Here is a 134,050-nt window from a genome sequence, read left to right as displayed (position 1 = left end):
GTTTGTAACCATGATGGATTTAGTTTGGTTAGAATCAAAAGAGATTCTTCTCATGGGGGACTTTAACATTGACATGACGAAATCTAATAAATCTTGGAAAGATATTACTACTGTATTTAATATGTCCCAACTGATCAATACGCCAACGCGAGTCACGCCCTCATCCAGTACCATCATTGATCACTTATACTCTACCGACTCAAAACATGTAATAGAAACCTGTGTACCTGTCATAGGCATAAGCGACCATTTCCCTATTTGCTGTACATGGTCAAAAAAAGGTGTGAAAATTCCTAAGCTTGGTCATACTGTCCTCACGTACAGGTCATTTGCTAAGTTTAATGAAGTACTTTTTCTTGAAGACATGCGTTCTGCACCGTTTAGTGAGATATATAACAAGACCAATCCTGATGACGCTTTAAAAACATGGTATTCTACATTTCGCGAAGTTTTAGATAAACATGCACCTAAAAGGTCAAGAAGAATTAAGTATTCATATCGGCCAGGGTGGATCACTCCTGAAATTATAGAAGCCCAACATTACCGAGATTATCTATGCCGGATCGACCGCCAATCTGAAGAGTACAAAACACAGAAAGCAAAATGTCAGTATATGACTCGACAGTCAAAAAAGCAGTTCTTCGAAAACATTCTTAAGAAAGGCAAGAGTTCCAAGGAAACATGGAAAGCCATTAATCTTTTAACTAATAAATGTGTAAAGACCACATCATGGAACGAAAACGATATTTCGCCAGATGAAATTAATAATCACTTCTGTTCAGTTGCAAGTAAAGTAATAAAAACTGACAAATCCGATGAAAACAATTTACACATTTTGCGCAAGTACTGTGACACCAAAATTAAACACGAGGCACAAGTTATACCTTTTTTGTCAGTCTCCAAAGTATATAATTCTCTAACTCACTTGAAAGAAAGTAGCACAAAGGGAACTGATGAAATAGACAGCAAAATTCTTAGATTATCAGCCCCACATATAGCGGAATCTCTAACGTATATTTACAATCTCTGTATTGAAAAAAGTGTTTATCCCAAAGCTTTCAAGGAAGCTAAAGTGATCCCCCTCTTTAAGGCAGGTGATAAAACAGATCCTTCAAATTTTAGACCGATTTCCGTTTTACCAGTATTGTCAAAACTACTGGAAAAACATGTCAATGACCATATTATGATATACTTTACATCAAACAATTTGTTTCATGAAACTCAGTCTGGTTTTAGACCTAAACACTCGTGCCATACGGCACTGACAGAACTGGTGGACTCTTGGTTATCAAAAATCAACTCTAATAAGTTATGTGGAGCACTGTTTATGGACTTTGCAAAGGCATTTGATGTTATTGATCACGCCCTCCTTTTGCGGAAACTTTCCATTTATAGACTACCACAGCCCACACAGACTTTTATAGCCTCTTTTTTGTCGGGAAGAACACAAAAAGTTACCTTTAACAGTTCGAGCTCTGAAGCAATGCCAATTTTATATGGGGTCCCACAAGGCTCGGTCCTCGGACCTTTATTATTTTCTGTCTACATCAATGACTTACCATTACACATATCCTCTGGACAGTGTGATATGCTAGCTGATGATACTACTATTCATACCTCAGGTGATGATATTACTTCGGTAGTCGACACGCTTCAGAAATGTGTCGATGATGCTGTAGAATGGACGCATTTAAACCACATGTCTCTCAATCCAGAAAAAACAAAGTATATGCTAATTACTACGCGTCAAAAACGACAAGTCATGTCGGAACCAAAGAAGTGCATTTCTGTTGATAGTCAGCTGATAAACGAGGTTAGTGAACACAAAATTTTGGGTGTAACTATTGACAACAATCTAACATGGGGCCCTCATGTAAGTAACTTATGTAAATCTACAGCAAAAAAAGTTCATCAGTCTGCAAAGATTAAACATTTTCTAAATTTTGATGCGCGCAGAACATTTTTTCAAGCGCATGTGCAGTCTGGAATAGACTATGCATCAACCCTTTGGGATTCTGCAAGTGATGCAGCTTTAAGACCCCTAAAATCTTTGCACAGACGCGGAGTAAAAGTTGTTCTGCTGAAAAACAGCACCCTCTCTAATCATGACTACAAAAAAGCTGAAATTCTTCCACTTTCATCCAGACTAGCGTTTAACAAGGCAAGGTTTATGCATAAAATAGTTCTTGGACGTGTACCAGACTATTTAACTAAAAGAATATTATTAACTGAGACTTCATCAAGCCGCACGAAGAAACTAAATGTTCCCCTCCCTAGAATTGACTTGTATAAAACTAGTCTGGCATATTCAGGTCCATTTCTGTGGAATGGTTTACCAGTCTCTCTCAGACAGCCACTTTCTGTTGCCAGTTTTAGAAGACATACTTTTTTGTATATGCTTTCATCGTCGTGTGGCACTTAATGCCTCGATCAGGTACTGCTGTTTGATAAGTACATGAAGATCTACTAGTATAATCATTTCATTTCAATTAAGTTTTTTTTTAATTTTTTATGATTATGTGTACAATGTGTACATGTGTGTGTGCGTCTGTGTGTGTGTGTGTGTGTGTGTGTGTGTGTGTGTGCGTGCGTGCGTGTGTGTGTGTGTGTGTGTGTATGTGTGTGTGTGCGTGTGTCTGTGTGCGTGTGTGTCTGTATGTGCATGTATGTCTGTGTGTGTCTGTGTGCATGTGACCGTGTGTGTCAAAGTGTGTGTTTTAATGTATACCATTACACGCCGTGGATCGTGTAACTCTGCATTTGCGCCACCGCAACTTTTTATCGCTTCACGCCGACGAAGAGGAAAGCTGCGAGGTAGATCTCTCGAATGATAAATTAAATTGTTAGAATGCTAGGCACTCAGCATGTTCTCAAGTGTTGCATTTCACATACTTATATCCTTAGCTATATTTCTGTATATATTTTTTGATGCTTTGATGGCCCTGGTGATCGTGACGATCTGTTTTTCTTCTCGTTTCCCCATGTTTTGGGCATATTTTCAGTTTCTGCGTCAAATGCAACAAAACGGAGATTACTGGTTATTCTTGGACATGTTCACTGATAACTTTAATGTTTTATGAATCTCCACGTGTAGTTTCTCTGTATATAGTTCCATATATACTTTGCAAGAAGCAGATAAAAACAGAGTGTCAACAACTCTCTGTAATTCGCCACCGCATCAATTCAATGTTAGATGTAACTCGCCACCGCATTTTTTGTTATTCGCCACCGCACTACGCAAATTGTTATTTTCAAACGCATCAACATCGTGGAGGCATTTAAACCTTTATTTTTGTCACAAAACTGACAGCAATTGATAGGAGCATTTTAACTTTAGTGCTGCAAGTTTTAAACTCAGGGGCGTGGCGTGATCTTGCCTATGCAAAGGATTTAAAGGCACCATGAGTTGACAAATCAAACTGTAGTATTTCTTCTTCTTCTTCTTCTTCTTCTTCTTCTTCTTCTTGGGCAGGAGTGAGCAAGTGTGTGTGTGTGTGTGTGTGTGTGTGTGTGTGTGTGTGTTGGTGTGAGCCTTGAGTGTTGATTTGTGTTTATACTCTTTGCCACAGACATCACACGCGTACTTAGTGATTTGCACACATGTGTGGCGGTTTGGGTTTGCATTGCGTTTGCACGCACATTTTTTGTGGCACTTGGAGCAGTCGAAAGGTTTTTGTCCGATGTGCTCAGTTTGTTCACATGTGACTGGAGGTCTGCAGACCTCGTGAATGTTTTTTTGCACATCCCACAGGTAACCCTTGGACCCCCACCCTCTGTGTGATGGAAGAGCCTGTGGTTTCTTAATGTTCGTTGGTGTTTATATGTTTTCCCACATTCTGGGCATAAACACTGCTTTTGCTCTGACTTCTTTTTCTGCGGTGTCGAAGTCACTGGTGGTCGAGTAGTAACTTCTACCACATGACTCAATCAATCAATCAATGACGCTTATATCGCGCATATTCCGTGGGTACAGTTCTAGGCGCTCTGCAGTGATGCCGTGTGAGATGAAATTTTATACGGCCAGTAGATTGCAGCCATTTCGGCGCATATTTACCTTTCACGGCCTATTATTCCAAGTCACACGGGTATAGGTAGACAATTATTAACTGTGCCTAAGTAATTTTGCCAGGAAAGACCCTTTTGTCAATCGTGGGATCTTTAACGTGCACACCCAATGTAGTGTACACGGGGGGAGGGTTCGGACACCGAAGAGAGTCTGCACACAAAGTTGACTCTGAAAAATAAATTTCCGCCGAACCTGGGATTGAACTCACGCTGACAGCGGCCAACTGAATACAAATCCAGCGCGCTACCAACAGCTATATCCCCGCCCCATCAAGGAAGCTGTCAATGGTTTGCCCGGACTGTTCCAAATCCATCTGCAACCAAACCACTCGTATCCCGTCAGAAAAGTTATTGTATAAGCATATGTGATTGAAGAGCGCAGCGATTCTTGCCATTCTAGCAATAAACACTCAGTGGCTGAAATCACTAAGTTTGACAATATGGAACCTACCTCTTCCTGTTTGATTTGCGGTCACTTGAGTCTGAAACTGGGCCTGGAACGCTCCTGTTAAAAACATTGTGGGGCCAAATACCACATAATTCTAAAATTCTTAAGCTTCGTTGGTGTTTATGTGTGTGAAATAATTCTAAAATTCAGTCATTCCTATTACCAGCGACAACACAAAAACTCATCAGTTTGACGCTGGAAGAGAAAAGAACGCCTCTGACAGACGTGACGTTTTTCGGGAAAGAAGAATGACGAAGAATGTGGGAGTGAAACGCCGCCAGGTGCGTCTCAGAAACGTGTTCTACAAAAGCTGAACTATACACTGAACTGAACAACTCCAAATCAATATTTTCAATTGGAAGTGACAGAATCACTGAACTCTTCAACATATTATGCAATTCATTAGACAGTTGCGGTGGCGAATAACATCCAAGACGTGAAATTGCGGTGGCGAATTACACCAAGCATCGGTGGCGTATAACATGAAGTCTAATTGTTTGTGTTTCCTTTTGCCGCGTGCGTCACCCAAAGACAAAATTGTGCAACAGCATTCATCAAGATTACAAAGGACATGTTTAGCTCACAGGGTATCATCACGGGAATGCATCAACTAGTGCTGTTTCGTTGAAGTTACGAAGGAAGGGACAAATCGTGCAATTTCAGCTACAATTCCAGCAGAAATCGGACTTCTGAACTGCCGAAACCTGACATTTCGACTAAAAAAGCACGTACCTTAGACCTTGAGTATATACTTCTTTAAAATGTACTAATGAAGAATCTAGATGATGCCTGAAAGTCCTACAAATTTTCATTTTCTGTGAGAGACCTACCTTGCAGCTTGCCTCTTCGTCGGCGTGAAGCGATAAAAAGTTGCGGTGGCGCAAATGCAGAGTTACACGATCCACGGCGTGCATTACCAATGACCATGTATGCTATGAACATTTTTTTTTCTTTTTTTTTTTTTTCTTCCTCTTTGTCTGATTTAATAACCATGTTTTTATGTTTTTGCTTTGCTTCTTCTTCTGCTTTAATATTATGCACTGGTTAGTTAATTCCCTCTTGGGCGAGGGCTGGATGAAAAAAGATCTTTGCTGTATCTACTCCATTACCCTCGAAAAATAAAGTTGGTTCGTTCGTTCGTTCGTTCGTTCTCTGTCTCCGTCTGTCTGTCTGTCTGTCTGTCTGTCTCTCTCTCTCTTTCTCTCTGTCTATCTCTCTCTCTCTCCCTCTGTCTCTCTCTCTCTGTCTGTCTGTGTCTGTCTGTCTATCTCTCTCCCTCTCTTTCTCTCTGTCTATCTCTCTCTCTCTCCCTCTGTCTCTCTCTCTCTGTCTGTCTGTGTGTCTGTCTGTCTCTCTCTCTCTTTCTCTCTGTCTATCTCTCTCTCTCTCCCTCTGTCTCTCTCTCTCTCTGTCTGTCTGTCTGTGTCTGTCTGTCTGTCTGTCTGTCTCTCTCTCTCTCTGGAAGAAAAATGCACGTGGAAGAAAAATGCTTAACTTTCTTCCACTGCAAAAGCATCAAAAGTTAAACAAAGCCGTTTTCATGCATAAATTGTATTACCGTAAAGTGCCGATTTACATTACATCATTATTTAATAAAGCTACTGACCAATATGGGTCGGTCAACTTGATCCCACCGATTCCACGAATTGACCTTTACAAGACCAGTCTTGCTTTTTCAGGTACATCAGTTTGGAATTCACTTCCATCATCCTTCAAGCACTTAGTCATTAAAAAGTTTTTAAAAATGTGTTAAAAAACAGAAGTTTAACGTGTTTTGATTTACCACACTTAGTATTACGCCAAGGATATGCTGTGCATTGTATGTTCTGAACATATTTGTTCGATTGCTACCAGCTTGTACTTATAATTACCTGCATAGTATGCATTTGGTTTTATGAATAACCACATATGTATGCTCTTCATGCCTCATCTTCATCATCATCATAATCATCATCTTTATTATCACGTGCTGAAGTTTTTCGACCTCCTTTTGTTGGTAAACTGTTTAATTTCTAATTTTTTAATTTTATCATTGTGTGTCAAGGACAGATTGTAAGAAAAGGCGTAGCCTTAAATCTTAATCCTTGTTAAATAAAGTTCAATTCAATTCAATTCACTCTCTCTCTCTGCCTCTGTGTGTGTGTGTGTCTCTCTCTCTCTGCATATGTGTGTGTGTCTCTCTCTCTCTCTCTCTCTGCCTCTGTGTTCCCCTCTCTCTCTTTCTCTGCCTCTTTGTGCCCGTCTCTCTCTCTCTCTCTTTGCGCCTTTCTCTCTTTGCGCCTCTCTCTCTCATTCACGACCTTGTGCAAATGAGAAACAAACTGGTCTGCATTGTCCGTGTACAATTCAAGAAGCTGTCCTGTTGGCTTTTTGTCGACACACTTATGGCGTGAGAAACCCCGCCTCTGGTACAAGCCTAGGCATTTCATGCACTTCTTCAATTTGTTAATGACCATAGTCTTGGCTTTTCTCTGAACAATTAAACCACCTTCGCTGTCGCCTTCGAGTATTCTTGTATTGTGAACGTCTCTGCCTTGGTTTCGGATGATCAAGAGGGCCTGCGAGCGTTGAGGCTCTGGAACAGCCTGGGCCGCAGCAACATCTGCCTTCTCACTGTGGCTTTTTATGAGGTGCCGGTTGAGGTGTTGAGCCAAATACTTTTTGCAGAAGATACAAAAGTATCGCTTTCCCTCTCTCTGGATTTTGACTCCTGAAACCCATGATACTTGAATAATGAAGTTGGAAACTACATCACAAAAGAAAGGAAAAAGAGGGGTTAGTTTCAAGGTCCTTATAATAACAACAAAATATATATATACAAGTGCCGACCTTCAACAGGGTCAGGACAGCATCCCCCCAACTATTAGAGAACAATTCCAAAATTCTTTCATAGTAACAGAAACTATGTTCCGTGTTTATAAAAAAAATAATGACACACCCTTTATTCCCAGTTATAGCAACAACAAAGAAAACTGCCTGAAATGGAAGAGGGGGAAGACCACATTGAATAGAATCTTATTTTACAAGGTCTGTGGCATAAACAGTACAGAAATTCTTTCTTTTTCATACTACAGCAGTCCCTCTCATGAACGGACACCCTTGGGCCATAGCAAAACTGTCCGTACATTGCAGGTGTCCGGTCACGGGAGGGGTGACCACACCACCCTTTCCCCCATACACTCACACAGAGACACATGAGTCTATGCTAATCACTTCTTGTGGCTACTAAACAATAACAACAAACTCCTAATACTTCTTTAAACGTTCTGTAAAAATGATTTGTATGAAAAGTGTTGAAAAGAAGAGATCAAATAAATCCTCAAGGCAGTGAACACACTCACCATGCACTGACATACGAAAGCAGCCACACAAACACAGCACAGAGGAGCGTGTGCAGATGCTTTGCAAGAATAAGCTTGAATACCAGTTTGAATAAATAGCAGCAGATTCCCGCAGTGGGGCACTGCGGTTATGAAATTAAAGGCCCCTCCTGTTTTTGGAACCGCAGGAGCTTTCTAGTTTGCTTTTAGGTAGATTTTTGGTTCCTCTTTCCTGTCATGCTCTCTTTTTCTTCATGAATTCTTTTCTTTTTTCTGCCTTCTTGCTCATTCACCTGTATTTTTTCCAAAAATCTCTTCTCTTGCCGCTTGTCTCGCGATTCATGTATAGTTTAATCTGTTAAGTGTTCTGATGTAAGTCCAGCAGTAGATAGGTTAAGCCTATTTTAACATACTGGAAACTGGTAATCTTCCAGTAGGTATTAATTTAGTTTTACTAAAGCCTGCTGGGACACAAGTAATGGGTTAGTGCATTTGTAAACAGGAATCGCTTGACAAGTGGCCCCCTTCATCCCCCCCTTCCTCGTCCTGATATGGCTCTGCGTAGTCGGCTGGACGTTAAGCAACAAATAAACAAACAAACAAACAAATAGCAGCAGATAGAGCTGCATGTCATAATCATGTAATTTATTTTCTTCTTGTCTGGCTTTATTGACTGCATGCCGATCATGTGGCAATGTGGCATGGCAGTGACTTTTCACTCTTCAGTCGGAAATACACTGTACATAACACAGCTCCCACTCTCCCTCACTAATGCCTACCCCAAGCCGTGACAACTGATGCTTGGAAATTGTGTGGAAGAGTACACCTCTCTATTTTTCTCCAATGCTCTTCCTGCTGACATGTAGTGACACCAGACACCCCACAGAGTTTAGCCAGCTACCCCTCCACCCCCCCCCCCCCCCTCTCTCACTCCCTCCAGCCATGTACTGTTTGGGGCTGTGGCCAGAGAGGCCAGCTGCACTGTTCACTCAGAGCAAAACCAGTTGACTGTGTCGTAACTTTTGACAAAGCAAGACAACTGAAGGGTTCACAGATTAGGCAACCGATTCACTGGTCAAGGCTGAGGGGAAACAAGAGTATCTTGTCAATGAAAGAGGTTACACACAGACACACGAGAACTGAGAACTGTGGCCGGGTTTTCACTCTCTTTCGCTCAGGACCTTCATCGACTGTGGTTTCTGTTGATTACGTCCAACAGACAAGAATAAAGAGCACAGTGCAGTTTCATGTTGGCATCTTCGCATACATGCAGGCTACTCCACTCCTGACCAAAACTACCCCCCCTTCTGATGGGTACACGTGCACTCAAGTTATCAGTGACTGTCATCACGCCATTGCGGCTGTGATCTTTGTACCAAGAGCCGGACTGCTCTGTTATCGATTTTGTTGTGGTGAAAATTTGACGATGGTCTGTCCGTACATTGGAGGTATGACTTGCTGTTGGGACCGAAAATGAGTGTCCGCGTCCACGTTTTGCAGGTGTCCGTTTAAGGGGGGGCAAATATAGAAGGAAAACACTCCGTGCCGAGCAAATGTGTCCGTACATGTCAGGTGTCCGCTCACGCCGGGGGCCGTACATTGCAGGGACTGCTGTACTCTAATCACATATACACACGGACATACAAATAGAACAGAGAAAGAAAGATAATAACAGCTATTGTGTTTTCAGCGTAGCAATAGTGTCCAATATTTAGACGAGACAAGTATAGTGCCGACGAGTTGAAGGCACTAGATTGTCAATTTTAAAGTCTTAGGTATGACCCGGCCGGGGTTCGAACCCAAGACCTCCCGATCACGGGGCGGACGCCTTACCACTAGGCCAAATGTGCCGGTCAAAAATAATAATAATACGAGAATTTATAACGCGCACATATCTCACCACAAGGCGACTCAAGGCGCACTCATACACAATCTTTCGCATTAACAACTCAAAGGGAAAACAAGAAGAGCAAACGCTCGATCGAGTCACTTTCGAAGTTCTGAATATTATATGAGGCATCAGATGGACAGGAAGAAATTGCTATTCACAACACAATGAGTCACGTTCACATAAAATTTGAGCCCGGTCACTTTTATAGTTTCCGAGAAAAGCCCAACGTTAAGTTGTGTGTTGCCGAACAGAAAAGGCTAGTTATCTCCCTTGTTTTTCTGATAACGTTCGTAAAAGGCTACAGATGTAAATACTTTGATGTAAAGAATAATCCTACAAAGTTTCAATCACATCCGATGAACTTTGTCAAAGATATAAAATGTCTAATTTTTCCTTTGACGCTGACCTGTGACCTTGAAAAAGGTCAAAGGTCAACGAAACCATCGTTAAAGTGTAGAGGTCATTGGAGGTCACGACTAAACAAAATATGAGCCCGATCGCTTTGATAGTTTCCGAGAAAAGTCCAACGTTAAGGTGGTGTCTACGGACGGCCGGACAGACTAACACTGACCGATTACATAGAGTCACATTTTCTCAAGTGACTCAAAAAGTACAGTCATGGCTATTTACAACTGATCTGATTAGGCTTGCGGGTGAAATGGGTGAGGGGAGGGGGGGGTGTAGAGGGGCACAGTAGTCTGAGGATTATTTAGGGAAAAGAAAAGTCTTGACGCCAGATTTAAATGCTTCTAAAGACTGTTGTTGCCGGAAGGGGAGAGGTAGTGAGTTCCAGTTGGTGGGGGCTTGAAAGGAAAAGGAGCGTTGGCCTGCAGTTATGAGCCTTTTCCTCAGGCCTATCCAGAAACGAGTTCGCAGACAAAACCTGCAGGTCCACAAATTTGTTAAGCACAATTCTCTCCTTTATCTCGTGGGGAACCGTGATGGAGAGGGCGTCCAAGGCCTGCCCCTTCTGGCTGGCAGACTGACTCGCTAAAGCTGACTCGAGAGCCCTAATCCTGGCTTCTGAATCCTGCCTAGCCTGATTGGCCCATTCCTTTAAGGATCTTACCCTGTTAAAGAGACCCTCATCAGTACCTTGTTGTTGTCGAGATTCAGGTTCCTGTCTGGTGGCGTCATGTGCCCTGTCAAACCAGGCACCCTGGCTGTCTTTGTTGCTGCTGGGCACCTGGGCAGTCGCAGCTCTTGTCGCTGTCCGGCGCTGCCTTTTTGCCCTGGCCCCACTCACAGGCAGCTCCTCCTGCAGCCTTGCGGGTCTGTTACCTTGGTTGGTCCTACGAGGTCGTCCTCTGCCTGTACGAACTAATCAGTTAAACAATTCATAATAATAATAATAATAATAATACGAGAATTTATAACGCGCACATATCTCACCACAAGGCGACTCAAGGCGCACTCATACACAATCTTTCACAAACTCAAGCATACTCAAATACACTTACGCATAAATTACATCAAGATGACAAGGCAACAACACAAAAAAAGACACGGCACTCAAAAGTAAGCATGAAAAAAAAAGTACAGTCATGGCTATTTACAACTGATCTGATTAGGCTTGCGGGTGAAATGGGAGAGGGGGTGGGGGGTGTAGCGGGGCACAGTAGTCTGAGGATTATTTAGGGAAAAGAGAAGTCTTGAGGCCAGATTTAAATGCTTCTAAAGACTGTTGTTGCCGGAGGGGGAGAGGTAGTGAGTTCCAGTTGGTGGGGGCTTGAAAGGAAAAGGAGCGTTGGCCTGCAGTTTTGAGCTTTGTGTGAGGTATGTTGAGTTTGAGGTTGTCGTTTGAGGAGTGGAGTGGTCGAGAAGGTTGATAGAGTGAGAGGGAATCAGAGAGATAGGAAGGAGCAAGCTTGTTGAGGCATTTGTATGTGAGAATGTTGAGCTTGTTGAGCGACACACACCCTCTGCCTTGGGTTCTGTGTGGTGTTCTTTCGCTCCGCTGGTGGATTGGGCCTGCTAGGGGGAACCGCCACGGCTGCTTTGAAAAAGCTGCAGCCATAGCTGATTGTCAATCATCCCCCCCAGGGGCGTGTGGGGTCAGCCTCTGGGCGGGACCTAAACTATTGATCATAAAGGGCCCAGGCGTTGCCTGGGTTGTCCCATGCGGCGCCTCTTATCAGCTCAGCGTAGGCGAGCATATCTTGGAGCTTCTGAGGGTGCCGCACCAGGTAAACGCTCATCAGAACGTGGAAGGCGGAAGACCACTGATCTATGGTGAGGTATTCCTTGCTTCGCCTTTCTAGCCTTGGGACCATCCGCCCTTGCTCGTCATGAACAATTTTGTTTGTTTGTTTGCTTAACGCCAAGCCGACCCCGAAGGGCCATATCAGGGCGGTGCTGCTTTGACATATAACGTGCGCCACACACAAGACAGAAGTCGCAGCACAGGCTTCTTGTCTCACCCAGTCACATTATTCTGACACCGGACCAACAAGTCGTCATGAACAAAGGCTAAGGCCTTTTCCTCAAGCCTGTCCAGAAACGATTTCGCAGAGAAAACCTGCAGGTCCACAAATTTGTTAAGCACAATTCTCTCCTTTATCTCGTGGGGAACCGTGATGGAGAGAGGGCGTCCAAGGCCTGCCCCTTCTGGCTGGCAGACTGACTCGCTAAAGCTGACTCGAGAGCCCTAATGCAGGCTTCCGAATCCTGCCTAGCCTGATTGGCCGCCTCCTTTAAGGATCTTACCCTGTTAAAGAGACCCTCATCAGTACCTAGCTGTTGTCGAAGTTCAGGTTCCTGTCTGGTGGCGTCATGTGCCCCGTCAAACCAGGCTCCCTGGCTGTCTCTGTTGCTGCTGGGCACCTGGGCTGTCGCAGCTGTTGTTTCTGACCGGCGCTGCCTTTTTGCCCTGGCCCCACTCACAGGCAGCTCCTCCTGCAGCCTTGCGGGTCTGTTACCTTGGTTGGGCCTACGAGGTCGTCCTCTCCCAGACATCTTGCCTGTACCAACTAATCAATTAAACAATTCATAATAATAATAATAATAATACGAGAATTTATAACGCGCACATATCTCACCACAAGGCGACTCAAGGCGCACTCATACACAATCTTTTGCATTAACAACTCAAGCATACTCAAATACACTTACACATCAATTACATCAAGATGACAAGGCGACAACACAGAGACACGGCCCTCAAAAGTAAGCATGAAAAAAAGCACAGTCATGGCTATTTTCAACTGATCTGATTAGGCTGGCGGGTGAAATGGGTGGGGGTGGGGGGGGGGGGGGGGGAGGGTGTAGTGGGGCACAGTAGTCTTGAGGATTATTTAGGGAAAAGAAAAGTCTTGAGACCAGATTTAAATGCTTCTAAAGACTGTTGTTGCCGGAGGGGGAGAGGTAGTGAGTTCCAGTTGGTGGGGGCTTGAAAGGAAAAGGAGCGTTGGCCTGCAGTTTTGAGCTTTGTGTGAGGTATGTTGAGTTTGAGGTTGTCGTTTGAGGAGCGGAGTGGTCGAGAAGGTTGATAGAGTGAGAGGGAATCAGAGAGATAGGAAGGAGCAAGCTTGTTGAGGCATTTGTATGTGAGAATGTTGAGCTTGTTGAGCGACACACACCCCTCTGCCTTGGGTTCTGTGTGGTGTTCTTTCGCTCCGCTGGTGGATTGGGCCTGCTAGGGGGAACCGCCACGGCTGCTTTGAAAAAGCTGCAGCCATAGCTGATTGTCAATCATTCCCCCAGGGGCGTGTGGGGTCAGCCTCCAGGCAGTTTTGAGCTTTGTGTGACTGGTATGTTGAGTTTGAGGTTCTTTCTTTCTTTATTTGGTGTTTTACGTCGTTTTCAACCGTTCAAGGTTATATCGTGACGGGGAAAGGGGGAGAGATGGGATAGAGCCACTTGTTATTTGTTTCTTGTTCACAAAAGCACTAATAAAAAAATTGCTCCAGGGGCTTGCAACGTAGTACAATATATTACCTTACTGGGAGAATGCAAGTTTCCAGTACAAAGGACTTAACATTTCTTACATACTGCTTGACTAAAATCTTTACAAACATTGACTATATTCTATACAAGAAACACTTAACAAGGGTAAAAGGAGAAACAGAATCCGTTAGTCGCCTCTTACGACATGCTGGGGAGCATCGGGTAAATTCTTCCCCCTAACCCGCGGGGGGGTACTCATTTATGGCTAAAGCCGAAATGTATTTTATGTTTGTGTAATGTCAATATCTGTTCTAAGTTAAATGTTGAGATGCACATGTCCAGTCACCCGTAGATCCTAAGCGCGCTCAGCCGTCTGTGTCCATGTTCTGACTAGTCTTTGATCCTTTGAACCTAAGCCGCTCTCCTAGGAAGAGACGGGTAGCCGCTGGTCTGCATGTGGTCAGTTGCATAACTTTTATGGCCTAACCGGGAGCTATAGCTTCCCGGAGGATGTTCTTGCCATGTCTTTTGACGCGCTACGATCAAAGCCTCATTAAGAGTTAATTCCTTTGTCGGATCGGGTGGATCGAATGCCTGCTCCCCGTCCCGGGCGGTCGGGCGGCCGTAAAAGTACAGGCCTGTAGTTGAAAATGTTACTTGTGTGTTAATATGGCTAGCAAACTGACATCACTGATCATGTAGATGAGACTTTTCATTTGCAAATGATGTACTTTTAGTTTTATGAATACATGCAGCTATAAAATCTAACCATCATTTCAACACTCACCATGTGAATGTTGCTGGGTCATGCACCATGCTAGAGGTGGTTCTTCGGCAATGTCGATCTCTATCTTGACCTCTGGCTCTTGTGAATGTTGCTGTGTCGTGCACTGTGGCACTGATTGTCTCCCAAGTAGTGGTTCTTGTGTATCTCTTTCTGTCTCGACCTCTATCTTCACTGTTCGCTCTTCTTCCTCCATCCTGTCACAGCCGCTCACTGTCTGTCTGGCTTGGCTTCTTTCCACTGACTGCGGTTGTTGCTGTGTCATGCACCATGCCAATGGCGGTTCTTCAGCAACGTCAATCTCTATCTTGAACTCTGTCTCGTGTGAGTGTTTCTCTGTCTCCATCCTGACACAGACGCTCACTGTCTCTCTTGATTGGCTTCTGTCCACTGACAGCTGCAACAATCACAGTCATGGTTCATTTAAACAATGTGCTGGCACCAACTGAGACAGAATTTCTCTCCTTGAAACATTTATTTCAAACAGATGATCTTGCAAAGTTGCATAGGAACCTGACACAGGAGAAACCTGACACAGGAGAAACCTGACACAGGAGAACCCCTTGTTCTTCCTCTTTACAGACCAGCTTTTCTTACATGTTCTGTTCACAACGTTACCTTCATTTTATTATTAAGATACACCCTCCTTTTTAAAACCAGATTGTCTCAGATTTGTTACTGTCTTAAAAAAGGGGTTCCAATATGGAGTTACCAGCCAGGATTGCTACAGCAACGCTGAGGCTTCTCTCTACACCTTTTCTCCAAGTCCCCCTACCCACATTATGAAGAAAATGTAAAGAGGGGGGATGAGATGGGTACTTAAGGCTGTAGGTTACTTCTGCAACTATGTTGGGGATAGCCTCCCTTATCGGATATAGAACGCTTTGGTGCCTCCAACATACATGGTTCTGCATGTTGGGGCCAATGATATTGGGTTGCTCAACACCTTTCAGTAACTTTAACGATATCTGCAGGATCAGTAACTTCAACGATATCTGCAGGATCCTCTCAGGATTGAGCCCTTACAAAAGGCCATGTTGTTGTGGTCTGGTTCAGTGGAGGAGGGTCCTGTGGCTGCACCATTACCGACCTGTATCCATTGCTAGTCTTTCTCACCCTGTGAGAGCCAGGGGTTGGCGTGCTAAACAGAGTGATTTGGTTGGTGTACACCACCAGATTACTTCTGCAAGTATAGTACGTAATGGGCAAAACAGAGCTGAGACGTCAGCCAGGGGCCTGCTGATTTGCTGGTACAGATGAGGGCATTTGGATACAGAGAAGCGGAGGGGGTGCATTTCAAAATTAGGTGTTTAAAAAAGTGGTCAATTACTGCCTGTGGTTATGTCCATCTCCCCACTCTGCGCCCGATTATGCCAAAAAGTAATAACCTGATAGAACAGCAATAGGTTTGTTCTGAACTTCTGTATTTGTGGCAGAGGAGTAGTGACTCAGAACAGCTCAATGTTTGGTTGTACATGGATAGACATTTTTACCCTGGTCAGGGTTTTGTGCTTAAAGAGGAATGTACAGCAGCAAGTGTTGCTAGTGGAATTTTGAACCCCCAGTCAGGGGAGTTTGTTGATGTGTGGATACACATTTATTTTTTATTTTATTTATTTACGAGGATTTATATCGCGCACGTATCTCACCACACAAGGCGACTCAAGGCGCATGTTACCTATTAATGCCGTGTGAGATGGAATTTTTTACACAATATATCACCCATTCACATCGGCCAGTAGATCGACTGCCTTTAGGCGCTGCATCCACCTGTGTATATATATACCAGCTCAATAAATGTTTGAACTGTTACTACCAGTGTTAAGTCTTAGATTGTGCGGTATGGGGATGGAAGTGTGTGTATATGTGTAAATATGTGATAAGTGGTGTCTCGACATAAATAGCAGCAGATAGAACTGCATGTCATAATCATGTAATTTATTTTCTTCTTGTCTGGCTTTATTGACTGCATGCCGATCATGTGACTTTTCACTGTACATAACACAGCTCCCACTCTCCCTCACTAATGCCTACCCCAAGCCTTACAACTGATGCTTGGAAATTGTGTGGAAGAGTACACCTCTGTATTTCTCTACAATGCTCTTCCTGCTGACATGCAGTGACACCGGACACCCCACAGAGTTTAGCCAGCTACCCCTCCACCACCCCCACCTCCCTCTCTCTCTCACTCACTCCAGCCATGTACTGTTTGGGGCTGTGGCCAGAGAGGCCAGCTGCACTGTTCACTCAGAGCAAAACCAGTTGACTGTGTCGTAACCTATGACAAAGCAAGACACTCACTGGTCAAGGCTGAGGGGAAACAAGAGTATCTTGTCAATGAAAGAGGTTACACACGATGGTGAGAACTGTGGCCGGTTTTTCACTCTCTTTCGCTCAGGACCTTCATCGACTGTGGTTTCTGTTGTTTACATCCAACGGACAAGAATAAAGAGCACAGTGCAGTTTCATGTTGGCATCTTCGCATGTTCCATGTACTCCACTCCTGACCAAAACTAGCCCCCCTCCTGATGGGTACACGTGCACTCAAGTTCTCAGTGACTGTCATCATGCCATTGCGGCTTTGATCTTTGTGCCAAGAGCCGGACTGCTCTGTTATCGATTTTGTTGTGGTGAAAATTTGACGATGGTCTGTCCGTACATTGGAGGTATGACCTGCTGTTGGGACCAAAAATGAGTGTCCGCGTCCACGTTTTGCAGGTGTACGTTTAAGGGGGGGGGGGGGGGGGGCAAATATAGAAGGAAAACACTCCGTGCCGAGAAAATGTGTCCGTACATGTCAGGTGTCTGCTCACGCCGGGGGTCGTACATTGCAGGGACTGCTGTAGCGGCAAGACGCAGCCAGGCTTTGATAGGCTGGTCATTATGACGTATTATCCGGTTGACCCAAACCCTAACCCATAAAAGTGCATCCTTTATTTCAACGCAAAGCATTTAGTGTGGATTTTCTTTATGAATCAGCCGACCTACACGCACATCCAAGGCAGTGTTTACATCCGATAAACCTGAAGCGGAAACACCGATCGTCATAATAACTAGCCAATCACAGCCTGGCTGCATCCTGCCGCTAGCCCCAAGTTTATTTTATTTATTTATTATGAGAGCTTATATAGCGCGAACCACAATTAACTGTGCTCTCCGCGCTTTACATATTAATTTCTTCGGTTCGAATTCGATAAAAGTGACTTGTACTTGTAGTTGTAAAATTTTATTATTATGTCACAAATAAGTTCAAAATGCTACTGGATTTTATTCTGTGACTGTCCAAGGTTAAATTTCAACATTACAACTTGAATGTATGTTTGCAAGAGCAAGTTCTACGTGAGTAGAGGCTAAGATTGCAGCCGTAGAAAAACGGCCCAAAAGATGTAAACAAAAGGCACTGCGCCCAAACAAAATGGCGTTGCGCGACCCCTCGCTGTCGAAAACAAGTCTGTCACCACCCCTGCTTACCTAACAATTAAACATATTCCTAACTTAGTGCTTGCGGGAGCTCAACAGTACCTCATAAACCAGAGCAGACATTGGCTCAGAGCTTGTTTCCAATGCTACTTCTCTGGCAAGCACCATTCGCATTCGGCGTGACAATGATCAACAGATTTAGTGAGTCGGAGTTACTTCCCTTGCATTATCTTTCTACACCAAACTACGCAAAGACAAAAACCATTGATTGCCCAGGAAAGACAAATCTGGCTTCACCCGTTAAAATAACTTGTATGTAAGCGTGTTTGTGTAAGCGTATTTGTGTGTGTGTGTGTGTGTGTGTGTGTGTGTGTGTGTGTGTGTGTGTGTGTGTGTGTGTGTGTGTGTGTGTGTGTGTGTGTGTGTGTGTGCACATGTGACACTGACTGTGCACTGTTAGCGCTCTTACAGCCAAGTGCCCTAACAGACGCAGTTTTGCCTTTACAGCAAGTGCCCTTACAGCCAAGTGCCCCAACAGACTTTTGCCCTTACAGCAAGTGCCATAACAAACTTTCTGCGCCTTAGCAGACCGTCACGAACTTCTAGTCTACACAAACTACGCAAAGACAAAAACAATTGATTGCCCAGGAAAGACAAATTTGGCATCACCCGTTAAAATAACTTCAGTGTATGTAAGCGTGTTTGTGTGTGTGTGTGTGTGTGCACATGTAACAATGTGCACTTTTAGCGCTCTTACAGCCAAGTGCCCTAACAGACTTTTGCCTTTACAGCAAGTGCCCTTACAGCCAAGTCAGTGCCCCAACAGACTTTTGCCCTTACAGCAAGTGCCCGAACAAACTTTCTGCGCCTTAGCAGACGACACGAACTTCTGGTCTACACAGCTTATTTCAGTACATCTGACGGCGGCCATGTTCGAGTAAAACGTGGGGAAAGGTAAAAATAGACTAAAATAATACGGCTTCAGTTGTTACAGCACAAATCGTGTAAGTGCTCTTCGAAATGCCATCCAAATTAGACATATGAAAGCATGAAGTTAGAAGTTAGCAAGCAGCGCTATCAAAATCAAGTGACGAAAAGTATCCTTTTGTATGCGTTTTAGCAGAGATCTGTTTGCTACAGTATCTCCGACTGCCAGTATGCGACTCACCTTTACTCTCGCGCGTCGTGTCCACAATCATGGATGCTAGTGTGCCGCTAAGAATATTTGGATCGACGGCGTGAGCCTCTCGTCGCAAAATATATGGTGCGCCAAATTGATATTACTATCGTTAACAGTTATAAAGGGTTTTGAAACTATCGTTAACTGTTATATAGAGTTTCGAAACTATCGTTATCTGTTATAAAGAGTTTCGAAACTATCGTTAACTGTTATTTAGAGTTATATCAATAGCGCGTTTGTGCGCGCTATTGCCGCAAAACTATGAATAACAGATAACGAGGGTTTCGCAAAACGGCGGCATCATAACTCCCTTATCTTTTATTTCTGTGACTTAAAAATTGGTATAAAGTCAGATAATGTTGTGAAGATACTATATATACAAAAAATAGTACATGTACATGCTTTGAGTTTGGCCAGTAGCGCAAGGTAGTGGAAGGCCGCGTGCCGGGTCGCCGGTATTATTTAGTCAGACCAGGGACCTCTATCTAATATAGGTCTATGGTCAGACCGTGCAGCCCAGAGAGATTGTGTGAGTTTAATATAATCAGTTAAGACTGAGTAAAAAATTATTACAATCGATAGTTACCAGTGAAAAGTAATATCGGTTGTGTTTTTGTTGTTGTAAAATGTAAGATCTGAAACGTTAAAAATTACGTAAAATTGGTGCGTTTTGGTCGAGTGGGATGGGTCGTTGAACTGTGTTGTTACAGCCCGCCGAAGTCACGTTATCAAAAGCGTTTTTGCTTTTTGTAATTCGGTTGGTTTGGTGCGTTATACAATTCATCTGCTTTTTCAAGACTAAGCATTGATCACTTTAAAACACAAGGATCATCATAGGCCATCATGACTTGTATCATTTTACATCGCATCCTAAGAAAGAGCAGAATTCTCACTATGGGTGCGGTACATTTTTAGAATCGCGTAGCGCAAAGTTGGAATTCCGGCGGCCATTGTTGGAATTCCAACAAAGCGCAGGTCATTTCCGGAAAAGCGCCGATGACGAGATGGGTCGCAACAGGAATACCCCTCCCCTCCCCCCCTCCCCCCTCACCCCCCCCCCCCCTCCACGTATTGCTGCAGCTAACTCCAAGTACACCAGAATCTTCAAAAAGATGAAGGCGGGTGGAAACTAGAAGAAGAAGGGAAGTCATTCCGACTTCATTGAAGTTACGTACATCCGCTCGGAGAAAACATGGCGTCTGCCGAACTCCCGATTTTGTGATAAAACAGACAACCACTGACGGTTCACATTGTGCGTTGGCGAATTGTCCAGCTAAACAAACAATTAATCGTGGCCTGTCTTTCTTCAAGTAGCCAAGAAAGGTGTGAACGATGAGCGGAGAAGGCACAAGATCAAGCGACCAGACACACGACCAGACAGGGGGTCGGGTTCAACCCGGACACCTCTCACAGTTCTTCCCGACACTTTCTGCAATCTTGCTTAGAAACAAGTGAGCATTTGACAGTTTATTTTTAACACGCATTCAGCGACAACAAGCTGTGCAAAGTGTGAACTCTATTTCTTCTGTTCCCTTACGTGAGAGATCTGCTGGCCGATGTGAATGCGTGATGTATTGTGTAAAAAAATTCCATCTCACACCCCATAAATAAATCCCTGCGCCTTGAATATGTGCGCGATATAAATTGCATAAAAAAAAAATACAAATAAAAATCCCTGCGCTTAGAACTGTACCCAAGGAATACGCGCGATATAAGCCTCATATTGATTGAATGATTGATTGTTATTGTTAATGTTATGGCAAGCGATTCACAGAGGCGCGGCGATTCACAGAGCGCGGCGTGTTGTGCAGCGCGGCGATTCCCAGAGCGCGGCTATTGCTCTCACCAGCGCAGATTGTTGACGCGCTTTATTTTTGTACATGTATGATTATCAGCAACATTTTTAACAATTGATTGCACCTACCTCTATTATATTATCTCAAGTGAATCTATACACCAGTTAACAGTTGCAGCGCTTACATGGAACAAAGAAGGAACCCGAAAGAGGAGAAAAAACAAACACTCGAAAAAAAAACGATCTGCTCTGTGTTCAAATCAACCAGAAAAACAAGAAAAATTGCGTATTTGTGTGCCCGATGTAATCCTTAGAACCTTTACACTCTTTCTTTGGACACTCAAAAGCAACTTCAGGGCTGCAAGACTACAAAATTGCACTTTCTGCAGACTGAATATACGCATTCTAATCAACCGGGGAAACAAAACACGAAAAAAACGATCTGCGCATGCGCGAATTCCAAAATGGCTGCTGAAGTGTTAACTGGTGTTACACCGATTAACAGCGATTCTGCGGCACTGTACTCGGATACTTGTTTAAAAACGTCATCCCAGTTTAATAACTCAGCTGCTTTCCATATATAGTAGAAGCCATTGCAATGACATGTAGTGATATGACTGCCAAGTATTCAAGGCCGTAACTTAGGCACGCTTTACATCGGCGTAGCGATATATGGTGAACTCAGTTGAAAGAGTGAGAGAGAGAGAATGGAGCTCTGTTTTTTGTTTTATTGAGTTTTATTTCTCAAATAGATCAGATAGATGTAGCTGTTGTAAACTTTGCGATTGTGAAGAAAATGTAACAGCAGAATACATCGTGCGTCGTGAATTGCAGCGCTCCTCCTAGCGCCGCGCGTTGTAAATCGCAACGCTGCACAACGCGCCGCGCGCTGTGAATCCACTTCGTAATGTTATTGTAAAATTACTTCAATTGTAAGAACGACCTAGGTTACAGAAATCTTGATCTTGATCTTGATATATTACGCCAACAGGTCCCAAACTTGGGAATATTCGTTGGCGTATAAATTGGGGAGAGCACTTGGTGTTTTAATCAGCGGTTGGCAGTTTTCCTCTGAATTCGTTGACCGTTGACGACTGGATCATGTTGTCATCAAGGTCCCTGGTTACAGTTACGCTTCCACTATAGTTACAGAGCCAGCCTTATGTACACTGATGTAGTGGTAGCGAGTTCACACACTAATTTCAGCATGAATGAGTGAAAGATAGATCAGAGAAGAAAAGTGAAATATTTCAGTACTGTAGTGCTAGTGCTAGCGGGACATGCTGAGCTGGCCTCTTTTATACCTTCCAAAATCTACGCTCGGTGTCGTGAGTGAGTGCTGCTGGCTGGCAGCAGGTAAGTGGGTGGGGGTAACGAGGGGCAGGTGGGGGTAACCAAGTGCCTGCATCTGTGGGCGAGGACTGCCGTCCTGCTTCATTACACCTTACAGTCGATAAAAGTTGCACTTCGTTTAGTCATGTTTGATTAAAAGAGTTAAAACAAATTGTCTTGTATTTTCGTGTGTCACTGTCAGGGAATAAAGTGAGATGAAGGTTATGGAGGCATCTTAAACAGTCATTTGAGTCAATGGAAAGTTGTTCACATATGATGTGACCGAATGAGAAAGCTGGTCCAGGAAAAACTTCAGATACATACAGCGAAGTAACAAACTTAGTTTTCGTCTGAGACCAGCTTTTGCATTCAGCCTAGTTGATCTCATGTAAACTGCACACTGAATATCCCCCCTCCTTTCCTAAGATCTGAACATTGACTTTGCATTCGTGGGGTCAAGTTTGTTCAAAAACAGTAATGGTATTTAACATTGCTGCATGAAATGCTAAATCCTTCCCTTCTCATTCAAGGACGTAAACACTCGGTGCACTCACAAAGGAATCATCATTTGGGGTGAAGTCTTTGACATTTTACCACCAATGTCCTTCATTTGCGAGAAACTGACATGCTTTTCTCCCTCAAATAAGTGTACAATACAATTTAATGTTGACCAGGAAACATTTAAGTCTCGGGTATGCATTTATATTATTGCTTTCCCAAGCTATTGCATTTAAGTGCTTTTAGTTGCAGAGAAACCCCGTATACTAATGTTCTATTATTATTATTATAGTTATTATTATTATTTTCATTATTATTATGACATTATATATTACTACTATTATGAGTAGTAGAAGTAGTTTGTTTTTTATCAGTGTTCGTACAATAGAGGCATATTATGAAGCAGCTAATAATGATCTCCAGATCTGACACGGCTTGCAGGTTAATTACCCCCCGCGGGTTAGGGTGAAGAATTTACCCGATGCTCCCCAGCATGTCGTAAGAGGTGACTAACGGATTCCGTTTCTCCTTTTACCCTTGTTAAGTGTTTCTTGTATAGAATATAGTCCATTTTTGTAAAGATTTTAGTCAAGCAGTATGTAAGAAATGTTAAGTCCTTTGTACTGGAAACTTACATTCTCCCAGTAAGGTAATATATTGTACTACGTTGCAAGCCCCTGGAGCAAATTTTTGATTAGTGCTTTTGTGAACAAGAAACAATTGACAAGTGGCTCTCTCCCCCCTTTCCCCGTCGCGATATAACCTTTGTGGTTAAAAACGACGTTAAACACCAAATAAAGAAAGAAAGAAAAGCAGGTTAATTACATTTCTAATTATTTGTGTGTTTGATGCACTGCAGTCTACATAGCACATGTATGCAGAATTTCAACAGAGGCATGAAATACACATAAAATGGGTATATATTTTGTGTTTGGGTTCATTTTGTTTACCTTTTATTTGCAGCGTAAACAACGGCTGCAGGAAACTCATACCAGGAAGTTTGCCACCTCTGGGTATGCCACTGCCAGTGAGATATGTTTCTACGCCACAACTACAGCCTCAGAAACCACATGTAAGAGAATGATTACATTTTTAATTTTATGATGCTTGACATCATTTGTTTTCTGTTTGCATTTTGATCCACTGTATTTTGTACTCTGTGGGAGCGGAATCTTCCCATCATTATATAGAGCTTAAACAATGACCACGAGTTGATTACTGGAAAATAAACCACGAGTGGGTATTTGCAGCCGCTTGGTGAATTACCAAGCGGCTGCAAATACCCACTCGTGGTTTATTTTCTAGTAATCAACGAGTTGTCGTCATTGTTTAAGCTATTTATACAACGAACAACACGGGTCGAACATGCAGTCATGCAGACGACATTTTCATTTCAGCCTAATCACTCAGAGTGTCAAATGCGCGTCATTCAAATAGTCCCTATTCTTTTACTTTATTCTTAGTCTCCGACTCCCGTCGCGATATAACCTTGAATGGTTGAAAACGACGTTAAACACCAAATAAAGAAAGAAAGAAAGTCTCCGACTCGTCGGCATTATACTTGTCTCGTCTAAATATCGGACCCTTTTGCTACGATTAAAACACATTAGCGTTTATATAGCTATTCTGACATTACATTCTGTGTTAAAATCATGTTTTTGTCAGCAACAAGGACCAGAATGGTCCATGTCGTTGACTGATTGCAGACGACGGTTCCCTTTCCGCATGAAGCCACGGAAATAACCGAACATTGAAAAACCCACGGACATGTATTTCGGAGAAAACTCGGGATAACCGGATGTTTAGCATTACGTCAATATGCTAGGAATCATATGACGTCATGACGTATCATGCTTGCCTACGTAGATTGTATGTTCGAAAGTCTGACTTCTGTTGTGAATTCGCGTGGTGAAGACTGCGGTAAATCTGTAGATGATAAGAGAACAAGGATTGTCTCAGAAGAAACGACTAAATGTTTCAGACCGGTAACTTCATTTCAACATTGCACTAAAGAATGGACGTTCTATGTGACAGGAGAGTTTGCTGATTTTGTGTTAAACATTGGAGAGATCGTCTGCTAGAATCAGAGATAGGTCGCTTCAGATTGCAGCTTCTGGAAATTTGCAAGGTTGGTTGCCTGTTAAAGAACTGGATTTTACATGTAATGTATGTCATGTACAGTAAGCAACAACAAAAACACACACAAAGCAAATGGCATCGTCTGTCGACTAGTCACAGAAACAAACCTGGCGAGGTATGCAGTGTACTGTATACACGTCAGCCATTGTTGTTACAGTTTTGAGTCAACGTTGTATTCTTCCGCCACAGGGTCCAATCGTCTGGGTTTCAAATGATGTCATGTTCTAAAAATAAATTCTACTATTGATTATTTTTTAGCCCTCTTTATTCTTACTTCGAATAATCCACGTGTGATTTTGGTGTAATCAAAGTAGTTTGTTCTAATTTCTCACTTGTCTAAAAATAATCAACTAGATTTAATCCACCCCTCGGTTGCATTACGGGAGTTGTATAAAACCATGTTGCATTTGTGTGACAATTTGTTATTCTCTTTGAGACTAAAGTGAAAATATCAAAACATGCAACAGTGAGCGGGTTTCAGATTCACAGTATTTTGACTCTGAAGTTTTCAGTTTAATTTAATTGTCCTTATTTGAGTCCTTACTGAACTTTCAGTGCCAAAACTTTGTGCAGTGAATTAACTTTGTGAAGTAGACTTTGCTATGTTGACTTGGCCTATTGATATCAGGCTTCAGGTAATATTGTATGTGAACAGAAACACTAATGTTGTGACATCACCATAATTTGCACAATAATCAATAATCAAATGACCCAGCTATCTAGCACAACACCTGCAGTTGACAAGCCTGGGTTCTGAGTATTAAATCAAGAAAGAACTTAACATGGAAGATCTCTACTTCAGGCTTTCGGAGCAAAATTCAGGAATGATGCGGTTGTAAAGTACAAGAATTTCCACCAGGGAATAAAGTCTGTCCTTAAAACACATCAACTGAGCCCCTGGTGAAACTTGTCTGTGAAGAACAATGCAGGCAGAATCCTTTGCAGCTTGTGATACATTGCAAGACGTGGCAAGCAGCTCAGTGTTGCAGCAGGCATGCGGTTGGCAATCCCCTTGCTACATGATGTCTGATTCGTGGTCCAAACCAACTTGTCTGTGCATGACAGCAATGCAGACAATTATAAATGCACACACCATTTTGTTATTAACCTTCACCAGATCATGCTTCGGACAACACGGTCCGGATGATGTGGCCGGGTCATGTACAACACATACTTTCCAAAGAAGGATTCAACGTAAAAAGTATGGGTCGTATACGACCCACGCCATCCGAATAGGGATAAACGTTTTGCCGCCTCTTTTCAAAGTATGTGTTGTACATGACCCACGCCATCTGAATAAGGATAAACAACGTAAAATTCCTAACGTAATTCCATATGGGTCGTCCACCACCCACATCATCCGGACTGTGTAGTTCAAATTACGTCATCGTTTATTTGTTTGTTTACAAAAATAATTTTTCAAAAGTTGGGCAATGGGAAGGTCGTATAGTGATTGGAGATTACATGAAGTCTCAAATCAAAACTCATAATAGTTTCAGAGATAAAGATGATTTTGTTAGGCTACGGGTCGTCCACGACCCATAAAGCATGGTGAAGGTTAAAACTGTACATGTTGGTTTCCACTGACCATATGTATGCTGAAGGTTATCGGTATAGCATCCAGTTGTTTGAAGAAACCATCACCTTTTATTGTTTCAGCAGCAGTCAGAGGATAGAAGCCAAGTAAGACGGACAGTGAGAGGCTGTGACAGACTGGAGGAAAAAAAGACAGAGGTCACGACAGAAAGAGATACACAAGAACGACTACTAGTAAGACTACTAAGACTACCCGTGCCACAGTGCATGACAGGGCAACATTCACAAGAGCCAGAGGTCAAGGCAGAGGTCAAGATAGAGATCGACGTGGCGGAAGAACCACCACTAGCATGGTGCATGACACAGCAACATTCACATGAGACAGAGGTCAAGATAGAGATCGATGTTGCAGAAGAACCACAGCAACATTCACAAGGTGAGTGTTTAGATGATGGTTAGATTTTACAGCTGCATGTATTCATAAACATCAAAGTCATCATTTGCATCTAGATGATCACTGGTGTCAGTTTGCTAGCCATATAACCACACAAGTCAAACTTGAAACTACATAGCTGATGATGCAGAAGGGTCTAATTTAAAACAGAACGCAGTTTACAGTAGTCTCATGTAGGACACTAGATTGAGTGCTGTCTCTTTTTTAGCCAGGAATTTCAACCGGGCTCATTTCTGTAATCAGGAAAAATACCCCCAGGAAGTGCACTTACAGGAAAACTGCCCACTAAGGTTTAAATCAGATCACTTCTGAACTGATGAAGTTTTTGTCACTGTATGAATACCTATAGTGAGTCATGAAACCACCCATGCCCTCTGTTCACCACACAGAGTCAGTGTGTGTGGGGGTGGGGAGAGGGGTCACATTGTTAAAAAATATATGCAAGGATGATACCCGAAAGTGTGATTGATGCAAGGGAGAAGAACTCGAGAAGGGAGAGGGGATGGAAGAGCAAGAAAAGGGAGTGGGGAACATATGGAGCACAACTTTGGAGACTAAAACTCTGTTTCAATTTCAAATGTTCTCTCTACATAGTTGAAGTTCAAAGTACTCTTTCTGTTCACTGGTAGCATGGTGTCTGCTGATAAAGTACAACTTTCGTACACTGACTTGGCTAACATTGCCCCTCACGTGACAAAGTAAGCAAGAAGTATTTAACCTTCACCGTGCCTTCTGGGTCAAAGTAAAGTGGCGGCTTCTCTGAAACTATTTGTAGTTTTTGATTGAGACTAGATGTAATCCTCAAACAACAGTTGCTTGGTTCTGTCAAGTTGCTCACTACATGTACTACTGCTGTGTTTGTTTTGTGTGTTGCAGTGTCGGTCCAAGCAGACTTCACAACAGAGAGCACAGCAAGTATCATGAAGGAACAGACGACAAAAACTCAGGCTGAATTCTTTGACCAATGTTCTTCATCACAAGAGTCAGTGAAACATCACAACAGACAAGTGAGTGAACACATCAAGTCCGAGTCAAGAGATGCAGAAGACACAACAGTTGTGACGGGGGACACACAGTTCATTCCAACACACCAAGATGAAGGAGCCGGTGCTGAATCAAGCGCAATGGCAAGAGACGACACTGCACAGCTGACAAGGTCACCTTGCAACAGTCAAAGTCCTTCATCACAAGATGACCTATCTTCAGAGGAAAGCAGCACTGGATTGGATCACCTCACCATACGTCGGTCAAACAGTTTGAAGGGGGAAAGTTTACAGAAAGAGATGAGAACACAAGCAGAGAACAGCACAGGACAAAACAAAAGAGAAAGAGGACACAAAACACCGAAAGGAAATTCCTGCACACAGTGTAATGCTTCTTTCAGAAGGCTTCATGATTTGAAACAGCATGTGGTAACTCACACAGATGTAAGGCCACATAGATGTGCACAGTGTAATTCATCTTTCTGTTATCCTTCACAATTAAAGCGGCACATGTTCACTCACACAGGTGAAAAGCCATATAGTTGTGCACAGTGCAGTGCATCCTTCAATCGGCCTTCTGTGTTGAAGCATCACATGTTCACTCACACAGGTGAGAGGCCATACAGATGTACACATTGCAGCGCATCCTTTGCTCTCCATGCTGTCTTGAAGCGACACATGTTCACTCACACAGGTGAGAGGCCATACAGATGTACACATTGCAGCGCATCCTTTGCTCTCCATGCTGTCTTGAAGCGACACCTGATAATTCATACAGGTGAAAGACCACATAGATGTACACAATGCAGTGCATCCTTTACTCGGCCTTCAACATTGAAGCGGCACATGGAAACTCACACAGGTTAAAAGCCATACAAATGTGCATTAGGTAGTGCATCCTTCCAGGTTAAAGCAGCGCATGGTCACTCATACAGGGGAAAGGCCATATAGATGTGCACATTGCAGTTCCTCCTTTGCTCTCTCTACCAACTTGAAGCAGCACATATAATATGCTAACTCATACAGAAGAAATGGGAAAGAGAAGAGCACAGAAATATGTTCCAGATGATATCACCATCAACACTGAAGCAGAGAAGTACATGAGAACTGGTTGAGATGGTGATATGCACCTACAGTCAAGTCAGTTGGTCACCTAGCTGGCGCAGACTATCTCGTGTGTTGAAAGCTCACTGAGTTGGTCACCTGGGCACAGACTATCTCGTGTGTTGAAATCTCACTCAGTTGATCACCTGGGCACAGACTATCTCGTGTGTTGAAATCTCACTCAGTTGATCACCTGGGCACAGACTATCTCGTGTGTTGAAATCTCACTCAGTTGGTCACCTGGGCACAGACTATCTCGTGTGTTGAAAGCTCACTGAGTTGGTCACCTGGGCACAGACTATCTTGTGTGTTGAAAGCTCACTCAGTTTGTCATCTGGGCACAGGCTTTTGTAACCGGAGCCCTAGAGGGTCCGTATCCTCATTAAAGTTCGCAGGGGGAGGCTGAAGATTGCCGAGAAGAGCAACTACTCTTTACTCTGGCCCTATGTAATGTTGCACAATCAGTTAGTCTAAACCTGTATGCCTCGTGTTGTGTTCAAATCCATGTGGTTATTGTGCTTACATTACTGGCTGACCTCGGTGTTCAGAAGAAACAGATAGAAGTGACAGAGAGTACGATTTGCCTTCAGCATGGAGGAAAGAGATAAAGTGAGAGTGAAAGGGAGCGTGTGAGCTTTTCAGCACAACCACTACTAACGTGACTTGCAGCGGTCACTGATAGTATAAAAGGGGCTAGCTCTGCAAGGAGGGGGGGGGGTAACACTGAAGAGGGCAGGTGGGGGTGACTAGAAGAAAGGTGGGGTGACCGAGTCCTTGCAACTCTATGCTAGTAAGGCCCTCCTGCTCCACTTTCTAGTGTGTTGAAAGCTTGCTTACTCAGTTGGTCACCTAACACAGGGCTCCCCAAAGTGCGCGTCCCTGCGTCCTATATGCACTAGAAGCCGAAATCCCTCATTAAAAATTCATGGAGGGGGCCCCGGGACGCACTGTAAACTTAAAAAGAGCTGGTCATTATCATAGGAGACACAGACAGTTCTGACAGGTAAACCACAGGCAACTCCAGCACACAGATGATGAAACACATTTCGAGTCTGAGTGTGCTCTTGAGTGTGATGCAATTTGATGCAGGACATCTCAATGTATATAATGCGGCTTTGATGCCAACAGTATGGTGCATCTTTGTGTTGTGTCAGCACAGAACTCTTGTAGGAAAAATGCCATACATTTACTCATCTTGAGTGAAATTTTTCTTTTAACGTAGTTGGCCATTTTATATTGCATGTGATATTTAGGAGAAAAATTACAGAGACGTGCCGAAGTGTGCGAACAGACCAACATACGTACACGTCAGACGTGTCGCGCTCTGGTGCTGGAGTGACAGGGATTGAATGACAGAGAAATAGCTGTCTTACAACATGTTGAGTTTAATTTGTTTCAGAATTGTGACAAGCCAGTACATGTAGCATGATGGAAGACCTGAAGTCTTAAAATGGTGCTGCATATATGTCTTCCAGTGGCGGGTGTGTTTGTGAGAACATGTGTGTGTGTGAGAGAGAAAGAGAGAGAGAGAGAGAGAGAGAGAGAGAGAGAGAGAGAGAGAGAGAGAGAGAGGAGAGAGGGAGAGAGATTGCTGCAATATCGTTTATAAAAGTGTGAACATGTTAGACAAAAGGCATAAGGTGTGTGTGTGTGTGTGTGTGTGTGTGTGTGTGTGTGTGTGTGTGTGTGTGTGTGTGTGTGTGTGTGTGTGAGTGTGAGAGAGAGAGAGAGAGAGAGAGAGAGAGAGAGAGAGAGAGAGAGAGAGAGAGAGAGAGAGAGAGAGAATAAAAATGTTGGACAAAAGGCAACACTGTGATATGCTTTTTTTCTGAAAGGTTTGTATTGGACATGGAGTATATATTTCTTGTCTATTTGCTTGTATGGTTTCCACAACTGATATTCATCATCATAATTATTATAATTACATGTAGCAAGGACAAATCAATAAATGCATCTTGCATTTTCAACTTCCTCAGTTGTTATTTATGATGTTGAGTTTGTCTTTGTTTTAGAATAAAAGTACGCATTTGATATTTCACAAAACAAAAACAAAAAATATACATATATGTGTAACTTCATATTTATTGAAAAGCACAAAGCAAATTAATTCTCCACTCTCACTTGACATTTACCACAGTTGCTGACTTTGAGATCCATATCACTTTGAAGCCCATTCACACTTGCATGCTTGAAGCATGGTCTTTTTTTTCTCCACAAAAATACTTTGACACACTCAGACAAAAACAAACAAACACATGCACACGTACCTTCTTGCTAGTCTGCACACACAACCACCCAAGTTCGCATACTAATGCAATACACATGCTTGCGTTCCTGTTTATGCACACACACACATGCACGCACGCACACACACACCATACCAAAAAGGCACCTACACACACACACCTCTGTTTGATGGCTTGCACACCTGCAATACTTTACACACGAACACACACACACAGAGTAACACACACACACAGAGTAACACACACAAAGTAACACACACACACACACAGAGTAACACAAACACACACAGTGTAACACACACACACACACACACACACACACACACACAGAGAAAAGCAGCAGTGGTCAAAAAGTAGTGTTGACGAGCCACTGTTGTGTACTCTAATGTCTTTTGCCACCTGCAAAGTCTTTTGACATCCATCTTGAACACACGGCCAGTACAACTGGCCTTGACACGGAACGATCCAAGGGGGGCAATCTCAGTCATCTGAAAGAGGGAAATCCAAACGCAATCCGCCTTGTTCGGTTTTATGGGCTTGGACGATAGAGAAAAATAAGAAAAGCAAAAGCTGGAGTCCATTCTGGACGAAACTGCTATCAAGAACGCAGAATTGATTTTTTCTGAGTTTTTTTTTTTTGGCCGTAAGCGCCATTTCTCATTTCGAATTTCTCATAACTGCTGTTCACAATGCGAGGCCGCAGTGAAACCAACAAAGGGGCCTCACTCTGGAAGAGTTTCCTGCTCCGATAAACATGGCGCTTACGGCAACAACAAAAAAACTCAGAAAAAATCAATTCTGCGTTCTTGATAGCAGTTTTGTCCAGACTGGACTCCAGCTTTTGCTTTTCTTATTTTTCTCTATCGTCCAAGCCCATAAAATCGAACAAGGCGGATTGTGTTTGGATTTCCCTCTTTCAGATGACTGAGATTGCCCCCCTTGGATCGTTCCGTGTCAAGGCCAGTTGTACTGGCCGTGTGTTCAAGATGTTTGACATCAAGCTTGGGAATGGCAATGCTTCCGGGCTACCTTCACCAGCGTTACTGAGCGTAACGCCCCTCATGCAAACATCAGCTGAGTCGCCATAAGACAATTGCTCACAGAATAAGCACCATCATTCACAGAAAGGTCCACACTTGGTTGGAAGTCTTGTCACTCTAGTAGCTCCCTGTCCGGATAACTCCAGTGTAAAGCACATCATGCAAACATCTGCTGAGTTGCCACAAGACAGTTGCTAACAGAATAAGCACCATCAATCACAGAAAAGTCCACACTGTTGGAAGTCCTGTCACTCTAGTAGCTCCTTGTCCAAACGTCTTGCCTCCTGGAGAGGAAATAGAAACAGAAAAGAAGAGAATTTAGAGACGTCAAGAGTGGTGTACAACATATATTACAAAACTGCATGTACAGTCAGTGTTGTTCCCAAACGAAGAGGACAACAGGTCAGTTGGACCTAGACTGACAATATACAGGTACAGGTCTTAATGTCCTGGGCCCATATTCTTGCAAAACTCTTGTGACTGCGGATTTCCGTCCGAAACCGTAACTTGAACACTTCCTATTAGATTGTCCAAATTAATCAATCAATATGAAGCTTATATAGCGCGTATTCCGTGGGTACAGTTCTAAGCGCTTGTCGCGAAGCACGTCAAGAAACCATACATACCCTCCCTAACCACAGTATTCACCTCCCCCACCTTCTAAATGGACTGACACTGTGACAGACAGTATTCTCTAGATTTGAACAGCCGGGAACATTTTTTCCATAGTACACTCGTTCATTGAACGTTCAGGCCGCTTTGGGCAAACCGGAATGTATTGCGATTCTCTAGCCACTCTAGAAACCTTTTTCTGTCCAATCCCCGAAACATGTCTAAGGAAAGGAAACAATAGTCTCCTGTCCGCCCAGCGACCTTCCCCTTGACCCTGCTTGTGACCTCGATGTTTTTTGCCCCCGCAAGGGGTACGGTACTCTCTAAGCACCCAAAACCTCAAAGAGAGATAACTGGCGGAAACCTTCCTATTGTAGTCTCCTGTATGACGGCTTACTAGTGCCAAAACCTCATAATTATAACTATCCTTGATAATTACCATTTTCACGTGTTAATTACTCATTTTCCCCGGAAAATTACTAATTTTTCCGGAAAAATTACTAACTTTCACCTGTTAATTACTAATTTTTAGTTTTGGCTCACTTCCTGACGGATTGCTAGTGCCGAAACTAAAATTTAGTAATTTTCCCGTGAAAATTAGTAACTAACAGATGAAAACAGTAACTGACAGCGTTAATTAGTAATTATCACGTGATAATGGGTAACACCAGGTTTTGGCACTAGTAAGCCGTCATACTCCTGTCCGCCCAGCCGACCTTCCCCTTGACCCTGCTTGTGACCTCGATGTTTTTTGCCCCCGCAAGGGGCACGCACCCAAAACCTCAGAGAGATAACTGGCGGAAACCTTCCTATTGAAAAACAACAATAACAGCAGACTGAATAATCTTTATAGTTTATTATTTTATTTTCCTTGTCTACTCCACTGGTCGAAACTGGGGGGTGGGCGTTTACTAGGTACTATACCATGTACACCTGCATGCAACTGAGGTTTAAAAAAAAAAAGAAAAAAAAGTCTCCCCGTGTTTTTATTTCATTCAGTTTGTTTGGGTTGTTGCTATTGACTTTGAAACTGACACGCCGGCGAAAACGCCGGTAACGCGTGCGCAGAGAAGAGCAAGCACTGGTGTGTACACACACATATTATGTGTGATATGGTGCAAGTGTTGGACCCGCTGATTCGTGCGACCTGGAATAGTGTGCGCACCCACAGAACTTTGTATGTGAAATAGGATTGTGAGAATCCAGAATAAACTTGTAACCACTGTATTGTGAGTTGGCAAGTGAAGATAACCAGCAAAGTGGTGTAGTAACGGATTGTGAGAATCCAGAATAAACTTGTAACCACTGTATTGTGAGTTGGCAAGTGAAGATAACCAGCAAAGTGGTGTAGTAACGGATTGTGAGAATCCAGAATAAACTTGTAACCACTGTATTGTGAGTTGGCAAGTGAAGATAACCAGCTAAGTGGTGTTGTAACGGATTGGATGAATCCAGAATAGATGTACGGCCACTGAAATGTGGGCCGACATGTGAATTATTCTAGTAGGCCCTATGTGTGATTCTTGAACGGAGAATCAGCAAGGACGACATCATCGAGGGAGAGACTTTCCTTTCATCTTACTCGAGATAATAATGTTATATTGGATGAAAGAGTCTTTGAGTGGATGAGATATTATACTGATATTTTGTTGTGATTGTTGGTTAATGTGTGATCACTTGAATACAAGTATGAGGGCAAAGCGGGGCAGGAATTGTGTTTAGCCTTTGTGCTTTGTTCGAGTATTGTGTGTGTGTGTGAGAAAGGAGTTTGTGAACAGAAATAACACACGCATTTTTCTGATAGGGTAGTTAACGACACACATACATACATCATAGTTTACACACAAGTACCAGCCGTAACACCCTTCCCGAACGCACGAAACTCACACACAAACAAAAATGATTACGCTTTCACTTCGAGTCGTGCAACCCGTGACAAACTCAAAATAACCATTCACCAACTTCGAGGAGCACTGTGCGTTATATTCCTTGTAGTATATAGTAGTAGTATGTCGTAGTAGTGGACTGTAAACAAGGGCGGATCAATTCACTTTGGAGGGGGGGGGGGGGGTTACAAAATGACTGCGAAGATACAAGTTGACGGCGCCTTTGGCGCCTAAGCCTCTAGGGGGGTCCGGGGGCATGCCCCCCCGGAAATTTTTTTATCCAAAGAAGCCTAGAGCTATCTGGTGCATCCTGAGCCAATAAATTACCTCTTTTTTTGGGGGGTGGGGGGAGGGGTTACGTAACCCGTGTAACCCCCCCCCCCCAGATCCGCCCTTGTGTAAATAATGATCGACCGGCGATTTGATAGAAGCTCCTGTGACCGTGACGTAATCTTCTCACGCGAGCTTTATCGATGTACAGTGTTTGCAACCACACACAAACAGACTTGGAAAGTACAGAATTTCTACCCGTCCAAAAAAATGGGGGCGACTATTGCACCCACCGTATTTTTGTTAGTATGGTCACAATTTTTGGTGAACTTCCATCTCCAACCGTAGCACGTAGCCGGGCACAAAGAATCCTTCTTTATCATGTATTATCGGTATGAAATGCGTTTGTGGGATACCTCCAGCTTCGCTGGGATAAACAAATGCCAAAGAGTAAAAACAATTTCGGACATACATAGAGATTTGAACTCGACTCCATCACGCAGCAGGCGAACGAGACGGAACCGTTCGGCCACAGAATCAGTTGAAAATAATCGATACTGTAATGCAGTAAACGCCTACTAAAGTGCAAAATTTTTATTCGCCTAAAACATGTGCAATAGTCATCTGGTAAATGTTCCGAAGACCGTTTTGTAAAATTTTGCGTGGCTGATTTTTTATTAAATAAAAACCGATTCCGCGCACCTGCTTCTGCGAGAGGCAGCTCCGATGCTAGTGACGGATCTGACTAATTACTACGCGACCACACGCGACCTTGCACTACCTTGCGCGACCTCAAACTAAAGCATGTACATGTAATATTTTTATATATAATTATATAGTATCTTCACAACAATGTCTGACTTTATACCAAGTTTTAAGTCAAAGAAATTAAAAATAACGGAGTTATAAGTCTTACGCGGACAGACTCAAATACCTAGACCTCCACTCTCTGAAGGGAAGGAGGACAAGGGGTGACCTAATACAAACATATAGAATTATAAATGGGGTGGATGACATTGACATGCACAAAATAGTATTCACATTCAAGCAGACAGACAACACCAGAAACAGCCACGGAAAAATCTTTGTTCAACACTGTAAGACTAACAAGCGCAAGTTTTCGTTTTCTCAAAGAGTTGCTAACAATTGGAATGCACTACCCGCTAACATAAAATTCGCACCCACAGTAGACGCCTTCAAAAACTTCTTGGACAATTCTCCAAAATTTCTTAACCTTTTTTACGACTTTGATTGAAAGCATTGAAAGAATAGGGATTTAGGCATGCAAAGTATCTGACAAAGAAGGGGCACCAATAAGGCCTCGCGGCCTTCGGCTAACAAATATAGCCGCCCCTATATACTACTACTACTACTACTACTACTAATGTATTTTGCGACGAGCTATCGAGCTAAAGTGAAATCATCGTGGTTCAGCGTCCGACCATTTTCGCATTGATTTAAGAACGCAGGCTCAACCTCAAACCTGCTCAAACTAAATAATATTCATGTAACATTTTATATATCTAGTATCTTCACAACATGATCATACTTTGAACCGAGTTTTAAGTCAGAGAAGTAAAAACAAAGTTAATTCTGATGCATTTTCAAAGAGCTAGCGAGCAAAAGTGCAAACATCGGATGATTTCACTTTAGCTCGATAGCTCGTCGCAAAATACATTATAACTCCGTTATTTTTAATTTCTTTGACTTAAAACTTGTTTCTTTGACTTAAAAATAAAGTCAGATAATGTTGTGAAGATACTATATATATAAAAAAAATATTACATGTACATGCTTTAGTTTGAGGTCGCGCAAGGTAGTGCAAGGTCGCGTGTGGTCGCGTGCAGTCGCGTAGTAGTTAGTCAGACAGCTAGTGACGTCATGATTGTGGCACCGCATGCAGGAGCAATAATTATGGCCGACAGTGATAGAAGCGCTGCCACTGCTAGTACGTATGTTTCAACGGAGATTCCATCTTCGAAGCGGCGGAGAAGATATGGTTTCACCTGTGCTGTTGCTGAGTGCAGCAACAATCATGGTAAGGGATATACCTTGCACAAGTTTCCTGACGATACCGAAACTCGGAGGCAGTGGATTAAGTTTGTGCAAACTTGCAGAGCAAATTTCGGTCCAAAGTTTGGGACTCCAAATCAGAATTCGAAAATATGCAGTTCGCATTTTAGCTCTGACTGCTATCCTGCGAAAGTGGCACTTGCAGCAAGCTTTGGAATGAAAACGAGTTCCAAACTTGTTCCAAAGTCAGTGCCTACAGTGCAGAAGCCATTGGCGGCAACAGCGGCACTTTCGACAGTGACGAAGTCAAGTAGATCTACTGTCACCTCAGTATCCAGAGCCAGGTGCACTGTGACAGACGTGACCATGGCTATCACAACGCCAATTTGTATCACCACTGTGGGCCAGAGTGTGAGCAGAGGAGTTTTTGCTAAACGGGAACGCCAAAGAGTAAGGAGAAAAATTGTGAAGTGGCACAATGTTTATCATTCATTTCTGACAAACTTACTTTCACTGTGAATTTGTTCAAATGTCACTGCATGGTTTTCATGATATCACCAGTAAATTTTTCATTCTATAGATAGTTATTCTGTTTTCATTCAATTTTTTTCTGATAACATGGGTTAAACAAAGATGTTTAGTATGAAAAAGAAAGTTCAATTTTCAGGTTCCAAATAGCCTGTATACTGGCCAGTAGCACTTAGGAAGGTTTCTCGAATCCTCCGAACAGCGCGAGCAGGAAGGGTTACTCGCAAGTCCTTTCCCAACCATCCCCATACAAATCTTGCCGGCATACAGTAGGCGGTGTAGCGGTATCGACTGCACACAGATACATGCCACATACATTAAAAACAAGATTATCATTTCCCTTTTTACATTTTGTCAAATTTTCACTAATGTTTTAACACAGACTGAGAATTGAGACGAGGGTAGTGGTGGTGTGTGTGTACATGTATAGCTATTGAGGTCTAACGAATGACGTCTCACAACGGCATGGTCGTCCTTGGCGTTCAAGAAAGCCGCCGCGATCATTGCGCAGACGACACTTCTAGACCGCCAATATTTTTTGTGCGCATCACGTGCTCCACATAAATCGGCCGGAAACGAAGCAATTAGGAAACCTGGATTCCGGAAAAATACTGGACTGATCTTCATAAAATGACACATTTTTCCAAATGATATCTCCAGACCATTCGTTCCTTCTTTTTGAAAAATGTCTTTGATGATGACTGGCGTTTAGTAAAACTTTTAGCACTGTCACACCTTTAAAGTTTTCGATCAAATTAATTTGATTGCAATTCAATCTTCGAAGAAGCTCGGACTAGGGGATTGCATTTCAGGTTGGGAGCATAATAATTAATCAATGAGTTTGGTCAATAAAAATCTTAAATTTCTAAAACTGTATTCATCTGATTCTTTATGTGTTCCTGAGATCTCTATACATGTTATATGTGGATTAAAAACAAGTTCAGAAAGTTATAAAGACTAGAGAAACAAGCACTTTTCTGTGAGGCCCTATATGATACTGCGCTGTACTGACTTGTCACTTTCTGTGGGTGGGTGAATGCGGCCAAGGTTTATGTAATTGACAAAGTTATTGCGGATTGCCTCAGTGAAAAAAATGCCGTTCGTTAAATTTCATTCGGTGAGTTCGACATATTGACTAAATAGTCAATGTATTAATTTCTCTTCACGCGACTTGTTTCAACTTTATAATTTCCCTTACTTTTGTAGGTATCATTTTAGATAATTCATGTAGATAACTGATAGCTGCCTTGCTGAACCAGCAATCCTAGTGTATTTTATGAAGATGGCAACTTTACTGTACTTGGAATGAAAATAAATCTTATTAACTGACTAAGTAATACTATTAGTATTAGTGAACGGACCCAAACATACCATGAATAAAGTCCAAACATGTATGTTTTTAATGAAGATGAATGCCTTGGCAGTTGTACTTACTTGTTTTCATCCACAATATTTCTTCCGAACTGCTGATGGTACCACCTGTAGCATGTAGAGAAAGGGAGAATGTACGTTCTGGCTCACCGATTCCGACAGACCCTAAATATTAACGCAAAATAGGCTTCTGGACTAAACTTTTACTAAAATGAAACATGCGACAAAATCAGAAAAATACTGCATAAATCCATACAAAAAAAATACAGTAAAGTAAGGTTGTTTTGAACCAATGCCGGGTCTGTCGGAATCAGTAACCCAGAACGTACATTCCCCCTTTCTCTTATACAACATTCTTAAGCTCAATACGCTCAATACTTTACTTCATATGTTCTTTCACTGTTAGAATTATATCTGATACATGCAATGTGACTGTCTAAACGAATAGTTAACTCTTTACAAGTGATTCTATTTTTACTTTTTCTTCCCGTCCTATTTGAATCCCCTTTTTTAAAAACTGCTTTTTCAGATCTTCTATATCGAGTGGCTTGTTATATTCAGCTCGTGTTTTTGTTTGAATACTTGCTTTCTTACTTTTGTAGTCATCAAAGTCTGTTTGTATCTGTTTGAATTCTTCGTCAGAAACTTTTGAATCTTCAAGTGCTTTACTGATAGACAGTTTTAGGCTAGACAATTTTGATGATGCAAGAGTGGAAATGGATTCGTGTTTTTCAAGCTTTTTCACAATTTTTTTCATTATAGCTGATGCTATAAATGATAAACCACCAACTGCTGCTGCGACACCACCTAGGATTAGAGAAACTGGAGTCCCTACTCCGGTAGCTAACAGAATTGTTCCCGTTACACCTGCAGCTGATGCAAGGATAGTAGAACCAGTGCTGGCATTAGAAAGGCTGTTGTAAGTTGTTGAGTACTTACGTCTAGCGCGAGAATATTTTTCTAATTCATCTTCTAGTTGTTTTTGTATATTACTAATGTGTGCCAGTCTGAATTGTTGACTTTCTGCTGCACTTTCATCAATATTAGGATAAAGCTTCACACTGCTAGTCATCTTTTTAATGCAAAATATAAAATATTTATCTTAATTCTCACTGGCCAGTGTTTCTGCTAAGCTTTGAAGCTGTTCATTGCTTAACACCTTATCTGTATAGTAGAAAGCAATCAAATCAAGATAAGTAAGATTAATACTTCTTATTTCTGTTAAATTATTTATATCTGCGTTAACAACAACATTTTGGTTTGACGTCTGTTTTTTTATTGTGTTAGAATCCTTTTGAACAGCAATAAATACTCTGACTTCTTCAACATTTAATGGTCTCCAGTTGAGATTTATTCCTCTCATTAGAACAGTGTTTGTGGTTTCTTCCCTTTTCCTGACAACTATATCAAATATCATAGTTGCATTCTGCCCTATTGGAAGCTTGGGTATAAAATCGACAATGGTGTCAGCGTCCTTTTCAACACTTTGTTTTCTGTGAATGAGATAGTTGTTCTTATGGAAAGGTTTAACTGCAACTTCTCCCCTGCTGTTAATCGCAGGAACAAGGCTAACAATTAGTGGTTTAGCATTGATTGACTTACGGAATGTGTCGTCTTTTCCAACAAGAGTGTATGGACTCACAAATTCAAACTTCATTTCCCAGTCAATCTTTTTTATAACAGGACTAAGTACCCATTTTTTATTCTGATGTTTCCACATGTAGTATATGTCATCGACAATTGGATCAGGTACATTAACATCACGGATTTGGCCTAGTTTGAGAAATCTTGGTTTCTTTTCATCGTCGATTTCCTTTCTCTTGTAATGACCAGTGTCTGTAAACTCGAATGCATACACTGCACCAACTTCAGCATTGCTCTCAAAGTCGATAGCGTCTGCTAAATCTTTCAACTCTATAGTTGAACATGCAACAGGATAAGCTATTGTAGGTCCACTCGACATTTTAATACTCAATATTTTATGGAACTATTTCCAATGTAATGTTAAACAAACAATCAACTGGTTGTCCACTTTGATTTTTCAGATCAATGTGTAGGAATTCATGACACCCTTCCTCCAAGTCCTTGAACTGAAGTGTCTTAAATGTTGGCACGTGCATTTTACAAAAAGAGGCATCACTCGGTGGAAGAATTCTAAGCAGATCAGAACGCTGATCATTAAACAGATTATAGGATGTGTTAAGCTCTCTCATGTGAACAAACAGTACACTGTTAACATCCATGTCAATGGGACGTGTTCCCTTGTATATTTTTGTAATTCCAAGCATATCAAGGAGTTTGGTTGGAAACTCAACGTTTACTTCTCTAGTTTTGGGCATAGTAAGAGTAGCAATGAGACTTGCATGATTTAAACTCGCTGTAATACCTACTGGAGCAAACAATTCTTTCTCTAAAGTGCAGAAGTCATAGTAACCATCTTCTACAGAATGTGTTTTACCATTAATTCTAACCCAGTTGTTAGCCTTTTTTTTACTGATATTATACCAAGTAACCTTGTACATAATTTCATGCAGTGCAACTTTCATTCCTCCATTTTGATTGTTGATAGGGTTTGCAAGTTTAACTGGCACACCAGTCTTCACATTTGTTAGTGTGATAAACATTTTTTATTCAACAACAAAAATGAGTCAGTATAAATTCAACAAAGACGTTAAATACAAAACTGGACCATATTACAATCCAAAGACTATTTCTTTCCATGAGTTGGACTTTGCTGTAACAGAAACAGAATCCATTCGCGTTAAAGTGCCTGACCCATTCCATTCTTACCTAAATCCCCCAATCAAAAATGATAGTGTTCCAAAGATGTGGAACTCTCACCCAATTCAGTTCTATCAGAATCAGTTAAACTTTGCAATATTCTGTGCAACCACAGGATGTGGAGTGTCCTATGCAGACCACATGAATAATTCAAACTTACTGACAAAGTGTGTGTACACATTTCACGTTTACTATCAGTGCAGGAGAATCTTGTCTGAACTTCAGGCACCAATGCCGCATGAAAAGAGCTGGAACCCATTCAACAATAGGATAAACATGAAAGTGTATGAGCGTCTCTGCAATGAATTCAATATAGATTTTAAGACCGACTTTAGGCAAAAGCAAGACAAAAACCATGGCATGGGAACACTATATTTATGGGGTGTCCACAGGAGGTATAATTTTGATTACTGGCCAGGTCATACATCTTTTTCTTCAAATGTGCAGGTACAGTTAGGATCAATAGAACAAGAGCACCACAATGCATGGACTACTTTTATATTAGACACCGGCAAAGGTTTCACTGGATCAGGTGTTGAAAGGATCAATGAATCTATCCGAACATATGTGTGGTGCTTGCTAGGCTCGCAGGCGCAGACACGATCAAACATAATGAGAACAAGCACAGGGTTTGGTGCACAGAAACAGTTGTTATCAAATTTAGAAGATGTTATAAACTCTGCAGTTGATCTGCCTTCCAGCATCAAAAGGTATCAAGACTCTCTCCGTTATGCAAGATCAAAAGTTGACTTTGCTGTTGGTAACGGCCTTTACATGTTACCTTCTGATCTCCAGCTGCAGATTGGAACAATAACAAATTATAACAATGAAATCATTATTGCTAGTGACACCCAGCCGCTTGGAAAGGGTGAAGAACTGAATTCAGAAATCAGAACGATGTTACAGCCATATCACAATGAACAGAAACAAAGCGTGACAAGTGAAGATCACGCTGCAGGTGAAGATCATTCTGTCACTAGGGATGATCAAGCTGTTAGTATTAGTGATGATCATGAATCGCAGAAGACTGCTCTAGTAATTGGTGGAGTGGGTGTAGGCTTACTTTTGCTTTATTCTCGTTAGCAGAACACCTGCAATTAAAACTATTAGAGTCCAGAGATGTTCAGCCATGAAACCAACAACTTTACCTGCAAAAGATAACAGCCAGCTAACAATTGAACCAATGATTCCTGGAAGTGCATCCAAAGCTTTTGCTGCTAGTTTCTTTAATAGTTCTGCAATGTGTTTGAGTTGTTTCTTTACCCATCCCGGATCAGATGGAGATGAAGGTGGAGGTGGAGGTGGAGGTGTGACAGTGCCACCTGTGAGTGTTAACACTAATGTGCTTATTGCAAATCCTAACGCAGTTAGTATACTAGCTATTGTGATTCCCTGCTCTCTGAAAAGCGTTCTAATTCTTTCAGCAAGAGTTGTGTCTTCGTAAAGGATTCTTTGAATTGTATTTTTTATTCTGCTGACCTGTGTTCTCAGTTGTTCTCTATTGTTACTTAGAACTTCTAACCTTATGGCTTTCTCCTCCTGCAAATCTTTTAAACGCTTAGAAATTCTGTTTTTTACTTCTTGTTCTAGGTTCAAATCATCAGCATCAGCAAGTTTTTGTTTCTCTTTGTTTATATCTTCATCCAGCTGACCTAGTTTTGACAGATTATTTGCTATTTCACCTCTGATGGTTTGTAGTGATTGATTAAGGGCTTCTATTTCTCTCATAGGTAATAGTTCATGTGGAGTCTTCAGTGAAGTTTCCTCAGAAAAAGAAGTCTCTATCTCTTGTATAAGTTGATCAGCCTCTTCTGCAAGTTTATTAAGATCTTGCAATGGAACAGATTCTATTTGAGTAGCAGTTGGTAGTCCTAGTTCTGCTTGTTGAAGTAAGGAAACAACATGGGAAGATGATGACCGTGTGCTAGGCACAATATCTAATTGCCTAAGTCGATTAGCAGTAAGTTTTTGTTTTAGTGAAACTTTTGATAGAAACTTAGCAGGATTAGATTTATATGTAAGTTGGACTTTTTCTCCTTTATCGCTAGTTGTATATAAATGATTTGCTTCCATTTTGAACTGGTTTGGATCTAAAACATCAGGTTCTTCTCCTAAACTTTTGTAGAAATCTCTAACTTTACCTTCCAGAAGTTCATGTCGTGCCACCTCATAATGCAGTGAATGATGGTAGGGAACCAAAGGGATTGCTTCGCTCATGTCGTCCGCTGGCTCAAATAAATCTTCAAATCCACCTTCTGCCATTTGTAACTTATTTTTTATTTTGAAAATAAAAAAAGATGGCACAATCGTTCGGTTCTGTTCTTGATCCTTACAGAAGGCTGAAAGAACCTCTCGGGGTAAAAGGAATAAGGCAAACAGTTATAGTTACAAATAATCCTTCTACTATTGATCAGAATGAAATACTTACTGTTAGGTTTCCTAATCTAGGTAAGAACGATGTTATTGTACCAGGCACTGTAAGACTATCATTCAAATTAGAATTAGAATCTGGCTCAGATGAAAATAGGACTTTGGCTTATAATGTAGGAAGAGCAATTGTGAGGAAGATTACTGTCAAACTGGAAGGGCGGGAAGTGATGTCATTGAATAATGCAGATGTATTTTTAGTTTATGCAGATAATTGGTTAACTGACAATGAAAAGAAAAACAGAGTGTTTCAAGGGATTCAGTCAGACAATGGGATAAAAGTTAGAATAGGAGCAGGAGATAAAGCTGACAATAACAAAAAAGATAACGCTGTCAATGTTGCTTTTGGAAACAAATTTTGTATTCCACTTGACTTTGAACTCATAAATTCACATCCTCCCTTCTATCAAGGAGCATTGCGTGACAGGCTGTCATACGACCTGACTTTCAATAGTTATGATCGTGTTATGCTTTCACAAGACCCGGAAGCAAAGTATAAGGTGTCTGGAATTTCTTTAGAGTTTGATGTTGTAAACCATCCTGAACTGGCTAGACTTATAGAAAATCAGTACAGTTCTAAGCTGCCTATCTATTATGAAAGAGTGTTGAATCACAGTACACTTTCAAAAAGCCAGGCTGATCCAATCTGGAACATTAACTTGAATACACCAGCTAGATCAATGAAGGGAATACTTATGTTGTTTGAGGAACCAAAAGATTCATATGAAAGGCAAATAGAAAAGTTTTACAATCCACTAATCAATAGAGTATATTGCACAATTGAAGGGCAGCCAAACCAAATATTTGCATCTGGCATGCTGCCATACCAACACTATGATGAAGCAAGAAAGTACTTTACTGGAGGAAGATTGAAAGACCCAACATCTGATCTTGTGGCTAAAGATCTACATTTACACGGTGTTGGCGTAGAAGATTTCTTGACAAATAAATATGCGTTATGGCTGGATCTCAGAACAACTGACGACAACAAACTGCATGGAAGTGGAAGGCGAATTGAAAACGGATCAGAAGGAATCACAATACAAATTGAAAAGGAAGTAGGGAGTAGTAGTAAATCAGTTAAGATCTACGTGTTTGTTGTGTCAGATGCGCAGTTAAACATCTCTGAAAGCAGATTACAGGATATTGTTTATTGAACGTGTTAAAATGAAGTATCTAGATTTTCTTCCAAAAGATCCACACTGTTCTTTGATTTGTGGGGCAACAGGTTGCGGCAAAACAAGATATGTTTTGGATTTATTACAGACTGTTTACATAAATCACTTTGAACACATAGTCATATTCTGTCCAACCATAAAGCATAACAGAACATACAAGGAGAGAAAATTCATATGGTCTGATCAAAATATATTTATTGTAAATCCTTCTGATCGTCTAAATGTTTGCTTGGAGCATTATTTCGATCTTTTTCAGAACACGCCAACACTGTTTATTATTGATGACTGTGCAGCAGAACGTGACATTGTTAGAAAGAAAAGTGCACTAGCAAAGCTTGCATTCAGTGGACGACATGCATTAATATCAGTTTGGATATTAACACAAAAATACAATGCAGTTCTGAAAGACTTTAGAGAGCAACTCAAAACAATAACATTGTTCTATTCAAAGGACCGTGACAGTTTTGAAGAGTGTCTTCGAGAAAATGATGTCATTGAAAACAAACAGGAGAGAGAAAGAATAAAGAATAATCTGAAATCTTCTAAGCACTCGAAACTGGTTTTAAAAACTGATCAACCAGTTCAGTATGTATGTTTGTAGAAATCCTTGCTAAGTTCTTGTCAAGTTCTTGTCAAGTTCTTACTAAGTTCTTGTCAAGTTCTTGTTAAGTTCCTACCTAAGTTCCTACCTAAGTTCTTGTTAAGTTCCTACCTAAGTTCTTACTCAAGTTCCTACCTAAGTTCTTGTTAAGTTCCTACCTAAGTTCTTGTTAAGTTCCTACCTAAGTTCTTACTCAAGTTTAATTACTAGATTTTTATTTTATTCTGCATCAAAATAAAATGAACTGTGATGAATTGCTGATGCAGACTGCTACAGATATTGAAATCTGTGACAGTAGGACTATACCTGATAAAAAAGAAAGATTGTATTCACTTGCTGTTTGTGGAAAAACAAAACACTACCTTGGGCAGCAGTTAACTGTGGAAGAAGTACAACATCTTTCCTCAGAAGATATAGAAAAGTATCATGGACGGTATGAATCAGTGCTTGGTTCTAAGATGGTTAGAAGTATTGGACAGACTGTTATAGGTTTGTACACAAAGATTTTTGGACATTTTACACCTCTCGACTCGGAGGAAGACTTAACACATGATCTAACTCATGACCCTGTTGTTTCCAAGTCCCTCGAATCTCTTGCCTGTGGCCTGTATTATCGATTTGGTGCTTTATTAGTACCATTTGTTGCTGGATTAATTACTTTCAAACACATTAATTTTCAGAATAAAAAAGATGACAGATCAGTTGAAGCAGACAGTGGAGCAGACGAAAATACCAGAAGTGAACACAGTGACAAAGAAACCTGGTAGAGTAGAAGCAGGAAAAAAACTAGCCGAATGGAACAGACAAAAAAAGTTAAATCAAAAGGCAAAGCAGAACATTATGTCTGAGGTTGAGCAGACACCAAACATTCCTGAAGTGACTAAGGTCACACAAACTGATCAAGAATTAAAATCTTCATTTCTATCATACAGAAAAGTAGCTGTAGCAGCTGTTGTTGGAGGAGGTGGATACTTGCTTTACAAACTTTGGCAAGGCAAATATAAAGTGTCAGAAAAACCAAAATCAGAAACACCAAAATCAGAAACACCAAAACCAACAAACAAAGCAGTACAAACAATAAAAAAGCCCACAGTAGTACCTGCAGTGGATTCATTTCATATGGAATAATTTTAATATTTTAATTTTGATAACATAAAAATGAGTTCTGAAAAGACAATAGTTAATCTAGTTTATCACGCTGCAGTGATTGGAGGCTTGAGTGTAGGTTACACAATGCTGGGTAAAAGTCTCCTCAGAATGAAACCAGCCGACTTGGGAAAGTTAGACTTCGAAGACGGTGCTAAACTAATTGGTGTTGTGACAGCTTCCTTTGCAACAAAAGACTTCCTGGTGAAGCAAGGAATTATTCCAGAAAATATAAACATGTAAGACAATAAAATGGCTAGCTTGGTTATGATGGTGGGAGGTGCGATTGTAAATGCGCTTGCATTTTCTGGCAGCAACTATTTGTTTTCTAAACTGCAAAATGGTGAAGAGAGGGAAAGGCACAACAAAGCCATGGAACAACTGGCGAAAGCACAGGATGAATACGAGAAGAAACGAATTGCGCAGTTAGACTTTATGAATGATAAACTCAGGCAGCAAGGACATGCAAACAAAACCTTTGCCAATGTTGATGCAGCCATTCAAGAATACTATCTTGTAACTGGAAAGAAAATGAAGACAAGTGCTCCTCCAAAACTGGGTGACTTTTATCAGCCTTCAGAAGAGCAGAAGGTGGGCGAGATTGTTTTCATTGTTATTGGTATGGCTGTTGTTTACTTTATTGCGCGTGCTGTCAAATCTTAATATTCTGTCATTTAAAAAACCATGAGTGATGCTTTGTTATCTAAAATATATTATTCCCCAAAAGGATACTGGAAAGGAAGAACTGCTATTGACAAGCTCAGTGACGCAGCAGGTGTTTCTCAAGATATAGCAAAGAAATGGTTGTCAAAGCAGGCAGTTTGGCAGATCTATTTACCTGCACCAAGAAAAATTACACGACCACACTTTGTTAACATTAAACCGAATGACACTCATCAAATAGACCTGCTGTATTTACCGCATGACACAGTCAGAAGGAAGAAATATAAGTATGCACTGACTGTAGTTGATGTTGCAACAAGATACAAAGATGCTGAACCGTTGACAGAGAAAAGTGCTATAGCTACAGCTGTTGCCCTGCAAGAAATTTACAGACGTGGACCACTAAAGTATCCCAGAATGATTCAGTGCGATGATGGTAAGGAGTTTAAAGGAGCTGTCAACCAGCTTCTGTTAAAACATCATGTTACAGTGAAGAGAGGTATTCCAGGAAACCACAGGTCACAGGCTATTGTTGAGAGCTTTAACAAACAGTTGGCAGAAAAACTGTTTTCATATCAGTACCATCAGGAATTTTTGGACACAGAAAGTAAATTGCGTAACACTGAATGGGTCAAAAGATTACCATCAGTACTTAGAGCAATGAATCTGGAGGTATTTAAAGCTACAGGGTTAAGACCAGTTGATGCAATCAAACAGAAAACAATACCTGTTGCTCCAAAGTCAACAACACCAGTGGCATTACTACCTTTCAATCAGAAAGTCAGATATTTATATGCACCCGGTGAAGCTGAGGGTGACAGCAGGAAGCGTGCAACGGATCCAATCTGGAGTATTGACATTCATGAAATCAAGAGAGTAGTAGAGACAAATCCACCTATATATTACTTGAGAGAACCAGCACCGCAAAGAGCCTTTGTAAAAGAGGAATTACAATTAGTTCCACGTGGTACAAATGTTAAATGATTTTTTATTTCAGATTTTATAGTGTTAACAAAAATGGAAGCAACTTTATTTTTTTAATTTATATTTTTATTTTGAGTTATAAAATCAAACTCACAGCGATGGAAGACTCTGTATTAGAATCTTTATCGACAGTATTTGACACCGTTGAATTACAAGTAACGGATCCTCAAAATGTGCAGTCCAGTGTGCAAGACGCCATTGAACAAATTCCAAACAATTTGTTGATTGAACCTCCAGTAAAAGCGCAGATAGTCAGTTTAATAAAATACAAAACAGTCAGTGATGAGGTGCTAGAAGTTCATGTTTCAACCAGACAACTAGCACTTAATTCTATGGCAGAATTGAATGGAAACTGGGCAGATGAAATGATGAAACGGTTTGAGCAAGCTGCAGAGGATGCAAAGATGAAAGGATCCGGATGGTCAGAAGGTGAAATTCTAAAAATAGAATTGAAGCTAAGTAAATTTGCCCCCATCAGAGGTAGAAGTTACATACCTTTACCTCCTGCTCTTGTCAAAAAACGTGCTGTGCTGAACATAAAGAATGATGATGACAAATGTTTTATGTGGTGTGTTCTGGCAAGACTGTACAGTGTAAAGAAAAATGCAGAAAGAGTGTCTAACTATCATGCATACAGAAATAAACTAAACTTTACTGGTATTGAATTTCCTGTCAGCATTACAAGCATTGACAAATTTGAACAGCAAAACAAACCCATCACCGTAAATGTTTACACGTGGGATGAGGAAGATGAACTGAAACCAGTCAGAATATCAAAGAACTCACCAACGATTGGTGATTGTGATACTAACCATGTTGACATGTTACTAATGACTGATGGTGTAAAATATCATTACACTTTGATTCGTACAATGAGTAGACTGATGGCGAGCACAAGCAATCACAATAGTAAACAAGACTTTTGTAGGCGATGTCTCTTGCGTATTCCATCAATTCATGCAGCACTTATACACAAGCAACATTGTAAGAGCGTTGATGATGCGGTCGTGAAGTTAACAACACCACCGCCAGACAGCAAAGTGTATTTTAAGAATGTATGCAAACTACAGAAAAGTCCTTATGTTGTTTATGCTGACTTTGAATCTATCATTGTGCCATATGAAGGACCTTTACCAAAAGACCTACCTAAAACAGTAACTCTAAGTAATCATCAAGTCTGTTCATATGCATTTATTGTTGTTAGTTCAGATGGTAAACATTCTAAACCGCAATTGTACAGAGGACCTAATGCAGCAAAGAACTTCTTACAACAAATGAACCAAGTGCGAAATGACTGCTCCAAACAACTGAATCTTTCAGACATTGTTATGAAACCTGAAGACCAAGAACAGTTTAACTCTACCACACAGTGTTGGATATGCGAACAAAGTCTAACACCAAACACAGACAATCCAATAGTAAGAGATCATGATCATGTAAGTGGGCAGTTCCGAGGAGCAGCACACAGCAAATGTAATCTACAATTAAAGTTTGATCCTAAGACTTGGAAGCTTCCAATCTTCTTCCATAACTTGCGCGGTTATGATTCACATCTGATCATGCAGGCAGTAACTGATGAATACAAAGCAAGATGCATTGCGCAGTCTTCAGAAAAGTACATGGCCTTTACTCTGAATAGTTTACACTTCTACGATTCTGCTCAACATCTGATGGGAACACTTGAGTCTTTATCTTCATCACTAACTGCTTTCCCAATCACATGTAAGTACTTTGACAGTGACTTAGTTAGAAAGGGAGTCTATCCATATGAATACATGGATTCGTGGGAGAGGTTTGATGAAGATGAGTTACCACCAAAGGATGCTTACTTCTCACGGCTGAAGGGTAAAGGTATAAGTGACGAAGACTATGAACACGCTAAGACTGCATGGAATAAATTAGGATGTAATACAATGGGTGATTATCATGATCAATATTTGTTGGCTGATGTTTGTTTACTTGCAGATATATTTGAGAATTACAGAAGAACATGTATGAAGCACTACAATCTAGATCCTTCACATTACATATCTGCACCAGGCATGAGCTGGGATGCATTTCTTAGATTTACAGGAGTAAAGATTGACTTGCTATCAGATCTACCTACACTTCAGATGATTGAAAATGGACTACGTGGAGGAATCAGTATGGCTTCACACAATTACTGCAAAGCCAACAACAAATACTTGGACGACTTTGATCCTATGAAACCTTCTAATTACATCATGTATCTAGATGCAAACAATTTGTATGGTTGGGCAATGTGTCAGACGCTTCCACTTCGGAACTTTAAGATCTATTCAGGACCATTTTCACAATGTGTTGTGCTGACAATATTAAAAGCAGGCCCAGACAGTCGAAAGGGATGGATACTAGAAGTTGACTTAGACTATCCACTATCACTTCATGATCTACATAATGATTATCCTTTAGCGGCTGAGAGGTTAAAAGTAAACCCAAGAGAACCTCCAAAGCTGGTGCCCAATCTGTTTCACAAAAAGAAGTATGTGTGTCACTACAGACTGTTACAGTTTTACATTAGACATGGATTAATTTTGAAGGCTGTTCATCGTATAATTTTATTTGATCAAGAACAGTTTATGAAACCTTACATCATGAAAAACACAGAACTGAGAACCAAAGCCGCTGATGCATCAGAGAAAGACTTTTTTAAACTGATGAACAACAGTTGCTTTGGTAAGACAATGGAAAACCCACACAAGAGAAAGGATGTTAGACTTGTTACAAGAGAAAATGAGGCCATCAAGCTGACATCCAAACCACAGTATCAAGACTTTAAATACTTTCATGAACAGCTGTATGGTATCTTAATGAAAAAACTTGTAGTCAAGCTTGACAAACCAGTATTCATAGGCTTTACTGTGCTAGAGTTGTCAAAACTGTTGATGCTTGAGTTTTTGTATGATTATTTGAAACCAAGATATCCCAAATCGAGAGTACTTTACACAGACACAGATTCATTCTTACTTGACATTCCAGCGGATGACATTTACAAAGATCTAGAAGCTGAAAGTCCTGCAGTAAAAGGAAAAGATTCTTTTTATGACACTTGCGACTACCCTAAAGAATCACCATTGCACTCAAATGTTAACAAGAAGGTTATTGGAAAGATGAAAGATGAAATGAATGGGAAGATAATTAAGGAGTATGTTGGATTGCGTGCAAAGATGTACAGTGTTGCAAGTGAGAAAGGGGTGGTTAAAAAAGCAAAGGGTGTAAGCAAACAGGTTGTAAAGTCGAGCATATCGCATGATAACTACAAGGAAGCACTGTTTCAGAAGCGAGTGTTTCACCATGACAACCCTAAGATCAGTTCCGCGCTTCATCAGATCAACACAACTATTGTAAACAAGAAATCTTTAGATGCTAATGACACAAAGCGCGTTTATTCATCACCAGAATATTCTTATGCAATTGGCCACTGGAGGACAAACGCGACTCCAAATAGTCTGAGTGTGTAATAAGAATTTTTGTCAATCGGGAAAACCCGCTATGACGGGGAAGTGTTTGTGAAAGGGGAGTAGGCTTTGTTGAGTTTCAAAGCAGCCACCAAGTACACTTGTCAAAGCTTGATTCAATAAACAAGTTTTAATATTCATGAACCACGTGATACACCAGAACCAATCGTGGTGGAACAATATTAAACAAGTCATTTGCATAAAGTGCACTCGGTGGCCGCCTGAAAAGGCAGCCTAAATATTGAAGCGTAGTGAAGCGAAGCGTTGGAACAGAGTGACCCAAGCCGCCGGTTTACCAGCAAGACCTACCGTTCACGCGTGAACGGTACTATTTTTAGAATCCTAGAATTCTTGAGAATTTCGGAGCTGGCTTGTTTCTGGTGCAGGCAAAATTGGTCATCACTGAGTTTGTGTAACACAGGAAGTTGTGAAATACGTCACCCTATGGGAGGGGGAGACGGCAAAATTGTTACCAAAAACATCGTAGATCGTATTGTGCAGGGTCAACTGCAACAAACTCAAATCGAGCCATTCATTCCTTCTTGTATTTGAGCGACTTATATACCAACATTTTTATGTCTTATTTTCAGCACAGGTGTAGGAAAAATCATATACCAAAGTCTTATTTATTTTCTAATTTAACATTTTTTTTACAAATATGACCATGGTCTTTTAAACAAACAGTGACATTAAACATTGTTATGTTAAAAAAAAGAAAAAAGAAAGAAAGCTTTTGCGCACAAATCAGAAATACAGGCCAAACCGTGAGTTTCTGTGGCAAAGCGCGACAGAGGAAATTGCACTGGTTTTATTTTTAGATCAGTGGGAAATTTTCAAGAACAGACGCTTGCATTTGGATGTGTCCAATGATAGTAGGTTTGGTTGTGATCAATCAGAATAATGTAGGCAGGGATGTCGTTAGGCGTCGGACATCGGACATATAACGATGAAAATCCCCAAATGTCCGATTCACATTGCCGCATGTCAGTCAGATGTCCTATCGTTTTAGCCTGAGCGTGGTCATTGTCCGATATGTACTCCATTCCTTCGGACAGCGCGATATTCGTTAATTTTCATTTCAAGATACAAATCTTCTAAAAGACCGAACGCTCTCGTGTTCAGCTGACACTGAAGTTGCCAGTGCCGCGTGTGGATATTTTCTTTTGTCGGGAATTCCCGAACCGTCTGGTGCAGCGCACTGATCTAAACTGACTAGTGCATGCTACAGGAGTACGGGAGACAACTCCAACTGACTAAATTTGTCGTCTGCTTTTGTTTTCGATACGAGACGATTATTTAGCTTGAACACCTGCAACGGCTTGTAATTTCCGTGGTTGTATGAGAGAAAGGGGGAATGTACGTTCTGGGTTACTGATTCCGACAGACCCGGCATTGGTTCAAAACAACCTTACTTTACTGTATTTTTTTGGTATGGATTTATGCAGTATTTTTCTGATTTTGTCGCATGTTTCATTTTAGTAAAAGTTTAGTCCAGAAGCCTATTTTGCGTTAATATTTAGGGTCTGTCGGAATCGGTGAGCCAGAACGTACATTCCCCCTTTCTCTCATGTGCGTAACACGTAAATGTCCAGACACACTGACTGGAACCCATGAGGATGCTGAGTAATGCAGTTCACACCTTCTTCCCCCATCACAGCTCCCATCTCCTCTATCTTGGTACAGCAGCGGCACACCTTGATTGTGTCCATGACCCCACAGTTCCCACACTGACACCTAATAAAAATTTTAAAAAACCACACACACAAAAGCACAGAATAAAGAGGATCAGTTTTTTGTGCATAAGATTATATTTCTTAATCTTCAATAAAATTGTGCATTTTTAAACACCTTCATTTTGCTTTGATTTGTTTGTTTATACATCTTTATACATGTGTGCTGAAAAATTGTGTGACTTATTGACATGCCGAGGCGTAAAGCCACTTCTTTAAAATAATTGCAAACAAAAAAGTGAGAAACAAGCAAACTGCACACTGTGCAAACTGCAATGACAAGGAAGCCAAGTCGACACTTTTCATGTGTCAGCCTTCTCTCATTTTTACAGAAACGACACACTACTTCCAGTAATAACTATTGTCCATTGACAAGAATTTTTGATTAGTGCTTTTGTGAACAAGAAACAATTAACAAGTGGCTCTATCCCATCTCCCCCCTTTCCCCGTCGCGATATAACCTTGAATGGTTGAAAACGACGTTAAACACCAAATAAAGAAAGAAAGATTGACAAGAATAAATGTGATTAAGAATAAAATCCTGAGTTCATTATTTTTGGCACAAACTGGGCAACAGAGCCCAGCCGCATTTTTACGTGTATAGATGATTTAGATCTGCTCATTTATCTGCTCATCAACTGTTAGTGAAAGATTGACAAAATGAAAAGCTATTCCTTACAATTGCAACTGTCGTCGCTATTTCCAGATGATCGAAAAAAATGATTTGCACAACAAAGAACAATTTACAGAATCGTGCGGTGTGATGTATACCAATGCGTTGACAACAGACGACTACGATCAACCTCTTCTGCTGGTCTTTCGTCTTCATCACTCGAACCTTGCGGTTCAAACTGGTATGGCTCTATGCCTATTGCTCCAGAATACTGCAGTTCAGTCGTTTCTAAATCCGATTCAAAGTCACTGCTTTCGCACGAAAGCTCCAATTCGGACTCTTCGTTCGCGTTCGCCATCAAAATTCATTGTTTATTCCCGGAAGACATGCACCAACTATGACGTCACTGGCAGGGGAGAGAAGCAGTATCAAAATTACGGGCACGGTTGGCCTACTGGTAAGGCGTCCGCCCCGTGATCGGGACGTCGTGGGTTCGAACCCCAGCCGGGTCATATCTCAGACTTTAAAATTGGCAATCTAGTGGCTGCTCCGCCTGGCGTCTGGCATTATGGGGTTAGTGCTAGGACTGTGCTGCGACTTCTGTCTTGTGTGTGGCGCACGTTATATGTCAAAGCAGCACCGCCCTGATATGGCCCTTCGTGGTCGGCTGGGCGTTAGGCAAACAAACAAAAATCCATTTTTGAAGCCCAATTTGAAGCATGAAACACAGACAAACATAAATGAAAAGTGATTACAGTGTTCAGAAATGTGTTAGATACCTTCTTCTTCTTCTTCTTCTACGTTCCCGGTGTTAGATACCAAGTTAAGTTATCCCTCTTCTCCACTTTTAAAAGAAACACACCTTTTGTCGCGCAAAATCTTGAACTGTGATGCTTTCACTACCCCCACCCCCTAACCGAACCGGCACAGTTGGCCTAGTGGTACGGCGTCCGCCCCGTAATCGGGAGGTCGTTGGTTCGAACCCCGGCCGGGTCATACCTAAGACCTTAAAATTGGCAATCTAGTGGCTGCTCCGCCTGGCGTCTGGCATTATGGGGTTAGTGCTAGGACTGGTTGGTCCGGTGTCAGAATAATGTGACTGGGTGAGACATGAAGCCTGTGCTGCGACTTCTGTCTTGTGTGTGGCGCACGTTAAATGTCAAAGCAGCTGATATGGCCCTTCGTGGTCGGCTGGGCGTTAAGCAAACAAACAAACAAACAAACAAACCCCCTGACCATTTTTCAGAAAAGCAAGGTAGTCAGATGACAAAAACTTAAGAAAGAGAAATAGGGAAGCAAAATAAAATTAGAACATCCAACATTACGTAGTGATTTAACTGGTGAATTCAGAAAAAAACACTTATTTTACTCATTTTTAAAGCTTGGAAGAAAGAAACAAAATTGAAAGTGGTTACAATGTTCATAAATAGTGTTAGATACCAAGTTGAGTTATCCCTCTTCATCACAGTTAAAAGAAACACACCCCTTGTCATGCAAAATCTTGAACTGTGATGCTTTTACTACCACAACCCCCTACCCATTTGACAAAAAAGAGTGCATATATATATATTTATATATATATATATATATATATATATGAGGCTGTGCCAAAAGGTGCTCTGGGAGACCCCTGTCAAATTTGCACATTGATATTTTGTTTTGTAATCATACATTTTTCCTGATTTAGCCTCACTTAGCTTAAAAGTATATCAAAGATACAACATGCACAACATTAAGGTGCATGTTGGCCTTTGAAAGGGTTAAAATACAAAATAATTACAAGATCCAGGTCCGAATGTTGATCCGGAAGTGGGGACATTTTAGGGGACCCACAAACAACGATTTTTTGTTTTTTATCTTTCAAGTTGAGAGTCATTTTTTTGTAGATGGGTGAAAGAGGAGAGATTCAGCTTTTTAATCAATGTAAAAAGCAGAACAAAATTCTTCCCGAAATGTGTGAAAAACGGTTTTTTTAAAAGCTGTTACGATCGTAACCTATCATGTCAGATGTCACACCAGCAGAAAAGGTTGACGGCAGTGATTTGCTCCAGAAATCTCTCTAGAAGAACACAGAAACAAGTGCTGCAATCTTAGTTTGACGTTTAGCAACGGTGAAAACAGCACTGATTGTTGTATATATTTTATATCAGGCATGTTTTTTACGGAGTAACTTCGTCATGTCAGAGTGTTTCGATCGAACATTTAATAATTCTGGCCGCGATTTTACTTCTACCGGATGTTTGTCGCATCGCAGTAAAAAGACATTCCTTCCCACAATGCCTTTCGCGCACTTTTCCCTCCAAGATGGCGTCGATAACACGCAGCGGTAAGTATCAGTTCCATGTCAGCTTTTTCTTGTAAGTTGCGGTCAACAGAAAGTTCAACCCGAAAAACAAAAAATACTGAGTGAAAGTTCGAAACCTAAAATAACCTTTGGAACCGTGTTAAACAGTTTACACGGCTATCATATGCAGGAAACAAACTCAAAAATAACAAAGACTGCCTCAAAAGTGTTAAGTCAGGCGTCGATCGAAACTCCTGACACAGATATCAAACTGTCAACCGAAACTTTGACACGGCTTCGCTCGTGTCATGTGGGAACGTTTGGCTCTGGCCTTCATCAGTCAGCACGATATGAGCTAAAAACGGATCAAAATGTCCCTTTCTTTCCACAAACGGGCTAAGTTTGCGATTCCCACCATTACTCTGGCAAAACTGCTAAATTTACATTTACTGTCGGATGCAACACATGACATCATCATTTGTGTCCATTCTAAAAATATGTTACCTCCGACAGATGAATGGTATGGCTGGCAATCTTTTCTCCAGGCATGATCAATGTTATTGTTTCTGACAGCAATGAAAGGACTTCACCAAATGAATAAACTTGGTTTTTGATCAAAACTGTGCTTTGCTGTTCTTGAATTCAAACTGCTAGTAATTGCTATTTGTCGGATGCAACACATGACATCATCATTGCACTATATTGTGTTCAGTTTCTATCAGCAATCAGTACATTTTAGTTTAAACACCTGCTACATGGTTATATAAATGATACAAGTAAAAATTTGCTCAAATGATATAGGTTTACAACTAATTTTACTTGTCTTTCATGTCCATTGTTACATCCGACAGATTCCCAAAAATTACGATTACACATCATTTTCTCAAAGTCGCTTTACTGAGTTATCTTTTTAAGACTGGAATTGTATGTCCAAATGACTATTCTTTCACATTGTGTAAGTGTTGAAATGATACTGTTACTTTTATTTTCTTATAAAATGTCCCCCTCTGACAGAGCACCTTTTGGCACAGCCTCATATTCTCTTCCACTTAGTAAAGTAAGATAATGAGATGATCACAAACTGAAAAAGAGAATTAGGAAACAACATAGAACATAAAACATAGTGATTTTACTGGTGAATTCAGAAATAACACGTATATAAACCCATTTTGGAAGAGAAAAAAAATGAACCGACCATGGCAAGGCTCGAACCGGCGACCTCATGGTATCTAGCGCACTTCACTAACGACTGAGCTAAGTAGACAAGCTGACTGTTGTGTGAAAAATAGGAAAGTCTATTTTGTGGTATACTCTATCCCGTGTTTGCAGGTTCTAGCTATTGTTTTAAATTGAACTAATTAAACTGTCGATATTTTACAACTTCTGGCGTTTCCGAATGTTTATTTCATTATTTGGCATATGGATATGGCTCATGCGTGGATTACCTGTTACGACACACAAAGCGTTCTATATCCGATAAGGGAGGCTATCCCCAACGTAGTTGCAGAAGTAACCTACAGCCTTAAGTACCCATCTCAGGGGTGTTGCTAGACATTTTCATGTTGGGACATTTGGCCGAAACTGTCAGAAAGCTTTAGGACATCTTGGAAAATGTTCGGCTATTATTTTTGGCTCATACAAAGTCACCGCAACCTGGGGTCCAGGGTCCCCCTGAAGCTGAAGATTTTTAGCTATTTTATAAACAATTTGTGGCTTATTAATCCGCCCCTGGATTATATTTTGCTTACTGCAACTGAAACAATCAGCTTTGCTGATTTAACTACATCAGACACCAGTTCTCTGAAACTTTTTCAAACCTTTAACTTTAATTTTTTTAAAGTAAAACTCTTCCAATCTTGTGCTAATCTTAACAAGCCTTGGGAAACAAGACTGGTAAAACACAAATAAAAGACCGTGTAGGGTGAGCCATTTTGCTTGGAAACCATGATTTGGAGGACGCTTTTCATTCTCTGGCTCAGCAGATTTCGATTTGCGGTGACTATCGTCTGCTGTCGCCTGCTTCGATCGACTCAACAACACTACAACACTGACACTGTCCACATTCGCAGTGTTCCTGTCATTTTGTCCGGAATCACTTACCTTGGCAAAGGGTAGCAAACCTTGGCCATGATGTTCAAATCCAAATCGAAAGTACTGACTGACTGATAAACTATCGCGAACCGGCCAACGCAAACGCTGAGAGTGTGGTTTCACTCTGGCATCTATATTTGTTGGCAATGGCTTCCGTTCAAAACATTGATGTTTCGTTTTTGGTATTCGCGAAGGAAATATAAACGTCAGTCAGTTGACTAAGTACATCGGCAGCAGTTTTAGCAATGAAAGCCTGACGAATACAAAAAACTGGACAAATTTTGGCCGATTTAGGCGAATACTCTTCGAACATTTGTCCGATAGGGACATGAAAGTTTCGGCCAAAGTAAAAAAAAATCGGCGATTGGCCGAAGGGCCGACCCAAACGACACCCCTGCATCTCATCCGACCTCTTTACATTTTCTTCAAAATGTGGGTAGGGGGACTTGGAGAAAAGGTGTAGAGAGAAGCCTCAGCATTGCTGTAGTAATCCTGGCTGGAAACTCCATATTGGAACCCCTTTTTTTTACACACAAATCTGAGACAATCTGGCTTTAAAAAGGAGGGTGTCTTAAGGCAAAGACAGACACACAACACAAAGCTATGTTTTCGACAAAAACACCATTTCAAAACGTCGGGGAAACACATGTTTTTACAGAGGGGATGTCACACGTGAAACACACAGATGAAGTGCGGTGCGTGTTTTCACAGAAATATCGGTCAGTGTCAGCTTGACCCGTCCAGCTACCGCGCTGTGTTTGGGTTTGTAAACAACACGGCTGGCAGCGCCCACTGATATTATATTGCCTCTCTTCAATCGTGACAGGCTCCATAGACTCTAGTTAGGATTCATGGGTCCCATACTACCCTGAATCGGTACCACATCTGCGTCGGCCATTTTTTCTATCTCCGTGGTGCCGGAAACCGAGTCACGTGAGTTGATCGTCCGCGTTCATTGGCTGACTACCAAAACGTGTTTTCAGATTTTAGAGCATGCTCTAAAACCCAAAACACGATGTTAAAACACGAAACAGTGATTTCTGAAACGCGTTTTGGGGATGTCACATGGGAAACACACTGTTTTGTGTTTGTTTTGAAAGAAAACACTGTTTTGTGTTGTGCGTCTGACATGGCCTTTAGTAATAAAATGAAGGTAACGTTAGGCCTACAAAAAAAAAAGTGTGGTTACGGTAACCCGACCTACCCTATTTTTAGGGGCCAACCCTATAATTTTTTATTACATTTGTCAAAAACAAAAACAAACAAGAGGCGAAGCCTTCAAGGCTCACGTAAGAAATAGACAAACAGTAACACAAACTCAATCACTCCGTCACACATACACACACACACACACAGTAAGCATAGGTGACACTGTGCAAGAAAGCGAGACACTAGATCTAGATCTGTCTGTCTGCATGTAGCCTACTTACAGGGACACGACTAAGAGTAATACCGAATATTCTGGACTCGCAACGAAATATACAAACAAATGACAATGAACAACGCTTCGACCTAATGGTCTTCAACAGGTTAAAAAAAAAATGAAAACAACAATACAAATATCAAAACGACTTATCAGAGAAGATGATGTCCTCCAAGCGCAAAAGAAGGGGGAAAGGGAGATAAATCAAAAAGAAAAATGAGCAATGAAAAATGAAACCAAAACGAAACAAACCAGAATAATAACGCTTGAAGGGCCTGAAGTTGAAAGAAAGAGAGAGAGAGTCAACAATCTACGACACGACTGCCAACTAGTCTCGGCCCGCTCAAAAAACAATGACCGAGACTTTCAGTAATTCCTTCGCGTGACGTCTAACCCTCTTACGCCATAATGTGACGTCTTCAAATGACGAAATGTTAAAGTTTCTACCACAGACATACACACGCACGCACATACGCACGCACGCACAGACAGACAAAGTTACGATCGCATAGGCTACACTTACGTGAGCCAAAAAACGAGTGCAGAAAACGCAATGAAAGCGAAAGCGCTCGAGTCGCACACTTATTTCCCTGTCAAGTAAATACAAAAAAAAGTGATTGCCTACCTTCCTACCCTATTTTGTTTGGCTATGTTACCTTAACCACACCTATTTATTTATTTGTTTGCCTTATGAACAGAACATGTAAGAACAGCTGGTCTGTAAAGAGGAAGAACAAGGGGTTCTCCTGTGTCAGGTTCCTATGCAACTTTGCAAGATCATCTGTTTGAAATTAATGTTTGAAGGAGAGAAATTCTGTCTCGGTTGGTGCCAGCACATTGTTTAAATGAACCATGACTGTGATTGTTGCAGCTGTCAGTGGACAGAAGCCAATCAAGAGAGACAGTGAGCGTCTGTGACAGGATGGAGACAGAGCAACACTCACACGAGACAGAGTTCAAGATAGAGATTGACGTAGCTGAAGAACCGCCATTGGCATGGTGCATGACACAGCAACAACCGCAGTCAGTGGAAAGAAGCCAAGCCAGACAGACAGTGAGCGGCTGTGACAGGATGGAGGAAGAAGAGCGAACAGTGAAGATAGAGGTCGAGACAGAAAGAGATACACAAGAACCACCCCTAGGGAGACAATCAGTGTCACAGTGCATGGCACAGCAACATTCACAAAAGACAGAGGTCAAGACAGAAAGAGATACACAAGAACCACCGCTAGGGAGACAATCAGTGTCACAGTGCATGGCACAGCAACATTCACAAAAGACAGAGGTGAAGACAGAGGTCAAGACAGAAAGAGATACACAAGAACCACCACTAGGGAGACAATCAGTGTCACAGTGCATGGCACAGCAACATTCACAAAAGACAGAGGTCAAGATAGAGGTCAAGATAGAGATCGACGTGGCAGAAGAACCACCATTGGCATGATATATGACACAGCAACATTTACACGGTGAGTGTTTAGATGATGGTTAGATTTTACAGCTGCATGTATTCATAAAGATCAAAGTGCATCATTTGAATCTAGATGATCACTGGTGTCAGTTTGCTAGTCATATAACCACACACGTCAAACTTGGAACTAGCTGATGATGCAGAAGGGGTCTAATTCAAAACAGAACGCAGTTTACTGTAGTCTCACGTAGGACACTAGATTGAGTGCTGTCTCTTTTTTAGCCAGGAATTTCAACCGGGCTCATTTCTGTAATCAGGAAAAGTACCCACAGGAAGTGCACTTTCAGGAAAACTGCCCACTAGTGACTATATCATATGTTTAAATAAGATCACTTCTGAACTGATGAAAGTTTTTGTCACTGTATGAATACCTATAGAGAGTCATGAAACCACCCATGCCCTCTGTTCACCACACAGAGTCAGTGTGTGTGGGGGTGGGAAGAGGGGGCACATTGTTAAAAATGTATGCAAGGATGATACCCGAAAGTGTGATTGATGCAAGGGAGAAGAACTCAAGAAGGGAAAGGGGATGGAAGAGCAAGAAAAGGGAGTGGGGAACATATGGAGCACAACTTTGGAGACTAAAACTCTGTTTCAATTTCAAATATTCTCTCTACATAGTTGAAGTTCAAAGTACTTTCTTTTTACTGGTAGCATGGTGTCTGCTGATAAAGTACAACTTTCGTACACTGACTTGGCTAACATTGCCCCTCACGTGACAAAGTAAGCAAAAAGTATTTAACCTTCACCGTGCCTTCTGGGTCAAAGTAAAGTGGCGGCTTCTCTGAAACTATTTGTAGTTTTTGATTGAGACTTTATTTCTTTATTTCTTTATTTGGTGTTTAACGTCGTTTTCAACCGTTCAAGGTTATATCGCGACGGGGAAAGGGGGGAGATGGGATAGAGCCACTTGTTAATTGTTTCTTGTTCACAAAAGCACTAATCAAAAAATTGCTCCAACAACAGTTGCTTGGTTCTGTCAAGTTGCTCACTACATGTACTACTGCTGTGTTTGTTTTGTGTGTTGCAGTGTCCGTCATGGCAGACTTCACAACAGAGAGCACAGCAAGTATCAAGAAGGAACAGACGACAAAAACTCAGGCTGAATTCTTTGACCAGTGTTCTACATCACAAGAGTCAGTGAAACATTCCAACAGACAAGGGAGTGAACACATCAAGTCTGAGTCAAGAGATGCAGAAGACACAACAGTTGTGACGGGGGACACACAGTTCATTCCAACACACCGAGATGAAGGAGCCGGTGCTGAATCAAGCGCAATGGCAAGAGACGACACTGCACCGCTGACAAGGTCACCTTGCAACAGTCAAAGTCCTTCATCCCAAGATGGCGTATCTTCAGAGGAAAGCAGCACTGGATTGGATCACCTCAAGAGGACACAAAACACAGAAAGGAAATTTCTGCACACAGTGTAATGCTTCTTTCAGAAGGCTTCATGATTTGAAGCAGCACAGACTATCTCGTGTGTTGAAAGCTCACTGAGTTGGTCACCTAGCTGGCACAGACTATCTCGTGTGTTGAAATCTCACTGAGTTGGTCACCTAGCTGGCACAGACTATCTCGTGTGTTGAAATTTCACTGAGTTGGTCACCTAGCTGGCACAGACTATCTTGTGTGTTGAAATCTCACTCAGTTGGTCATCTGGGCACAGACTATCTTGTGTGTTGAAATCTCACTTAGTTGGTCACCTAGCTGGCACAGACTATCTCGTGTGTTGAAATTTCACTGAGTTGGTCATCTGGACACAGACTACACCCGTATCTCGTGTGTTGAAATCTCACTCAGTTTGTCATCTGGGCACAGATTATCTTGTGTGTTAAAAGCTCACCCAGTTGGTCTTCTGGGCACAGACTATCTCGTGTGTTGAAATCTCACTCAGTTGGTCATCTGGGCACAGACTATCTTGTGTGTTGAAAGCTCACACAGTTTGTCACCTGGGCACAGGCTTTTGTAACCGGAGCCCTAGAGGGTCCGTATCCTCATTTAAGTTTGCAGGGGGAGGCTGAAGATTGCCGAGGAGAGCAACTACTCTTTACTCTGGCCCTATGTAATGTTGCACAATCAGTTAGTCTAAACCTGTATCATGGGTGAAACTTTTCCGCCTCAGGGTGGAAATCCGCCAAATGAAATTGGTCAAATAAGGAATTCCTTATTTTGAAAATCTGTAAAAAAAATTAAAAAAAATAAAAAAAATCTCGCAGGTGATCCGATCCGTATTTCCCCAAACACAGTGACCGGACATCGCCGAGTCTTTGTTTCACTGGGCGCGCGAATTATCGGACTACAGCTTGGCATTTGTTACCATTGTTTAATGTGCAAAATTGTGTTTGAGATACCAGGAAAGGCCTACTTTTACCCTTAAAAGCCTGATTTTTCGTTTTCTTCCGGGGGGCTTTGCCCCCCTGGGCCCTCTGGCAGGGTGTTGCCCTTGCACCCCACCAGGGCCTGGGCGGCCTCTGGACCCCGGCCTCATTTTTCTTATTTTCATTTCTGATCAGTTTCACCCATGCTGTATGCCTCGTGTTGTGTTCAAATCCATGTGCCTACATTACTGGCTGACCTACGGTGTTCAGAAGAAACAGATAGAAGTGACAGAGAGTACGATTTGTTTTGCAGCATGGAGGAAAGAGATAAAGTGAGAGTGAAAGGGAGCGTGCACGCTTTTCAGCACAACCACTACTAACGTGACTTGCAGAGCTAGCCCCTTTTATACTATCAGTGACCGCTGCAGGCTGGCAGCAAGGAGGGGGGGGGGGGGGTAACACTGAAGAGGGCAGGTGGGGTTGACTAGAAGGAAGGTGGGGTGTTCGAGTCCCTGCAACTCTGGGCTAGTAGGGCCCTCCCGCTTCACGTTTTAGTGTGTTGAAAGTTTACTCAGTTGGTCACCTAATACAGACTATATGCAGGGCTCCCCAATGTCACGTCCCTGCGTCCTATACGCACTAGGAACCGAAATCACTCATTAGAAATTCATCCCGCAGTGGGGCACTGCGGTTATGAAATTAAAGGCCCCTCCTGTTTTTGGAACCGCAGGAGCTTTCTAGTTTGCTGTTAGGTAGATTTTTGGTTCCTCTTTCCTGTCATGCTCTCTTTTTCTTCATGAATTCTTTTCTTTTTTCTGCCTTCTTGCTCATTCACCTGTATTTTTTCCAAAAATCTCTTCTCTTGCCGCTTGTCTCGCGATTCATGTATAGTTTAATCTGTTAGTGTTCTGATGTAAGTCCAGCAGTAGATAGGTTAAGCCTATTTTAACATACTGGAAACTGGTAATCTTCCAGTAGGTATTAATTTAGTTTTACTAAAGCCTGCTGGGACACAAGTAATGGGTTAGTGCATTTGTAAACAGGAATCGCTTGACAAGTGGCCCCCTTCATCCCCCCCTTCCTCGTCCTGATATGGCTCTGCGTAGTCGGCTGGACGTTAAGCAACAAATAAACAAACAAAAAATGGAGGGGGCCCCGGGACGTAATGTAAACTTAAAAAGAGCTGGTCATGGGATGCATTAAATTTCCTTTATCGTGTGTACCGCAGATACTTTCTTTGGACTGCACTCATACCCAAATTTAACACAGTACACTATACGTGACGACAATGTTTTAGAAGAACGCTGGGACATTTCGGATTTGGAATCCTTGGGACCCTCTAAAATTTTGCACCGGGGGTCTTCCGTGGGGAGCCCTGTTAATTATGTGTAACTGACTGAAATGGTCAAGTGGGAAGCAACACCTGTAGGAGACACAAACAGTTCTGACAGGTAAACCACAGGTAACCAGCACACAGATGATGAAACACATTCTGAGTCTCAGTGTACTCCGAGTGTGGTGCAATTTGATGCAGGACATCTCAACGTATATAATGCGGCTTTGATGCCAACAGTATGGTGCATCTTTGTGTTATGTCAGCACAGAACTCTTGTAGGAGAAATGCCATACTCATCTTGAGTGAAATTTCTTTTTTTAACGTACTTGGCCATTTTATATTGCATGTGATATTTAGGAGAAAAATCACTGAGATGTGCCGAAGTGTCCGAACAGACCGACATATGTATAACATGTCGGACGTGTCGCGCTCTGGTGCTGGAGTGACAGGGATTGAATGACAGAGAAATAGCTGTCTTACAACATGTTGAGTTTGATTTGTTTCAGAATTGTGACAAGCCAGTACATGTAGCATGATGGAACTTGGAAGACCTGAAGTCTTAAAATGGTGCTGCATGTATGTCTTCCAGTGGCGGGTGTATGTGAACTGCTGTGTGTGAGGACATGTGAGAGAGAGAGATAGAGAGAGATTGCTGCAATATCGTTTATAAAAGTGTGAAAATGTTTGACAAAAGGCATAAGGTGTGTGTGTGTGTGTGTGAGAGAGAGAGAACTCAGAAATGGTTTACTGTGAAGCCATCGGCCCGTACACAGATTGGGGGGGGGGGGGGGGGGGGTGGGGGGTCGAAACGATCGCGATATGTACTTTGGATAATATCATGGATAACCATGTTATTTCTTCAGTCCAACACTTGGTCTGTTTACAGTTTGTATTTCCGCCGTTGTTATCACGCGCGAATCGAATGCGATTTGGTAACCAGTCTTAAGTGTCTGTATGCCTATCAAATCACAGAGTTTGTACATAACACGTCTTTCACGTGCGTTCTGAAGTCATCGGCAAGTGCAATGCGGCACTATCCCTGCATTCCCGGTCAGACAGGAGTCACGGGCGACAGCGTCAGGGTTGTCACTCTGGCCTACTTGCTTACTTGACAACAGGCACAAATATGATCCTTCATTCGTCGCGATATAACCTTCGTGGTTGAAAACGACGTTAAACACCAAATAAAGAAAGAAAGATGATCCTTCATTCTATCGATATGTTGGGCATACCTCAGGTGATCGGCTTTTGGCCACCTTCTTACGCCGTCGTATATAAATATGGCCAACGGGTTTTCGCCATTCAGTCCAAAGGGGCACCAGTCTTTCACCTGCCTTTCAGTCATGTTGTACTCGAACACTGCCGAGTCAGTTACAGCATGTAGTGAATTCTTTCCGTACCTCTGGTCAACCACAATGTTTCTCACAAAATGGAGAGTTTCAGACGAAATATCAGCGTTCCTAACTTCGGCTGGGAATGTTGTCAAGTCGAACTTTATATATGAGCCCAGCAACCTGATCATCCCAGAACTGTTGCACACTGTCATTGTCTGAATCAGGGGCGTCAAAAGCATCACAAAACTCGTCAAAGTTCTCGTTTTCCGTTTCGTTCAAATGCTAATGTAAACTTTCAGTACATTCAGCGTCACTGTGGCCCTTTCCTTTCCACCTTCTCCGGTGACTCGAAGCATCCCGGTGAGCGGGTGAGGGCATTTGCGAAAGGGGTGGTGGGGGTGGGCTTTGGAAAAAAACCTATGTCGCGGGATTCTTGGGTCGTGCCATTTGTGGTAATGTCATTTTCTTGCACAGTACCTTGATGGGGTTCAGTGTGAAGCGCAGATTCCTGTGCCTGTGGTTGTGCTGTTTGTTGTTGTCTCGATGCTGCACGGGGGGCTGAGCTCACTCGGTGACTTTTTTCTGTATCGGGTCACACCACGCTGCACGGACTGGGTTTCAATGGCCGCTGCACTGTCACTGTTCCACCTTACAATGAGTGTTGTACATTCTCCTTTGCTATAAATGTCCCAGATGGAAAGATGGCAATTTTCTGTCAGGGTTCGAAGACCGACACGGTTGGCCTAGTGGTAAGGCGTCCGCCCCGTAATCGGGAGGTCGTGGGTTCGAACCCCGGCCGGGTCATACCTAAGACCTTAAAATTGGCAATCTAGTGGCTGCTCCGCCTGGCGTCTGGCATTATGGGGTTAGTGCTAGGACTGGTTGGTCCGGTGTCAGAATAATGTGACTGGGTGAGACATGAAGCCTGTGCTGCGACTTCTGTCTTGTGTGTGGCGCACGTTAAATGTCAAAGCAGCACCGCCCTGATATGGCCCTTCGTGGTCGGCTGGGCGTTAAGCAAACAAACAAACAAAAGGGTTCGAAGCAAAGACTCTAAAGCCACTGGTACACACATTTTAGATGATGTTGGCGTTCCACACACACGTAAAAATGATGCAATTTTGGGAGCTCGAAGTTGATGCTGCTCGCTGGTTGACAGGGGCAGGTAAGAGAGTGAGAGAAAGAGAGAGAGGGATTGCTTCAATATCGTTTATAAAAGTGTGAATATGTTGGACAAAAGGCATAAAGTGTGTGTGTGTGTGTGAGAGAGAGAGAGAGAGAGAGCATTGAACATTGAACATTGAACTTTTTTACAGGAAAGATAGCATTAGGTCCGTAGGACCTTTCTTACAGCTAGTCCTGATCTAAGCAAAATGGTTATAATCGAAATGGGAATACATAGGAACAAACTTTTTATGATGAAACGCAGACACACGCAATAATAGTAATATAAGAAAAAGATCATTCTTTACAGACATGTGATATACAGATATCACAATATGGGCAATACAACCATACATTATCAGAACACACACACACACACATATATACACGCACACACACACAGATCAACTAACTTAAGGCAAGCCAACATAACACGACACACTAACCAACTAAAGGATCAGGTAGCAGAGTAAAAAAAACCAAAAACGTTCATGACCTAATATATATATATATATATACCATCTTAGATGTATGGAGGAATCACCAAGCAAATATAAAATGCAGTAATACTATCTTAGATACTAGAAGGAATAATACATGAGAATGTATTCTTATCACACCAAGTTGACGCAAGACACACACACTTTCAGAAGGATAAAAGGCACACATACGTTTGAGCAACCAGGCACATCACATTAAAGTGATGTTTGAATGTATTTTTGCAGATGTGTTTTGAATGTTTTAAGGTTACTGATCGATTTTAAGCATGTAGTAAGGGAGTTCCAGACATAAGCTCCCGAGTATGAGAGACTAGTTTTAAATATGTCAATGCGTTGCTTCGGGCAGGCCAGATTATGCTTGAAAGTGGAATACCGAGAAGGTGTTGATTGAAACAATTGAGTTGGATATTCGGGTGCTTGGTCATGTAGGATCTTGTGCATGAAAACTGATTTATTAAATAGAAGCTGTTGTGTATATTGAGGGCTGTCAGTTTTGCGTCAGTAGTTAGTGATGGGTCAGGCAGAATGAGAGAGAGAGAGAGAGAGAGAGAGAGAGAGAGAGAGAGAGAGATTGCTGGAATATCATTTATAGAAATGTTGGACAAAAGGCAACACTGTGATATGCTTTTTTCTGAAAGGTTTGTATTGGACATGGAGTATATATTTCTTGTCTATTTGCTTGTATGGTTTTCACAACTGACATTCATCGTCATAATTATTATAATTACATGTAGCAAGGACAAATCAATAAATGCATCTTGCATTTTCAACTTACTCAGTTGTTATTTATTATGTTGAGTTTGTCTTTGTTTCAGAAAAAAGTACGCATTTGATATTCCACAAAAAAACAAAAAAAAATATATGTGTTACTTCATATTTATTGAAAAGCACAAAGCAAATGAATTCTCCACTCTCACTTAACATTTACAACAGTTGCTGACTTTGAGATCCATTTTACTTTGAAGACCATTCACACTTGAAGCATGGTCTTTTTTTCCTCCACAAAAATACTTTGACTGGACAAAATCAAACAAACACATATGCACACCTTGCTGGCCTGCACACACAAACACAGTGAATTTCATCGGTTTTACTGACATGAAATCTTCATGTGCGCACACACACACACACACACACACACACACACACACAAACACGCTTACACAAACACGCTTACATACAAGTTATTTTAACGGGCGAAGCCAGATTTGTCTTTCCTGGGCAATCAATTGGTTTTGTTTTTGCGTACTTTGGTGTAGAAAGATAATGCAAGGGAAGTAACTCCGACTCACTGAATTTGTTGCTCATTGTCACGCCGCATGCGAAAGGTGCTTGCCAGTGAAGTAGCATTGGAAGCAAGCTCTGAGCCAATGTCTGCTCTGGTTTATGAGGTAATGTTGAGCTCCCGCAAGCACTACGTTAGGAATATGTTTAATTGTTAGGTAAGCAGAGGTGCTGACAGACTTGTTTTCGACAGCGAGGGGTCGCGCAACGCCATTTTGTTTGGGCGCAGTGTATCTGTATCTGACTAAGTGCCAAAAGGTGCTCACAGAACAGAAGACGACTTTGTTTTACAATAAAAATGTTTCTAAAAACGTGTGTCTGCTGAAAATTGGTGTGTGTGTGGATGAATGTGCGAAGAGATAGTGGACATAATTTCGTGTGTCTGACTTGAACGGTTTTGAAGTTATCTTTGTTTAAAGTCAAAAATAACGCCAAAACCGGCCATCTGAAAAAGGACATCGTGATACCTCGTGTTTTGAATATGCCACAGAAAAATAACAAGAAGCACAAATGAATTGCATTTAGTTTGATTGAATGCCTGAAACATCGCTTTACAGACGAGACCAAACGTCAAATCTAAATCTCGAGAGAATTTTTTTTTTTCGATAACCGAATTTTAAGGTGTCGCACGCAAGATGATTCGTCATCACGGCATACATTTTTCAATCGCAGATATTTACTAAATTTCTTTTTCAAAAACTCTGGAATTGATGTCGACACGTCAAGCGATAACGGTGTATCAAACTGCTGTCTTTCAAGTAATCCAGCAAAGACTGCAGAACTTTTGAACAGCATTTTTGAAAACGATTTGAAAATTTCGTCATATCTTGCGTGCGACAAAATGTTCGGTAATTAACGGTTATTTTCTTTTAAAAACAAAATTTACATGTACAAAGATCTACTTCATTTACGGAACCACGTGACACATTCTGTGTTCAAAATTTGTGAAGAAATCACGAACCACGATTGCGCTATCAAGTGTTGAAATTATGTCGTCAACATCTTTTCAGATCTTGCGTGCGACACCTTCTTGCGTTCAACATAAAATGTCACTACCTTATCGAGTTTAATGGGTAAAACTAACTATTTGTTGTCTTAGTTTAATCTTCTTAATTAAAAGCGTAATAAAACCGAACTTCTAAGATGAATTTTAATTGAGATTAGCGAAAGAGCGGGCACGCAAGTCGACCTTAAAGTAAAAGAATGATAACACGAGCGTTTGTCGTGTTGTCTTGCGTGCAACACATTGTCCAAAAAGGAAAATGTATATTTTTCTCAGACGTTTTTTAAGTTGAAACCTTGAAACTTCACACACATTTGGGGTTTAATCGCCCCCATGCATGGTAAAAGTCTTGTTGACCCTTGTCAGATTTCAAGGTCACGGCTGGGTCACATGTGGTTCAGAAAACGGATGAAACATATTTTTTCAGAGATTTTTGAAGCTAGAACCTTCAAACTTCAAACAACGCTTTTGCTTAATGATTGTTCAACATGGAGAATTCAAGGTTGATCCTTGAGAAATGTGAAGGTCATAGCAGGGTCTCGTGTGGGTAAAAAAAAAACATAACCTTTTTCTCAGAGTTTTTCAAAGCAAGAACCTTGAAAGTTCACATTTTTGGGCTTAATAGCCTCCATACACGGTTAAAGTCTTGTTGACCTTTGTCGAATCTCAAGGTCACATGGGCAAATCAAAAACACGAAAATGCATCATTATCTCAGTTTTTTTTAAAGGGAGAGCCTTCAAACATCACACAACTCTCAACTCCGACTTAAAGAAGTTAAGGTAGATCCTTGTCACATGTCAAGGTCACAGAAAGGTCTCGTACGGGTAAAACAAACAAAACAAACAGATAATATTCATTTTTTCAGCTTTGTTGTTAGCTAGAATAGAGGCACATGCCACCATTCCATTCAACATGACTCATAGAAATGTATGATGTATGACGTAATTGCATTGTGTGTAATGACGCGGCTGCCTCTGTAGTTATTCCAGCCTTTGAAGAAATGGCGTTTTTCCTTGCTTGGACACATTTTTCCTTTTCTTGGATGTTTCAGGAGTTTGGGTGAGTTTGGTGTATATGGTTGAACACAATTTAAAATTTGCATAAAAGTGTATTAAAATAAACAGTGGTAGCCAGTCTCATCTGTTGTGTCGACAATTTAATCTCTTTTGTGTGACCTCAACTTGACCCCTCTGAATGCTCTCAATCATGGAAATTGACCACACTTTGATTATAACCAAACAACATCAAAACTTTGGAATGTGTGAAGTTTCAAAGGTGTTGCTTAAAAGGCGTTCGTGAAAATGACAATTGTATGTGTCTGACTTCAATGCGACCCCGCTGCGACCTTGACGTTTGATTTTATCAACCAGACTTTCATCATGTGTGAATGACTTCAAACACTATAAAACTAGTTGAAGAAATTGACAATTTTTCAAAGTTTAAGCCAGATGGCACTGCTGTGACCTTGAAATTTGACAAACATTAACCAGGCGGTCACCTTTTTTAGAAAATATCCTTAAAGGATCTTTAACCTTACTGTGACCTTGGAATTTGATGAGGTTTAATTTAACTTGCGTAGTGTGCCAAGTTTCAAGGCCCTAGCTTCAAAAACATATGAGAAAACCTCATTGAAAAATGTATATGTTTGACCTCAACGCGACCCTGCTGTGACCTTGACTTTTTCAACCAGACTTTAATCGTGTGTGAACATTATACACTAGAACTGTGTGTATTTTCAAAGCTCGTGCTATAAACGCGCTGAATAAATTGAAAATATTCCACATTTGGACCAGATGTGACCCCGCTGTGACCTTGAACTTTGACAAAGATTAACAAGCAGGTCACTTTTAATGAGGTTTTATAAAAATGCTGAAAGTATGTGAAGTATGTAAAGTCTAACTGATCTAGTATTAAAACATGTAAGACGTGACAACGACAATTTTCCAGTTTGCAAAGGAAATTTAACCTCGCTGTGACCTTGAAATTCAATGTTGTTTAGTGTGATGTGCACCATACCTGGAGGTCATTATACTTTGGTTGTGTGCCAAGTTTCAAAGCCCTAGCTTTAAAAACGTGCGAGATAACCTTAATGCTATGACTCAGTGCCGTTTTGAATGATATAACGAACAAAATTATCGTTATTTGTAAAATCATTTGGGTAAATTTATCTTTTCTTTTCGTAATTGGGTTCCAGCATCTGTTGTCTTAACAAAAATCACAATATCAGTCGTGTTTGTCAACTTTTATTTTTTAGCCCCTTTGTCCGCTTTTCGTGCGCACCTTTTGGCACTTAGTCATCTGTGCGTTACGTCGCTAGCATCCAGATTGCTAGCTTTGGCGCGACGGGTGGGTGTGCGCAGCGACGTCGTTTAGCGGCGGCTGGTGGTCAGCGCCGACTTGAATACCTCAGTAGAGGCTGAGTGGACAACTGTGTTGTCCAGGTGATTCCACTCTATTGTGGATCGTGGGAAGAACGACTGTCTCAGTGTCTGTATTGTTCGGTGTTGCAGCGTGGTACAGTGCCTTTTGTTTACATCTTTTGGGTCGTTTTTCTACGGCTGCAATCTTAGCCTCTACTTACGTAACGTAGAACTTGCTCTTGTAAACATACATTCAAGTTGTAATGTTGAAATTTAGCCTTGGACAGTCACAGGTTAAAATCCAGTAGCATTTTGAACTTATTTTTGACATAATAATAATTACAAGTCTCTTTTATCGAATTCGAAGCAAAGAATTATGCTTTTGAAATTAAGTGACGCATTGAGCCACTGAATTCAATAATTTGATCGAGGAAAATATCTCCCACGGTTGTCTCCCTTTGCATACGTCGAATGCATCATCATATCATTATCATTATCATATCATCATATATCATATCAGATTCAGAGACGTTACAACTTACAGTCCATCAATAAGTTTCACAAGAACTATTCTTTGCTTTGTTTGATATGAGTGATTTGTTTTAAAAAATAAGTCTAAAATGCCACTAGAGCTATGAATTTACAACTTATACAAGGCTTTTAAGTTCAAATTACCAGTTCAACTAAAGTACGATATGAGGTTGGCTAAATCACACTGAATGGACCTGGAAAGGTTGACTCTATTTTGAGTGTGCAATATCTCCATGTGTCAGGCATCACCCGTAACATTTTGGTCAAGTAGGTGGGAATGTGAGCAAAATGTTGCAGATATCATCCTGAACTTGTGTATGGGACTGGTTTTGTGAGGGTGGTTTAACTTTAAGGCTGGAGGATACACCTGAGGCCATATTTTAAAGTGATTAGGCAGTTTTAAAACTTACTTTTTATGTTAGTTCAATGTTCGGTTTATTAGGAAAAAAAATGAAAATTGCTTGTCGCGGAAAATTTTAAGATAACGACTGAAGGCAGGTTTCACAGTATTGTGTTCAGCAATTTACTATTTACACACTCAAATTCTACAAAATAAATGTTGGCACACAATTCAAAGGACATGTTTTTCCAACAAAGTGAGTTTGTTACAACTAAAAACAGTAATTTTTTGTATAGTCCTGGTCCTTATTTATATCTAAAAACCAGGCGCAAAGCGGCATACCCTGAAAACGCAAAAAAAGCAATACGGTCATCCTATGCATGCATATAGCCAAAACCGTTGAAGATAGAAAGACATTTATTGAACAAAAAATATGCAACACATCATTCTCAACAAGTTTTGTTCTTGTATGTATATCAAAATATTGATCCTCAAATGAATGGTTTGAACAAATACGACTTCCGGCAGACCTAGACCGTTTTGAAGGAAAAAACCGTCTTTTTTTTCAAACCATTCCATGGCCATCAATATTTTCATATACATGTAAGAACAAAACGTGTTAAGACTGGTGTTGTGCATCTAGTTTGTTCAATAAATGTCTTTCTATCTTCAATGGTTTTGGCTAGATGAGGTAACAAGAGAAGGATATGGGCATTGGAATTACGTCAACATTTCGAGCATTGTCACAGATGAAACATTTACTGCAGGGTGCTCCTGATTAACAAACCGAGCAAAACTGAAAATTATTGAAGAGAAGACATGGCTGAACAGTTTATAAAGAGACAAGTTTACAATCATTTGTAAACACCATTATTGTATGGAGGAGTAACTGTTCCCCTACCCCCTAAGAAGGTATTTCTGTCCGTCAACCACGTGAGCGATCGCCACAAATCGAGGCATCACTCGCATTTCAGTTTGGACACACCGGCTGATTGCAAATGCACAGTACGTGTTTCGACACTGAAACGTGACGATTGAGCGTCAAAATAGTTTCTTAAAACAGTCAAAAATGGAGTTAAATGTGACTTCAACACTCAGTGGCGATCGCTAGAGTGGCGATTGTTACTAGACGGACACTAGAAAACCTCAGAAAATGTAATTACTTTGCGATTTTTTTAACTGAAAAACTGTTGCGGTCTTTTTCTGTCGAGCGCGAGCGTCAACGTAAAACAACGTGAGGTCACTTCCTCCCCAAACGGTTAGTTTTTGAATGAAAAGAAAAATGTGGCGATCACTACATTGTTTAGACGGAGTGGATTGCAACTTTGAAACTCGGGTCACCGTGCGTCGATCAAGGGCAAATTGACCTCGGCAACATTATAACTCACTTCAAGGGTGCACAAACTTGTATTTACAGTGTACAAAATTAGGTAAACTTGTGTTTTTGTCCTGTGAAATCACAATTAGTTTCGATGCTCTTGATATCGCTATGCGGACGGACAGATCCGAATCCCCATACATTTTTTTTGCGGAGCTAGTATAAGTTAGAATTTGTGTTATGGATATCAATTGTTGTTGAAAAACAATCATTTCAATGTGTTCTGGCACTCTCAACCACCACAGCATTGATACTTGTGCATGTGTGTGTTGGAATTTAGTTCTTTGTTTAGTGATGCAGTGGCAAAAGTAAATTCATCCGTCCGTATTTTGACGATCGCCACCATTCACACGCACATAAATAAACACATTATCAAAAATTTCAACTTTTATTTTCAAAAAAGTATTTAAACAACAACTAGTTTGCATGTTAACACAAAAAATACAGCAGATTCTCATGGATATGGATTTAAAAGACTAAGCAAATCTGAGACTATCAAAATGGCCTAATACCATGAAACCTGACTGAAGTTTGAGCATAGGTATCAGATTTTTTTTCACACACACACACTACTGAAGAAATTGGGATATTTTATTGTGAATATGTAAACAAAATAACAATCAGATGATCACAAACTGAAGAAGAGAAATAGGGAAGCAAAATAGAACATCAAACATAGTGATTTTACTGGTGAATAGTAAAAAAAAAAAAAAAAAAAGTAAATTTTAAGGGGCTTATTGTCCGTCAGGTCTTAATTGCCTATATTGGACATGAATTGGTTTATACGATTCGAGTTTTTACGCCCTCACGGCTTTTGATGTTTGCGTGTTTAGGTGGTATCAGCCATCTGCACTTATGGTAGAATGACCAAGATCTTTAACGTGCCATTGTGGTGACACGGGGGTGGGAGATGGATACCGTCTCTGGGTCTGCACATAAAGTTGACCCGTGTCCGTCCCGGCCCGGATTCGAACCAGCGACCTCTCGATCACAAGTCCAGTGCTCTACCACCTGAGCTACCCGGGCCCCCAAACTGGTGAATTTTGAAAAAACCCACTTAAGTATCCATTTTTGAAGCCTAATTTGAAGCATGAAACACAGACAAACATAAATGAAAAGTGATTACAGTGTTCAGAAATAGTGTTAGATACAGTCGAACTCGCTTAAGACGAATCACTGGGGATCGGAAAAAAAGTTCGTCTTTACCAAAATTCGTATTAAGAAAATATGATTGATTTTTTTTTTTTAAGTCTTGTACATTTTATGGTGTTTCAATTTGTTTCTTTCGCAACTTTCATGCTGCTTCACGTTTAGACAATAAAGTGACATATTCAGTTACATGTTCATGTGTGTCTCATGTTGAGTGATGATTGTTGAGTTTGAGTGAGAGTGAGCACACAGATGTTTCATCCAGTTGTTACGTTTTTGGTCACACACACGCACACACTGACACTGTCCACATTCGCGGTGTTCCTATCATTTGTCTGGAATCACTTACCTTGGCGACGGGTAGCAAACCTTGGCCAATTTAGTTTTTTTTGTTTTGTTGCAACATGATGTTCAAATCCAAATCGATAGCACTGACTGACTGATAAACTATCGCGAACCGGCGAACGCAAACGTTGAGAGTGTGGTTTCCCTTGTCCAAGGGAAACCACTCTGGCATCTATATTTTTTGGCAATGGCGTCCGTTCAAAACATTGATGTTTCGTTTTTGGTATTCGTGAAGGAAATAAACGTCATTCATGTTCAGTGTCTGAGCTATCAATCACTTTGATTCTAAATTTGAAATTGTTTTGTGAGTACAGTGTAATCAGTTTAACTTTATTCAGTGATCGGTTGAGCAATGGTTCAAGCAGTCGACGCAAGGGAAGACTCTGACACATGTATTCAAACTTCTCAAATTCCCATGATATGTCGATCTCGGGACGAGTTTAAAGATTTCGTCATAAGCGTGAGTAAATTACAGACATTATGCATGCTTGGGAATCCAAAAAGTGCTCGTTATAAGCATAAATTCGTTACAAAGAATTCGTTTTAAGCATTTTTTTTAAGCATGAAGAAAGAGGTATTCAGTTGGGAACTTAAAACTAATACGTTATAAGTCAAAATTCGTAACTAGCGTGTTCGTTTTAAGTGGGTTCGACTGTATATCCGAAAAGGGAGGCTATCCCCAACGTAGTTGCAGAAGTAACCTACAGCCTTAAGTACCCATCTCATTCGACCTCTTTACATTTTCTTCATAATGTGGGTAGGGGGACTTGGAGAAAAGGTGTAGAGAGAAGCCTCAGCGTTGCTGTAGTAATCCTGGCTGGTAACTCCACATTGGAACCCCTTTTTTAAGACCGTAACAAATCTGAGACAATCTGGTTTTAAAAAGGAGGGTGTCTTAATAATAAAATGAAGGTAACGTTGTGAACAGAACATGTAAGAAAAGCTGGTCTGTAAAGAGGAAGAACAAGGGGTTCTCCTGTGTCAGGTTTCTCCTGTGTCAGGTTTCTCCTGTGTCAGGTTTCTCCTGTGTCGGGTTTCTCCTGTGTCAGGTTTCTCCTGTGTCAGGTTTCTCCTGTGTCAGGTTCCTATGCAACTTTGCAAGATCATCTGTTTGAAATTTATGTTTGAAGGAGAGAAATTCTGTCTCAGTTGGTGCCAGCACATTGTTTAAATGAACCATGACTGTGATTGTTGCAGCTGTCAGTGGACAGAAGCCAATCGAGAGAGACAGTGAGCGTCTGTGACAGGATGGAGACAGATCAACACTCACACGAGACAGAGTTCAAGATAGAGATTGACGTAGCTGAAGAACCGCCATTGGCATGGTGCATGACACAGCAACAACCGCAGTCAGTGGACAGAAGCCAAACCAGACAGACAGTGAGCGGCTGTGACAGGATGGAGGAAGAAGAGCGAACAGTGAAGATAGAGGTTGAGACAGAAATAGATACACAAGAACCACCCCTAGTAAGACTACCAGTGTCACAGTGCATGACAGAGCAACATTCACAAGAACCAGAGGTCAAGATAGAGGTCAAGACAGAAAGAGATACACAAGAACAACCACAATCAGTGCCACAGTGCACGGCAGAGCAACATTCACAAGAGCAAGGGATCAAGACAGAGGTCAAGATAGAGATCGACGTTGCCGAAGAACCACCACTAGCATGGTGCATGACCCAGCAACATTTACATGGTGAGTGTTGAAATGATGGTTGCATGTATTCATAAAACTAAAAGTACATCATTTGCAAATCAAAAGTCTCATCTATATGATTACTGGTGTCAGTTTGCTAGCCATATTAACAAACAAGTAACATTTTGAACTACAGGCCTGTACTTTTACGGCCGCCCGACCGCCCGGGACGGGTTCGAATCACGTCGGGCAAGTTCAAAATTCCTCTAAAATCGCGCGCCAGGCGGGTTCAAATTTTGCTGAAGCATAAAGTCGTTAGGCTACCCCGTCAATCGGAACGACCGGCGAACAAAGATCTCTCGCGGGCGATCTCAAAATCTGTCACTTCTCTACTGCCCACTCTCCCACTTTGAGAAGGACTCTGGACTGCCACCAAATCATGCCCAGGCACATTGGCTAGACAGCTGCCCCACCCTTAGGATCTACGGGTGACTGGACATGTGCATCTCAACATTTAACTTAGAACAGATAATGATATTACACAAACATAAATACATTTAGGCTTTAGCCATAAATGAGTTTATCACAAGCAGAAACAAACACTGCAGTGGGGCCGTTTGAGTAAGGCTAAAGCTAACACATAATTCTCAAACGGCCTGTCTCTATTCAATTTTATTCCTATTTTTATTGAAGCATGCTTTGCTTTTGACTGAGAAAAAATGACAAATTTGGATCTGTAGACAAGCGATTTTGATGAAATTGGTCGGAAGCGTGGGTCCACAGAAAATCCATTTCCTTTGTTCTGGGATGGCGGAACGACGAGCTGGCACTACAGTGCTACAGCGCGGGCACTATATTGCCGATCGCTACGAAAGATGAATTCGATAACCGGCTAGCTATAATGCATAGGTATTGGTGCAGTCATGCAGCATCCCGCCTCGCTACGTCCAAATTAGTGGTATTGCTCTGAAAAAATTGACGAGGCAGCAAGTGCTAACACCTGCTGTATTGGGGTCAGGGGTCAAGCGCGTGTTGATGAGTCACGCGACCTACTTTCGGCAAACAATGGAATCGTGCTGCCGTCTGACTGTAAATGCACAACGCGTCTAAAGCGAATGAGGATTTGCCCAGGGTTGCCTGGTCTATTCGTTGAAGTAAACTTAGATATATATAATACAGCAAACCCTCCCACTAACGACCTTGATGGCCAGAGAAACCGGTCGTATAAAGGAGGGGTCTTTATTGGGAGTTTGCGAGGTATAATTTTTTTCACAGGGGTGGCAACTATGTTTGGCAGTTCAGTCTTGAAAGTTGTGTCCGTTATCCTATTTTTGTTCCCATTTGATGTGCATATGGCTAAGCATGATGTACGTGCATACACCAGCGCACAGACGGGCAGACCCCCCCCCCCGGGTTAGGGGGAAGAATTTACCTGATGCTCCCCAGCATGTTGTAAGAGGCGACGAACGGGCGCGCGCGGTCTCATAGGTAAAACTCCGTAAGAAAGTCAGTGTCTGTAACCTGGGACAGGAAGAGTTTCCTCTCAAACATCAAAGGATACCGTCCCATAGGTAAAACTTGCTCATTGGCAAGTATGGGTCATTGACCCGAGGTCTCTGTTGGTGAGCACACACTCACAGAATACATACACAGCAATTCATTATTGAGTTTTCGTTCTAACTGCCCCTGCCCAACCCCTCCTATCCCCCCCCCCCTCCCCCCCTACTTCGAGGGCAGTCCTTAAATTGTGACAGCAATAGGTGAGAAGATGACAGCCGTGGGCCACTGGACTTGCACGCATTACTGACGACAGACTACCACCCCTAACTCTTGATGCAACAACACTCTTTAGAAGCATTTAAATCTGGCCTCAAGACTTTTCTTTTCCCTAAATAATCCTCAGACTACTGTGCCCCGCTATACCCCCCCCCCCCCCCCTTTTGAGTGCTGTGTCTCTGTGTTGTTGCCTTGTCATCTTGATGTAATTTATGCGTAAGTGTATTTGAGTATGCTTGAGTTGTTAATGCGAAAGATTGTGTATGAGTGCGCCTTGAGTCGCCTTGTGGTGAGATATGTGCGCGTTATAAATTCTCGTATTATTATTATTAATTGTTTAACTGATTAGTTCGTACAGGCAGAGGACGACCTCGTAGGCCCAACCAAGGTAAGAGACCCGCAAGGCTGCAGGAGGAGCTGCCTGTGAGTGGGGCCAGGGCAAAAAGGCAGCGCCGGACAGCGACAACAGGAGCGACAGCCCAGGTGCCCAGCAGCAACAGAGACAGCCAGGGAGCCTGGTTTGACGGGGCACATGACGCCACCAGACAGGAACCTGAACCTCGACAACAACAAGGTACTGATGAGGGTCTCTTTAACAGGGTAAGATCCTTAAAGGAGGCGGCCAATCAGGCTAGGCAGAATTCGGAAGCCAGGATTAGGGCTCTCGAGTCAGCGTTAGCGAGTCAGTCTGCCAGCCAGAAGGGGCAGGCCTTGAACGCCCTCTCCATCACGGTTCCACACGAGATAAAGGAGAAAATTTGTGGATCTGCAGGTTTTGTCTTCGAAATCGTTTCTGGACAGGCCTGAGGAAAAGGCCTTAGCCTTTGTTCAGGACGAGCAAGGGCGGCTGGTCCCAAGGCTAGAAAGGCGAAGCAAGGGAGACCTCACCATAGATCAGTGGTCTTCCGCCTTCCACGTTCTGATGAGCGTTTACCTGGTGCGGCACCCCCAGCAGCTCCAAGATATGCTCGCCTAAGCTGAGCTGATAAGGGGTGCCGCAAGGGACAACCCAGGTAACGCCTGGGCCCTTTATGACCAACAGTTTAGGTCCCGCCTAGAGGCTGACCCCACACGCCCCTGGGGGAATGATTGACAATCAGCTATGGCTGCAGCTTTTTCAAAGCAGCCGTGGCGGTTCCCCCTAGCAGGCCCAATCCACCAGCGGAGCGAAAGAACACCACACAGAACCCAAGGCAGAGGGGTGTGTGTCGCTTCCACCACAGACTAAGGGGCTGCCAAAAAGAAGATTGCACTTATGTGCGCAGGTGTACAGGCTACAACTCAACGACTCATGGCCTCAGTGTCTGCACTAAGAAGTTAGCACCGGGGCAAAGTGCTGAAAAAAGGGGGTCAGGTGCTGGGCAGCCCTTTCATTTTGGTACCGGGCAGAAGTAGCTGTGAGGCGGTTGACACCCCTCCAAGTCATAATTTAGCTGGTCTAGCCATCTCGCCTATCTGCCTGGTGAATTTAGATCATAGATTAGAGCAGTACCCCAACCAAGTAGACGCCCAGATTCTTAGGGAAGGATTTAGCCAGGGGGAAAGAAAGCCGTGGTTAGCAAAAGATCATTGCTCAGCACGTAGTCAGCCACAAGTCGTGTTACAAAAGCTGTTTGAGGAGATCAGGTTAGGCAGAGTGGCTGGCCCATTTTTGGTTCCGCCTATGAGAGACTTGGTTGTCTCCCCTGTGGGGTGGGTGGAAAAGTCAATACCAGGAGAATACAGACTGATATTTGATCTCTCGTACCCTCATGATAATTCTGTTAATGGAGGTACAGCAGTCCCTCTCATGAACGGACACCCTTGGGCCATAGCAAACTTGTCCGTACATTGCAGGTGGCCGGGAGGGGTGACCCCTCCTCTCCCCCCCCCCCCCCCCTGCCCCATACACTGACACAGAGACTCACACAAAAACTGAGTTGAGTCTTTGCTAGCCATATCTTGTGGCTCTAAACGAGCCTAATGTTTTTTACGTTCTGTAAAACTATTTTTTTGTGAATTATGTTAAAAGAAGAGAAACAAAAAATCCTCAAGGCAGTGAAATACCAAAAGTCCAAAGGACTGCGGCAAGTTAACAGTTTTTTTTTTTTATAGATTATTCTTTGGGGTGGTCCGCTCTAAATTCAGGTCTTCTGATATGCATGACTTATGACACCACCCTGTATGTGTGACAGCCCTTGAGAAAATATGACACAATTAGTCTCACAATGCTCACTCTTGTATGTGGGATCCTTTCTGTCACACGTTCCCACAGATTGTCAGGACCGGCACGGTTGGCCTAGTGGTAAGGCGTCCGCCCCGTGATCGGGAGGTCGTGGGTTCGAACCCCGGCCGGGTCATACCTAAGACTTTACAATACAATACAATACAATACAATAACTTTATTAATCTCTAAAAGAGAAATTACATTGCTGAGCGTTTGTGTCCGTAATAATAACATACATAAAACATTCAAGATAAACATTTGTTCTTTGTCCTGAGAAAATATAGCACATTGGTTATCACATAAGAAAGTATATTAAAAATAAATTAACATGCATTCACCATCAACAATGCACAAAAGAAAGTCAGCACCTTGCCGGTTATCACATATTGTCTAAGATTAAGAGAGTAGAATGCAAAACAAAATCAACAATACTGAAACAATACAGAACACTGACCCCGTGCATCAGAGCGACAACACCAGCATCTACCGCCCCACCTGAGAATTGAAGATGTGAATTGCAGATGGAATGAACGAATTTCTGTAGCGTGTGGATCTTGCGGTTGGTTGTCTGAATCTGTTGCTCCTGTCTGTCCGTCTACTGTCAAATTCCGGTCTGAGTGGGTGCGAGTCGTCAGCCAAAATCTTCTGTACCTTGTCAGTCAGTCGTCGTTCATGTGTTGATGTGAAATTGTCCTGCTTCCTCCCAACCACCCCACTTGCTTTCCTGATGAATTTATCTAATCTATCCCTGTCTTGCTTGTTGATGTTGCCACCCCAACACACGGAGCCAAAGTACAACACACTATTGCACGTTGAAGTGTAAAACATCTGAAGGATTTCTTGTCTGATGTTAAAAGACCTGAGTTTTCTCAAAAAGTACAGGCGAGAGTGGAGTTTCTTCACAAGGGCATCAGAGTTTGGTTTCCATGTCAACTTATTGTCTATAATCACCCCCAAATACTTATACTGCTCTACCTTCTCTACGACCTCCCCCTTGATCACTATCTCCCTGTGTACATGTTCCCCCCTCCTGTTGTCCATTATCATTTCCTTTGTCTTCCCCACATTAAGCTCTAAATAGTTGTTTTCACACCACCCCACAAACCTATCTACCTCCTGCCTGTAGTCAGAGTCGTCGTCAACAGTCAGCAGTCCGGTCAGTCCAGTGTCGTCAGCAAACTTGGTTATGGGGCAGGAGTCACTAGAACTTCTGAAATCTGCTGTGTAGAGAGAAAAAAGAAAAGGTGAGAGTACTGTGCCTTGTGGTGCCCCTGTGTTTGTGCAGATAGTGTCTTTTGGCAATCTAGTGGAAGCTCCGCCTGGCGTCTGGCATTATGGGGTAAGTGCTAGGACTGGTTGGTCCGGTGTCAGAATAATGTGACTGGGTGAGACATGAAGCCTGTGCTGCGACTTGTCTTGTGTGTGGCGCACGTTATATCTCAAAGCAGCACCGCCCTGATATGGCCCTTCGTGGTCGGCTGGGCATTAAGCAAACAAACAAACACAGATTGTGATGGAGAAACTACAACTTAAACACTCAATTTATTAGTTTTCTCGTGCATGGACACACGTACTCCTGTGAAGTTATGGTTTTTTTCTGATCTAAATACGAACAGGCTTCATGAATCGCAGACATTTGGTAGCATGCTTTTTTGGCGAAGACCTGGAATCTCGACTTTCTGAGGGTGCAGGGCTAACACCTTTCCGGTTCTCGCCGGAAATCTGGTATTTGAAAACTGTTAAAATCGGAAAATCCGGTTTCTTAAAGTAAAACTTAAAAACAAACACTTTTTTGACTCACATGCGAAGCAAAAGTGAGTCTATGTACTCACCCGAGTCGTCCGTCCGTCCGTCCGTCCGGAAAACTTTAACGTTGGATATTTCTTGGACACTATTCAGTCTATCAGTACCAAATTTGGCAAGATGGTGTATGATGACAAGGCCCCAAAAAACATACATAGCATCTTGACCTTGCTTCAAGGTCAAGGTCGCAGGGGCCATAAATGTTGCCTAAAAACCAGCTAATTTTCCCATTTTCTCTGAAGTTTTTGAGATTCAATACCTCACCTATATATGATATATAGGGCAAAGTAAGCCCCATCTTTTGATACCAGTTTGGTTTACCTTGCTTCAAGGTCAAGGTCACAGGAGCTCTTCAAAGTTGGATTGTATACATTTTGAAGTGACCTTGACCCTGAACTATGGAAGATAACTGTTTCAAACTTAACAATTATGTGGGGCACATGTTATGCTTTCATCATGAGACACATTTGGTCACATATGATCAAGGTCAAGGTCACTTCGACCCTTATGAAATGTGACCAAAATAAGGTAGTGAACCACTAAAAGTGACCATATCTCATGGTAGAAAGAGCCAATAAGCACCATTGTACTTCCTATGTCTTGAATTAACAGCTTTGTGTTGCATGACCTTGGATGACCTTGACCTTGGGTCAGACCACATGTATTTTGGTAGGAAAAATGTGTAAAGCATGTGAGTCGTATGGGCTTTGCCCTTCTTGTTTTTTTTTTTTTCGTTTGGATGCTTGATGGAGGCAAAATGTGTATTATTTTATAATTTATTAACACACATTTTGGTACCAGGAGATTCTGTTCTTTGCCCCTGCCGCCGTGGACCCTGGCCTTTCCGGTTGTTCACTTTTTGGGGTGTTAGCCCTGAGGGTGTAATTTTGTATGGTCGACACTATTCTCACTTTCGGTGATGTCAGAAAGTAGGCACTGATAGATCTTTTGGTTAACATTGTGTCTTTTTTTCATACTTTTTCAACTTCATTATTTTTTTTAAATCAATGAAATGAAAGGAAAGTAATGTGGTCCTCAAAAGCGATGTTCCACTTTTTGCAGTACAGCTTTATTAGTGCAGTTCAGAAATCAAACCTTGATATTCTACAAAGGGATCTTCTTCTTCTTCTGCGTTCATGGGCTGAAACTCCCACATACACTCGTGTTTTTTGCACAAGTGGAATTTTACGTGTATGACCGTTTCTTACCCCGCCATTTAGACAGCCATACGCCGTTTTCGGAGAAAGCATGCTGGGTATTTTCGTGTTTCTATAACCCACCGAACTCTGACATGGATTACAGGATCTTTTTTGTGCGCACTTGGTCTTGTGCTTGCGTGTACATACGGGGGTGTTCGGACACCGAGGAGAGTCTGCACACAAAGTTGACTCTGAGAAATAAATCTCTCGCCGAACGTGGGGACGAACTCACGCTGACAGTGGCCAACTGGATACAAATCCAGCGCGTTACCGACTGAGCTACATCCCCGCCCTATAAAGGGATCAAACTGCTGGAATAGTCTTGCCTGTAGTGAGTAGAAAATGTGATGGGTTATCAATAATCAGGGATCATCCATCATTAGCTTCTGGGACAGCAGTTACCCGTTTTCAGCTAGAGTTGTTCACATACACCTGCAGATTAAGCCAGCTAACCTCCAATGTCTACCCCCGCGGGTTAGGGGGGAGAATTTACCCGATGCTCCCCAGCATGTCGTAAGAGGCGACTTACCGATTCTGTTTCTCTTTTTACCCTTGTTAAGTGTTTCTTGTATAGAGTATAGTCAATTTTTGTAAAGATTTTAGTCAAGCAGTATGTAAGAAATGTTAAGTCCTTTGTACTGGAAACTTGCATTCTCCCAGTAAGGTAATATATTGTACTACGTTGCAAGCCCCTGGAGCACATTTTTGATTAGTGCTTTTGTGAACAAGAAACAATTGACAAGTGGCTCTATCCCATCTCCCCCCTTCCCTCCGTCGCGATATAACCTGGAATGGTTGAAAACGACGTTAAACACCAAATAAAGAAAGCTTCTGGGACAGCAGTTACCCGTTTTCAGCTAGAGTTGTTCACATACACCTGCAGATTAAGCCAGCTAACCTCCATTATCTTCCCTGAAAATCTGTTTTCATTGGTTCGACTTCTTTGCAAAGTTCTTGATTCTATATTTGTTTTATTTAGTTGTTTGATTGATTGTCATATTGAACCTCAGTTGTAACTTCAGTGAGGACCAAGTTTCTAGTAGATAGGTTAAGCCTATTTTAACATACTGGAAACTGGTAATCTTCCAGTAGGTATTAATTTAGTTTTACTAAAGCCTGCTGGGACACAAGTAATGGGTTAGTGCATTTGTAAACAGGAATCGCTTGACAAGTGGCCCCCTTCATCCCCCCCTTCCTCGTCCTGATATGGCTCTGCGTAGTCGGCTGGACGTTAAGCAACAAATAAACAAACAAATAAACCAAGTTTCTACACTTTTTCTTACCCTTTGTTTTTGCTAATTTGAGAATGTCGTTTGTTATTTTACAGGTCTTCATGTTTTGCCAGGGAAAAAGCCACCTCCTGCTCCATCACCTATAGCTCCAGAATACTCAGAATCCGCTTCAGACCAGCCACTAGCACGAGTTTCACAGAAGAGGGCATCCTCTTCACACAAGCCACAAGCATCAGCTTCTAAGAACACAGCATCTTCTTTAGACCAGACACAAGCGCCAGCTTCAGAGAATAGGGCATCTTCATCAGACAAAGAAAAAAAATGTTCAAAACCTCAGAGACCATGCTTGTTTTGTGGTGTTTTGCAAACACATATTGTTAGACACTTAAAGCGCAAACATTGCGACGAAGATGCTGTCAGTTCAGCTTTAAAACTCAAGACCAAGCAAGACCAACATGAAGCGTTTGAAAAGATCAGAAAGTTGGGGATTTTGCATGCTAATCAAATAGCTGCATCATCTGGTGGTGACCTTTACCACAGGGAGAGGCGCCAAGGGACTGATCGAACTATAGTTATGTGCAGCACATGCAACGGGTTCTATTCCGAAAAGAATATCTGGAAACACAAGAAGCGATGCACATACCTATGCACAACTCCCTCAGGTTATGTGTCTTTTCCTCACGTCCACACGTCTCCTGGAGCGCCAGCTTCGAAGAACACAACATCTTCTTCAGACAAGTCACAAGCGACAGGTTCGAAGAACACAACATCTTCTTCAGACAAGTCACAAGCGCCAGCTTCTAAGCACACACCATCTTCTTCAGACAAGTCACAAGCGCCAGCTTCTAAGCACACACCATCTTCTTCAGACAAGTCACAAGCGACAGGTTCGAAGAACACATCTTCTTCAGACAAGTCACAAACGCCAGCTTCTAAGCACACACCATCTTCTTCAGACAAGTCACAAGCGACAGGTTCGAAGAACACATCTTCTTCAGACAAGTCACAAACGCCAGCTTCTAAGCACACACCATCTTCTTTAGACCAGACACAAGCGACAGGTTCGAAGAATAGGGCATCTTCATCAGACAAAGAAAAAAAAATGTCAAAACCTCAGAGACCATGCTTGTTTTGTGGCATTTTGCAAACACATATGGTTAGACACTTAAAGAGAAAACATTGCGACGAAGATGCTGTCAGTTCAGCTTTAAAACTCAAGACCAAGCAAGACCAACATGAAGCGTTTGAAAAGATCAGAAAGTTGGGGATTTTGCATGCTAATCAAATAGCTGCATCATCTGGTGGTGACCTTTACCACAGGGAGAGGCGCCAAGGGACTGATCGAACTATAGTTATGTGCAGCACATGCAACGGGTTCTATTCCAAAAAGAATATCCGGAACCACAAGAAGCGATGCACATACCTATGCACAACTCCCTCGGGTTATGTGTCTTTTCCTCACGTCCACACGTCTCCTGGAGCGCCAGCTTCTAAGAATACACCATCTTCTTCAGACAAGTCACAAACGCTAGCTTCAAAAAACACATCTTCTTCAGACAAGTCACAAGCGCCAGCTTTGAAGAACACATCTTCTTCAGACAAGTCACAAGCACCAGCTTCGAAGAACACAACATCTTCTTCAGACAAGTCACAAGCGCCAGCTTCAAAGAACACAACATCTTCTTCAGACAAGTCACAAGCACCAGCTTCGAAGAACACAACATCTTCTTCAGACAAGTCACAAGCGACAGGTTCGAAGAACACACCATCTTCTTCAGACAAGTCACAAGCGCCAGCTTCGAAGAACACAACATCTTCTTCAGACAAGTCACAAGCGACAGGTTCGAAGAACACATCTTCTTCAGACAAGTCACAAACGCCAGCTTCTAAGAACACAACATCTTCTTTAGACCAGACACAAGCGCCAGCTTCAAAGAATAGGGCATCTTCATCAGACAAAGAAAAAAAAATGTCAAAACCTCAGAGACCATGCTTGTTTTGTGGCGTTTTGCAAACACATATGGTTAGACACTTAAAGAGAAAACATTGCGACGAAGATGCTGTCAGTTCAGCTTTAAAACTCAAGACCAAGCAAGACCAACATGAAGCGTTTGAAAAGATCAGAAAGTTGGGGATTTTGCATGCTAATCAAATAGCTGCATCATCTGGTGGTGACCTTTACCACAGGGAGAGGCGCCACGGGACTGATCAGCCAACTATGGTTATGTGCAGCACATGCAACGGGTTCTATGTCAAAAAGGGAATCTGGAAACACAAGAAGCGATGCACATACCTATGCACAACTCCCTCAGGTTATGTGTCTTTTCCTCAAGGTGGGGATTATGCAAGAGAGTCCGGCGTGACTGAACAATTCCGCACTGAAATTGTCGACAGATTCAGGCAGGATGAAGTTGGGAACGTTTGCCGCACAGACAGAGTAATTCTCCTTTTGGGACAGAAACTGTACAACAAAAGCGTGAAAAAGGACAGAAGGGTCATCAAGTCTGAGATGAGAAGACTGGGCAATCTAGTTCTAGAAATGCGAAAAGTTTCATTTTCAGAAACACTCGGTGGAGCGGATGTCATCAACAGAGAAAACTTTGTTCACCTCACATCAGCAATTCAAAACTTGACTACATCACCAGGGAATGTCACGAAAGCAGGTCTGAAGTTTACCATTGGATATCTTCTGAAGAAAGTCGCGAAAGTGATGAAAGAAAAATACATTGTTGAGGAAAAAAGTCTGGAAAAAGCTGTTGAAGTGGACCGTTTCTTGTGTGACCTGGACTTAAAATGGGACTTCATTTTCTAACAACGGAGTAACAATCAGCAAAAGCCTGTCGATATACCACTTGAGGAGGATGTCAGGAACTTCTACACAGGCAGTGTACATGCTTCTGCACCCCAGTCAAAGGCCGTTTCGTTACAACTGCACTCAGACGATACAGCACCTTCATGTGAGAAGCAAGCAGCTTGTCTAAACACAGACAGTTTCATTGAGGCAGACGCTGCTGATCATATTGTTGAAGTTCACGAAAAATCCACTGGCCGAAAACAAAGCGTGGAATTTGAGCCACTCTCAAGATCACCCGATGCCAAAATGAGACGAACGTATACCAAATGGGAGGCTAGTGACACTCAACAAGTAACAAAGTACATTGAGTCGTATGTGTGTGACACGTCTCCGGGAGCGCCAGCTTCTAAGAACACAACATCTTCTTCAGACAAGTCACAAGCGCCAGCTTCAGAGAATAGGGCATCTTCATCAGACAAAGAAAAAAAATGTTCAAAACCTCAGAGACCATGCTTGTTTTGTGGTGTTTTGCAAACACATATTGTTAGACACTTAAAGCGCAAACATTGCGACGAAGATGCTGTCAGTTCAGCTTTAAAACTCAAGACCAAGCAAGACCAACATGAAGCGTTTGAAAAGATCAGAAAGTTGGGGATTTTGCATGCTAATCAAATAGCTGCATCATCTGGTGGTGACCTTTACCACAGGGAGAGGCGCCACGGGACTGATCAGCCAACTATGGTTATGTGCAGCACATGCAACGGGTTCTATTCCAAAAAGAATATCCGGAAACACAAGAAGCGATGCACATAGCTATGCACAACTCCCTCAGGTTATGTGTCTTTTTCTCAAGGCGGGGATTATGCAAGAGAGTCGGACGTGGCTGAACAATTCCGCACTGAAATTGTCGACAGATTCAGGCAGGATGAAGTTGGAAACGTTTGCCGCACAGACAGAGTAATTCTCCTTTTGGGACAGAAACTGTACAACAAAAGCGTGAAAACGAAAAGAACTGTCATCATGTCTGAGATGAGAACACTGGGAAATCTAGTTCTAGAAATGCGACAAGTTTCATTTTCAGAAACACTCGGTGGAGCGGATGTCATCAACAGAGAAAACTTTGTTCACCTCACATCAGCAATTCAAAACTTGACTACATTACCAGGGAATGTCATGAAAGCAGGTCTGAAGCTTATCATTGGATATCTTCTGAAGAAAGTCGCAAAAGTGATGAAAGAAAAATACATTGTTGAGGAAAAAAGTCTGGAAAAAGCTGTTGAGGTGGACCGTTTCTTGTGTGTCCTGGACTTAAAATGGGACTTCATTTTCTACACAGCTCAGCTATCCTGCCAACAACGGAGAAACAATCAGCAAAAGCCTGTCGACATACCACTTGAGGAGGATGTCAGGAACTTCTACACAGGCAGCGTACATGCTTCAGCACCCCAGTCAAAGGCCGTTTTGTTACAACTGCCACAGACTTTTTCATTGAGGCGGACGCTGCTGATCATATTGTCGAAGTTCACGAAAAATCGACTACCCGAAAACAAAGCATGGAATTTGAGCCACTCTCAAGATCACCCGATGCCAAAATGAGACGAACGTATACCAAATGGGAGGCTAGTGACACTCAACAAGTAACAAAGTACTTTGAGTCATGTGTGTGACACGTATCCTGGAGCAACTGGCCCACTGCCCTCTGCTCAACTTCTCCGTCAATTCTTGGTGGAAAATCCCACAATTTTAAGTGGACAGGAAGAGAAAGAGAGATTACAGCTTCTCAGAACAAAAGTCTTCAATGAAAGAAAGAAGTTGAGGCAAAGGGTAAAGGGTTTTGCAACCTGCTGACCGCATACATTTGTTTCCTGGATTTTACATTTCACTGACGCTAAAAACCCAGTAGCTTTCATGTTGTAAAATGATTTAGTACACTCTTTGACTGCAATTTATGTTCCTTATATGGTCAAACACGGCATCCTCTTCAGACAAGACACAAGCGTCAGCTTCAGAGAACAGGGCATCTTTTTCAGACAAGTCACAAGCACAAGCTTCAGAGAAAAGGACATCTTCAGTCAAAACACAAACGCCAGCTTCAGAGAAGAAGGCTATGCATCCTCTTCAGACAAGGCACAAGCGCCAGCTTCTAAGAACATGGCAGCTTCTTCAGACATGACACAAGCGCCAGCTTCTAAGAACACGGCATCCTCTTCAGACCAGACACAAGCGCCAGCTTCTAAGAACATGGCAGCTTCTTCAGACATGACACAAGCGCCAGCTTCTAAGAACACGGCAGCTTCTTCAGACAAGGCTCAAGCGCCAGCTTCTAAGAACACGGCAACTTCTTCAGACACGGCTCAAGCCCCGGCTTCTAAAAACACGGCATCTTCTTCAGACATGACACAAGCGCCAGCTTCTAAGAACACGGCATCTTCTTCAGACAAGGCTCAAGCGCCAGCGTCTAAGAACAAGGCATCTTCTTCAGACATGACACAAACGCCAGCTTCTAAGAACTTTCTTTATTTGGTGTTTAACGTCGTTTTCCACCATTCAAGGTTATATCGCGACGGGCTTCTAAGAACACCGCAGCTTCTTCAGACAAGTCACAAGCGCCAACTTCTAAGAACACGGCAACTTCTTCAGACAAGTCACAAGCGCTATCTTCTAAGAACACGGCAACTTCTTCAGACAAGTCACAAGCGCCAACTTCTAAGAACACGGCAACTTCTTCAGACAAGTCACAAGCGCCAACTTCTAAGAACACGGCAGCTTCTTCAGACACGGCTCAAGCTCCGGCTTCTAAGAACACCGCATCCTCTTCAGACAAGGCTCAAGCGCCAGCTTCTAAAAACACGGCAGCTTCTTCAGACAAGTCACAAGCGCTATCTTCTAAGAACACGGCAGCTGCTTCAGACATGACACAAGAGCCAGCTTCTAAGAACACGGCAGCTTCTTCAGACACGGCTCAAGCTCCGGCTTCTAAGAACACGGCAACTTCTTCAGACATGACACAAGCGCCAGCTTCTAAGAACACGGCAACTTCTTCAGACACGGCTCAAGCTCCGGCTTCTAAGAACACGGCAACTTCTTCAGACATGACACAAGCGCCAGCTTCTAAGAACACGGCAACTTCTTCAGACACGGCTCAAGCTCCGGCTTCTAAGAACACGGCAACTTCTTCAGACATGACACAAGCGCCAGCTTCTAAGAACACGGCAACTTCTTCAGACACGGCTCAAGCTCCGGCTTCTAAGAACACAGCAACTTCTTCAGACATGACACAAGCGCCAGCTTCTAAGAACACGGCAACTTCTTCAGACACGGCTCAAGCTCCGGCTTCTAAGAACACGGCAACTTCTTCAGACATGACACAAGCGCCAGCTTCTAAGAACACGGCAGCTTCTTCAGACATGACACAAGCGCCAGCTTCTAAGAACACGGCAGCTTCTTCAGACATGACACAAGCGCCAGCTTCTAAGAACACGGCAGCTTCTTCAGACATGACACAAGCGCCAGCTTCTAAGAACACGGCAGCTTCTTCAGACATGACACAAGCGCCAGCTTCTAAGAACACGGCAGCTTCTTCAGACATGACACAAGCGCCAGCTTCTAAGAACACGGCATCCTCTTCAGACAAAACACAAGCGCCAGCTGAAGAAAAGAGGGCATCTTCTTCAGACAAGTCACAAATGTAAGCTTCCAAGAAGAGTGCATCCTCTTCAGTCAAAACACAAGCGCCAGCTTCAGAGGAGAAGGCATCCCCTTCAGATAAGACACAAGCTTCAGCTTCTAAGAATACAGTTTCTTCAGGCAAGAGACAAGCGCCAGCTTCGAAGAGGCCGTCCTAATCAGACAAGTCGCAAGCGCCAGCTTTTAAGAATAAAGCATCTTCTTCAAAGAAGAGACGAGCGCTAGCTTCCGAGAAGAGGGCATCCTTCAGACAAATCACAAGCACCAGCTTCTATGAATACAGCATCCTCTTCAGTCAAAACACAAGCGCCAGCTTCTGAGAACAGGGCATCTTCGCCTGGTACAAGTGTTGTTTCCTTAAGTCAGCATTCAAAATTGAAGCAGCACAGGGTAACTCATGCAGGTTAAAGCCCATACAAATGTGCAGGACGAAGTGGATCCTTCCAGGTTAAAGGGGCACATGGTCACTCATACAGGGGAAAGGACATGTAGATGTGCACATTGCAGTTTAAATGTCAAAGCAGCACCGCCCTGATATGGCCCTTCGTGGTCGGCTGGGCGTTAAGCAAACAAACAAACAAACAAAAGGGTTCGAAGCAAAGACTCTAAAGCCACTGGTACACACATTTTAGATGATGTTGGCGTTCCACACACACGTAAAAATGATGCAATTTTGGGAGCTCGAAGTTGATGCTGCTCGCTGGTTGACAGGGGCAGGTAACTCCGGTGAGAGAGTGAGAGAAAGAGAGAGAGGGATTGCTTCAATATCGTTTATAAAAGTGTGAAAATGTTGGACAAAAGGCATAAGGTGTGTGTGTGTGTGTGTGTGAGAGAGAGAGAGAGAGAGAGAGAGCATTGAACATTGAACTTTATTACAGGAAAGATAGCATTAGGTCCGTAGGACCTTTCTTACAGCTAGTCCTGATCTAAGCAAAATGGTTATAATCGAAATGGGAATACATAGGAACAAACTTTTTATGATGAAACGCAGACACACGCAATTATAGTAATATAAGAAAAAGATCATTCTTTACAGACATGTGATATACAGATATCACAATATGGGCAATACAACCATACATTATCAGAACACACACACACACACACATATATACACGCACACACACACAGATCAACTAACTTAAGGCAAGCCAACATAACACGACACACTAACCAACTAAAGGATCAGGTAGCAGAGTCTAACACTACTGGACTTGTCTAGCTCATTTGATACGATAGACCACGAAATTCTGCTCCACAGGCTTCAGCACTCCTTTGGTGTTCATGATCTGGCCCTTTCCTGGGTTCGTTCGTACCTTACTAACCGGACGCAGACCGTTTGTGTCAACGGCATCAAATCTCAACCTTCAGCTCTCCAGTACGGTGTCCCGCAAGGGTCCGTGCTTGGCCCCATACTTTTCGTTCTATATGCCTCCCCTGTGTCCGATGTTATCAGTCGCCATGCGTTGTCGCACGAGAGTTTCGCTGATGATACACAGCTTCATCAGTCTGCCCCTCTTGCTGAAGTTGACGATCTGGTATCTCGGACACAGGATTGCATTGCGGACCTCAGTGATTGGATGTCTTTAAACAAACTCCAGTTAAATAGTGACAAAACCGAAGTTATGCTGGCCTGTCCCAAGAAATTTCTCAATCACCCTTCTCTTCCTGTCTCTCTCACTGTCAACGAACTACCTGTCTCTCTCTCTCCGTCTGTCCGCAGCCTTGGCGTCACTCTCGATCCAACTCTCTCTTTCCAAAAACACATCTCTAACATCTGCAAGTCCGCCTATCTAGAGCTGCGCAAGATTAGTTCAGTCCGTAACTACCTCACCACTGATGCAACCAAAACGTTAGTGTGTTCTTTAGTCCCCTCAAAGATAGATTATTGCAATTCTCTTCTGGCCGGTCTCCCTAAGTACCTTTTAGATAGACTTCAAAGGATCCAAAATAACGCTGCCCGCCTGGTCTTCAAATCTTCCAAGTATGAACACGCCACACCCCTTCTTCACTCTCTACACTGGCTGCCTATCACTAAAAAGATCGAATACAAACTCTCCTCTTTCTTTTGCCGTCGTTTCTGGTTCTGCCCCAGAATACTTGTCAGAACTCCTCAATCTCTACACCCCCTCTCGTCAGCTTCGCTCCGCCGCCGACACTCGACTCTTCCGACTCCCCACAGTGCAAACAAAGACATGTGGCGAGAGGTCCTTTGCCTATCAAGCCCCTGTGACCTGGAATAGATTACCTCTGCCTCAGACACACAGATTCTCTCACTACATTCAAGACAAATCTCAAAACACACCTTTCAGCGCAAGTGATTTTTTTTCCCTCCAGCATCTCCCCACCCACCCCATCCCGCCCCACCTCACCCCCTACCTAGTGCCTAAAATAACGTGTGTATATATTTTCTGCGCTCTGTGTCAGCACTGTTTGTGTGTGTGTAAATAGTACTGTTGACACGTGTTTTTTTTTATAGAAGCCTACTGTGGTTCTTGTGCTTAGGCTGTGTGTATTGGACTGTCACTGTACGCCTATTAGTTGTCAGTAATTATTACATGTGCTGATTGTTCTCTTTGACTGCGCGCGTATAGTATGTTGGTTATGTTTGGTCATAGTATGTTTGCTTATGTTTGGTCGTTATCTTTGCCTGTGCGTGTATTGTATGTTTGGTCGTTTTCTTTGCCTGTGCATGTATAGTTTATTGGTTATGTTTGGTCGGTTTCTTTGCCTGTGCGTGTATAGTATTCTTGGTCGATGTATGTATTGTAAAGCGCTAAGAGTAGACATTTTTCTAGAATAGCGCTATCAAAGTTTGCATTATTATTATTAGTAGTAAAAAACCAAAAACGTTCATGACCTAATATATATATATATATACCATCTTAGATGTATGAAGGAATCACCAAGCAAATTTAAAATGCAGTAATACTATCTTAGATACTAGAAGGAATAATAGACGAGAATGTATTCTTATCACACCAAGTTGACGCAAGACACACACATGCACATTTTCAGAAGGATAAAAGGCACACATACGTTTGAGCAACCAGGCACATCACATTAAAGTGATGTTTGAAAGTATTTTTGCAGATGTGTTTTGAATGTTTTAAGGTTACTGATCGATTTTAAGCATGTAGTAAGGGAGTTCCAGACATAAGCTCCCGAGTATGAGAGACTAGTTTTAAATATGTCAATGCGTTGCTTCGGGCAGGCCAGATTATGCTTGAAAGTGGAATACCGAGAAGGTGTTGATTGAAACAATTGAGTTAGATATTCGGGTGCTTGGTCATGTAGGATCTTGTGCATGAAAACTGATTTATAAAATAGAAGCTGTTGTGTAAATGTATATTGAGGGCTGTCAGTTTTGCGTCAGTAGTTAGAGAGAGAGAGAGAGGTAGTTAGAGAGAGAGAGAGAGAGAGAGAGAGAGAGAGAGGGAGAGAGAGAGAGGGAGAGAGAGAGGGGGAGAGAGAGAGGGGGAGATGGAGATGGAATATCATTTATAGAAATGTTGGACAAAAGGCAACACTGTGATATGCTTTTTTTCTGAAAGGTTTGTATTGGACATGGAGTATATATTTCTTGTCTATTTGCTTGTATGGTTTTCACAACTGACGTTTATCATCATAATTATAATTACATGTAGCAAGGACAAATCAATAAATGCATCTTGCATTTTCAACTTCCTCAGTTGTTATTTATGATGTTGAGTTTGTCTTTGTTTTAGAATAAAAGTACGCATTTGATATTTCACAACATAAACAAAAAATATACATATATGTGTTACTTCATATTTATTGAAAAGCACAAAGCAAATGAATTCTCCACTCTCACTTGACATTTACCACAGTTGCTGACTTTGAGATCCATATCACTTTGAAGCCCATTCACACTTGCATGCTTGAAGCATGGTCTTTTTCCTCCACAAAAATACTTTGACACACTTTGACACACTCAGACAAAAACATACAAACACATGCACACCTTCTTGCTAGTCTGCACACACAAACACCCAAGTTCGCATACTAATGCAATACACACACACACACATGCTTGCGTTCCTGTTTATGCACACGCACGCACGCACACACACCATACCAAAAAGGCACCTACACACACCTCTGATGGCTTGCACACCTGCAATACCCCACCTTTACACTCGAACACACACACAGAGTAACACACACACAGATTAACACACACAGAGTAACACACACAGAGTAACACAAACACACACACAGAGTAACACAAACACACACACACACAGTGTAACACACACACACACACACACAGAAAAGCAGCAGTGGTCAAAAAGTAGTGTTGACGAGCCACTGTTGTGTACTCTAATGTCTTTTGCCACCTGCAAAGTCTTTTGACATCAAGCTTGGGAATGGCAATGCTTCCGGGCTACCTTCACCAGCGTTACTGAGCGTAATGCCCCTTATGCAAACATCAGCTGAGTCGCCATAAGACATTTGCTCACAGAATAAGCACCATCATTCACAGAAAGGTCCACACTTGGTTGGAAGTCTTGTCACTCTAGTAGCTCCCTGTCCGGATAACTCCAGTGTAAAGCACATCATGCAAACATCTGCTGAGTCGCCACAAGACAGTTGCTAACAGAATAAGCACCATCAATCACAGAAAAGTCCACACTGTTGGAAGTCCTGTCACTCTAGTAGCTCCTTGTCCAAACGTCTTGCCTCCTGGAGAGGAAATAGAAACAGAAAATAAGAGAATTTAGAGACGTCAAGAGTGGTGTACAACATATATTACAAAACTGCATGTACAGTCAGTGTTGTTCCCAAACGAAGAGGACAACAGGTCAGTTGGACCTAGACTGACAATATACAGGTACAGGTCTTAATGTCCTGGACCCATATTCTTGCAAAAGCTGCAACATTGTGTCCTACAAAGTCAAAATGTCGTTTAACTACCGCCCAGTATTTATTTTTACTGCCCAGTAATTATTTATTTTTCCCCGGTATACATGTAAGTCTGGCGGAAGGTCGGCAGCTACCAGTGTTGGTTAGTTTTAGAATGGGAGATTCCCCATGCTTGCTCTTCTCTGCGCACGCGTTACCGGCGTTTTTGCCGGCGTGTCAGTTTCGTCACTGATCGAATAGCTTCTTCTTCTTCTTCGTTCATGGGCTTAGACTCCCACGTACACTCGTGTTTTTGCACGAGTGGATTTTTACGTGTATGACCATTTTTACCCCGCCATTCAGGCAGCATACGCTGATTTCGGGGGAGGTATGCTGGGTGTTTTCGTGGTTTCTATAACCCACCGAACTCTGACATGGATTACAGGATGTTTTCCATGCGCACTTGGTCTTGTGCATCCTTCAGTTGGACCTCAGTGTTAAAACGGCACACTCATACTTATACAGGTGAAAGACCATATGTATGTCCACAATGCAGTGCATCCTTCAGGGATTCTTCCACGTCAAGGCCGCACATACTCACTCATACAGGTAAAAGACCACATAGTTGTACAGAGTGCAGTGCATCCTTTGTGCACCCTACTAACTTAAAGCAGCATGATATTTCTTACAGGTGAAAGACTGCCACATAGATGTACACACTGCAGTGCATCCTTTACTCGGCCTTCAACATTGAAGCGGCACATGGAAACTCACACAGGTTAAAGGCCATAAAAATGTGCATTACGTAGTGCATCCTTCCAGATTAAAGTGGCACATGGTCACTCATTTGGGGGAAAGGCCATATAGATGTTTCTTTCTTTATTTCTTTATTTGGTGTTTAACGTTGTTTTCAACCACGAAGGTTATATCGCGACGGGGAAAGGGGGGAGATGGGATAGAGCCACTTGTTAATTGTTTCTTGTTCACAAAAGCACTAATAAAAAAATTGCTCCAAGGGCTTGCAACGTAGTACAATATATGACCTTACTGGGAGAATGCAAGTTTCCAGTACAAAGGACTTAACATTTCTTACATACTGCTTGACTAAAATCTTTACAAACCATATAGATGTGCACATTGCAGTTCCCCCTTTGATCTCTCTACCAACTTGAAGAAGCACATGCTAATTCACACAGACAGCCAGAAACATGTTCCAGATGATACCACCATGAACACAGAAGCAGAGAAGTGGATGAGAACTGGTTGTGATGGTGATGTGCACCTACAGTCACGGGCACTTTGTTGTTTTGATGTGAAGCATGCAGAGTCGCCACAAATAATGTGTGGAAAGCTCCAGCACACATAAATGAAGAAACACATTCTGAGTCAGGGTGTGAATTCTTTGCGATGCTAATTTCCCTTTGCGTAGAAATTTAATGCAGGGCATCTGAATTCATGCATTATATCGTTTGGATGCCAACAGCATGATGCATCTTTCTGTTGTGTCAGTACTGAAAAACAGCTGTTATGAACTTGTGTAGCAGAAATGTCACACATGTAGTGTACATACAAGTACATGTATAATGAGTGAATATGTATTTCAGCATGCTTGGCAATCTTATAAATGGCATGTAATATTTAGGAGAAAAATCAGAGATGTGTTCAAGTGTTGATAAGAGGGCTGTCACACATGCGACTGAGTCGCGCGATTTACCCTGTCACACAGCCGACTCAGTCGTAGAAAACAGCTACGACAAGTCTGCAACTCAGTCTCATGCGATTCCCTCGTAGCTTTGAGGTTTAGAACATGTTCTATTCCTGCGATCCAGTCGTCGGTCAATCGCAGGGGCAGAGCCAACAGAGCCTATCAGAACGCGTTGCTGCGGCCTTGACGCCGTGACGTAAAATAATGGCGGACAGTGGCGTACAGCGTCTCTTCGTCGATTCAAAACTTTTTGGAAGAACAGTTTTTTTACTCAGATATAAAGGAGACGTTTTAGGCGTGTACAGCGGTCGGAAAACATTATTTGCAGCTGTCTGGGAACTTTATTTCTTGCAAAGGCGTAATGCTGAAAGGAATTTTTTAGAAAGGTAGAGCGACGTTCTAACATTTAGCGTCTGCTCTAGCAAAGCGCGTTTGCCGTGTTCACTATGACACATCACTTCCGCCCCGCTCGCGTGGAGTTATCGTTCGCCAGTCGTTCGTCTATCGTTCATCGTGTGACGGGTCAATGGCCTACGATGTGATGTGCGATCGGCCAAAGACTGAATCGCAAGACTGAATCGCAACGACTGAGTCGCCTGTATGACCGAGGCTTAACTCTACATATATATGATATCCTGATAGCATTCTATGAGTCTGGCGGAAGATATGTCATAGTCAGGTCCAAGTAGCACTAAGTCAAAGTAGCACATTTAATCTTCACCTAGTCACCCTTTAGACCACACAGTGCCCAGATGTGGGTCGTGTATGACCCCTTATTTTAGACGAAGGATTCAACATAAAAAGTATGGGTTGTACACAACCCACGCCATCCAATTATGGATTTATTTATTTACCTCCTCAAAATAGGGATACATATCTAAAAATACCTCTTTAATTCAATGTAGGTCGCCTACAGCCCACATCATCCACATAAATCATTGTTTATTTGTCTTTACAAAGATGATTCTTCAGAAAGCGGTTAATATGAGCTTCCTATGGTGTTTGAGGAACATGAAGTTTCAATCAAACACTCCCAGTGAGGCTCTGCATGGGTCCTAGATCCTCCATGACAAAGGAAGCACAGTGAAGAATAAAGAGGCTTCTCGGGTTATGTCATAGGTCAAAATGGCATGTGTCATGTCCTAGTTTAAAATAGCATGTTATATATATATATATATCTTAGGTTGATGTGGCATCTGGCATGTCAATGTAGCACGTGTCATGTCAGTTCAAAGTAACTTGGTCATGTCATAGGTCAAGTAGCATGTGTCATGCCGTAGTCTGGTCAATGTGTCATGTCAGATCGAAGTAACTGGGTAATGTCATGTAGCATGTCAAAGGTTGATCTAGCATGTATCATGTCATAGGTCAAAGTAGCATGTATCATGTCATAGGTTAAAGTAGCATGTATCATGTCATAGGTCGAAGTAGCATGTGTCATGTCATTTGACAAAGTAACAGGACTAACATGTGCAATTTCATTGGTCAAAGTAGCACATGTCGTGCCATAGATCAATGTAGCACTTGTCACATCATAGGTGTAAGTAGCCTGTGTCATGTAATAGGTCAAGATAACATGTAACGTGTCATGTTACAGGTCAGAGTAGCATTAGCCTTCACCGGATCATGCATTGGACTACACAGTCAGGATGATGTGGGTCGTGTACAACCCATACTTTCCAAAGAATAATTCAACACAAAAAGCATGGGTTGTACACGACCCACACCATCCGAACAGGGATAACGTTTTGCCACTCTTTGAAAGATTATGGGTCGTGTAACGACCCACGCCATCCGAATAAGGATAAACGTAAAATTCCTTACGTAATTCCATATGGGTAGTCCACGAACCACATCATCCGGATTGTGTATTTCAAATTACGTCATCGTTTATTTGTTTGTTTACAAAAAAAATAATTTTTCAAAAAAGTTGGGCAATCGGAAGGTCTGCAACAGATAAATGTGTCATTAATAATTATGGTATGAAATATCAGGCTCAGAAAATACCACCCACTTGCACAAGAAGATGCACGATGAGAAACAAAACAAACAAAAAATAGAAATCTTCCATTCAGACCTTCCCAAACCACACAAAACTACTACCCATAATTATCATGGCAATAGTGCCTGAACATGCATAAACAAACAACTAGAAAAAAGGAAACAAAACAAACAGGCAAATTTCCTTGACTGGGAACTGAACCCAGATCACTTCTGTGGAAGCACTATCATCCTACCACACCAGGTGGGCTTTCGAAGAAATAAGGGGAGTATACAATCTAACGTTGGACTGTGTCGTCCATGATGAAGCGTCATTTAGAATCTTTCATGATCAATATCTGCTAATATAGCTATTCTGATGAACACGTGGGGGAATTCGGGGGCTGTGATTGGATGGTCTCTTCCGATCACCAAAGCATAATGCTACGGAAGTCGGCCATTTTACTCAATATCCAAAAGCATATTGTCAATAACAAAGACGCATGGTTCCGGTTTACCCATCTGTACCACGCGGCGGTGTTTCTATCGACAACAGCATACACTGACAACTTGAAATTCTTCTCGGGAATGTTTTTCAGCTTTACAAATGTCGATAGCATACCCTTTTCTGCTAACTTCCTGATGAAACAGGACTAAACCAATTATTTTCTGTCCCCAAACACCACAAAATGCCCAAAGTCGAAAGATGTAGTACAAACAGGGGAGTAAAACGGAACAGCCGTTTTTGTGTGCCTGTGTGAGCTCAGTTGCTGACTCACACAAACTCAGTTTCGCATTCGGCTTTTCTGATCTCGTAACTCCACACTAAATACCCCACTTCCCCCATGAAGTATTGATGTACAACCCATGGCACTAACATTCATGTAGTCGTTTATAACTTAGGTTGAAAAGTTCGCTTCATGACGAGACAAGTATAAATGCCATTCACCCAAACTGAAAACTTCTTGCCGTCTGCTCGCGTTGTACGATTAGCTGTTCTCTTCACCTCCCCTTGTTGCATCCTAGTTCTTCAGTTGTTTCTAGTTTTCCGTTAATGTTGTGTTTTGGTCTTCTTCATAAGTAGTCTTGTTCAAAATGAAAAAAACTCAAACTTCTTTTTGTTGTATACGAATGAACTAATAAAAAGCTGTTTAACAGCTGTGTTGTCAAATCGAGTTTTTTCCAAAGTCAGTGTGGCGCCTGCGCAAAACTAATGCGCATAAGAAACGGCGTCTGCTATCAAAACCTGAGATCAACGCATCGACTCAAAAACTGTCATTTTGTAAGTTTGGAACAACAAATCAAGGTCAGAACAGCTATATAATCGTTATTGTGTTTTCAGCGTAGCAATAGGGTCCGATATTTAGACTCGAACAAGTATAATGCGACGAGTCGAATATACTTGTCTCGTCTAAATATCGGACCCTATTGCTACGCTGAAAACACAATAGCTGGTACTCATACTCAACAGACATAAATGTCAGCTTGTTACTGGAAACTGACCATGACTGGCATGAAAACACACAACAAATGGGAGGGAACGGTTCAGAAATGGCCATTTGTATGATGTTGACCAAAGTGGCATAATAGTATATATAGTCAGGGAGAAAAAAGTGAAGACAAAAATAATAGATGGAATGGAAGCTTCTTGCTTTGGCAGCATGCACTGCTGTGCAAACCGTGACATTTACTTCTAAGCCCCAGCACCGAGTGGTCAGATAAGGGACGACAGCGCGCTGCCTCAGTCTAAAAATAAATGTTGGTAATGTGCACTGTGTGGGCCCGCTGTTGAGCACACAGAACCAAGCCCTGACCTTTGACTGAGCCAGAGTACAGGCTTCGAGTTTCTGCCTGCTCTCTGCTGGGGCAAAAACACCTTGTGTCTAATTTTACTGCTACCTCCATGCAATGCCTTTTGTTTGTTTGCTTAACGCCCAGCCGACCACGAAGGACCATATCAGGGCGGTTGCAATGCCTTTAGCACTATGGCAATGCCTTTAGCACTATGGCAGTGTAAACAGTTTCTGTCTCAAACCGCACACAACGTAGGAAGACCTATTCTAGGCACTTGCATGCAATCAATATCATAAACCTGGTTAAAACACTCACACATTCTGTAAATACTGCTCAGTCGTTTTTCACACTGCTAAAAATCACAGGAAACGGAAGAGCAAAAATAACTGTGAGCCGAATGTTCAATGGTCCGAATGTAAGAAGTTTGGCCAATCACAAAGCTGGTTTCAGAACCACTCCTATCCGCTATTGAGAAGTAAGATATATGGTGAATGATGCGCTCGGCTTTTATTTCTTATGAGGAGGAGATACAGAAGACAGAAAAGGCCTGCTCACTCGACAAATCCTAGCAAAAAAGTTGATGAAAATTATGACTACCAACTTCCAAAATTAAAATCATTACTATAATAATACTGATCATTCTTTATTGCAAGACAACTAAAGCAGTGGTGGAGCAGATGACCATAAACCACATTCTGACAATTTACAAGAGTATCGTTGTTAAATACTAAAACTTTAAAAGGCCCTTCACATGTCTCTGACAGTGCATGTGTTCTCTGCAAGACAGATACATAGATGATGCACACAATGCCACTTCTGCTTTTCTTTCTTTCGAATTTGTGTGTGGGAAACCAGCAGCAGATCTAAAATTGCACCGCATAAAAAAGCATAATAGCACAATGATAGGAAGGAATGCTACACATGCAAGAGAAGCTAGCTGCTCCCTTTGATTTGACACGGATAAAACAACTTCACTTTTCCACTACATGTACATTCTTTCGTCCTTGGATTTTGGGCGACCAAAAAGAGAGGAGAGGAAATATAAGCAGAGATGTTAGTATTGTTACTGCTTGAAGATGATGATTCTGTTGGTAATTTCACAACAAAGAGATGATTTTGTTAGCCATTTCACAGCAAATAGTGACCGGCACGGTTGGCCTAGTGGTAAGGCGTCCGCCCCGTGATCGGGAGGTCGTGGGTTCGAACCCCGGCCGGGTCATACCTAAGACTTTAAAAATTGGCAATCTAGTCTGGGACAGGCTGATCTTTCTTAACCCAGTGTGGGATTTTCAGTGGGGCGACCACCCCCAACCCAGCGCGTCCCCGGGTGGCGGATAGGGGAACGGTCTTCAGATATGGAGATCAGCCGCTTGCGGCCGCGGACCAAACTGGCTCCGGGTGGGATCCCGGAAAATCCTCCCCCCTGTGCTCTCAGGGTAGGACGTACGGGCCATGAGCTAAGGGTGAGGTAACCCCGACAGAAAACCCCGAATGCTGAAGACGGAGGACCCGGGCCGCACGGCGCATTCTAACAAACCATGGGTACACGCACTTACGCAAATGATGACACAATCAACCAGCACAGATGGAAATGGCGCTCGCCCATTGAGGACCCCCCAGGGTGGAGCAGCGTCGGGTCCCATGCCTCAAAGGGACCCAGCCCCAACTACTGGAGGTCCCTCCCGTCCGTCTTGTCACGCCAGGGGACGCGGGAGGAAAGTGACTGGCACCACCACAACCAGGAAGAAACCCAGTCAGCAGCGACCTTTTCAGGTCATGCACTGGAACGCAGAAAGTATCCTGAACAAGAAGACAGAGTTGGAGCATATCCTGCATGAGAAGAACATCAACATCTGCTGTATTCAGGAGACGCACCTGACACCCCAAAAGTCCTTCAAAGTGAGAGGCTACCAATGCCTTAGGTCCGACAGAACAGACCGAAGCAAAGGAGGAATCCTGACCCTCATCAGGAACAACATCAATGCCTGTTTGATAGAAACGCACATGGAGGACTCCGGATATCAGGTGATTCGAATCCAGACGAAGACATCAGAATTCCATCTTGTCAACTTCTACTGCCCCAATGATAGACACCTCGCCCTTGACACGATCCCCGCAAAGGCCTCCAACTTCATCGTGGTGGGTGACTTCAACAGTCATTCACAGAGTTGGGGATATGACCACCTGGATCGGAGAGGAGAAGAGGTGGAGAACTGGCAGGACGACAAAGGTCTCATCCTTTTGAACAGTCCCTTTGACTGCCCTACATTCTACTCCAGAAGATGGCACACTACATCAACTCCTGACCTAGCCTTCTGCACGGAAGACATGCACCAGCTAACCAGCAGAGAGGTCGGAGAACAGCTAGGTGGAAGTGACCATCGGCCAGTCTTTTTGACCCTGGGCATGGAGTCCTGCACTGAAGCTTCCTTCCCACGGTGGAACTACAAAAGAGCGAACTGGTTCCTCTTTAGACACCGCACCAGCGAACTCACCAAAGACATCAGAGTCGAGGGTCGAGACATCAACATGGTGGCGAAGGACTTCAACATGAGCATCCTCAGAGCAGCGCGTGAGTCCATTCCCAGGGGTGCCAGGAGAGACTATAAGCCCTACTGGAGCAATGAATTGCAGGAACTGGATGATGATCTGGCAGACGCCAGAAGGGAAGCAGAAGTTAACCCGTCACAAAACAACAACATCCGCCTCCAGGAAGCCAAAGCCAAATTTCTCAAAAAGAAGCTACAGGCAAGACGGAGAAGCTGGCAAGAGAAAACAAGCTCTCTGAACCTTGAGAAGGATGGCAGAAAGCTCTGGAGGCTCACCAAGCAGTTGAATGATGAGAACACCAGCAGAGGAAAGATCACATTAGAAGAGAACGGGAAGGTGCTAACTGGAAAGCATGCTGCCAACCAATTTGCTGAAAGCTATGCAGCTGAGAGCAACCTCCATGTTAGCCCCGAGAAACAGAGAGAAGCAAGAAGAGAGAAAAGAGAGAGACCTGCCAGACAGTCGACAGTGGACGCCATGAGTCAACCACTCACACTCCACGAGCTGCACTCAGCTCTGAAAAAGTCAAAGGCGAAGAAGTCCCCTGGCCCAGACGGCATCACCAACGAGATGCTAACCCACCTTGGTAGTGCAGCAGAGAACAAGCTACTCGAGGTCTTCAACAGCAGCTGGCAAGAAGGATCGCTACCACAACTCTGGCGAGAAGCGATCATGATCCCCATCTTAAAAAAAGGGAAGGATCCAAAGAAGGCCACCAGCTATCGCCCAATCAGCCTCACCAGCTGTGTTGTGAAGACCCTGGAGAGAATTGTGAACGAGCGCCTCAGGTGGTACCTGGAATCCAGGAACCTCCTCGCCCCTGAACAAGCTGGATTCCGACAGTTCCGCAGCACTGAAGATCAGGTCACTTACCTGGCGCAAGAAGTTGAAGATGCCTTTCAGGAACAGAAGCTGGTCTTCGTCACCTGGATAGATCTTCAGAAGGCCTTTGACAAGGTCTGGAAAGATGGACTCCTTGTAAAACTGCTGAGGAAAGGCGTGTCCAGCAACATGTACCAGTGGATTCGCTCTTACCTCTATAACCGCAGGGCAAGAGTTAACGTCGACCAGACCAAAAGCAAGAAGTTCCTCCTTCGTCATGGCGTCCCTCAGGGCGGAGTCCTCTCCCCCACACTCTTCCTTCTCTTCATCGACGATCTGGTGTCTGAGATGCCCAAGGGGATCAAAGCTGCTCTCTACGCAGACGACCTTGTGATCTGGTGCAAGGAGGAGCACGCAAGTACTGCCACCTACAGAATGCAGCAAGCGGCAGATAGGCTGAACGCATGGGCAGAAGATTGGTGCGTCTCCATCAACAAGGAGAAATCCTCCACCACCCTATTCACACTGTCGCCAAAGCAGAAAGCCGGAACCATTAGGCTTGGTGGAACTCCTCTGAGAGAGGATGAAGAAGCAACGTACCTTGGTGTCACCTTTGATAGACGGCAGACCTGGAAACCACACATTGCACAGGCAGAGACGAAGGCCCGGCGCAAGCTAGCCATACTCAGGAAGCTGGCAGGTACCACCTGGGGAGCGAACGAGAAGATACTGAAGACAGTATACCAGGGAACAATCAGACCCCACCTCGAGTACGGCTCCACAGCGTGGTCAACCTCAGCCAAGACAAACCTGCAGAGCCTTGACCGTGTGCAAAACCAGGCCCTCCGACTCATCACCGGTGCAATGAAATCCACGCCCATCAAGGAAATGGAGAAGCTTACCACCATCCAACCCCTCTGTCAGAGAAGAGAAGCCAAGACTATGGTACAGGCCGAGAAGCTCAAGTGCCTACCCGACCACCCCATGAAGCACAGACTGAGCAACCTCACCAAGAACCGGCTTAAACGGAGCAGTTTTGTACACGAGAGCAAGAGACTTTCTCGACAGTACAGGGAAGTCCTTCCACAGAACACTCTACCTCTGACTCAAGAAGAAGAGGAAACCCCCAAGGCAACAGAGAAACCAGGCATCCAGATCTGCACCAGTGTTCCACATGTTACCTCAGGAGAAGATCAGAATGACACAGCTCGACAGGCACTCACCTTAGCCCTGATCGACGAACAGTACCCAAAAGAGGCGTGGATCCATGTATACACCGATGGATCAGCAACTAACGCCGTGCTCAATGGAGGTGCAGGCATTCTCATCCAGTTCCCTGGGGGACATACAGCTACATCCAGCGTTGCCACTGGCAAACACTGCACAAACTATAAAGCAGAAGCAGAAGCTCTCATGCAGGCCGCCTCCTTCGTTCAGGACTCCGCAGACCCTTGCTACCAAGTTGTCTTTCTCTCGGACGCCCTTTCAGTCCTTCAGGCCCTAGAGAACGACAAACTCCCACAGCTGGCCAAAGCATTACAGATGGTCAGACAAACCAGAAGAGTTGTCCTCCAGTGGATACCAGCACACTGTGGGATACCAGGAAATGAAAGGGCAGATGAGCTGGCAAAAGAAGGAGCCGTGGAAGACCAACCTGAAAACAGTGTCAGCTTTAGTGAGCAGAAGACAATCATCAAGGCATTGATGAGGCCAAGGACAAACAGAGATGACTACCACACAATGTCCAGAGAGCAGCAAGTCAACCTCATCAGGATGCGTACTGGCCACAACAGGCTCAATGCTCACATGAACCGAAAGTTCAAGCTGGCGCCATCACCAACCTGTGCCTGCGGTCAAGAGGACCAAACAGCGGAACACATCTTACAGCGATGTCCCTTACTAGATGAGGAACGAAAAGAAGTGTGGCCGTCACCAACTCCCCTGCAGACCAAACTATACGGCAGTCGACAGGAGTTGGAGAAAACGACAACATTTATCACCAGTGCTGGACTGATTGTGTAACCTCTGCGAACGCCAAGAAGAAGAAGAAGGCAATCTAGTGGCTGCTCCGCCTGGCGTCTGGCATTATGGGGTTAGTGCTAGGACTGGTTGGTCCGGTGTCAGAATAATGTGACTGGGTGAGACATGAAGCCTGTGCTGCGACTTCTGTCTTGTGTGTGGCGCACGTTATACATGTATGTCAAAGCAGCACCGCCCTGATATGGCCCTTCGTGGTCGGCTGGGCGTTAAGCAAACAAACAAACAAAAAAGCAAATAGTGAAAGAGACTTACCCCTGCTTTGGGCCAACCTCATCTTCACTGTCTGTGGCAAGAATTTTCTCAACACCAGACAACTGGCCTTCACTGAAATAAATTGGAACAAAACTAAGCTTTACACAGGTCAGTGACAAGATAACTCACATGTTTACTTTTTGAAAACAACAAAAAAAGTGATCAACATAAAAAAGCCAAATAAAAATCACAGCAGTCTAAACTTGTTGTTTTTCCTGTTAAAAAAACAACAAGACACAACCTACAAAATATGAACTTGACAACTGTAAAGTACATGATCATAGAATATATATATATGGTTCAATACCAATTCCTCACACAATTTTTAAGTTAAGTTACATTCAAAACTTAAGTCTTCATACCTCTCAGATTCAGCTGCAGATATTTCTGACATTCCAGGTGTTGGGTGGCCCATGTGAAATAAGTACGTGGTGGTTGCTGGAGTTGAAGTATGTACCCCTGAGGTACCTGGGACGGGCTCTTTTTCGGAAGCAGCTCTGTAAAATACAACGGACTGTGTCACTCTAAAACTACCTGTATATATAGCGAATGCTAAAAATAAAAAAAATGAAGCAGGTGGTACCATGGCAACTGTCATTATATGTAACTTGTATGTAGTGGGGAAATAGCTCTTTCGGTAGCGGTGCTGCGTTCAATAATACTTCTACTACTTATTGCTATCAGTGTGGGTTCGATTCCCACATTTGTGGAGGAATTTATTTCAACTTTGTGCAGACTCTCCTTGGTGTCCGCGCACCCCTATGTGCTCGCGCGCATGCACACAATAAAGAACCTAAATTCATAGCGAAAGTCTCAGTGCTTGGAAACATGAATACACACATAAGGACTGGGTGGCCGAGTGGTAACGCACTTGCGCTCGAAAGCGAGAGGTTGCGAGTTCGACCCTAGGTCAGGGCGTTAGCAATTTTCTCCCCCCTTTCCTAACCTAGGTGGTGGGTTCAAGTGCTAGTCTTTCGGATGAGACGAAAAACCGAGGTCCCTTCGTGTACACTACATTGGGGTGTGCACGTTAAAGATCCCACGATTGACAAAAGGGTCTTTCCTGGCAAAATTGTATAGGCATAGATAAAAATGTCCACCAAAATACCCGTGTGACTTGGAATAATAGGCCGTGAAAAGTAGGATATGCGCCGAAATGGCTGCGATCTGCTGGCCGATGTGAATGCGTGATGTGTAAAAAAATTCCATCTCACACGGCATAAATAAATCCCTGCGCTTTAAATATGTGCGCAATATAAATTGCATAAAATAAAAAAAATAAAATAAAAATAATCCCTGCGCTTAGAACTGTACCAACGGAATACGCGCGATATAAGCCTCATATTGATTGATTGATTGATTGATTGACATGCAGGAAAAAAATGGGTAGTGCCTAGACTGTATCATTGTATGGCAGCTCGCTTTCCCCAGGAAGAAACCAGCCCGAATTTTCATGAGGGTAACCTAACACTGTAACTGGATTATATGAATATTCCTTATCCCTAAACTTAGCAGAAATCATTAATAATAATAATAAAATAATAATAATAAATGAGCATTTATATAGCGCAACATCATAACTTTACAATTATGCTCTTTGCGCTTGACACATTTAAAATTAAAACACAGTTATACAAGCATTTACATCTACATTCATAGTCAGCAACGCTTAATTAAAAGCATTCACCATCAAACATACATTACAAAAGATTCTTCCACTAACGCAAGAATACTACATAAGTAATACAAAAAACATGAATAAAATAGGTAGTGAAAACAAGGAAATACCAGCTGAATACCCTTAATCAAACAGAACATGTTATCAACAATACTGAAAACAGCCCTAGATGTTTATATACATTATCACATTATCACTAAAACAACAAATACACTACATGTTCACAGTTGAAATTGGATGCTTTTTAATTTAAATTTTAGTCTAAATATGAACCTTTTCTTGTTTAAACAAATAAAATTCAATGCTAGTGCTTATAAGTTGGTTTACTTACCTGCTTGGAACAGAAACAGGTACATGTGGTACAGCTTCATGCTCTGTGTGTAACATCTTTGTAGTTGTACTTGTACTGTAAGACTTTGTAGTTGTACTTGTACTGTAAGACTTTGTAGTTGTACTTGTACTGTAAGACTTTGTAGTTGTACTTGTACTGTAAGACTTTGTAGTTGTACTTGTACTGTAAGACTTTGTAGTTTCATAACTGAAAAACAAAAACACAAACATTACAATGCATATATATATATTGAACAGAAACAGTAAACAGCAGATGGTAAATGAATAGTGTTTGCGTTTGCTGATGCAGACAGTGCTTGAACATTTTAAATCTAATGAACATTTGTTTCTATTTTTAGCAACAAAAAGAATGAAAAAAACAACCTCTATACATTGCAGTTATGCTAACGTTTTTGTGTATGCTACTGCTAGTTCAGGCCTGAAAGTCCCGAATAATGGCACACTAGCATTTGGCCAGCGATTCTTAAACTTTACTAATACTAAGACTAGCCAGAGAGCAAACTTTACTATAGCCAAACCAACAATTTGTTATAGCAACTTTGCTGGCATTTGGCAAGTAGATGAGTATTTCCACTCGCCAGTTACATGTTTCTACTCACCATTACTCGCCACTTTCAGGGCTGTAGTTTTCACAGCGATCAGAAATGGTTCAATTTACAATGCATCATTGCATGTGCACAGACTGAGCAAGTACTTTGTTGGGTTACCCTTTTCGATCCCAAACGCATGCATGTGTTCTGCGCGAACTTAGAATCCGGTTTCATTCTAGAATGGACCGGGTCCAGGTTGGAATTCTAACCCTGCGCAAGTACAGGGGTGCCATTCTAGAATGAAACCCTTGTTGCTGGTCCATTCTAGAATCGGCCGTGCGCAAGGTTGGAATTTGGGTCCAAGTTGGAATAGTCATTTCAGTTAGACTATCACACAGCCAAAGCCACAAATGTGAATTTTCTTTTTGTTTTTGTTTATTGTGTGTTTGGTTGGGTTTTTTTTTCTCGGGTTTTTTACACTTTACTCAAAGACATCGTGAATTGGGATTGTGATGTTCTGAAAGTGATTACGATTTTGAGAGACACTCAGCACTGATCGCTACGAACGGAAATTTCCGGACTGACAGTGTTTTGCCGATCTCGCTTGTAACTTTTAATCTTATTCATATACATGAAGTTGGTCTTCTGAATTGTGAAGATATAATGTCAACTTTTTTTTAAACCTGTGACAACAGCTCTATAACTCACTCTGTCCTTCTGTTGGTCTGTCGGTTAGTCGGTCTGACCGTCTGTCTGTCTGTCTGTCCAAAAAATTGTCAAAAAACCGGACATTTCCGAGAGGGAGACAGCGCTGACATTGCAAGCGGCCGCAACCGGCTCTCATCACAAAAACAACTGCCCTGCAAACAATACCGCCCTGGTAGTCCCCCTTGCTATGGTCTGCCTTTGTTTATTGCGTACTCAGGAGTGTCAACTTTCTTGACATGACATGACATCGCAAGATCGCCAAAGGATTTTTTCAGGAGTAGACAAATCAGCCCCATTTTATCAAAGGGAAGGTGCAGGTGGAGATAATTCAAGGGAAGACAACTCTGTCTTACCTACAAACATTACGGCCCCCTTTATTCAAGGGTTTCATTCTAGAATGGCACCCCTGTACTTGCGCAGGGTTAGAATTCCAACCTGGACCCGGTCCATTCTAGAATGAAACCGGATTCTAAGTTCGCGCAGAACACATGCATGATCAGAAAAATACCCGTGGATGAATAACAAAACAAAAACAAAAGAAAACAGAGCAAAGAGTATAAAATACAACAACGTACGTGTCGAGAAGGAGTTCTGCCAAACTATGATTTGTCAGACCGAGGCTTTCCTTCAGCTCATTCCATCTGTTCACCTGTTTTCCGATACTAACTACTTTTGCCTTTTGGACACGCTGATTTTGGTTGTATCTCCGTTTTCTCTCCGATGCAGACAAGACGTTGTGCCTTGGGTTTGTCACCCTCTTACGCTTTCGAGGGATCACAGATGGTTGGTTATCTGCTTCCATGATTTTATCTTCTTCTTCTGCGTTCGACTGTTGTGTAATCCATGTTGGTATTGTCTTCGAAGTACTTCCCGGGCGTGATTTCCGGTATTGAATATTCATAACAGCAGAGAAAGGGAGAATGTACGTTCTGGCTCACCGATTCCGACAGACCCTAAATATTAACGCAAAATAGGCTTCTGGACTAAACTTTTACTAAAATGAAACATGCGACAAAATCAGAAAAATACTGCATAAATCCATACACAAAAAAAATACAGTAAAGTAAGGTTGTTTTGAACCAATGCCGGGTCTGTCGGAATCAGTAACCCAGAACGTACATTCTCCCTTTCTCTCTGTGCAACGCTAAATTTAGTTTCCATTGAAATATTAACTAGTTGCAGCCAGCGTGCGTATTGATCCAATCTGCCCGTTCGTCGGTAAGCCATAACTACCGTATTGATCTGGTAAAAACAAACAGCAAGCCTGTCTTCTATATTCCTCCAATGGCAAGACAAGATTAAATCATGTGTTGGCAACAGTTACGTCACTTCCGCCCACCACTGTCTGTTGATAACAACCCGATCTAGTTTGTGTTGTTAGCAACCAGGCAGACCTGTCTCGCCATTTCGTATTGCGGTGCTGTTCTGTGAGGACGTGTATGTGTTTCAGTGAAAAAAGTGCTTAATTTAACAAGGTGAATGTCGCAGAATTAGAGAAAGAGCTTCTTGAATCGCAAAATGTTCATCAAGAATTGTTAGATTATTCTAGGCGGTCAACAACTTTAATTCTACCTGACATGGAACAAGCTTGTAATGTCCCACTACCAGCGCCAACACCATCAGAATTTTGGACAGAAGAAGAACAGCATGTACTAGAAGAGAATAGAAAATATTTTGAGCAGATGGCCTTAATAGCAGTTAAGGCTAAAACAGAAGGATTAATGAGACTGCCCAAAAAACCAAAAAGGAAGATAGAAGATTTGTTCAAAGAAAAAGACGGAAAGAAAAAGAGAGTAGAACCAACAACGCCAAATGATTTACATCACTATCTCGTTTCAAACCAAGCAGATGTTAGCCATGCTATATCCACAGAAGCTTTCACAAATGCTTATTTTGCTCAAGCAGAAAATGAAAAAGATATTGTGGAAAGACTGCAAAAAGGGATGAGAAATCTCAAAAGACAGGACGCACAACAAATCTTAATTTACATTCAGTTTGGACAGTTTTTGATTATGTGCAAACAATGGCAGGAGAAGCAAAGAAAAGAAGGGAGAATGAAAGAAACGTGGGCTGACTGGTTGAAAGCAAAAACTGGCTATTCCGATGTTCATGCGCGTAGACTACGCGCCGTTGCTAGATCGCTTTATGCATTTCCGCGATTTACCACTGTTGGTTTGCCAATCAGTTTTATCATGGGCAAACTTAAACAAATCGAAGAGATGCTCCAGATCGAAGAGTACAGAGAGTACTGGTCAGAAACGCCGCATATTCCTGTCACATCAGAGCTCCAACAGTCCCAGTCTTAGACTTACAGTGCTTGTTTGTGCGCAACAACAGAAGTATCACACTGCGCCTGCACTGTTAGACAAGTGTTTAAATATAGTAACGATCATGCATGTACGGTTTCAAAAATAGTAATGACGTGATTCTAAATATAGTAACGATCATGCATGTACGGTTTCAAAAATAGTAATGACGTGATTCTAAATATAGTAACGATCATGCATGTACGGTTTCAAAAATAGTAATGACGTGATTCTAAATATAGTAACGATCATGCATGTACGGTTTGCTGCGCCTGCCCTGCTTTGGCTGTCTTCTTAATCATCCTGCTTCAACACCCTGCTTCAGCTGTGTTATTGGTTTTGCTTCACTCTGTTTCAACGCTTCGCTTCACTACGCTTCACTACGCTTCACTACGCTTCAATATTTAGGCTGCCTTCGGGCGGCCGCCGAGTGTTAACTTATTCAATTGACTTGTTTATTTTATTCAAGCTTTTGATAAGTGTACTTGGTGGCTGCTTTGAAACTCAACAAAGCCTACTAACTCCCCTTTCACAAACACTTCCCAAACGCAAGCAACGTCCTCTCCCCCGCTGCAGTCAAAACAAAGCTGTCATAGCGGGTTTTCCCGATTGACAAAAATTCTTATTACACACTCAGACTATTTGGAGCCGCGTTTATTCTCCAGTGCCCAATTGCATAAGAATATTCTGGTGATGAATAAACGCGCTTTGTGTCATTAGCATCTAAAGATTTCTTGTTTACAATAGTTGTGTTGATCTGATGAAGCGCGGAACTGATCTTAGGGTTGTCATGGTGAAACACTCGCTTCTGAAACAGTGCTTCCTTGTAGTTATCATGCGATATGCTCGACTTTACAACCTGTTTGCTTACACCCTTTGCTTTTTTAACCACCCCTTTCTCACTTGCAACACTGTACATCTTTGCACGCAATCCAACATACTCCTTAATTATCTTCCCATTCATTTCATCTTTCATCTTTCCAATAACCTTCTTGTTAACATTTGAGTGCAATGGTGATTCTTTAGGGTAGTCGCAAGTGTCATAAAAAGAATCTTTTCCTTTTACTGCAGGACTTTCAGCTTCTAGATCTTTGTAAATGTCATCCGCTGGAATGTCAAGTAAGAATGAATCTGTGTCTGTGTAAAGTACTCTCGATTTGGGATATCTTGGTTTCAAATAATCATACAAAAACTCAAGCATCAACAGTTTTGACAACTCTAGCACAGTAAAGCCTATGAATACTGGTTTGTCAAGCTTGACTACAAGTTTTTTCATTAAGATACCATACAGCTGTTCATGAAAGTATTTAAAGTCTTGATACTGTGGTTTGGATGTCAGCTTGATGGCCTCATTTTCTCTTGTAACAAGTCTAACATCCTTTCTCTTGTGTGGGTTTTCCATTGTCTTACCAAAGCAACTGTTGTTCATCAGTTTAAAAAAGTCTTTCTCTGATGCATCAGCGGCTTTGGTTCTCAGTTCTGTGTTTTTCATGATGTAAGGTTTCATAAACTGTTCTTGATCAAATAAAATTATACGATGAACAGCCTTCAAAATCAATCCATGTCTAATGTAAAACTGTAACAGTCTGTAGTGACACACATACTTCTTTTTGTGAAACAGATTGGGCACCAGCTTTGGAGGTTCTCTTGGGTTTACTTTTAACCTCTCAGCCGCTAAAGGATAATCATTATGTAGATCATGAAGTGATAGTGGATAGTCTAAGTCAACTTCTAGTATCCATCCCTTTCGACTGTCTGGGCCTGCTTTTAATATTGCCAGCACAACACATTGTGAAAATGGTCCTGAATAGATCTTAAAGTTCCGAAGTGGAAGCGTCTGACACATTGCCCAACCATACAAATTGTTTGCATCTAGATACATGATGTAATTAGAAGGTTTCATAGGATCAAAGTCGTCCAAGTATTTGTTGTTGGCTTTGCAGTAATTGTGTGAAGCCATACTGATTCCTCCACGTAGTCCATTTTCAATCATCTGAAGTGTAGGTAGATCTGATAGCAAGTCAATCTTTACTCCTGTAAATCTAAGAAATGCATCCCAGCTCATGCCTGGTGCAGATATGTAATGTGAAGGATCTAGATTGTAGTGCTTCATACATGTTCTTCTGTAATTCTCAAATATATCTGCAAGTAAACAAACATCAGCCAACAAATATTGATCATGATAATCACCCATTGTATTACATCCTAATTTATTCCATGCAGTCTTAGCGTGTTCATAGTCTTCGTCACTTATACCTTTACCCTTCAGCCGTGAGAAGTAAGCATCCTTTGGTGGTAACTCATCTTCATCAAACCTCTCCCACGAATCCATGTATTCATATGGATAGACTCCCTTTCTAACTAAGTCACTGTCAAAGTACTTACATGTGATTGGGAAAGCAGTTAGTGATGAAGATAAAGACTCAAGTGTTCCCATCAGATGTTGAGCAGAATCGTAGAAGTGTAAACTATTCAGAGTAAAGGCCATGTACTTTTCTGAAGACTGCGCAATGCATCTTGCTTTGTATTCATCAGTTACTGCCTGCATGATCAGATGTGAATCATAACCGCGCAAGTTATGGAAGAAGATTGGAAGCTTCCAAGTCTTAGGATCAAACTTTAATTGTAGATTACATTTGCTGTGTGCTGCTCCTCGGAACTGCCCACTTACATGATCATGATCTCTTACTATTGGATTGTCTGTGTTTGGTGTTAGACTTTGTTCGCATATCCAACACTGTGTGGTAGAGTTAAACTGTTCTTGGTCTTCAGGTTTCATAACAATGTCTGAAAGATTCAGTTGTTTGGAGCAGTCATTTCGCACTTGGTTCATTTGCTGTAAGAAGTTCTTTGCTGCATTAGGTCCTCTGTACAATTGCGGTTTAGAATGTTTACCATCTGAACTAACAACAATAAATGCATATGAACAGACTTGATGATTACTTAGAGTTACTGTTTTAGGTAGGTCTTTTGGTAAAGGTCCTTCATATGGCACAATGATAGATTCAAAGTCAGCATAAACAACATAAGGACTTTTCTGTAGTTTGCATACATTCTTAAAATACACTTTGCTGTCTGGCGGCGGTGTTGTTAACTTCACAACCGCATCATCAACGCTCTTACAATGTTGCTTGTGTATAAGTGCTGCATGAATTGATGGAATACGCAAGAGACATCGCCTACAAAAGTCTTGTTTACTATTGTGATTGCTTGTGCTCGCCATCAGTCTACTCATTGTACGAATCAAAGTGTAATGATATTTTACACCATCAGTCATTAGTAACATGTCAACATGGTTAGTATCACAATCACCAATCGTTGGTGAGTTCTTTGATATTCTGACTGGTTTCAGTTCATCTTCCTCATCCCACGTGTAAACATTTACGGTGATGGGTTTGTTTTGCTGTTCAAATTTGTCAATGCTTGTAATGCTGACAGGAAATTCAATACCAGTAAAGTTTAGTTTATTTCTGTATGCATGATAGTTAGACACTCTTTCTGCATTTTTCTTTACACTGTACAGTCTTGCCAGAACACACCACATAAAACATTTGTCATCATCATTCTTTATGTTCAGCACAGCACGTTTTTTGACAAGAGCAGGAGGTAAAGGTATGTAACTTCTACCTCTGATGGGGGCAAATTTACTTAGCTTCAATTCTATTTTTAGAATTTCACCTTCTGACCATCCGGATCCTTTCATCTTTGCATCCTCTGCAGCTTGCTCAAACCGTTTCATCATTTCATCTGCCCAGTTTCCATTCAATTCTGCCATAGAATTAAGTGCTAGTTGTCTGGTTGAAACATGAACTTCTAGCACCTCATCACTGATTGTTTTGTATTTTATTAAACTGACTATCTGCACTTTTACTGGAGGTTCAATCAACAAATTGTTTGGAATTTGTTCAATGGCGTCTTGCACACTGGACTGCACATTTTGAGGATCCGTTACTTGTAATTCAACGGTGTCAAATACTGTCGATAAAGATTCTAATACAGAGTCTTCCATCGCTGTGAGTTTGATTTTATAACTCAAAATAAAAATATAAATCAAAAAAATGAAGTTGCTTAGAATTCTTTCTCAGAGCTTCCATTTTTGTTAACACTATAAAATCTGAAATAAAAAATCATTTAACATTTGTACCACGTGGAACTAATTGTAATTCCTCTTTTACAAAGGCTCTTTGCGGTGCTGGTTCTCTCAAGTAATATATAGGTGGATTTGTCTCTACTACTCTCTTGATTTCATGAATGTCAATACTCCAGATTGGATCCGTTGCACGCTTCCTGCTGTCACCCTCAGCTTCACCGGGTGCATATAAATATCTGACTTTCTGATTGAAAGGTAGTAATGCCACTGGTGTTGTTGACTTTGGAGCAACAGGTATTGTTTTCTGTTTGATTGCATCAACTGGTCTTAACCCTGTAGCTTTAAATACCTCCAGATTCATTGCTCTAAGTACTGATGGTAATCTTTTGACCCATTCAGTGTTACGCAATTTACTTTCTGTGTCCAAAAATTCCTGATGGTACTGATATGAAAACAGTTTTTCTGCCAACTGTTTGTTAAAGCTCTCAACAATAGCCTGTGACCTGTGGTTTCCTGGAATACCTCTCTTCACTGTAACATGATGTTTTAACAGAAGCTGGTTGACAGCTCCTTTAAACTCCTTACCATCATCGCACTGAATCATTCTGGGATACTTTAGTGGTCCACGTCTGTAAATTTCTTGCAGGGCAACAGCTGTAGCTATAGCACTTTTCTCTGTCAACGGTTCAGCATCTTTGTATCTTGTTGCAACATCAACTACAGTCAGTGCATACTTATATTTCTTCCTTCTGACTGTGTCATGCGGTAAATACAGCAGGTCTATTTGATGAGTGTCATTCGGTTTAATGTTAACAAAGTGTGGTCGTGTAATTTTTCTTGGTGCAGGTAAATAGATCTGCCAAACTGCCTGCTTTGACAACCATTTCTTTGCTGTATCTTGAGAAACACCTGCTGCGTCACTGAGCTTGTCAATAGCAGTTCTTCCTTTCCAGTATCCTTTTGGGGAATAATATATTTTAGATAACAAAGCATCACTCATGGTTTTTTAAATGACAGAATATTAAGATTTGACAGCACGCGCAATAAAGTAAACAACAGCCATACCAATAACAATGAAAACAATCTCGCCCACCTTCTGCTCTTCTGAAGGCTGATAAAAGTCACCCAGTTTTGGAGGAGCACTTGTCTTCATTTTCTTTCCAGTTACAAGATAGTATTCTTGAATGGCTGCATCAACATTGGCAAAGGTTTTGTTTGCATGTCCTTGCTGCCTGAGTTTATCATTCATAAAGTCTAACTGCGCAATTCGTTTCTTCTCGTATTCATCCTGTGCTTTCGCCAGTTGTTCCATGGCTTTGTTGTGCCTTTCCCTCTCTTCACCATTTTGCAGTTTAGAAAACAAATAGTTGCTGCCAGAAAATGCAAGCGCATTTACAATCGCACCTCCCACCATCATAACCAAGCTAGCCATTTTATTGTCTTACATGTTTATATTTTCTGGAATAATTCCTTGCTTCACCAGGAAGTCTTTTGTTGCAAAGGAAGCTGTCACAACACCAATTAGTTTAGCACCGTCTTCGAAGTCTAACTTTCCCAAGTCGGCTGGTTTCATTCTGAGGAGACTTTTACCCAGCATTGTGTAACCTACACTCAAGCCTCCAATCACTGCAGCGTGATAAACTAGATTAACTATTGTCTTTTCAGAACTCATTTTTATGTTATCAAAATTAAAATATTAAAATTATTCCATATGAAATGAATCCACTGCAGGTACTACTGTGGGCTTTTTTATTGTTTGTACTGCTTTGTTTGTTGGTTTTGGTGTTTCTGATTTTGGTGTTTCTGACACTTTATATTTGCCTTGCCAAAGTTTGTAAAGCAAGTATCCACCTCCTCCAACAACAGCTGCTACAGCTACTTTTCTGTATGATAGAAATGAAGATTTTAATTCTTGATCAGTTTGTGTGACCTTAGTCACTTCAGGAATGTTTGGTGTCTGCTCAACCTCAGACATAATGTTCTGCTTTGCCTTTTGATTTAACTTTTTTTGTCTGTTCCATTCGGCTAGTTTTTTTCCTGCTTCTACTCTACCAGGTTTCTTTGTCACTGTGTTCACTTCTGGTATTTTCGTCTGCTCCACTGTCTGCTTCAACTGATCTGTCATCTTTTTTATTCTGAAAATTAATGTGTTTGAAAGTAATTAATCCAGCAACAAATGGTACTAATAAAGCACCAAATCGATAATACAGGCCACAGGCAAGAGATTCGAGGGACTTGGAAACAACAGGGTCATGAGTTAGATCATGTGTTAAGTCTTCCTCCGAGTCGAGAGGTGTAAAATGTCCAAAAATCTTTGTGTACAAACCTATAACAGTCTGTCCAATACTTCTAACCATCTTAGAACCAAGCACTGATTCATACCGTCCATGATACTTTTCTATATCTTCTGAGGAAAGATGTTGTACTTCTTCCACAGTTAACTGCTGCCCAAGGTAGTGTTTTGTTTTTCCACAAACAGCAAGTGAATACAATCTTTCTTTTTTATCAGGTATAGTCCTACTGTCACAGATTTCAATATCTGTAGCAGTCTGCATCAGCAATTCATCACAGTTCATTTTATTTTGATGCAGAATAAAATTAAAATCTAGTAATTAAACTTGAGTAAGAACTTAGGTAGGAACTTAACAAGAACTTAGGTAGGAACTTGAGTAAGAACTTGAGTAAGATCTTAACAAGAACTTAGGTAGGAACTTGAGTAAGATCTTAGGTAGGAACTTGAGTAAGAACTTAGGTAGGAACTTGAGTAAGAACTTAGGTAGGAACTTAACAAGAACTTAACAAGAACTTGAGTAAGAACTTAGTAAGAACTTGAGTAAGAACTTGACAAGAACTTGAGTAAGAAATTGACAAGAACTTGGTAAGAACTTGAGTAAGAACTTGACAAGAACTTAGCAAGGATTTCTACAAACATACATACTGAACTGGTTGATCAGTTTTTAAAACCAGTTTCGAGTGCTTAGAAGATTTCAGATTATTCTTTATTCTTTCTCTCTCCTGTTTGTTTTCAATGACATCATTTTCTCGAAGACACTCTTCAAAACTGTCACGGTCCTTTGAATAGAACAATGTTATTGTTTTGAGTTGCTCTCTAAAGTCTTTCAGAACTGCATTGTATTTTTGTGTTAATATCCAAACTGATATTAATGCATGTCGTCCACTGAATGCAAGCTTTGCTAGTGCACTTTTCTTTCTAACAATGTCACGTTCTGCTGCACAGTCATCAATAATAAACAGTGTTGGTGTGTTCTGAAAAAGATCGAAATAATGCTCCAAGCAAACATTTAGACGATCAGAAGGATTTACAATAAATATATTTTGATCAGACCATATGAATTTTCTCTCCTTGTATGTTCTGTTATGCTTTATGGTTGGACAGAATATGACTATGTGTTCAAAGTGATTTATGTAAACAGTCTGTAATAAATCCAAAACATATCTTGTTTTGCCGCAACCTGTTGCCCCACAAATCAAAGAACAGTGTGGATCTTTTGGAAGAAAATCTAGATACTTCATTTTAACACGTTCAATAAACAATATCCTGTAATCTGCTTTCAGAGATGTTTAACTGCGCATCTGACACAACAAACACGTAGATCTTAACTGATTTACTACTACTCCCTACTTCCTTTTCAATTTGTATTGTGATTCCTTCTGATCCGTTTTCAATTCGCCTTCCACTTCCATGCAGTTTGTTGTCGTCAGTTGTTCTGAGATCCAGCCATAACGCATATTTATTTGTCAAGAAATCTTCTACGCCAACACCGTGTAAATGCAGATCTTTAGCCACAAGATCAGATGTTGGGTCTTTCAATCTTCCTCCAGTAAAGTACTTTCTTGCTTCATCATAGTGTTGGTATGGCAGCATGCCAGATGCAAATATTTGGTTTGGCTGCCCTTCAATTGTGCAATATACTCTATTGATTAGTGGATTGTAAAACTTTTCTATTTGCCTTTCATATGAATCTTTTGGTTCCTCAAACAACATAAGTATTCCCTTCATTGACCTAGCTGGTGTATTCAAGTTAATGTTCCAGATTGGATCAGCCTGGCTTTTTGAAAGTGTACTGTGATTCAACACTCTTTCATAATAGATAGGCAGCTTAGAACTGTACTGATTTTCTATAAGTCTAGCCAGTTCAGGATGGTTTACAACATCAAACTCTAAAGAAATTCCAGACACCTTATACTTTGCTTCCGGGTCTTCTGAAAGCATAACACGATCATAACTATTGAAAGTCAGGTCGTATGACAGCCTGTCACGCAATGCTCCTTGATAGAAGGGAGGATGTGAATTTATGAGTTCAAAGTCAAGTGGAATACAAAATTTGTTTCCAAAAGCAACATTGACAGCGTTATCTTTTTTGTTGTCAGCTTTATCTCCGGCTCCTATTCTAACTTTTATCCCATTGTCTGACTGAATCCCTTGAAACACTCTGTTTTTCTTTTCATTGTCAGTCAACCAATTATCTGCATAAACTAAAAATACATCTGCATTATTCAATGACATCACTTCCCGCCCTTCCAGTTTGACAGTAATCTTCCTCACAATTGCTCTTCCTACATTATAAGCCAAAGTCCTATTTTCATCTGAGCCAGATTCTAATTCTAATTTGAATGATAGTCTTACAGTGCCTGGTACAATAACATCGTTCTTACCTAGATTAGGAAACCTAACAGTAAGTATTTCATTCTGATCAATAGTAGAAGGATTATTTGTAACTATAACTGTTTGCCTTATTCCTTTTACCCCGAGAGGTTCTTTCAGCCTTCTGTAAGGATCAAGAACAGAACCGAACGATTGTGCCATCTTTTTTTATTTTCAAAATAAAAAATAAGTTACAAATGGCAGAAGGTGGATTTGAAGATTTATTTGAGCCAGCGGACGACATGAGCGAAGCAATCCCTTTGGTTCCCTACCATCATTCACTGCATTATGAGGTGGCACGACATGAACTTCTGGAAGGTAAAGTTAGAGATTTCTACAAAAGTTTAGGAGAAGAACCTGATGTTTTAGATCCAAACCAGTTCAAAATGGAAGCAAATCATTTATATACAACTAACGATAAAGGAGAAAAAGTCCAACTTACATATAAATCTAATCCTGCTAAGTTTCTATCAAAAGTTTCACTAAAACAAAAACTTACTGCTAATCGACTTAGGCAATTAGATATTGTGCCTAGCACACGGTCATCATCTTCCCATGTTGTTTCCTTACTTCAACAAGCAGAACTAGGACTACCAACTGCTACTCAAATAGAATCTGTTCCATTGCAAGATCTTAATAAACTTGCAGAAGAGGCTGATCAACTTATACAAGAGATAGAGACTTCTTTTTCTGAGGAAACTTCACTGAAGACTCCACATGAACTATTACCTATGAGAGAAATAGAAGCCCTTAATCAATCACTACAAACCATCAGAGGTGAAATAGCAAATAATCTGTCAAAACTAGGTCAGCTGGATGAAGATATAAACAAAGAGAAACAAAAACTTGCTGATGCTGATGATTTGAACCTAGAACAAGAAGTAAAAAACAGAATTTCTAAGCGTTTAAAAGATTTGCAGGAGGAGAAAGCCATAAGGTTAGAAGTTCTAAGTAACAATAGAGAACAACTGAGAACACAGGTCAGCAGAATAAAAAATACAATTCAAAGAATCCTTTACGAAGACACAACTCTTGCTGAAAGAATTAGAACGCTTTTCAGAGAGCAGGGAATCACAATAGCTAGTATACTAACTGCGTTAGGATTTGCAATAAGCACATTAGTGTTAACACTCACAGGTGGCACTGTCACACCTCCACCTCCACCTCCACCTTCACCTCCATCTGATCCGGGATGGGTAAAGAAACAACTCAAACACATTGCAGAACTATTAAAGAAACTAGCAGCAAAAGCTTTGGATGCACTTCCAGGAATCATTGGTTCAATTGTTAGCTGGCTGTTATCTTTTGCAGGTAAAGTTGTTGGTTTCATGGCTGAACATCTCTGGACTCTAATAGTTTTAATTGCAGGTGTTCTGCTAACGAGAATAAAGCAAAAGTAAGCCTACACCCACTCCACCAATTACTAGAGCAGTCTTCTGCGATTCATGATCATCACTAATACTAACAGCTTGATCATCCCTAGTGACAGAATGATCTTCACCTGCAGCCCGATCTTCACTTGTCACGCTTTGTTTCTGTTCATTGTGATATGGCTGTAGCATCGTTCTGATTTCTGAATTCAGTTCTTCACCCTTTCCAAGCGGCTGGGTGTCACTAGCAATAATGATTTCATTGTTATAATTTGTTATTGTTCCAATCTGCAGCTGGAGATCAGAAGGTAACATGTAAAGGCCGTTACCAACAGCAAAGTCAACTTTTGATCTTGCATAACGGAGAGAGTCTTGATACCTTTTGATGCTGGAAGGCAGATCAACTGCAGAGTTTATGACATCTTCTAAATTTGATAACAACTGTTTCTGTGCACCAAACCCTGTGCTTGTTCTCATTATGTTTGATCGTGTCTGTGCCTGCGAGCCTAGCAAGCACCACGCATATGTTCGGATAGATTCATTGATCCTTTCAACACCTGATCCAGTGAAACCTTTGCCGGTGTCTAATATAAAAGTAGTCCATGCATTGTGGTGCTCTTGTTCTATTGATCCTAACTGTACCTGCACATTTGAAGAAAAAGATGTATGACCTGGCCAGTAATCAAAATTATACCTCCTGTGGACACCCCATAAATATAGTGTTCCCATGCCATGGTTTTTGTCTTGCTTTTGCCTAAAGTCGGTCTTAAAATCTATATTGAATTCATTGCAGAGACGCTCATACACTTTCATGTTTATCCTATTGTTGAATGGGTTCCAGCTCTTTTCATGCGGCATTGGTGCCTGAAGTTCAGACAAGATTCTCCTGCACTGATAGTAAACGTGAAATGTGTACACACACTTTGTCAGTAAGTTTGAATTATTCATGTGGTCTGCATAGGACACTCCACATCCTGTGGTTGCACAGAATATTGCAAAGTTTAACTGATTCTGATAGAACTGAATTGGGTGAGAGTTCCACATCTTTGGAACACTATCATTTTTGATTGGGGGATTTAGGTAAGAATGGAATGGGTCAGGCACTTTAACGCGAATGGATTCTGTTTCTGTTACAGCAAAGTCCAACTCATGGAAAGAAATAGTCTTTGGATTGTAATATGGTCCAGTTTTGTATTTAACGTCTTTGTTGAATTTATACTGAATCATTTTTGTTGTTGAATAAAAAATGTTTATCACACTAACAAATGTGAAGACTAGTGTGCCAGTTAAACTTGCAAACCCTATCAACAATCAAAATGGAGGAATGAAAGTTGCACTGCATGAAATTATGTACAAGGTTACTTGGTATAATATCAGTAAAAAAAAGGCTAACAACTGGGTTAGAATTAATGGTAAAACGCATTCTGTAGAAGATGGTTACTATGACTTCTGCACTTTAGAGAAAGAATTGTTTGCTCCAGTAGGTATTACAGCGAGTTTAAATCATGCAAGTCTCATTGCTACTCTTACTATGCCCAAAACTAGAGAAGTAAACGTTGAGTTTCCAACCAAACTCCTTGATATGCTTGGAATTACAAAAATATACAAGGGAACACGTCCCATTGACATGGATGTTAACAGTGTACTGTTTGTTCACATGAGAGAGCTTAACACATCCTATAATCTGTTTAATGATCAGCGTTCTGATCTGCTTAGGATTCTTCCACCGAGTGATGCCTCTTTTTGTAAAATGCACGTGCCAACATTTAAGACACTTCAGTTCAAGGACTTGGAGGAAGGGTGTCATGAATTCCTACACATTGATCTGAAAAATCAAAGTGGACAACCAGTTGATTGTTTGTTTAACATTACATTGGAAATAGTTCCATAAAATATCGAGTATTAAAATGTCGAGTGGACCTACAATAATTTATCCTGTTGCATGTTCAACTATAGAGTTGAAAGATTTAGCAGATGCTATCGACTTTGAGAGCAATGCTGAAGTTGGTGCAGTGTATGCATTCGAGTTTACAGACACTGGTCATTACAAGAGAAAGGAAATCGACGATGAAAAGAAACCAAGATTTCTCAAACTAGGTCAAATCCGTGATGTTAATGTACCTGATCCAATTGTCGATGACACATTCTACATGTGGAAACATCAGAATAAAAAATGGGTACTTAGTCCTGTTATGAAAAAGATTGACTGGGAAATGAAGTTTGAATTTGTGAGTCCATACACTCTTGTTGGAAAAGACGACACATTCCGTAAGTCAATCAATGCTAAACCACTAATTGTTAGCCTTGTTCCTGCGTTTAACAGCAGGGGGGAAGTTGCAGTTAAACCTTTCCATAAGAACAACTATCTCATTCACAGAAAACAAAGTGTTGAAAAGGACGCTGACACCATTGTCGATTTTATACCCAAGCTTCCAATAGGGCAGAATGCAACTATGATATTTGATATAGTTGTCAGGAAAAGGGAAGAAACCACAAACACTGTTCTAATGAGAGGAATAAATCTCAACTGGAGACCATTAAATGTTGAAGAAGTCAGAGTATTTATTGCTGTTCAAAAGGATTCTAACACAATAAAAAAACAGACGTCAAACCAAAATGTTGTTGTTAACGCAGATATAAATAATTTAACAGAAATAAGAAGTATTAATCTTACTTATCTTGATTTGATTGCTTTCTACTATACAGATAAGGTGTTAAGCAATGAACAGCTTCAAAGCTTAGCAGAAACACTGGCCAGTGAGAATTAAGATAAATATTTTATATTTTGCATTAAAAAGATGACTAGCAGTGTGAAGCTTTATCCTAATATTGATGAAAGTGCAGCAGAAAGTCAACAATTCAGACTGGCACACATTAGTAATATACAAAAACAACTAGAAGATGAATTAGAAAAATATTCTCGCGCTAGACGTAAGTACTCAACAACTTACAACAGCCTTTCTAATGCCAGCACTGGTTCTACTATCCTTGCATCAGCTGCAGGTGTAACGGGAACAATTCTGTTAGCTACCGGAGTAGGGACTCCAGTTTCTCTAATCCTAGGTGGTGTCGCAGCAGCAGTTGGTGGTTTATCATTTATAGCATCAGCTATAATGAAAAAAATTGTGAAAAAGCTTGAAAAACACGAATCCATTTCCACTCTTGCATCATCAAAATTGTCTAGCCTAAAACTGTCTATCAGTAAAGCACTTGAAGATTCAAAAGTTTCTGACGAAGAATTCAAACAGATACAAACAGACTTTGATGACTACAAAAGTAAGAAAGCAAGTATTCAAACAAAAACACGAGCTGAATATAACAAGCCACTCGATATAGAAGATCTGAAAAAGCAGTTTTTAAAAAAGGGGATTCAAATAGGACGGGAAGAAAAAGTAAAAATAGAATCACTTGTAAAGAGTTAACTATTCGTTTAGACAGTCACATTGCATGTATCAGATATAATTCTAACAGTGAAAGAACACATGAAGTAAAGTTTGTAAATGAGAGAGCGTATTGAGCTTAAGAATGTTGTATAAGAGAAAGGGAGAATGTACGTTCTGGGTTACTGATTCCGACAGACCCGGCATTGGTTCAAAACAACCTTACTTTACTGTATTTTTTTTGTATGGATTTATGCAGTATTTTTCTGATTTTGTCGCATGTTTCATTTTAGTAAAAGTTTAGTCCAGAAGCCTATTTTGCGTTAATATTTAGGGTCTGTCGGAATCGGTGAGCCAGAACGTACATTCTCCCTTTCTCTACAGCCAGTACCAAAACGAGGCGCTGTTGCGTCCCATCTAGTCAGCGGCGCTTTTCCGGAAATGACCTGCGCTTTGTTGGAATTCCAACTATGGCCGCCATTGTTGGAATTCCAACTTCGCGCTACGCGATTCTGGAAATGAACCGCGCGCAGAGTGAGAATTTTGCTCTTTCTTAAAATGCGATGATTAAATGATAATGGATGGACTACAATGATCAGCGTATATTTAAAATATCAATAGTTGGTTGTAATTGTAGAGTAATCGGATTCTTGTAATCGGTTTCGGTATTCAGTCACCGGGCACTTCCGCCTGCTCAGGGTTCAAATAAAGCCGACCCAAACAACCACGCACTCTTTGTAGTTTGTCCACTTCGTTCGTGTCCTAGTTGTGCTCTAGAGAACACCACATGGTGTCAGAACAGGTACTCTTTTCATATACTTTGTTTTTGCGACGGGCATCAGTTCCTCTTGGCTAAACTGAGTGGAATGGCCTGCCGTTCGAACGGAATGAATGATTCACATTTTTGTGGACGCCACTACTTTGTAACTTGCGTGTAACAAACTGCGCCTGTCGGCTATAGGTTGATTTTTTCGGTAAAAGAAAAACAAAATTAGTAAGATTTATCTCTACTAATTCGATAAATCAGCCCTGATACTTCGTTCTTCAGATTTGTCAACTCTTACGAGAAGAGAAGCACATAAATTGCTCAGGACGATCTTTTGAACGGCGGTAGCGCATAGGATACAACATGGCAGCAGCTCCGGTAAAACAGTTCACAGCGAATGTCACCGCTCCAACAAAACTGGATGTCAGCGGCAATCTCGCCACTAACTGGAAAAAGTTTCGACGTCAATGGGATAATTACTACATTGCCAGTCGTCTAGCACTAGAGAATGACGCAGATGGAAACGAAACGGCGTTTCAGTGTGCAGTATTCCTTGCAACCATAGGAGAAGATGCAATGGAAATTTATGAAGGTCTCAAGTTTGCCACTGCAGAAGACAAAAAGAAACTCTCAAAGGTGTTGCAAACGTTTGAGGATCATTGCGTAGGCCATACAAATGAAGCTTACGAATCATACCAATTCCATTCCCGTCGCCAAGAAGAAGGAGAGAGCATAGAAGCATATCTTGCGTGCCTCAGACAACTTGCAAAAACATGCAACTTCAAGGACGAAGATAGGATGATAAGGGACCAAGTGGTCATGGGAATCCGAGAGGATACACTGAGAGAGAAATTGTTGGAGAAAAGAAACCTCACAGTGGAGGACTGTCTGGATACGGGCAGAATTCACGAGAAATCAAGGCAACAGCTTCAGTCCATGGCAACCAACAACCATACCCAAGTCAACAGGGTCAGATCAGATCGTCAAGGACAGAGACCGTCTGACTATAACCAAAGGAAGAAGTACGGAGAAGAGAAGCACTCCAAGTGCGGAAGATGCGGAAAATCCCCTTCACACAATAGACAAGATTGTCCAGCGAAAGATGCAGAGTGCAGAAAATGTGCAAAAATAGGACATTACGCCAATGTGTGCAGAACAAAAGCAGGAGTTAGGTACGTGGAGGAAGAAGATGAAGACGAAGCCTTTCTGGGCACAATTAGGACAGAATCAGTCAACCAGATCGAAGATGACAAATGGCACGCCAAAATAAAAGTCAACGGCAGGCTCATGAACTTTCGTCTCGACACGGGAGCTGATGTCACAGTTGTGCCAGATCGATGGTTCCGCAAAAACTCTCCTCACATCCAGCCCACCGAGAGGAAATGTACAGCTGCAGGGCAACTTCCGCTCACTATTCTCGGGGAATTTAAGGCAACTCTAGAAACGGAAAAGAAATCAGTCACCGAGAATCTGGTCATCGTGAGGGATCTGAAGGAACCACTGTTGGGGAAAAACGCATTGGAAGCATTACACCTGGTTGAACGCATCTACACGGTTGATGCAGATAGTGAGATCAAAGAGAGCTACCCAGAGCTTTTTGAAGGCCTAGGCAAGATGCCCAACAAATACACAATCAGAATGAAAGACAACGATTCACCCTTTTCCATCTCAACGCCTCGACGCCTTCCATTGCCTCTGAGACAAAAGGTCCAGGAGGAACTAAAGAAAATGGAAGAAGATGACATCATCAGACCGGTAACGAAGCCAACAGACTGGTGTGCACCAATCGTCGCCGTTCCCAAGCCAAATGGCCGAATCAGGCTATGTGTGGACTTCACCCGGCTCAATGAGAAAGTCCAGAGAGAGAACTTTCCACTGCCAACGACAGACCAGCTTTTAGCAAGAATTTCAGGAGCGAAAGTCTTTTCAAAGCTAGACTGCAACAGTGGCTTCTACCAAATTCCACTCGATGAGGAATCTCAAGAACTCACTACTTTTATCACACCGTTTGGGAGGTTCTGTTTCAAGCGTTTACCTTTCGGGATCTGTTCGGGCCCAGAAATCTTTCATCGAGAGATGACACACATCCTCGCCGGGGTACCGGGTGTCATTGTTGACATTGACGACGTTCTCATTTTTGGGAAAGACCAAGAAGAACACGACCAGAGACTCAAGATGGTTCTGCAGAAACTCAAGGAGGCAGGCGTCACACTCAACGAAAAGTGTGCCTTCTCACTCCACACTGTCAAGTTCTTAGGTCATCTCATATCACCGGAAGGCATTGAGATCGATCCTGCGAAAGTGGAAGCCATTACCAACTTTCCCAAGCCAACAAACATCACAGAGTTACGGCGCTTTTTGGGCATGGTAAACCACGTTGGAAAGTTTGCTCCAAACCTCGCGGAGACAACAGAACCCCTCCGACAACTTCTACACAAAGAGAATGATTGGATCTGGAATGAGAAACAGGAATCTTCATTTCAAACTCTGAAGCAGCAGCTGAGTTCCGCACCAGTGCTTGCTCATTACAGTCCTGAGAAGCCAACAAAAGTGTCAGCAGATGCATCTTCCTTTGGCATGGGAGGAGTTCTTCTACAAAAGGAAGAAGACGAATGGAGACCCGTCTTCTATGCATCAAGAGCCCTCACTAGCACGGAACAAAGATATGCACAAGTGGAGAAAGAAGCTTTGGCCATGACTTGGTGTTGCGAAAAGTTCAGAGACTTCCTCGTTGGACTATCAAGATTCGTGATTGAAACAGACCACAAACCCTTGTTAGCCCTCATGCAAACCAAGCTACTGGACGAGTTGACTCCGCGCTTCAGAATGAGAATGATGCACTTTTCCTACGACGTGATCTACACATCAGGAAAGAATCTCACGACTGCCGACACGCTGTCTCGGGCTCCTGGGAGCGTTCCTGCTGAACAGGATCGCCAAATGGAGTTTGAGACACAAATGCATGTCCAGCAAGTTATTGAGAGTCTTCCAGCGACGGACCAGCGTATTGAAGAAATCAAACTCAAGCAAAGCACAGACGAAACCTGCAGCAAGATCATCGAATTTTGCAAAGTAGATCATTGGCCGGAACATGCAAAGAAGAACCATGTGCTGAAACAGTATTGGACAGCAAGAAACGATCTGACAGTCGTGCAAGGAATTCTTCTCTACCAAAGTAGACTGGTTATTCCCAGCGAGATGAGAAAAGATATCCTGCAACGTCTTCACGGGGGTCATCAAGGCATTGTCAAATGCAGAGCACTTGCCAGAAGCAGCGTCTGGTGGCCAGGATTGTCCAAGGATCTGGAAACAATGATACAAAACTGCAGCGTTTGTGAGAAGGAACGAATTCTACCGCTAGAGCCTTTGAGACCTAGTAGTACACCTGAGTATCCATGGCAACGCATAGGGACGGATCTGTTCGAATGGAAGGGTCACCAATATGTGACCCTCCACCACGAAATGAGTCGCATGTCACCTCGCGCGGTTCTGCGCTAGGCTTAATTTAAGCCAGTGGAGTGTCTGGTAACAGTGTGAGGGTTACCTTAGTCACAGGCTTATAACTCAAACAGTTTTCGCTCTTTTCTAAACCGGTTTTCACCACTGGATAGAGCATAAAAAACTCTTTAGGAAAATGTAAAAATATGAAAATCATGCAAAGGTGACATGCGACTCATTTCGTGGTGGAGGGTCACATATTTGCTGGCTGTGGATTACTACTCGCGCTGGATTGAAATCGCTCACCTGACACAGACAACCTCTTCCGCAATAATCCAGCATCTGAAATCCATCTTCGGTCGCCAAGGAATCCCAGAGGTAGTCATCTCGGACAACGGTCCCCAATACAGTTCCCGAGAGTTCGCCAAGTTTGGTGAAACATACGGATTTACGCACATAACCAGCAGTCCGCATTACCCGAAAGGGAACGGAGAGGCGGAGAGGGCAGTGCAAACGGTAAAACACCTCTTAAGGAAAGCCGAAGACCCCTACTCAGCAATGCTGAACTACCGAGCTACCCCACTCCAACAGGGATACAGCCCAGCAGAATTATTGAACGGAAGAAAACTCAGAACTACGATCCCGACCATGAGTTCCCACATCCCCAATCACCCAGACGTCGACAAGTTCAAGGAGAAGGATCATCAGCTGAAAATGAAACAAAAGGCATACTTCGACAAGCGTCATCGTGTTAAAGCCTTGTCTCCTATGGATCAGCCAGATCAACCAGTCTGGATCAAGACTCCTCGTGTGACCGAGGGTTCCGTCGTGAACTCTCAGCCAAATCCTCGGTCCTACATACTTCAGACCCCAACTGGAAACCAACGACGAAACCGACACCATCTCCGTAAACGCAGTCTCCAGCCTTCTCCAGGACCAGGGGACATTCCAAGAGCAACGTCCCTCCTGCCAGCTCACGCTGCAACTGAAAACGATGTGTCACCAGGAAGTCAGCTGCCTCCACCGCCACTGCCGTCCACTGAGGAAGAGACAAAGGATACATCGACTGCAGATGCCCCTACTGAAGTCATCCGCAGCAGAGCCGGTCGGATCATCAAGCCGAGAGAAATTTGGGATATGTGAATGAACGCTAACGCTCACTCCAAAGAAAGGGAGATGTAGAGTAATCGGATTCTTGTAATCGGTTTCGGTATTCAGTCACCGGGCACTTCCGCCTGCTCAGGGTTCAAATAAAGCCGACCCAAACAACCACGCACTCTTTGTAGTTTGTCCACTTCGTTCGTGTCCTAGTTGTGCTCTAGAGAACACCACAGTAATAAAACAGATGCATTAGACAAAATCATACCAACTGCTATTTTTCTTACTTACGAACCTTGGAAAAATAAACACTGACCCGGCTGGCCGGCTGAGATCTTTTTGACGTCGTTCTGAACAAACGAGCGCTTCAGTTTGCCATTTTAACTGGTGCTAGTGAAGTTTACCCTTACAATTTAAGTAACGTTGACAACACTCATGCGTAACTTAATTGTTACATAACAACATGATTCATTTTGACAAAATAGGAAGGTTTCCGCCAGTTATCTCTCTGAGGTTTTGGGTGCATGCCCTTTGCGGGGGCAAAAAACATCGAGGTCACAAGCAGGGTCAAGGGGAAGGTCGCTGGGCGGACAGGAGACTATTACTCCA

General features: G+C 42.0%; 5 protein-coding genes and 1 pseudogene across 8 annotated transcripts; 5 read left to right on the top strand and 1 right to left on the bottom strand.

Moving 5' to 3' along the window:
* The first annotated feature begins 20,089 nt into the window (after nucleotides 1–20,089).
* Nucleotides 20,090–30,406, top strand: LOC138949722 (zinc finger and SCAN domain-containing protein 22-like). Its single transcript, XM_070321517.1, has 4 exons — nucleotides 20,090–20,444; nucleotides 23,582–23,690; nucleotides 26,417–26,729; nucleotides 27,624–30,406. Exons 1-4 carry the CDS (start codon nucleotides 20,326–20,328, stop codon nucleotides 28,595–28,597), a joined length of 1,515 nt encoding a protein of 504 aa, XP_070177618.1. The 5' UTR covers nucleotides 20,090–20,325; the 3' UTR covers nucleotides 28,598–30,406.
* Nucleotides 30,407–36,734: 6,328 nt separating this feature from the next.
* On the top strand, nucleotides 36,735–64,453 carry LOC138949737 (uncharacterized). Of its 2 annotated transcripts, none has more exons than XR_011450406.1 (3): nucleotides 36,735–36,926; nucleotides 61,072–61,669; nucleotides 62,702–64,453. XR_011450406.1 is itself a non-coding variant. In XM_070321544.1 (3 exons), the coding sequence occupies exons 1-2, from the start codon at nucleotides 36,770–36,772 to the stop codon at nucleotides 61,642–61,644; spliced, it is 1,155 nt and encodes a 384-aa protein (XP_070177645.1). In that variant the 5' UTR covers nucleotides 36,735–36,769; the 3' UTR covers nucleotides 61,645–61,669; nucleotides 62,702–64,453. The 2 variants fall into 2 exon arrangements, 1 of the variants encoding a protein (XP_070177645.1); XM_070321544.1 differs by having other exon boundaries at nucleotides 36,735–37,351.
* Nucleotides 64,454–77,927: 13,474 nt separating this feature from the next.
* LOC138949684 (nucleolar protein dao-5-like) lies at nucleotides 77,928–89,387 on the top strand. Its single transcript, XM_070321463.1, has 3 exons — nucleotides 77,928–78,414; nucleotides 80,480–80,704; nucleotides 86,666–89,387. The coding sequence occupies exons 1-3, from the start codon at nucleotides 77,967–77,969 to the stop codon at nucleotides 89,380–89,382; spliced, it is 3,390 nt and encodes a 1,129-aa protein (XP_070177564.1). The 5' UTR covers nucleotides 77,928–77,966; the 3' UTR covers nucleotides 89,383–89,387.
* A 278-nt stretch (nucleotides 89,388–89,665) lies between these two features.
* On the top strand, nucleotides 89,666–94,250 carry LOC138949732 (uncharacterized; annotated as a pseudogene).
* On the top strand, nucleotides 91,324–93,056 carry LOC138950032 (dentin sialophosphoprotein-like). Its single transcript, XM_070321818.1, has 2 exons — nucleotides 91,324–91,833; nucleotides 91,917–93,056. Exons 1-2 carry the CDS (start codon nucleotides 91,324–91,326, stop codon nucleotides 93,054–93,056), a joined length of 1,650 nt encoding a protein of 549 aa, XP_070177919.1.
* A 2,915-nt stretch (nucleotides 94,251–97,165) lies between the features above and the next one.
* Nucleotides 97,166–113,194, bottom strand: LOC138949748 (mucin-3B-like). 3 transcript variants are annotated; one of them, XR_011450407.1, is made up of 6 exons: nucleotides 112,903–113,191; nucleotides 111,070–111,276; nucleotides 109,423–109,557; nucleotides 109,061–109,132; nucleotides 101,447–101,569; nucleotides 97,166–97,758 (listed from the first exon to the last, which is right to left on the bottom strand). XR_011450407.1 is itself a non-coding variant. In XM_070321568.1 (5 exons), the coding sequence occupies exons 1-5, from the start codon at nucleotides 113,127–113,129 to the stop codon at nucleotides 97,728–97,730; spliced, it is 672 nt and encodes a 223-aa protein (XP_070177669.1). In that variant the 5' UTR covers nucleotides 113,130–113,194; the 3' UTR covers nucleotides 97,166–97,727. The 3 variants fall into 3 exon arrangements, 1 of the variants encoding a protein (XP_070177669.1); XM_070321568.1 differs by lacking the exon at nucleotides 101,447–101,569 and having other exon boundaries at nucleotides 112,903–113,194; XR_011450408.1 differs by lacking the exons at nucleotides 109,061–109,132; nucleotides 109,423–109,557; nucleotides 111,070–111,276; nucleotides 112,903–113,191 and adding an exon at nucleotides 103,712–103,773.
* Between the last annotated feature and the right edge of the window lie 20,856 nt (nucleotides 113,195–134,050).

The sequence above is a fragment of the Littorina saxatilis genome, linkage group LG16, assembly GCF_037325665.1.
Source record: "Littorina saxatilis isolate snail1 linkage group LG16, US_GU_Lsax_2.0, whole genome shotgun sequence".
Lineage (NCBI taxonomy): Eukaryota > Metazoa > Mollusca > Gastropoda > Littorinimorpha > Littorinidae > Littorina > Littorina saxatilis.
Note: the sequence above shows the minus strand (reverse complement) of the source record. Positions and strands in the feature narration are given on the sequence as shown.

What these genes read in the sequence shown, in the direction of transcription:
- LOC138949722 (XM_070321517.1), top strand. Translation starts at nt 20,326, where the DNA reads ATGAGCGGAGAAGGCACAAGATCAAGCGACCAGACACACGACCAGACA. An exon ending in GCAATCTTGCTTAGAAACAA is followed by an intron (nt 20,445 to 23,581) that starts GTGAGCATTTGA and finishes TTTTATTTGCAG; the next exon opens with CGTAAACAACGGCTGCAGGA. An exon ending in ACCACAGCAACATTCACAAG is followed by an intron (nt 26,730 to 27,623) that starts GTGAGTGTTTAG and finishes TGTGTGTTGCAG; the next exon opens with TGTCGGTCCAAGCAGACTTC.
- LOC138949737 (XM_070321544.1), top strand. Translation starts at nt 36,770, where the DNA reads ATGATTGTGGCACCGCATGCAGGAGCAATAATTATGGCCGACAGTGAT. An exon ending in CTAAACGGGAACGCCAAAGA is followed by an intron (nt 37,352 to 61,071) that starts GTAAGGAGAAAA and finishes TGATTGTTGCAG; the next exon opens with CTGTCAGTGGACAGAAGCCA.
- LOC138949684 (XM_070321463.1), top strand. Translation starts at nt 77,967, where the DNA reads ATGGAGACAGATCAACACTCACACGAGACAGAGTTCAAGATAGAGATT. An exon ending in GACCCAGCAACATTTACATG is followed by an intron (nt 78,415 to 80,479) that starts GTGAGTGTTGAA and finishes TTAACTGATTAG; the next exon opens with TTCGTACAGGCAGAGGACGA. An exon ending in TGAACCTCGACAACAACAAG is followed by an intron (nt 80,705 to 86,665) that starts GTACTGATGAGG and finishes GTTATTTTACAG; the next exon opens with GTCTTCATGTTTTGCCAGGG.
- LOC138950032 (XM_070321818.1), top strand. Translation starts at nt 91,324, where the DNA reads ATGGTCAAACACGGCATCCTCTTCAGACAAGACACAAGCGTCAGCTTC. An exon ending in CGCCAGCGTCTAAGAACAAG is followed by an intron (nt 91,834 to 91,916) that starts GCATCTTCTTCA and finishes CCACCATTCAAG; the next exon opens with GTTATATCGCGACGGGCTTC.
- LOC138949748 (XM_070321568.1), bottom strand. Translation starts at nt 113,129, where the DNA reads ATGGAAGCAGATAACCAACCATCTGTGATCCCTCGAAAGCGTAAGAGG. An exon ending in CCTGTTTCTGTTCCAAGCAG is followed by an intron (nt 109,558 to 111,069) that starts GTAAGTAAACCA and finishes TGTATTTTACAG; the next exon opens with AGCTGCTTCCGAAAAAGAGC. An exon ending in TCTGCAGCTGAATCTGAGAG is followed by an intron (nt 109,133 to 109,422) that starts GTATGAAGACTT and finishes AATTTATTTCAG; the next exon opens with TGAAGGCCAGTTGTCTGGTG.